We start from the raw sequence: 115,598 nt of genomic DNA, 5'->3' as shown, positions 1-115,598 counted from the left end.
CTCCTCTATTGAAAAAGGGAAAATCTAACATATCTAATTAAAATTTGAATTATTCTCCTATTAAAACATGATCTCTCTCCCAATTGAAAAAAACGGGTTTTTAAAACTTAATTAAAACAATTTGTTAGAAAATTAAAATGGGTTAGCAACTAAAACGGTAGTCCCAATTTTCTAAAAAAAAATTAAATATTTTCAAAAAGAGCCGTCGTAAAGCTCTCATGCACGGCCTACAAGCTAGTCTTAATATTAAAGCTCTCACAAGGGGTATTTTTCTAGCTCACTTAAAATTTCACATCATCAATTCCTATTAAAACGGGAATTTTCTTATTATTGAAAAAAAATTGTTTTTAAAACTTTTAAAACAATTTGTTTTAGAAAATTAAAATGAGTTTAATTAGACTTCCCAATTTTTTTAAAAAAATTAAATATTTTCGGAATCTTTTTCCTATTATAATAGAAATTCCTCCCCTATAAAAAAAAAAAAATCTATCAATCTTTCTAATTATAAAATTGAATCATTCTCCTTATTATAAACGAAAATCACACTTTTAAATTAAAAAACCAATTTGGGGATCTCTCTCCCAATTAAAAATATATATATATTTTAAAACTTAATTAAACCAATTTGTTAGGAAATTAAAACAGGTTAGCGACAAAAATAGGAATCAATTGATTTGTTTTAATAGGGGAAAAAAAAAATATATATATATATATATATATATATATATATATATATATATATATATATATATATATATATATATATATTAGCTAGTTAGTTAGTTAGTTAGTTAGTTATAGTTATAGTTATAGTTATGATTGTTAAGCAAATTTTTAAAATAGCAGGTGCATATGCACGGGTCTACTTTCTAGTATATGTGTGTGAGTGCCTAGACTTTAATAAAAGAACAAGTGAGAGAATAATAAAAGAGATGCATTATTGAAAAGAGATGCACTAGTATGAAGAGGTAAGTTCTTTTGTTTATTAAGTTTAATTAAAGTGTGGTTGAATTGATATAATAAAGTTTATTTAGTTCAAGTTTGTCTTCTACGTGTATTTGATTTTGTATGTTTGAGTCAAAATATAAATTTTACAAAGCCCTAGTCAATCAATTACTCAATAAGTTGTAACAAAGTGAAACATTTGACGCAACAAACAAACTTGACGCTGTAACCAAGGCGTATGTAAAAGGGAAATAATTAAGTAGTGATTTGGCATACAAAAAAGAGCTTTATAGTAACTCCAACTCCAAGTCTCCAAGGAAAAAAACTAGTAAAAAAAGAAAAGCAAATTGTGGTTTCCTTTTCTTAACACACCATTTTATTCAATTCATAGTATAGCATATGTAACACTCTATTTTTATTAAATGTTGAAAATTAATTATTTTACAAAATTTAATATAATATTGACTATGTCTTAAGTTGACTATTAAATTAGAATGTATATGTATGTTTGACTTTTTGAAAATGAGATAAAATGGTTTGTTTAGGTTGAAAACGGTTTAATAGAAAAGTTTTTAAGTTTTAAAATAATGGGTAGAGATTTGATTAGAAAAGAAGATTTTTAAATTTTGAAAACTTTGCTTGTGTAGAGATTTTATAAGTAAGGAAATATTCTTTTGTGATGAAATAATTTCATTATTAAAGGAGAAAATGTGGGTAGAGATTTTGCATTAAAAAATAAATAGTAATAGAGATTTTGCTAATAAGGAAAGTGACACTATCCAAGGGAAAATTTATTTGTAGTTATTTCTATAGTTATTTTCTGTATCTCGTTTTGTTAGATCTTAGAATGTTAGAGAGAGAGAGAGAGAGAAAAGGAATATATATGAGTTTCTGGATTTGGTGTTTTTGTAGAGATTTTTGTTATTTGGGGTTTTCTTGGATTCTATATAGAGTATATTTTTATTGCTTGGTGATATTGCATTGGATTTTTACATGGAGCGGCTTTCTTTTTCTTTAGTTGTTCTTTTACAATAATAAAAGGTAAGTAGACCTCACTAATAAGTTATTTTCAATTACTTTGATTGTTCAATTAATTATTTGTAAAAGCAATGAGATATGTATTTCACGATTTGACATTTACATTATATTGGTACTTGAAAGGCTAAATATTAGTATATGTATTGTAGTTATGAAATTGTGGACATCAATGTTGTCTTAGATTTAGTTGCATGAATTTGATGAATATTGCATAGTAGTTACTAACATTGTTTAACATAAAAGAGAGAAAAAGAAAATAATTGAAGTTGTATTAGTAAGTAGTTGTGATTTTTGTGTTGTATTAAATACTATATTGATATGGTGGGAAAAATATTGTATATATAAATCTTATTTCATTTCAATCTATAGGAAACACTATTTTATTTTAATATTATTAACTATTGATTCTTATTCACACAAATATTATGTAAATGTTAAAATGCTAAGATGAGAAATTTATTAATGGTTTGGACATGCGCTTGATAATTTATTATGTTGTTTATTAAGTGTTGTAATTGTTCTTTGAAATACACAAACATAACCGTTTAAATAAAGCACACTACATTAGAGAATTTTTAGTTGAAGTATAAGATAATTTTTTTTAATGAAAACTATAGACGTAAAAAGACAATGAGATAGGATGGAGTCAAATACCATTATCATTGCAATGAAATATAATAATCTATGGTATATGTTGTTGCACCGACTCAAAATGGGCGAACCCTGATACTTTGGAGACTTAATATCGACCAAAATGTGATCCCATTGGAGATGAGAGTGTTTACATGTTGTGTTCAGGAACAGATACCGCCGCAAAAGTGTACTTCAATATTTATAAAATTTAGGTATTTTTTATGAGTACAATGTTGATTTTACTAAAGGAGGGTTTGGCTATCAAGATTCATGATTTTTTGCGAGCACAAAACAATGAAGATCCACTTTTGTCATGCCCCAATTTTTTAGATAATTGAATATTCAGATAAAAGAGCTCGATCTGAATATTCAACAATCTAATAAACCAAGACGTGAGCGGGTTTGACTCACACGAGTCCAAACTAGAACTAAAATATAAAACAACCTCTGAACATTGCATTATAAAAAAAACTCGGCATAGTTTCTTCTATATTTCCAACATTTCATAAATTTAAAACCTATCATAACCTAAAAAACAAATAATATACTTCTATTTAATATATTAAAATCTCAGCCCTAAACCCAGCTACTAAAAGATATACTGATTCGTTGAACCGACTACTTAACTATCTCGACAAATGCCAGTTAAATCAAGTAGCCAATCCTCGAATCAAAAGAACTGATTAATATACGAATAACATCCGAGATATCCTAATACATGTCTTATAAAATACAAATAGAATCATAAAAACAATAAACCATTATTCAAACAGAATATAGCTTTCTCCAATTTCATTCTCCATGTCCACTTTGGAAACCCGTAATTTCTTTAGGTATCACCACCACTAGCAATATATAAACATTCAATACTATTTCAACATAAATAACACGGCATGGTCCTAGTTTAATTTCAACAAAAGAAGTCTTTAATATTATTGAACCACTAACGTGCATCAAAATATGTAGTTCCTTTTGCCTTTTGAGACTCACTAGATAGTTTCTCACTTAAGTAGAGGCTTTCCTCGTAAGCATAACACTTTACATCATATCTGTAAATGTCTAACTATCATAAGCATTAGTTACACTAGTAAATACACTAATTATATAATATCTAATATAAATGTTGCACTTTACTACAAAGCTGCCTACGTATCCAAATCCTTTAAGGTTTGGAATCAAGTCTTACGTAGCTTTTAAATTATCCAAAATTAAATAGTCTTCTCGTGCAATATTTCTTATTTCATTCCAAAGAGCTACCCTTTTCACAAACTAACTCAATTGGCATGCCAACATACCAATATTATCAAAATCACACTTGAGATAGATACATAACAAATTCTAAGTTGTATAAAATCATGCACAATAACTGAAAATAAAAATAAACCATTTTCCATTTACTACTTAACCAATACCAAGATGCTCGTCTTTCCATGCCTCGACTGACATCCCAATGTCGGATAAGTTTGAAATATTACTGGATATGACTACTATGTGTGCTGAATATACAGATCAAATTTGAGGAAACTCCATGACTGGGTCATCCTTCATCACGCCTAAACGTATGACTGCGCAATGCAGTTTTCTGATGTAGTTTATACTTCGACCACTCACTTTTATACATGCTTCGATAGATATCTAACCGTTGGATCTATCTATAATTCAAACATGTCAAACTACATAGTCTTATAAAACTTCAGATTTAGATTCATCCAATGGTGGATCGACCTCCATCTAATACAAAACTTTTGACTGCGCAGTGCATTTTTCTATTTACCCTTTTACTGTTCACCCTCTTCTCTAATGATTCTCCACAACTGATAATGGCTTTCTAGTCATAGTTTTTCATATCAAAACAGTTACACATAATTTAAAACATCTACCATCACCAAATCATCAAAAAAAAGCATGTTAACTTAATCTAATAACTTAGTGCATAAACCTTCGCATGAATCGTCGTAATTCAAACCTCTTTAACATCTAGTCTCTACTTACCATCATATGAACAACTCAAAAGCACAACATATCATGTTTCTACTAAAACATAAATTTTAACTCACCTTTTTAAAACAAAAATGAAGACAACCGAAAATATAGCTAGTTACGGCGAGCCTATGTGTTCTTCTTTCCTCCTCTTCCTATTCTTCTTCTTTGGGCAGTAAGGTTTCTCTCTCTTTTTTTAAGAAACGTGAGAGAGAAAGATACATGAGTTTTTATTCTCCACGATTTTCTCCTATTTTAATTAAACCAAATTTTGAAAACTCTATTTTCTATATTTACTAAATTACCAAAAAAAAAAATTATATCCGTATGAAAAAATGCAGGCGTTACAACTTTGTACTGGTCATAACCTACTAGCTCTGATTTGTGGGTATCATCAAGGTGAAAATGAGCACAAAATCTACATCGTGGATAGTCGACGAGAAGATATTCAAGAAACTGATTCTTATATGTGTGGTTCGGGTGCCTTATCACTTAATATTAGAACAGATATATTTTTTTCTTGAGACTAACACCGAATATACATAAACTAAGGCGAGAGCTGAGTGTTTGATGGCAGTTCACATGGCATTAGAAAAACATCTGGAATCTTGTGGAGGTGACAAATATCTTATATTCATTAACGATGGAAATATTGTGGGACCAGAGAGCAGGATCGATAAAGATGATCGATCATATTTGTGGAATTGATCGAGTGGATTGGTTCAAATGAATGAGCAGAGATTGGAGATGCTACATTGAAGGAGTAAGATATTAAAGGATTGTTTTAAATTTGATAGTTGTATTGTACCTCCCTCTTCAACTTGCAAGGAGATCAAATTCTCATATATTAGCTAGTAAAATGGCAAATCATGGTATTTTTATTACGTTCTAATGTATTTTAGTCCTTTGTCCTCTTTAATTAAGTACAATTTATATATTGATAGTGCTACAGTGGAGATGAAGTCTCCTATATACATACATAGTTACATACAATATTGTGAATGTATTGGCGTTGTAATTACAAACAAGTGAACAATTAAAGGAATCAAAACCATTGTTCAGAGTTGGTCACACTCTTCCAGTCTTCCTAGCATTCTGGCAGATCAGCCATGAAAACCATCTCCATTTTCAACCATGAAAACTGTAGCAAAACCCCGAGTAACTTGAACATCTAAGTGGCAATGCATTATGGATCAACCATACACTTGTTTTTTGCAAAAATAGATAACGGTTGGAAGTTAGAACTTGGACGATCGATTTGATATAGATAAGGCCATCATATCAAACTAATTAAATGTATGTATTGAATTGGTAATTTTGTTGTAGGATATATACAATAATTCTACACTAACACAGATAATTTGACACAGTTGACCGACATAGTGACGTGGCACTGCAACATCAATGTTATATCGAGAAGTACCACTGCAACATCAATGTTGCAATATGAAAAATCACCACTGCAATATCAATGTTGCATCGAGAAGTACCACTACAATATCAATGTTGCACCATGAAAATCACTGCAATGTCAATATTGTACCAAGAAATATCACTTCAACATCAATGTTGCACTATGAAAACCACTGCAATATCAATGTTGCACTATGAAAAATAAATGGATTAAATGGTTTGCTATGAAGAAAAAATAAGAATGGCAAAATAAGAATGGAAAAATGATAATGGAAAAAGAAGAAGTGTTTTAAGTGAGAGAAAAGAGATTTTTGGCTCTTATTTTCATTACTGCAACATTGATATTACAACATGTCACGTCACTGTATTTTGACTGTGTCATTTTTTCTGTGTCAGTGTAGTATTATTTAGGATATATAAGTACAAAAGTTTTACTAATAATAAGATTTGGTACATTTTTAACGTTGGAGCATATCAAAGATTCCTTTTCAGTGCAAAAAATTCGTAGCAACTCAAATTGGTCACCAACAAATTGTTGTTGCTAAGGGGTGTCCATGGTTCGGTTTGGGTCGGTTCTATGTGATTTTGCAAACCGAACTGAGCTACTTGGTTTGCAAAATTATGAACCGAAACCGAACTGAGTTGTTCCAAAAACCTAGTCGAAAAAAAAACCATAAAATTGGTTTGGTGCGGTTCGGTTCGATTTATGGGTTCAGACATTTATAAAACAGCAACATTAGGAAGGGAGAAAAGCTACGAAAACAACTTATTCATAACCAATTATACCAAGTAAGATAACTAATTTTGATCTATTGAATTAATTAGATTTGAGATATGAATAGAAAGAACATTAAACCCAACATGAAAATCGATATCATTTGGCTTTAATTTATAGAAAACATATTTGTGAGATATCTCAATCGATTGGTACGTAGATCTCTCAATCTATAACCAGTGTTCATTCTTCTCACGGTGAACAACGATCTTTGATAGAAAATTAGAAATTAAACTTGAATTTACCATGGGTACTACAACCATAACAAAACGGTGCATATTAAGTTTGAGGAAATTATCAAAATATATAAAAAAATTGAAAACTTAATTAAACATGTGACTGTTTGTAGAAAGATTAGAGAGTTTAAATATGTAGCCTACTCAAAAGTATATACAATGTTATAACATTCCTTATAACATCTAAAATTCATTCTATTTTGTTATCTATTTTGTTAATTAGTGTAACACGTAGTTTTTGGGTATAGCTTACACCCTTAAAAATGATTTTTCTCTAAATTACGGTTAAACGAACCAATAATATCTTATATATATCATTGTTGTAATAGTGATGCCGTCCTCACGTAAATTTTGTGTTTTTTTTGTTAAATAATATATCATCATACATAATATATACAACAAATAAATAATGTGTATGAGTGAAGAATCGGAACCGATCCACGTAAAACCAGTGGTTCTTGGTAAAGTAGCACAATTATTATAAGAAGCGCTGAAAACCGGAACTACAGTATGTTGGAATCTTCATGTGTATTTCAAATACTTGTGTGTTGTTTAGTCCCACATTGATGAACCACCACTAGCTAGTGGGGTATTTGAGGTGAACCTCTAGCATAAGGGCGTGCCCTTAGGGTACAAAGGCTTTTGTGTTAGGAGGGAGGACTCACCCAAAACCACACACGCGCGCGCCCGCCCGCCCCGCACCGAACCGAGCCGAGTCGCGTCGTGTCGTGTCGTGGGCTTGGGCTGTTATACTAGTGGGTAGTGCATCATCAATAGCCTAAACTTTTTCTTTTTGAACAAGTTTCGGCTGGAGTTCCACTAACAGTTGGATTCTGTATCAGCTTGAGAGTTCTACTTTGATTTGGTTTTGTGAAACCGAATTAGAGAGGTGTCCTTCTCCATCTATGATTCGATCATACCTCTATATAAACACAGCTGTGTTCATTAGAGGGGATTGATCACAGAACAGAGAGAGAGAGAGGACGCAGAGAGATAGAACTCGTGTGCTGCTGCTGCTATATCGACTAAGATAGAAGTCGTGCAAGCCGCTACTACTGAGAACCAAATAAAACAGTAAACGAGAACTTCGAAAGCGGACTATCCCTTCATCTCGCCATACCCGAATCAGAGAAACAGATAAGTCTATCATTGCTTTCTTTATTCTCTTCTTCCTGTCAGCCGCCAGAGAGAGTTATATTGCTGTTCTAGAGGGTAGTCTATTCTAGTGCAAAGTTAGGCTCATTGTTAACCATTGAATCCTGTGAGGAAAGACGTCAACATTGCCTTTACGCACCATTGGAAGGGGCGAAATCTTTCCTTAAGGACAGCCTAATCCGCGCCTTGGTTATTACCTGTTATTCTGTCCGTGTCTTCTATTGTTTTCTTTTATCTGCATACAACAATCTTAAGGAAAGAATAAGATGTCTACACCGTTGACACCACGCATCGAAGAAACTAATTACGAGTCATGGAAGTAACTTCTATGAGAGATCTTTGCACCTCTACTTGAATGCTCGCAATTTACCTAATGTGTCAAAGATTGAATCCTTCAACGGTTCACACTTCAAGAGATGGAGAGAAAGGGTGTTCACAGCCCTAGATGTACTCAACTATGCAAAGTATCTCATCGATACAAAGACCCATGGAGGTTCTAATGATTTCGAAGAAATCAAGCTGCTTGGCTCAATGGGAATAAGGTATGTCGTCATGCTATTTTGAGTACCTTGTCCAATGAGATTTTTGATATTTATTGTTCAAATAAGAATGCACATGATATTTGGGAGAGTTTGAACAAGAAATACATAATAGAGGATGCTGGTACTCAGAAATATGCTATTGGGAATTTTCTTAAGTTCCATATGAGAGAGGATAGAGATGTAACGTCTCAAATCCATGATTTTCATGTCTTTGATTAATGATTTGAAAACCGAGGGTATTAATTTACCCAATCCTTTGTTCTTTGGATGTTTGATTGAGAAACTCCCCGAAGTCTTGGAAACACTATAAAAATAGTATGAAGCATAAGCGTAAGCAGATGACTCTTGAGGATGTGATCATTCACATTCACATTCACATAGAGGAAAAGAACAAGACTCGGGATGAGGTGTTGTCTAAGGAATTTCATTCTAAAGCCAATATCATTGAAGGTAATCCCAAAGAAATCTAACAAAACCTCTAAGAAGCGTAAGTCCAACAAAAATAAGAATTTCAAGGTCAAAGGCACTTCTTTTAAAAGGAGTGGTAATCGCAATGGAAATTGTTATGTTTGTGGTAAACCCGACATAGGGCTTTTCGGTCTGCGCATACAAGAAAGACACCGATGATCCTCCCAATGCTAATCTAGTTGAGGGAGATGATATTGTTGTTCTTTGTCGTGGTCACAAGTGTTCATAGCCACCGGGAAGAGGAACCGGGTACTAGATTCCGGTGCCACTCGCCACGCCCTGTGGTGATGTTGAAGCCTTCTCGATTACATACTAGTGAAAGATGAAAAGGTCTATATGGGTGACTCTAGGTCTTCCTCCTTCTGTTGAGGAACAGGCAAGGTTCTTCTGAAGTTAACTTCGGGGAAAACCCTTTCACTTAGTAATGTTCTTCATGTTCCCGAGATTCGTCGAATCTGATTTCCAGTATCCCTACTTGGGAAAAGTCAAGCGTCCAAGGTGACTTTTGAGAGTGACAAGTTTGTTCCGACAAAGAATGAGGGTTTTGTTGGTAAAGGTTATTGTAATAATGGTCTTTTCATGTTGAATGTACTTTGACAACATTATTATTAATAAGAATGAATGAATCGCTTATTTGCTTGACTCTTTTAATATATGGCATGGTAGACTAGGACATGTGAATGTTCAAGATATGAAAAGGATGAAAGCATGTGGTTTATTGTCTAATATTTCTGATTTTTCTAATGATAAATGTGAGATATGTCTTTGAGACTAAAGCCACGAAGAAACCCCCGTAGAACCGTGGTCTAGAGATAAAACCGGATTACTAACTCTTATTCATAATGGATTTGTGTGAATTCGTATACCATGTCTAGAGGGGGAAGTTTTATTATATTACATTCATAGATGACTTCTCTAGGTACACCATGGTATATTTACTTAGACACAAGCATGAGGCAGGTGAGATGTTTCAAGTACAAAGTCTGAAGTTGAAAACCAAATTAATCAGAAGATTAATAGACTTCGGTCCGATAGGGGTGGAGAATATGAAGTCTAACCCCTTCCGGACTTTTGTGACAAGAATGGCATTATTCATGAGACTACTCCACCATACTCTCCCCGAAGTCTAATGGAGTAGCCGAACGGAAAAAACGTAACACTAAAAGAGATGATGAATGCTATGCTTGTAAGTCTTGGAGCTTCCCTGAACTTGTGGGGAAGCAATCCTATCTGCTTGCCATATACAGAATAGGATACCCAACAAGAAAACAGGGAATAAGACACCATATGAGTTATGGAAAGGTCATGTACCTACCCTGACATACTTAAAAATGTGGGGGTGTCTTGCTAAGGTTCTTGTGAACGAACCTAAAAAGAGAAAATTGGGACCTAGAACTGTTGATTGTATGTTCATTGGTTATGCTCATAATAGTCTTTGCATATAGATTTTTAGTAGTAAAATCTGATAATAACCTTGTCGATGCTAACACTATTATAGAGAGTAAAAATGCTGATTTCTTTGAGAATTTGTTTCCTTTGAAAATTGGCATTGAGAGGTTGGTAGCTCCTAGTGAACAACAATCAACAGATCCTGAATTTTCTGAACAAGAAATTCGGAAGAGTAAAAAGAGACAGAAATCCACCAATTTTGGTGATGACTTTTACACATTTCTTCTTGATGATGATCCCGCGGACGATAATGAGGCAATCAGTTCTCGAGATGCACCTTTCGGAAGGATGCTATACACTGTGAGCTAGATTCGATTATAGCTAATCACACATGGGAGATAGTTGATCTACCTCACGGGCTTAAACCTATATCGCTACAAGTGGATCTTCAAAAAGAAATTGAAACTAGATGGTTCCATTGAGAAATACAAGGCTAGACTTGTAGTCAAGGGATTCTCCCAGAAAAAGGCATTGACTATTTTGATACTTATGCTCCTCAGAATTAGGATTTCTTCTATAAGAGTTCTAATGGCTCTAGCTGCTATTCATAATTTATTTATTCATCAAATGGATGTAAAACTGCATTTTGAATGGTGATCTTGATGAAGAAATATATATGATGCAGCCGAGGGTACGATAGTACCGGGAATGAGCATAAGGTATGCAAGTTAGTTAAGTCTTTATATACTGGTTGAAACAAAGCCAAAACAATGGCATGAAAAGTTTGACAGTGTCATGATGTCTAATGGATATCACATAAATGATGCCGATAAATGTATTTACTTTAAATCTTTTGATGTGAATACATATGTGATTATCCGCCTATATGTGGATGACATGTTAATCATGAGTCCTAGCCTTGATGTTGTGGAGAAACACCAAGATGTTTTTATCCTCCCAATTTGAAATGAAGGATTTGGGAGAAGCGATGTGATTCTTGGAATCAAAATCATCGTAAAAGCTGTGATGGCTATACGCTTTCACAAGAGCATTATGTTGAGAAGTTTTGAAGAAGTTTAACTTTTATGATAGTAAGCCCGCGGTCGACACCTTATGAGGCAAATAGTGAACTTCGGAAAAATGCTCAACATGGTGTACTTTCAATCCTAGATATGCCCAAATTATTGGTAGTCTCATGTACTTGATGAATTGCACTAGACCTCGACATTGCTTATGCAGCTAGCGTGCTAGCAGATACACTCATTGTCCTAGTCGAACATTGGAGTCGTTAGAGATTAGCCAAGTACTTGAAAGGAACAATGAATTACGCATAAGGTTTAGACAAACTCCACCGCGATAGAGGGTTATTGTGATGCAAACCGATATCCGATTCTCATGATATCAAGTCCACTAGTGGTTATATTTTCACCCTAGGTGGAGGTGCGTCGCTTGGAAATCTTCTAAGCAGACCTTGATAGCTCGCTCAACCATGGAGTCCGAGCTTATTGCTTTAGATAAAGCAAGTCGCCGAGGCCGAGTGGCTTAGAAACCTCTTGGCAGATCTTCCTATTGGTACAAAACCGCTTCCACCGCATTCCATGCATTGTGGATTTGTCGCCGCAATAGCAAAGGCAAAGAGCAAATTGTATAATGGGAAAAGCGAGCATATTCGCCCTCGAGACTACATCCTATAAAGCAACTTGAATGGAGTCAGTGGCTCTAGATTATGTGAGGTCGAGTTAAATTTGGCCGATCCTCCGACAAAGCCACTTAACAGAGACAAGTGGTTGATACGCCGAGGGGATGGGACTTTTGCCTTAGATAGAGGGCGACAATCGACGGCAACCCCACCCATGTGATTGAGATCCCATGAAGTAGGTTCAAAGGGAAAACAAGTCACCTCGTCGCCTCCCGGGTGCTATGCTATTGTCTTTATTTGAGACGCCCCACCCTATGACTAGATAGCATTATTGTATACTTTGTATAACTTGAATAGCAATGAGAAAAAGGATGAGTTATTTTACTCTTAATGGAATCCATAGTCCATTATTTTTATGAGATAGTGTATTTTAACCGCTATGTACACTTGATGGATATCCACCTACGGAATGTAGAACCGGGTCGGTTCTTATGAGTATTCAGCAAATACTCTAGAGCATTCACATAACACAGAAGCCTTGAAGGGCCAAAAAGCCAAACACCGCAAAACGCATATAATGAAGGAGCAATGTGGGTGCATGTCCTCTATTTTACTACAAGGAATGTTGGTTCAAAGATTTTTTAATCCACCACTTTCAATGATTATAAGACATGTTACCCTATGACCGGTTCAAGCCCTAAAAGCACCAAGATCTTATGCATTGTTTTTCGATTCTCTCCGCATTTCGTTAACCCATTTCTTTTGTAATATCCTATTCCAAAATAGTGGGGACTATAAGTATTTTGAAATAGTGGGGATTGTTGAATCTTCATGTGTATTTCAAATACTTGTGTGTTGTTTAGTCCCACATTGATGAACCACCACTAGCTAGTGAGGTATTTGAGGTGAACCTCTAGCATAAGGGCGTGCCCTTAGGTACAAAGGCTTTTGTGTTAGGAGGAGGACTCACCCAAAACCATTAACATCCGCCGGCCCAAAAGACCGAACCGAAATCGAAGTCAGTGGTCGTGGGCTTGGGCTTGGGCTTGGGCTGTTATACTAGTGGGTAGTGGATCATCAATAGCCTAAACTTTTTCTTTTTGAACAAGTTTCGGCCGGAGTTCCACTAACAGATTGGATTCTCAGATTGCAGAAGTTCTACTTTGATTTGGTTTTGTGAAACCGAATTAGAGAGGTGTCCTTCTCCATCTATGATTCGATCATACCTCTATATAAACACAGCTGTGTTCATTAGAGGGGATTGATCACAGAACAGAGAGAGAGAGAGGACGCAGAGAGATAGAACTCGTGTCTGCTGCTGCTATATCGACTAAGATAGAAGTCGCGGCAAGCCGCCGCTACTACGTAACCAAATAAACAAAAAAACGTAACTCGTGCATACTATCCCTTCATCTCACCATACACCTAATCGAATCGAGAAACAGATAAGTCTATCATTGCTTTCTTTATTCTCTTCCCCGTCGCCGAGAGAGTTATATTGTCGTTCTAGAGGGTAGTCTATTCTAGTGCAAAGTTAGACCATTGTTAACCATTGAATCTCGCGGAGGAAGACGCCACCGCCGCCTTTTCTCGCACCATTGGAAGGGGCTTAAATCTTTCCTTAAGGACAGACCTAATCCGCCTTTGGTTATTACCTCGCTATTCTCGTCCGTGTTTTTCTATTGTTTTCTTTTATCCGCATACAACAATCTTAAGGAAAGAATAAGATGTACACCGCTGACACCACGCCGATCAAAGAAACTAATTCGAGTCATGGAAGTAACTTCGCCTATGAGAGATGCTGCACCTCTACTGAATGCTCGCAATTTACCTAATGTGTCAAAGATTGAATCCTTCAACGGTTCACACTTCAAGAGATGGAGAGAAAGGGTGTTCACAGCCCTAGATGTACTCAACTATGCAAAGTATCTCACTGATACAGCACCCATGGAGGGTTCTAATGATTTCGAAGAAATCAAGCCGCTTGGCTCAATGGGAATAAGGTATGTCGTCATGCTATTTTGAGTACCTTGTCCAATGAGATTTTTGATATTTATTGTTCAAATAAGAATGCACATGATATTTGGGAGAGTTTGAACAAGAAATACATAATAGAGGATGCTGGTACTCAGAAATATGCTATTGGGAATTTTCTAAAGTTCCATATGAGAGGATAGAGATGTAACGCCTCAAATCCATGATTTTCATGTGTGATTAATGATTTGAAAACCGAGGGTATTAATTTACCCAATCCTTTGTTGCCGGATGTTTGATTGAGAAACTCCCCGAAGTCTTGGAAACACTATAAAAATAGTATGAAGCATAAGCGCAAGCAGATGACTCTTGAGGATGTGATCATTCACATTCACATTCAGGAAAAAGAACAAGACTCGGGATGAGGTGTTGTCTAAGGAATTTCATTCTAAAGCCAATATCATTGAAGGTAATCCCAAAGAAATCTAACAAAACCTCTAAGAAGCGTAAGTCCAACAAAAATAAGAATTTCAAGGTCAAAGGCACTTCTTTTAAAAGGAGTGGTAATCGCAATGGAAATTGTTATGTTTGTGGTAAACCCGACATAGGGCTTTTCGCCTGTGCATACAAAGAAAGACACCGATGATCCTCCCAATGCTAATCTAGTTGAGGAGATGATATTGTTGTCGCTGCCGTGGTCACAAGTGTTCATAGCCACCGGGAAGAGGAACCGGGTACTAGATTCGTGCCACCCGCCACGCCCTGTGGTGATGTTGAAGCCTTCTCGACATTACATACTAGTGAAAGATGAAAAGGTCTATATGGGTGACTCTAGGTCCGTTCCTCGCTGAGGGAACAGCAAGGTTCTTCCGGTTAACTTCAGGGAAAACCCTTTCACTTAGTAATGTTCTTCATGTTCCCGAGATTCGGCCGAATCTGATTTCGTGGTCCCCACCGGGAAAAGTCAAGGCCAAGGTGACTTTTGAGAGTGACAAGTTTGTTCCGGACAAAGAACGAGGGTTTTGTTGGTAAAGGTTATTGTAATAATAAAGGGTCTTTTCATGTTGAATGTACTTGACAACATTATTATTAATAAGAATGAATCGCCGCTTTATTTGCTTGACTCTTTTAATATATGGCATGGTAGACTAGGACATGTGAATGTTCAAGATATGAAAAGGATGAAAGCATGTGGTTTATTGTCTAATATTTCTGATTTTTCTAATGATAAATGTGAGATATGTACCGAGACTAAAGCCACGAAGAAACCCCCGTAGAGAACTGTCTAGAGATAAACCGATTACTAACTCTTATTCATAATGGATTTGTGTGAATTCAGAAGTACCATGTCTAGAGGGGGAAGTTTTATTATATTACATTCATAGATGACTTCTCTAGGTACACCATGGTATATTTACTTAGACACAAGCATGAGGCAGGTGAGATGTTTCTCAAGTACAAAGTCGGGTTGAAAACCAAATTTAATCAGAAGATTAATAGACTTCGGTCCGATAGGGGTGGAGAATATGAGTCTAACCCCTTCCGTGACTTTTGTGACAAGAATGGCATTATTCATGAGACTACTCCACCATACTCTCCCCGAGTCTAATGGAGTAGCCGAACGGAAAAACGTAACACTAAAAGAGATGATGAATGCTATGCTTGTAAGTTCGAGCTTCCCTCAACTTGTGGGGAAGCAATCCTATCCGCTTGCCATATACGTATAGGATACCCAACAAGAAAACAGGGAATAAGACACCATATGAGTTATGGAAAGGTCATGTACCTACCCCGACATACTTAAAAATGTGGGGTGTCTTGCTAAGGTTCTTGTGAACGAACCTAAAAGAGAAAAATCGGGACCTAGAACCGCTGATTGTATGTTCATTGGTTATGCTCATAATAGTGTCGCATATAGATTTTAGTAGTAAAATCGATAATAACCTTGTCGATGCTAACACTATTATAGAGAGTAAAAATGCTGATTTCTTTGAGAATTTGTTTCCTTTGAAAATTGGCATTGAGAGGTTGGTAGCTCCTAGTGAACAACAATCAACAGATCCCTAATTTTCTGAACAAGAAATTCGGAAGAGTAAAAGAGACAGAAAATCCACCAATTTTGGTGATGACTTTTACACATTTTCTTCTTGATGATGATCCCGCGGACGATAATGAGGCAATCAGGCCTCGAGATGCACCTTCTCGAAGGATGCTATACACTCGTGAGCTAGATTCGATTATAGCTAATCACACATGGGAGATAGTTGATCTACCTCCCGGGCTAAACCTATAATGCTACAAGTGGATCTTCAAAAAGAAATTGAAACTAGATGGTTCCATTGAGAAATACAAGGCTAGACTTGTAGTCAAGGGATTCTCCCGCAAAAAGGCATTGACTATTTTGATACTTATGCCCTCGTAAATAGGGATTTCTTCTATAAGAGTTCTATGGCTCTAGCTGCTATTCATAATTTATTTATTCATCAAATGGATGTAAAACTGCATTTTGAATGGTGATCTTGATGAAGAAATATATATGATGCAGCCCGAGGGCAATGATAGTAAGACGGGGAATGAGCATAAGGTATGCAAGTTAGTTAAGTCTTTATATGGGTTGAAACAAGCCAAAACAATGGCATGAAAAGTTTGACAGTTGTCATGATGTCTAATGGATATCACATAAATGATGCCGATAAATGTATTTACTTTAAATCTTTTGATGTGAATACATATGTGATTATCCGCCTATATGTGGATGACATGTTAATCATGAGTCCTAGCCTTGATGTTGTGAGAAACACCAAGATGTTTTTATCCTCCCAATTTGAAATGAAGGATTTGGGAGAAGCCGATGTGATTCTTGGAATCAAAATCATCGTAAACAGCTGATGGCTATATCGCCACAAAGAGCATTATGTTGAGAAGTTTTGAAGAAGTTTAACTTTTATGATAGTAAGCCCGTAGCATCGACACCTTATGAGGCAAATAGTGAACTTCAAAAAATGCTCAACATGGTGTACTTCAGTCTAGATATGCCCAAATTATTGGTAGTCTCATGTACTTGATGAATTGCACTAGACCGACATTGCTTATGCAGCTAGCGTGCTAAGCATACACACTCATTGTCCTAGTCGAACATTGGAGCCGCTTAGAGAGATTAGCCCAAGTACTTGAAAGGAACAATGAATTACGCATAAGGTTTAGACAAACTCCACCGCGATAGAGAGGTTATTGTGATGCAAACCGATATCCGATTCTCATGATATCAAGTCCACTAGTGGTTATATTTTCACCCTAGTGGAGGTGCGCCGCTTGAAATCTTCTAAGCAGACCTTGATAGCTCGCTCAACCATGGAGTCCGAGCTTATTGCTTTAGATAAAGCAAGTGCCGAGGTCGAGCGGCTTAGAAACCTCTTGGCGATCTTCCTATTGGTACAAAACCGCTTCCAAATTGCATCTATGCATCAGGATCGCCAGCCGCAATAGCAAAGGCAAAGAGCAAATTGTATAATGGGAAAAGCAGCATATTCGCCCGAGACTACAGCCTATAAAGCAACCGCACCGAACTGGAGTCAGGGCTCTAGATTATGTGAGGTCGAAGTTAAATTTGGCCGATCCTCCGACAAAGCCACTTAACAGAGACAAGTGGTTGATACGCCGAGGGGATGGGACTTTTGCCTTAGATAGAGGGCTTATTAATCGACGGCAACCCCACCTATGTGATTGGAGATCCCATGAAGTAGGTTCAAAGGGAAAACAAGTCACCTAGTCGCCTCGGTATGCTATTGTCTTTATTTGAGACGCCCCACCCTATGACTAGATAGCATTATTGTATACTTTGTATAACTTGAATAGCAATGAGAAAAAGGATGAGTTATTTTACTCTTAATGGAATCCATAGTCCATTATTTTTACGAGATAGTGTATTTTAACCGCTATGTACACTTGATGGATATCCACCTACGGAAATGTAACTGGTCGGTTCTTATGAGTATTCGTGCAAATACTCTAGAGCATTCACTTAACACGTAAGCTAAGGGCCAAAAAGCCAACACCGCTAATAATGCATATAATGAAGGAGCAATGTGGGTGCATGTCCTCTATTTTACTACAAGGGAATGTTGGTTCAAAGATTTTTAATCCACCACTTTCACGCATTATAAGACATGTTACCCTATGACCGGTTCAAGCCCTAAAAGCACCAAGATCTTATGCATTGTTTTTCGATTCTCTCCGCATTTCGTTAACCCATTTCTTTGTAATATCCTATTCCAAAATAGTGGGGGACTATAAGTATTTTGAAATAGTGGGGGATTGTTGAATCTTCATGTGTATTTCAAATACTTGTGTGTTGTTTAGTCCCACATTGATGAACCACCACTAGCTAGTGAGGTATTTGAGGTGAACTCTAGCATAAGGGGGCGCCCCTTAGGGTACAAAGGCTTTTGTGTTAGGAGGAGGACTCACCCAAAACCACACGCTACGCTCCCTCCCGCTCCCGCGACCGAACCGAGTCGAAGTCGGTCGTGGGCTTGGGCTGGGCTTGCACGTCTAGTGGGTAGTGGATCATCAATAGCCTAAACTTTTTCTTTTGAACAAGTTTCGCCGGAGTTCCACTAACAAATGATTCTCAGACGCTTGAGAGTTCTACTTTGATTTGGTTTTGTGAAACCGAATTAGAGAGGTGTCCTTCTCCATCTATGATTCGATCATACCTCTATATAAACACACCGTGTTCATTAGAGGGATTGAATCACGTAACGAGAGAGGAGACGACGAGAGATAGAACTCGAACTCGTGGCTGGCCGCCGCCGCTATATCGACTAAGATAGAAGTCGCGGCATAAGCCGCCGCTACTACGTAACCAAAAAAATAAAAACGTAACTCGTCGCTATACTATCCCTTCATCTCACCATACACCGGATCGTTAGAAACGATAAGTCTATCATTGCTTTTATCTCTTCTTCCCGTCCACCGCAGAGTTATATTGCCGCTCTAGAGGGTAGTCTATTCTAGTGCAAAGTTAGATCGGATCACTGTTAACCATTGAATCCTCGTGGAGGAAGACGCCACCGTCTGCTTTCTCGCACCATCGGAAGGGGCTTAAATCTTTCCTTAAGACGTTCTAATCCGCTACTTTGGTTATTACCGCTATTCTCGTCCTTGTCTTCTATTGTTTTCTTTTATCCGCATACAACAATCTTAAGGAAAGAATAAGATGTCTACACCGCTGACACCACGCCGATCAAAGAAACTACTCGAGTCATGGAAGTAACTTCGCCTATGAGAGATGCCGCACCTCTACCAATGCTCGCAATTTACCTAATGTGTCAAAGATTGAATCCTTCAACGGTTCACACTTCAAGAGATGGAGAGAAAGGGTGTTCACAGCCCTAGATGTACTCAACTATGCAAAGTATCTCATCGATACAAAGACCCATGGAGGGTTCTAATGATTTCGAAAAGAAATCAAGCCGCTTTGGCTCAACGGGAATAAGGTATGTCGCCATGCTATTTTGAGTACCTTGTCCAATGAGATTTTTGATATTTATTGTTCAAATAAGAATGCACATGATATTTGGGAGAGTTTGAACAAGAAATACATAATAGAGGATGCCGGTAATTTAAATATGCTATCGGGAATTTTCTTAAGTTCCATATGAGAGAGGATAGAGATGTAACGCCTCAAATCCATGATTTTCATGTGCCGATTAATGATTTGAAAACCGAGGGTATTAATTTACCCTAATCCTTTGTTGCCGGATGTTTGATTGAGAAACTCCCCGAAGTCTTGGAAACACTATAAAAATAGTATGAAGCATAAGCGTAAGCATGACTCTTGAGGATGTGATCATTCATCATTCACATTCACATAGAGGAAAAGAACAAGACTCGGATGAGGTGTTGTCTAAGGAATTTCATTCTAAAGCCAATATCATTGAAGGTAATCCCAAAGAAATCTAACAAAACCTCTAAGAAGCGTAAGTCCAACAAAAATAAGAATTTCAAGGTCAAAGGCACTTCTTTTAAAAAGGAGTGGTAATCGCAATGGAAATTGTTATGTTTGTGGTAAACCCGACATAGGGCTTTCGCCAGTGCGCATACAAGAAAGACACCGATGATCCTCCCAATGCTAATCTAGTTGAGGGAGATGATATTGTTGTCGCTGTCGTGGTCACAAGTGTTCATAGCCACCGGAAGAGGAACCGGGTACTAGATTCTCGTGCCACCCGCCACGCCTCGTGGTGATGTTGAAGCCTTCTCGATTACATACTAGTGAAAGATGAAAAGGTCTATATGGGTGACTCTAGGTCTGTTCCTGTTGAGGGAACAGCAAGGTTCTTCCGGGTTAACTTCGTGGAAAACCCTTTCACTTAGTAATGTTCTTCATGTTCCCCGGTGATTCGGCCGAATCTGATTTCTGGTCCCTACCGGGAAAGTCAAGGCCAAGGTGACTTTTTGAGAGTGACAAGTTTGTTCCGACAAAGAATGAGGGTTTTGTTGGTAAAGGTTATTGTAATAACAAAGGGTCTTTTCATGTTGAATGTACTTGACAACATTATTATTAATAAGAATGAATCGTCGCTTTATTTGCTTTGACTCTTTTAATATATGGCATGGTAGACTAGGACATGTGAATGTTCAAGATATGAAAAGGATGAAAGCATGTGGTTTATTGTCTAATATTTCTGATTTTTCTAATGATAAATGTGATATATGTTTGTGACTAAAGCCACGAAAGAAACCCCAGAGAACCGGTGGTTCTAGAGATAAACCGATTACTAACTCTTATTCATAATGGATTTGGGTGAATTCGTATACCATGTCCAGAGGGGAAGTTTTATTATATTACATTCATAGATGACTTCTCTAGGTACACCATGGTATATTTACTTAGACAAAGCATGAGGCAGGCGAGATGTTTCTCAAGTACAAAGTCGGTTGAAAACCAAATTAAACAGAAGATTAATAGACTTCGGGTCCGATAGGGGGAGAATATGAGTCTAACCCCTTCCGTGACTTTTGTGACAAGAATGGCATTATTCATGAGACTACTCCACCATACTCTCCCTCGAAGTCTAATGGAGTAGCCGAACGGAAAAACGTAACACTAAAAGAGATGATGAATGCTATGCTTGTAAGTTCGAGCTTCCCCTCAACTTGTGGGGAAGCAATCCTATCCGCTTGCCATATACGTAATAGGATACCCAACAAGAAAACAGGGAATAAGACACCATACGAAGTTATGGAAAGGTCATGTACCTACCCCGACATACTTAAAAATGTGGGGGTGTCTTGCTAAGGTTCTTGTGAACGAACCTAAAAAGAGAAAAATCGGGACCTAGAACCGCTGATTGTATGTTCATTGGTTATGCTCATAATAGTGTCGCATATAGATTTTAGTAGTAAAATCTGATAATAACCTTGTCGATGCTAACACTATTATAGAGAGTAAAAATGCTGATTTCTTTGAGAATTTGTTTCCTTTGAAAATTGGCATCGAGAGGTTGGTAGCTCCTAGTGAACAACAATCAACAGATCCCGAATTTTCTCAACAAGAAATTCGAAGAGTAAAAGAGACAGAAATCCACCAATTTTGGTGATGACTTTTACACATTTCTTCTTGATGATGATCCCGTGGACGATAATGAGGCAATCGGGCCTCGAGATGCACCTTTCGGAAGGATGCTATACACTCGTGAGCTAGATTCGATTATAGCTAATCACACATGGGAGATAGTTGATCTACCTCCCGGGCTTAAACCTATAATGCTACAAGTGGATCTTCAAAAAGAAATTGAAACTAGATGGTTCCATTGAGAAATACAAGGCTAGACTTGTAGTCAAGGGATTCTCCCGTAAAAAAGGCATTGACTATTTTGATACTTATGCCCCCGTAACTAGGATTTCTTCTATAAGAGTTCTAATGGCTCTAGCTGCTATTCATAATTTATTTATTCATCAAATGGATGTAAAACCGCATTTTGAATGGTGATCTTGATGAAGAAATATATATGATGCAGCCCGAGGGTACGATAGTACCGGGAATGAGCATAAGGTATGCAAGTTAGTTAAGTCTTTATATGGTTTGAAACAAGCCAAAACAATGGCATGAAAAGTTTGACAGTTGTCATGATGTCTAATGGATATCACATAAATGATGCCGATAAATGTATTTACTTTAAATCTTTTGATGTGAATACATATGTGATTATCCGCCTATATGTGGATGACATGTTAATCATGAGTCCTAGCCTTGATGTTGTGAGAAACACCAAGATGTTTTTATCCTCCCAATTTGAAATGAAGGATTTGGGAGAAGCCGATGTGATTCTTGGAATCAAAATCATCGAAAACGCTGATGGCTATACGCCACAAGAGCATTATGTTGAGAAGTTTTGAAGAAGTTTAACTTTTATGATAGTAAGCCCGCGGTCGACACCTTATGAGGCAAATAGTGAACTTCGTAAAAATGCTCAACATGGTGTACTTCAGCCTAGATATGCCCAAATTATTGGTAGTCTCATGTACTTGATGAATTGCACTAGACCTGACACATTGCTTATGCAGTTAGCGTGCTAAGCAGATATACTCATTGTCCTAGTCGAAACATCGAGCGCTAGAGAGATTAGCCAAGCAATTTGAAAGGAACAATGAATTACGCATAAGGTTTAGACAAACTCCACCTCGTGATAGAGGTTATTGGATGCAAACCGATATCCGATTCTCATGATATCAAGTCCACTAGTGGTTATATTTTCACCCTAGGTGGAGGTGCAAATGCTTGGAAATCTTCTAAGACCCTTGATAGCTCGCTCAACCATGGAGTCCGAGCTTATTGCTTTAGATAAAGCAAGTTACCGAGGTCGAGCGGCTTAGAAACCTCTTGGCGATCTTCCTATTGGTACAAAACCGCCTTCCAAATTGCATTCCATGCATCAGGGATCACAGTATGCAATAGCAAAGGCAAAGAGCAAATTGTATAATGGGAAAAGCAGTATATTCGCCCCGAGACTACAAACTATAAAGCAAATCTTTGAATCTGAGTCAGTGGCTCTAGATTATGTGAGGTCGAGTTAAATTTGGCCGATCCTCCGACAAAGCCACTTAACAGAGACAAGTGGTTGATACGCCGAGGGGATGGGACTTTTGCCTTAGATAGAGGGCTTATTAATCGACGGCAACCCCACCTATGTGATTGAGATCCCATGAAGTAGGTTCAAAGGGAAAACAAGTCACCTAGTCGCCCGGTATGCTATTGTCTTTATTTGAGACGCCCCACCCTATGACTAGATAGCATTATTGTATACTTTGTATAACTTGAATAGCAATGAGAAAAAGGATGAGTTATTTTACTCTTTAATGGAATCCATAGTCCATTATTTTTTTATGAGATAGTGTATTTTAACCGCTATGTACACTTGATGGATATCCACCTACGGAATGTAGAACTGGTCGGTTCTTATGGGTATTCAGCAAATACTCTGTGAGCATTCACATAACACAGTAGCTAGCAAGGGCCAAAAAGCGCAACACCGCAGTAATGCATATAATGAAGGAGCAATGTGGGTGCATGTCCTCTATTTTACTACAAGGGAATGTTGGTTCAAAGATTTTTAATCCACCACTTTCACGCATTATAAGACATGTTACCCTATGACCGGTTCAAGCCCTAAAAGCACCAAGATCTTATGCATTGTTTTTCGATTCTCTCCGCATTTCGTTAACCCATTTCTTTGTAATATCCTATTCCAAAATAGTGGGGACTATAAGTATTTTGAAATAGTGGGGATTGTTGAATCTTCATGTGTATTTCAAATACTTGTGTTGTTTAGTCCCACATTGATGAACCACCACTAGCTAGTGAGGTATTTGAGGTGAACTCTCTAGCATAAGGGCGCCCTTAGGTACAAAGGCTTTTGTGTTAGGAGGAGGACTCACCCAAAACCACACATCGCTACTGCTTCCGCCGCCACCGAACCGAGCCGAAGTCGTCGTCGTCGGGCTTGGGGCTTGGGCTGTTATACTAGTGGGTAGTGGATTATCAATAGCCTAAACTTTTTCTTTTTTAACAAGTTTCGGCCGAGTTCCACTCAGTTGGATTGATTCTCAGACGCCGGCTGAGAGTTCTACTTTGATTTGGTTTTTGTGAAACCGAATTTGTGAGGTGTCCTTCTCCATCTATGATTCGATCATACCTCTATATAAACACAGCCCGTGTTCATTAGAGGGGATTGATCACACAACGAGAGAGAGAGAGACGCAGAGATAGAACTCGTGGTGTCAGCTCGGGCCGCTATATATCGACTAAGATAGAAGTCGCAAAGCCGCCGCTACTACGTAACCAAATAAACAAAAACGTAAACTTCGTGCGCATACTATCCTTCATCTCACCATACCCGAATCGAAAACAGATAAGTCTATCATTGCTTTCTTTATTCTCTTCTTCCCACCGCCGCCGGAGAGAGTTATATTGTCGCTCTAGAGGGTAGTCTATTCTAGTGCAAAGTTAGATCACCGTTAACCATTGAATCCTCGCGAGGAAGACGCCACCGTTGCTTTCGCACCATTGAAGGGGCTTAAATCTTTCCTTAAGGACAGCCTAATCCGCTTTTGGTTATTACCTGCTATTCTCGTCTCGTCTTCTATTGTTTTCTTTTATCTGCATACAACAATCTTAAGGAAAGAATAAGATGTATACACCTGTTGACACCACGCTGATCAGAGAAACTAATTCTGGAGTCATGGAAGTAACTTCGTCTATGAGAGATGCTGCACCTCTACTGAATGCTCGCAATTTACCTAATGTGTCAAAGATTGAATCCTTCAACGGTTCACACTTCAAGAGATGGAGAGAAAGGGTGTTCACAGCCCTAGATGTACTCAACTATGCAAAGTATCTCACTGATACAGCACCCATGGAGGGTTCTAATGATTTCGAAAGAAATCAAGCTGCTTGGCTCAATGGGAATAAGGTATGTCGTCATGCTATTTTGAGTACCTTGTCCAATGAGATTTTTGATATTTATTGTTCAAATAAGAATGCACATGATATTTGGGAGAGTTTGAACAAGAAATACATAATAGGATGCCGGTACTTTAAATATGCTATCGGGAATTTTCTTAAGTTCCATATGAGAGAGGATAGAGATGTAACGCCTCAAATCCATGATTTTCATGTGTGCCGATTAATGATTTGAAAACCGAGGGTATTAATTTACCCCAATCCTGTTGTCCGGATGTTTGATTGAGAAACTCCCCGAAGTCTTGGAAACACTATAAAAATAGTATGAAGCATAAGCCAAAGCAGATGACTCTTGAGGATGTGATCATTCACATTCACATTCATATAGAGGAAAAGAACAAGACTCGATGAGGTGTTGTCTAAGGAATTTCATTCTAAAGCCAATATCATTGAAGGTAATCCCAAAGAAATCTAACAAAACCTCTAAGAAGCGTAAGTCCAACAAAAATAAGAATTTCAAGGTCAAAGGCACTTTTTTTAAAGGAGTGGTAATCGGCAATGGAAATTGTTATGTTTGTGGTAAACCCGACATAGGGCTTTTCGCGCATTAATAAAGAAAGACAATCGATGATCCTCCCAATGCTAATCTAGTCGAGGGAGATGATATTGTTGCCGCTGTCGTGTCACAAGTGTTCATAGCCACCGGGAAGAGGAACCGGGTACTAGATTCGGTGCCACCCGCCACGCCCGGGTGGTGATGTTGAAGCCTTCTCGATTACATACTAGTGAAAGATGAAAAGGTCTATATGGGTGACTCTAGGTCCGTTCTCGCTGAGGAACAGTGCAAGGTTCTTTCCGGTTAACTTCGTGGAAAACCCTTTCACTTAGTAATGTTCTTCATGTTCCCGAGATTCGGCCGGACCTGATTTCTGTATCCCTATCGGGAAAAGTCAAGGCCAAGGTGACTTTTGAGAGTGACAAGTTTGTTCCGACAAAGAATGAGGGTTTTGTTGGTAAAGGTTATTGTAATAACAAATGGTCTTTTCATGTTGAATGTACTTGACAACATTATTATTAATAAGAATGAATCGCTTCGCTTTATTTGTTTGACTCTTTTAATATATGGCATGGTAGACTAGGACATGTGAATGTTCAAGATATGAAAAGGATGAAAGCATGTGGTTTATTGTCTAATATTTCTGATTTTTCTAATGATAAATGTGAGATATGTACCGAGACTAAAGCCACGAAGAAACCCCCGTAGAACCGCGGTCTAGAGATAAAACCGATTACTAACTCTTATTCATACGGATTTGTGTGAATTCGTAAGTACCATGTCTGTAGGGGGAAGTTTTATTATATTACATTCATAGATGACTTCTCTAGGTACACCATGGTATATTTACTTAGACACAAGCATGAGGCAGCGAGATGTTTCTCAAGTACAAAGTCGAAGTTGAAAACCAAATTAACCGTAGAAGATTAAGAGACTTCGGTCCGATAGGGTGGAGAATATGAGTCTAACCCCTTCCGTGACTTTTGTGACAAGAATGGCATTATTCATGAGACTACTCCACCATACTCTCCCCGAAGTCTAATGGAGAGCCGAACGGAAAAACGTAACACTAAAAGAGATGATGAATGCTATGCTTGTAAAAGTTCGAGCTTCCCTCAACTTGTGGGGGAAGCAATCCTATCCGCTTGCCATATACGTAATAGGATACCCAACAAGAAAAAACAGGGAATAAGACACCATACGAAGTTATGGAAAGGTCATGTACCTACCCCGACATACTTAAAAATGTGGGGGTGTCTTGCTAAGGTTCTTGTGAACGAACCTAAAAAGAGAAAAATTCGGGACCTAGAACCGCTGATTGTATGTTCATTGTTATGCTCATAATAGTGCCGCATATAGATTTTAGTAGTAAAATCTGATAATAACCTTGTCGATGCTAACACTATTATAGAGAGTAAAAATGCTGATTTCTTTGAGAATTTGTTTCCTTTGAAAATTGGCATCGAGAGGTTGGTAGCTCCTAGTGAACAACAATCAACGTGATCCCGAATTTTCTCAACAAGAAATTCGAAGAGTAAAAGAGATGAAATCCACCAATTTTGGTGATGACTTTTACACATTTCTTCTTGATGATGATCCCGCGGACGATAATGAGGCAATCGGGCCTCGAGATGCACCTTTCTCGAAGGATGCTATACACTCGAGCTAGATTCGATTATAGCTAATCACACATGGGAGATAGTTGATCTACCTCCCCGGGCTTAAACCTATAATGCTACAAGTGGATCTTCAAAAAGAAATTGAAACTAGATGGTTCCATTGAGAAATACAAGGCTAGACTTGTAGTCAAGGGATTCTCCCAAAAAAGGCATCGACTATTTTGATACTTATGCCCCGTGAATCTAGGATTTCTTCTATAAGAGTTCTATCGGCTCTAGCTGCTATTCATAATTTATTTATTCATCAAATGGATGTAAAACCGCATTTTTGAATGGTGATCTTGATGAAGAAATATATATGATGCAGCCCGAGGGCACGATAGTACGGGAATGAGCATAAGATACGCAAGTTAGTTAAGTCTTTATATGGTTGAAACAAGCCAAAACAATGGCATGAAAAGTTTGATGTTGTCATGATGTCTAATGGATATCAAATAAATGATGCCGATAAATGTATTTACTTTAAATCTTTTGATGTGAATACATATGTGATTATCCGCCTATATGTGGATGACATGTTAATCATGAGTCCTAGCCTTGATGTTGTGAGAAACACCAAGATGTTTTTATCCTCCCAATTTGAAATGAAGGATTTGGGAGAAGTTTCCATGTGATTCTTGGAATCAAAATCATCGAAACAAATGATGGCTATACGCCACAAGAGCATTATGTTGAGAAGTTTTTAAGAAGTTTAACTTTTATGATAGTAAGCCCGTCGACACCTTACGAGGCAAATAGTGAACTTCGTAAAAATGCTCAACATGGTGTACTTCAGCCTAGATATGCCCAAATTATTGGTAGTCTCATGTACTTGATGAATTGCACTAGACCGACATTGCTTATGCAGTTAGCGGTAGCTAAGATACACTCATTGTCCTAGTCGGGAACATTGGAGTCGTTAGAGATTAGCCAAGTACTTGAAAGGAACAATGAATTACGGCATAAGGTTTAGACAAACTCCACCGTGATAGAGGGTTATTGTGATGCAAACCGATATCCGATTCTCATGATATCAAGTCCACTAGTGGTTATATTTTCACCCCTAGTGGAGGTGCGCCGCTTTGGAAATCTTCTAAGCAGACCTTGATAGCTCGCTCAACCATGGAGTCCGAGCTTATTGCTTTAGATAAAGCAAGTTATGAGGTCGAGTGGCTTAGAAACCTCTTGGCGATCTTCCTATTGGTACAAAACCGCTTCCAAATTGCACCTATGCATCAATTTCGTCAGCCGCAAAGAGCAAAGGCAAAAGAGCAAATTGTATAATGGGAAAAGCAGCATATACGCCCCGAGACTACAGCCTATAAAGCAAATGAATCTGGAGTTGTGGCTCTAGATTATGTGAGGTCGAGTTAAATTTGGCCGATCCTCGACAAAGCCACTTAACAGAGACAAGTGGTTGATACGCCGGGGATGGGACTTTTGCCTTAGATAGAGGGCTTATTAATCGACGCAACCCCACCTATGTGATTGGAGATCCCATGAAGTAGGTTCAAAGGGAAAACAAGTCACCTAGTCGCCCGGGTATGCTATTGTCTTTATTTGAGACGTCCCACCCTATGACTAGATAGCATTATTGTATACTTTGTATAACTTGAATAGCAATGAGAAAAAGGATGAGTTATTTTACTCTTAATGGAATCCATAGTCCATTATTTTTATGAGATAGTGTATTTTAACTGCTATGTACACTTGATGGATATCCACCCACGGAATGTAGAACTGGTCGGTTCTTATGAGTATTCAGGCAAATACTCTAGAGCATTCACATAACACAGGAAGCGCAAGGGCCAAAAAGCGCAACACCGCAGAACAGGCATATAATGAAGGAGCAATGTGGGTGCATGTCCTCTATTTTACTACAAGGGAATGTTGGTTCAAAGATTTTTAATCCACCACTTTCACGTATTATAAGACATGTTACCCTATGACCGGGTTCAAGCCCAAAAGCACCAAGATCTTATGCATTGTTTTTTCGATTCTCTCCGCATTTCGTTAACCCATTTCTTTTGTAATATCCTATTCCAAAATAGTGGGGACTATAAGTATTTTGAAATAGTGGGGATTGTTGGAATCTTCATGTGTATTTCAAATACTTGTGTGTTGTTTAGTCCCACATTGATGAACCACCACTAGCTAGTGAGGTATTTGAGGTGAACCTCTAGCATAAGCGCGCGCCCTTAGGTACAAAGGCTTTGTGTTAGGAGGGAGGACTCACCCAAAACCACACGCCAATCGCCCGCCGCCCGGACCCAGAACCGAGTCGGCCCGAAAGTAAGTCGTGGTCTTGGGCTTGGGCTTGGGGCATTATACTAGTGGGTAGTGGATCATCAATAGCCTAATTTTTTTGAACAAGTTTCGGTTGGAGTTCCACTAACAAGTTGGATTCCGTATCGACCAGAGTTCTACTTTGATTTGGTTTTGTGAAACCGAATTAGAGAGGTGTCCTTCTCCATCTATGATTCGATCATACCTCTATATAAACACACCGTGTTCATTGGAGGGATTGATCCTGCAACGTAGAGAGAGAGAGGACGCAGAGATAGAACTTCGTGTCTTCCGGCCGCTATATCGACTAAGATAGAAGTCGCGCAAGCCGCCGCTACTACGAAACCCAAATAAAATGTAAAACGTAACTCGTCGATCACTATCCCTTCATCTCGCCATACCCCGGAATCGGAAAACGGATAAGTCTATCATTGCTTTCTTTATTCTCTTCTTCCCCGCCGGCCGCCCGAGAGTTATATTCGTTTCTGAGGGTAGTCTATTCTAGTGCAAAGTTAGGCTCACCGTTAACTATTGAATCGCGTGAAAGACGCCATGCTGTTGCCTTTTCGCACCATTGGAAGGGAAATCTTTCCTTAAGGCGACGGCTCTAATCCGCGCCTTGGTTATTACCTGTTATTCTGTCCGTGTCTTCTATTGTTTTCTTTTATCTGCATACAACACAGTATTAGCTCAATATGTTGCCATTACAATTGACAAGTAATCAACCTCACCATTTTTTTTTATTGGTAAGTCTGTTTTAAATGAGAGTAGTAACTTTTTGATGCTGTTGGAGTTCGAGTACCAGAACTCATCACCAAAAGGCTTTACCGACTTTGCTGGTCTGCACCTGCGCACTGAACCATTGTTTGACCATACTCTTAAATCTTAATAATAGCCAGCCGAGCCGAGTCTCTCTCTCTAATAAACTTTTCCCTCTCCTTGATTTCTTTTGTTCACAATTTTTAATAATAATGGCGACGGCCCCTGAAATACCCCCTGGATATCGTGATTGGTCTAAGTGTGGTGATTTTGGTGGTCCTTGTAAAGATGTTGACGCTGCTACCAGGGAAGAACTTCGCCGTCAGAGACGTACCAAAACATTTTGTCGAATGTTGTTGTCGAATGTCAAAATGTTTTGTCTTCACTCTCCTCTCGAATTGTTCCTTTTATCTTAATAAATAATTTTTTTTAGTTACTGTAGAACAAGGAATGGATATCATTAAAGATGGTGTAACTGTCCGTCCCGTGCAGATATTGTTGTCAGCTTGACCACGTTATATGTGTGTCCCCCGAGACCTTTCCCAAAATTATTCCCCCACCTGGTGCCAAAATATTAGTACCCCCTTTGAACATTAAAGAGAACGCAAGAAACAATTCAGTTGTTATTAAGAATCTCTCCAAAGACATTCGTGACAATGACTTGCTTAAGCTCTTCACCGATTTTGGTCCTGTGCCAAAGGTTCAGGTTGCAATGTACAAGAAGACTGGCGTGTCCCTATGCGTTGGTTTTGCTAGGTTTGAAAGCATTGATGATGCTGAGAGAGCTATGAACAATCTCAATGCAGATGGTTATCACATTGAGTGGCTAGTTTAATCCTCTTTTTTTTATTATTAGCTCTCTGCCACTGTCTTATTAGTAGTATCCTACGACTTGCTACTATATGTTAGTGTTTCTGCTATGGATATGTTTACTAATTACTATGGTGCCAGAACAATTCTAACTTTAAATGGCATGTTAGCTATATATCTCTATTAATAAATGTTGTTATATTAGTTTGAGTGTAGTTGTTGCTGTGGATGTTTGTTTCTTAAATGGTAGATCGACAAGCTGTTGTTAAGCCTTGTGTGGTGCTGATACCATTGACAGATTTCATAGGAAAAGAAGTGAAAACTGAAACTGATTCAATTTATAACATGAATTATGATGTGTTCTGTTTACACTTTAACTGAATAACTCAATTCTTGTGGTGTTTTCCCTGCTAGACTTTTAGTATACCTCACATGTTGAGAGTTCTAAAGTGTGCCAGATATTAAATTTGAAATGATATTGAGGGCGTCATTAAACTGTGCTATTGTGTATAAAGATATTTCATAATTGGCTGTGCCTGTGTTTGTTTGCCTGTGTATTATATTAGAGATGGTATTAAGGATAATTTGGAAGTAGGATAGGAATATTTCTAGGTGTTTCTAACTCCAAATTCCTTACCAAAAGATTCAAATACAGGTAAAAGCTTTACATTCAAATGGCATCAAAGTTTACACAATTTGTTCCATACTCGTCACTTTATTAGTGGTGAGAACGCCTACAACACACTCAGTTTTGTTTAAAATTATTAGGTTCTTGCACCTGCATAACATGTTTATGAGTACGGTAAGGCAAACTCCGACTGGAGATCCAGTTTTAAGCATAGGTGTGACTTGTTTGTGCCGTATAATAATTGTGTCAGATCAGTTTTTAGATGCAGAAGTCATATTTATGCACACTGTCAGGGTTGTTCGCGTGCCACTTGATGTGTCTGTATCATGTACCGAGTACTGACTGACTTGTAGCCATTATAACATTGCTGCCAGATGATGGCCCCATGCTTCTTGACTCTCAGTAACTGATGGAGGTGCCAAATGTAGGTTCTGAGGACTAAACACTTGCATTTGGTGATGGGTGTTCACGAGCCAAATCACGGATTTAGATCCAGATGTATATCTATGATCTGAAATTTGACGGTCTTCAGTACCCTGCCGGTCTGCCCTAGAGGGAAATTTGTTGGTTGGCCTTTTGGGGCCCTTCTAATGAATCAGTGCCACATTGGAGAGTTGCTCCTCTTCGCGATGGTGTCTAATCTCCAATCCCTTCTAGTACTCTGTGACTCTATAACTGCATCCTTGACCTTCTGCAGAAAACCTATTATGAGATGCTAAGATGCCTTGAGAGCATCAACCAGGTTACTTGTGGTGAAGCATTTTCAAGAGGCGGCAAATAGTGCTTGAGAAGGCATACACGCAAGAGTGTGCTTCTGAGTACAGCTTTAGAAATGAAATATGCTTTAGAAGGATCGAGCCTACACTTAGGACCCTGTTTCAGAGTAGGGTTACTGAAATGAACTGTGCTTTAGAAGGATCGAGCACACACTTAGGATCCTGTTTCAGAGTAGGGTTACTGAAATGAACTGTGCTTTAGAAGGATCGAGCACACACTTAGGATCCTGTTTCAGAGTAGGGTTACTGAAATGAACTGTGCTTTAGAAGGATCGAGCACACTTAGGACCTTGCTCCAAAGTAGGGTTCTCGAGATGAGCTTCCTTCATTAATCAAAACTTCGGGGCTACACGCACAAGTTTCTTTTACACGAAACGCCATGTGTAAACATAATTAAAATTTGTTCAGCATAGTTGGTAGGACGTCATCCAGTTTCCCTGTGGTTCTGCACTTCCGCGGCCATACACCTATACCACACAACTACCCTCAACTCGTGTAGTCAAGTTGATGTAGTATTCAGGAGTAAATGGAGGTGCGCAGTAGATGACTTTGCCTGTTATAAAATATGAGGTCCTTTCAATTCTGACGTATCCCTCTTTATTATGGGCTGCATCTGAGATGTCCTTATAATTTGGTTTAAGCTTGAAAATTTGTACAGTTTAACCTTAGTAACAGAATTCAAAATTCAGTAAATTAAGATCAATTTATTGGACATTCTTCATATATACAAAACTAAAAAAAGAGTGTTAATTAAGAAGAGCTATGGACACTTTCTGAAACTTAAGAGCTTTAGGCGCTTTAACGCTCTCGCTAAATTGTTTGGCTATTAAAGTTTTTATCATCAAGACTTCAGTTTTATAAGGTTTTATACGTGGTAGAAGGATATGCAGATCCAATACTAAGTAACTTTCATTATGTGCTATTAGGCTTACAAAGAACACTAACTAGAAATTTTGGCCCGATCCAGCTTATTGAAACACACTATAGCAAACTTTCGTGCCATGATCTTCGGCATTAGGGAATCGATTATCTTCCTCCAATTCTATATCTAGTAAACCTTTTACTTTACTTCCTTGTTCACAAGACTTCTGGTATCATCACCCAAAAAATTTTACCGATTTTATAAGACTCTGGTATCATCACCCAAAAATTTTACTGACTTTGTTTAGTCGGCACCTGTGATGTGTCTACTTTACACTTTATATGGACCATAGGGCAGTTTACATTGAATTGAATAACTCAAATTCTTGTTTTCTGTTGAGATGGTTGGACAATGGACATCCCGTTGTAATTTCAAATACCTAACCAGTTGAAAGTTGTAAACTGTGTCAAACTTCAAATTTGAAATGAATTTATAGGGCTTTATTAAACTGCGCCAAGTTATTTACTGTCCTTGTTTTCCTGTAGTTTTTCCCTTGTGTATTAGGGATGATTTAGGAGCATAGGAATGTTTCCAGGTGTTTTACATTGAAATGGCTGTGAACTTTTGGTCTTAAGCCGCCTCTTATTTTAGTGGTGTGAACACCTACAACACACTCTGCCTTTTTGTTCAAAATTGTTCTTATGTTCTAGCACCTGTATAGCATGTTTATTGAATGTTGATGTTAAAACAAACCCTGAGATCCAGTTTTAAGCTTCGGTGTAACTTGTTTGAGTGGTACAAAAATCGTGTAAGTTTATTAGTTTTTAGATCCCTTCACAGCATCAATCAGGTAACCAAAAGGCGGATAGTAATGCTTTAGAAGGTCTGAATCGATTTTCGCTAGGTAAGTGGCAATTGTATTTTAAAAAAAAGTAAAGAAAAAACTGTCCAATATTAAGCAAATCCATTCGACAAAACATCAACTAAATCTCATCATTAATCAAGTGAGCGGAGTTCTGGGCTGAAGGGGGTTTATGAGGACAAAAAGTCATTTGGTTGGTTTTTCTCTGTCTGTCCTCACTTTTCATTCCTCATCTCTTATCTTCGTCCCTCTCCCTCTCCACGCCTTCTTAATCTTTCCCTCTCCATTCCTCCCTTTCCGCTCAGGCCCCCACTATATCGCAGTATACTAGTACAAGAGTTTCATCTTCTTCCGAGTCAGCACCAGAAGGACTTCAGTTTGGGCCTCACACGCACTGGGCCTTTCAAACGTACTCGGCCCGGCCCATCTGTCTGCAATTTTCTTGCCTACTCTACAACGGCCCCTTCAATGCTGTAACTTGGCAAACTCCGTCGATTGAAAACCATTGCTTTCTAGTACACATAAAAATTCATTAATGCTGCTGCATGTTCATTCTCACTTGTTGTCCTTCATTTGTTTCTCGCTTTTCTAACTCTCTTATTACAACAATGGCTTGTTCTTCTTCTTCTTCAGCAGCAGCTCTTCTTGTTCCTTCAGCTTCACTTCACAAGATTTCATTTCATCCAAAGTTTGATTCTTTACGTTTTTCTGGATTGACAAATGGAAGAGTTAAACCGTCCAGGTTATGTATGAGTGTGTCAGTTGGATCTAGTACATCTGTTGTTGACGATGGTTTGTTTGTGGATTATAAGCCCACTACTGCTTTTCTCTTCCCCGGTCAGGTATGCCCACAACTTGTCATTGTTGGAACCAAATTTTAAGAATTCAAATGGGACAAACTTGTTAAATTGTGATACAATACAACATACCCTTTGCGCCAATGTGATGATATTATAAAGGACTATTGCTTACCTTTTATATATGCAACATAGTCTTTTGAGGTTGTTGATACTGTTACAGTCTTTTACACAACCCGAGTTTCTATGGCTTTTCTTAGGGTGCACAAGCTGTGGGAATGGGTAATGAGGCCCAAAAGGTACAAGCTGCTGCTGCGTTATATGAGAAAGCAAATAACATACTTGGGTATGAGGACTCCTCTTTCTCTCTGAGTTAATTGTTGAATTTCAGATATGATAGCAAGCTCTTCTTGGTTTGTGCGATAGAGCAAATGTTTTGGTCTTGTGAATTTCATATAATGTTGGGAAATGCAGTTTCGATCTTCTGGATGTCTGCATTAATGGACCTAAAGAAAAACTGGACTCAACAGTTATTAGCCAGGTAATCTTCTCCCTTTGGTTGATATTGGTGTGTGCAATTGAAACTTGGGAAAGTGCTGGTTTGTTTTGGGATTTTCAATTGATCTCTAAGTCAGTGTTAATATTTGATTTTGCTTTTCCAGCCAGCTATCTATGTCACAAGCTTGGCTGCGGTGGAATTACTGCGTGCCCGTGATGGAGGGCAGCAGATTATAGATTCTGTGGATGTTACTTGTGGTCTAAGCTTGGGAGAATATACTGCCCTTGCATTTGCTGGAGCTTTTAGGTAGACCTTTTCACAATGTACATTAGAATTATTAGCACTTTTTCCTGTTGAAGGCACTGTCATCATACAACAATTTATTGGGAGATATGTTTCCTGAACAAGTGCATGTGATGCATCATATCACTCAATAAGTGTGCCACCTTGGACACACCATGGTAAAAAAATTAAACTAAATGAACGCCTATACCGTTTGTGTATAAGGCCTTTTGGCATCAAAACATGTTTCTCTAAACTAAAATCGGTATGGCGATACCTATATTTATACTGTTTAAGGGTTATGGCTTACTCTGGATATCACCAACCATTTATCAGTCCAGATCACTGGATTTACTTCATTTGTGTATGTGCTTTCTTTCGCTGATAAAATTTCTTTGTATAGACTACTTGGCAATGCACCTTCCCAGAATTATCACTTAGCCACAGCATCATATTCTAGTTTGAAGTTATCAATTTAGGATGCTTTTGCATTTAATCTCGAAATGATATCAATCTGTGTTGTTTCTCTTATTTATCTCCCTGACTAATTTTTCATGTGTAAGCTTCGAGGATGGACTAAAGCTTGTAAAGCTAAGAGGAGAAGCTATGCAGGTAAATGAAACCGTTTAAATGAATAATTCAGTTTTGTATCACTGACATGAAGCATTAATTACATCATTCGATGACTTTTTGCAGGAAGCAGCAGATTCTGCCAAAAGTGCAATGGTCAGTATCATAGGACTGGATTCTGAAAAAGTGCAATTGCTATGTGATGCAGCAAACGAAGACGTGGATGAAGAAAATAAAGTTCAGATCGCGAATTTTCTATGCCCGGTAAGATTGTTTATGAATCTAAACCTTTTGTTCTAAGGTACATTGACACGGATACGTGTGTAATATCAAAAATTGAGGTATATCACATACAATATGTGTCGGACACGGACACGTGGATATGTATCCGATGCAGATTATTTTTAAAATATTGTGTGCCCATGTAACATAGTTTTTGTTGTCATATACCTGGCTGATTTGATAACCTAGTCCTTTGACACAAGATGTTTCGTAATCCTAGGGAAATTATGCAGTGTCTGGAGGTCTGAAAGGAGTGGAAGCAGTAGAAGCTAAGGCGAAGTCATTTAAAGCTCGAATGACGGTAAGTTGTCTTTTAGGTGTATTGTAGGGAAACATAGCTGTCTGTCAAATATGTATGTTTAGGGCAAGTTTTCAAGTAACAACAATTATAAGTAGCATCCTTCCTGCATGCCCCCTTCTATCAGGTACGCCTTGCTGTTGCTGGTGCTTTTCATACCAGATTTATGAACCCAGCTGTCTCAAGATTGGAAGCAGCCTTAGCGGCAACAGAAATCAGAACCCCCAGAATGCCAGTCATATCCAACGTCGATGCACAGCCACATGCAGATCCAGCTACAATTAAGAATATTTTGGCTCAACAAGTGAGTCCTTAAATTTTGTTAAGTTGTTGCGTCTCTCAGATTCTAGGACCAAGAGCTAAAAGATGTTAATTACCCTCTCAACCTGGAAAAATAGGTGACTTCTCCAGTTCAGTGGGAGACAACAGTGAAGACTCTTCTAACCAAAGGGCTGGCAAAAAGTTATGAGTTGGGCCCTGGAAAGGTAAAACTTACTGACCAGGAAACTAGTAGAAACTATACTAGTTTAGTAGTATATCAATTGCAAAAGTGTATCTCACGAAACGACCCATGTCTTACACACTTATTCCATAATGTATCAGGTTATAGCTGGCATTGTGAAAAGAATGGACAAAAGTGCTCAGCTTGAGAACATAGGTGCCTAAAGGAACCCAAGGCTGCCCCTTCGAGGAGGTTTTTCCTCAAAACAACAACAACCAACGACAAGAAAAGCAGCAGCTTCCAAAATTGTTTGGACCTGATTGAACTGGAGGACGCCTCATGTCTCTGCATGTAGGATTTTGAATTTCCAACAGAAATTGTAACACTAGAGAATAAGACACATTTCATGTGGCAAACAAACATGTCGTGTGCGTAAGGTTTTTATTAGGGATCCTTTTTCTTCTGTGTTTAATCTGTGATGAGATGTATGAACCATGTTAACTCAATTTTGAATAACAATATATATGTTTGAACAATTTCTGTATTGGTTTGCATATTGGTGTCTAAAGAATCCTGTTAGATGCTGGGCTTAGAGCATCTTTAGCAGTTCAACCAAAAAAATACCAAAATTTTGAACCAAAAAAACACCAAACCAAAAAAACACCAAGCAACTTCAGGAGTAACATCAAAAAAACACCAAGCAACTATGCGGTTTTGCCAAAATCGCCATATAGCCCACGCGGTTTTAGCAAAACCGTGTCACTGAAGCCCAACTGACAGGCCCAAGCCCACGCGGTTTTGCCAAAACCGCATGGTGTTCTGAACACCGCGTGCTACTTCTATATAAGCAGCTCCAAAGTCGCGCGGTTCAATCATTTTCACCTCTTCTCACAATCATAAAACCCTCTCCTTAGTTTAAAAAAAACAAAACCTACCTAAACTCTTGAAATTTTATATGGATCCCTTTGAACCTTTCGACGATGATAATTGGCAGTACACACATGACATTGGTGATGGGGGAGAAGACAGTGGGGGAGAAGAACCCGAGGATGTCGCGCCAACTGATAGACATCCGTACGTACTGGAGTATCAGATAAACAATTTCGATTGGCAATTTACACCTGGAGAAGCACTTGATATGGAAGTTGTGTCTTTTACACGTGATACAAAACACGTGTCGAGTGCAGTGGCTAATACTCAGGTAATTAATTAATTTTGATTAAATATTTTGAATATTAATTAGTTAAGTTGGACTAATTAATTATTTATCTTATACGCATTATTTTTTTTTATATAATATCAACATGTTGTTGACTACCGAGTTAGATCGGCTTTACTTGGTGTTAGAGAGTGGTGGAAGGTTATTAAGAGTTTGGATGAGTTTGTACATATTAGAGATAATATTTTGTATACACTTTTAGGTATTTTGATTGATACGGATTATGAGAAGGCTAATTGGGCAGTGATCATAGCTTTAGTAGAAAGATGGTGGAGTAGAACTCATACATTTTATTTTTTTGTTGTCGGAGTTAGGGTTCACACCACTAGACTTCACTATGATTTCTGGGTTGAGTATCGGTATAGGCCAACCGATACCTTTTCATACACATTATGAGAATATGGATAGTATGCTTGTGAGTTTTCCTCGTTTGGGTGCGGATGCTTATGATTCTTCTGGGATTAAGCTATCTCATATTAAGACTGCATATATGGAACCCCTCTTGCATCCTGATACACGAGCGGAGTTAGCTTTAACTATTCTACCGGGTAGTGAGGGTGCTGATCAATATGTTAGGGCTTTTTTTATGTTTTTTATTGGGCATGTTTTGTTTCCCAATGGTCATTCTACGGTACGACTGGGATATTATGCTTATGTATCTGATTTGCATACTATGAGGGATTATGACCTGGGTAGCCCAGTATATGCCACATTGATATCGGCATTAGATAAAGCTTCAAAGACATTCGGAAGTAGAAGTCCTAAGATTGCAGGATTCACGGGACTTTTAGAGATTTGGTTTTATGAGTACTTTCGATGTCTTTGTCCTAACATAGACATGATTGCTGATACTCGCCCTAGATTTGCTAGTTGGTCGGGCTTCACTTGACTCGCAATGAGGGCAAATTAGGAATAATATATGTATGGCTCGTGCTCGTTGATATTAGATCATTGTCATCTATTGAGTGGAGACTTTGGCGTTTGTCTACTACCTTTGACGATCCAAATTGCAAAGATGCTTGTGTGTTGTCACGCCACCGCGAGTTGTTTTGCCGCGACGCGTGGTTGTCGGGTTTGGTAATCGCGGGCGGCCGGATGTTAGAGGCGGATAACCGGGCGTTATGGAGTTCCATGTGCTCCCATGCCGATGTTAGTGATGCAAAGTCGTGGGGTAGAATTCAAGTTCATGAAGTTCATGCCGCTGGTGGTCCTTGGCCGATCGTCTTCTTTGTTGTTGAAGCGGGCTCACCGATCAAGATTATAGATGGTGGAACCGCGGTCTCCATAGGTCCGTTGTTGCCTCCCCCGCTGGTCGGGCTAGCAACTTCGAAGTTTGTGGGCCTAGAAGGGATGAGGCGTGAGCTACGTATTCCTCATCCGCCACATACTGCTTTTACAACCCACAACCTCTCAATGCATATCGGCCCGGGTTCCGTAATGCAAGAATCCTCGATGTTTGCCATGTGTGGACCTGATGGGGAGCCTACTTATATTTCCATTCCCGAGGTGCCTCATGCTCGTTTCTCCGAGTTAGAGCCGCGATATTGATCAAGATACCATGGTGAGTTTAATTGTTTTATTTATCTTCTTCATTATATATATAATATGTACTCACAATCGTATTTTCTTGGATTTTCAGTGAGGTTCGAAAAGATATGAGAACCCGTGTTCTCATGTTTGATGGGATGAGGACCGCCTTGTATCATTATAGCCAAGAAAGAAAGGAGGCATATTCTCGACATATCGGCAATCCCAGCCAGCGATGCGTATGATGAGACTTCGAAAGCGTATGAGGATATCGCAAGTGTACACGCAAGAACATCGAGATATGAGGAACTTCAGTGAAGTAGTTAACCTCCGTCGCGGCATTGAGAAGATCATCGGCCTCGATTAGGAACTTAGAGGAGCAAACTTTAACGCCCAAATAGAGAGCGAGAGGATCGAGTGGTAAGGGGCGTAAGAAGAGAGCTAAATAAATTTGATGTAATATAATAGGTTTTGGATTATTTTAGATATTATATGATTATATCATAATCATAGATTTTGGACTGCATAATCATAATCATAATCATAATCATAATCATAATCATAGGTTTTTAATTTCTTTAATTTTTTCGATTTTGAATTACAATTCTTAATTTCTTCAATTGCACAATTGTTAATTTCTTAACTTCTATGCACAACTCATAATTTTTCAAGTTCTATACACCACAGTTCTAATTTTCAAAAAACGCGGTTTTGGCAAAACCACCGCCATATTGAAGCTTCTTCAGTTCCATGCGGTTTTGCCAAAACCGCGCCATAGAAGCCCATTTAGCAGGAATAGCAGCCCAAGCCCACGCGGTTTTGCCAAAACCGCACGGTGTTTCTCAAACCGCATGAGTGATTTGATACAAAGATCAAACCCGAACCAAAACCAAATATTTTGGTTTTGGTGTTTTTGGTGTTTTCAACATGTATCATTGGTGTTTGAATTTGGTGTTTGATGCTAGGTTGATATCATTCTTTAGCTTCTGCAGTAATAAGCTCTTAGTGTATCATTCTTTAGCTTCTGCAGTAATAAGCTCTGACGACTTAGTAATATCCGGACTCCAGTTGCATAATGGATTAGGAAATGTGAATAGGCCTTTGAATTGATGATTACAGCTGTTAGACTTCTTAGAAATTTTCAACCCCATGAAAATTTGCATACGGTTTCTCTGGCTCTTGCGAACGATACCAAATATATATTACCATTAGAGTGACAACAAGGCAACTGAATTCTTGTAATTGCAAAGGCAACTGAATTCATCAGAAGTCCAGTCAAACTTCAAAATTAAATGTTTTCTCTTCAAAAATTATGACAACTAAAAGAAGGGAAGTGGGGAGTGCGGATGTAAAAAGAAATCAAACTATGAATTACACTTTGTTCTGCCGTACATGCTAACACTTTTGTAAATCTCACAAAAATGAACGCTTTATTGAACACGGCCATATGATTAAGAGCTTAGCAATATTTATTGTTCCAAAAAAAAAATAATATTTATTGTTACAATGGGAGAAGAAACTTCTCATCCCCACCCCCTCCACGTACCCTTTCTCTTTTTCTGGATGGTAAGTATCACCAAGTTCCTCACAAATCAATAAATTACAACTTTCACAATGAACAGTTGGAACTTATGTTACAGCCAAACAGATTGCTTGGCATAGCTGCTTGGTTTAAAATGAGACATCGTGACAAGCTTCAAACTGACAAATCACCACCTCCCATCATCTGCACCACAGAGAACGGTTAAGATCAACAATCCTAAAACTTGCAAACCGACCACACATATCACCATAATACAACAACAACAACAACAACAATTCTGTAGCCTAAACATAGTACTCATGTTACGAGAGACTAATTTGAGACCACCATCAAGTAAATTTACTCAACTACTTACAGAATCAACAAATAATTACCTTAAATATATCCCCAAACATCCCTTGCAGGGGATTTTTACGCTGTACTCCATAGAATTTTTCTGATATTTCATCTAGCAACTAAATCAAGATCTTGGTGTTAGAACATACTAAAAAAGTTACAGAACTATCCATAATGGAAGTATGAAACTGGTAACACAAACAAAATGGAGATATGATTTAAGGAGTGATGAGGGGAAACAAAATAACGGAGAGCAACAGCAAACATATACTGGGAAAGGGAAAATAATAACAATAATATTCATTCACTGCAGCCCTACGCTAGCCAGTTCTGCTGAAATAGTGAATAGAAACTATGAGTTTCAAACTAAGTATGAAAAGGTGAATGATACCTCATTAAATGCAGGTTCCCTGTCTATGCTCGACTTGTAATTTTGTCTCAGCATCCTAAAAAGTGGCAAGGCATCCCTTTCTAACCTGCACACAAAAATTAGAGTAAACCAAATGCCAACAGATCTTTCCATTGCAAGCCGAAAGGTAAGATATCTTCCAACAGTGAAAAAGTAAATCTGTTGGACCTAGCTAGAGGTGTTACAATTTGAATTAATAAACACTTGCTTCTGAAACGAGAATCCGTATATCACTTTTTTTTTTTTTTATTGGCTATCCGTATATCACTTTGCTGCACTGATTCACCAAAACCTTTTGTTTTCAGGACCGGTCTATTAGACAAGTGTGCTGCTATAGTCTATAGATACACAACAACATTACAAGCAGATCTGACTCTTCTTTTTCAGAAATGTATATGGAAACTCAAAACACATTAAGAGTCACAACTGTGGAATTTTCCATTACACACCATAGATTAAAAAACTTGGTCTACCACCCAAAAGGGAAAACATACATAGTGAAACAGGAAAAAGGAAAACTTACGTTTGTAGAAGATATATAACAAATTGGATTAGGTCCGAGCGTGGAAGCTCAAGTTGCATAGATCCCACTTGCTTCCTTAACTCATCCAAGAGACAGTTAGCATCTCTAAGATTCATTAGTGATAAATACCTACAATCAACAGAATTATATTAACGACTATATATGCAAGCGGGAGGAACATTACTCAACATACGAATAACAAGTTTTATTTTAAGTAGTACTGTAGTAGGGATTTTCATTAATACTTTAATATTAACTTGAGGATTTTTTTAGTAGAAATGCACGCAGTAATAAAGCATTCTATGCAACAACTTGTAACCAAAACCACATCAAACCAAAGATAGCGCAGAAACAAGGATGATAACATCTGACCAGCTACAGCAACTCAAATACCAAATCACCGCGCATTGAGAATGAAAAAAGTGTAAAGAAGGGTTTTTAAGTTGTTTTCCTTTTCTTTCTTTATCATTTTTCCTTTCATTGGCACTTCATTTAGAATAACATGTTCCGGGAAATAAAATGTGCAACGAGTGCTTTCAGACAAACCACAAGTGACTAATAAGGAAGAAGACAAAACATCACTCAATGTTCCCAAACACAATGCAAAATAAACAAATTGTGATGATGCCCTCCACTACAGCAATACTGTTCTACTCTAGGAGGGTCATTCCCACCTCATTTTCTAAATGATCAAAACTGGTAGGGCATTATCCTAGGGTTACTGTCAGCAGGGTCAGATATTCCCAATGCCAAATAATAATACCCAAAATAATAAAAATAAATACTAATATATAAATCATGGTAGTGATTTCTACAGAAAGGACATGCATAATATACATAATGGGTATCAAGCTCAAGACCCTTACAGTAGAATTGCTCGAGCAATGGCCACATCATCTTCCCCAGGATAGCACTACATGGTTAAAAAGAATATTAGCCCACATAGTTAAAAATAAATAACTATCAATAAGAAAGCAATTTATCTTTTGCATAAGAAATATGATACAATCAGAAATTTGAAAGAAGATTTTTGAGAGGAAAAATGAGGCTACAGCATCAAATTGCTTGCAAGTAATGCCCAAAAGAGCGTAGGAACTGAAAACAAGAATTACAGAAAGGAACTCTCTCCCTCTCTAACCGTGGACCACAAAAAACCCTAACTTTGCACGGAAGGAAGAAGATCAGGAGGGATGAACCTAATACAAAGTCAAATCCCTGACGTTTTGGAAGTTTTTCTGAACCAAGGATTACAGGACAGAGTAACCTGATCCATAAGAAAAGGTTTGTCCAAGGTATAAACTAGGAAATGACTCAAATGAGAGCTGTGGGTCCACTGTAACGGTTTTTTTTGTCAGCACTCCAAATAACTTTTGGAAATTAAATGTGGCCTCATCAGTAAAAACCATATAGCATGTCTACAGCTTTGGAACAACAGAAGGCCATGCAACGAGTTATAAGATCGATATCTTTTCTCTTCATTCTTGAAAAATGAGAATCATACTTACAGTTTGATAATACGAAAATTGTCAAGTGAATACCAATACGAAGTGAACATCCAAAAGGGTGTATTAGTACCAAAGAAAAATACCTTGCCCATGAAATTTACAAGTGTAGAAGCGAACTTCTTTGGGTCGTTTCCTCGAACAAAATGAACAGAGACTTTAGCCATGTCCTGCCAAACAACAGCATCTTCAATGAAGTCACATGAGGTAACATATAAGGCACAAAATGCCCTTTCTCAAAGAACTTACCAGTTCTGGTGATTCAGAATATATGTATTCGGCTAGCATAGTGTGTAGCTCTGGGGATCCGTCTTTGGGACCTCCAAACTGTGCAGACCACCTATAAAATCATAATAGTTAAGAATGCACATAGACAGCTGAATGGAACTGACATGAAAAAACATAAACGAGTTTAATTAGATCAAAATCAACTGTCAATGCACTGCTCAATGTAAAGTAAATGTAAGACACCTTCCCAATCATGTCATGGTGTATCTGGACACTGAGACAAATGAGAAAAAGACAATATTTGCCTTTTAAGTAATGCCAATATGATTTCATGACGTGCCCATTTAGCTCTTACAATAACTGTAAGCTCTTTTTGAACATGGTCTCACCTGATTGCAGCTTTTAAGAATGATGAACAACCATCCACACGTATTTTTGCTGCCCCCAACGCTTCAGTAAGCTTTTGCACGTCATCTTCCTCCCCAAGTGATGAGGCACAGAAATCTGAGGAAATTCCAGGTATATTTTCCTGACACGGTCTAATGTAAATCTATTAGGATGGGATATAAGAGAGAAGAGCAACAGGGGGTGATGAAGAAGGAAAAGTCAACCTCACCTAAAGTTTCTTCGTTGTATGGAACTTTCCTCTTGACAAGATTCTCCACGAACAATACAGCAAGTTCAGCTCCACAAGTAACCTGAAATGGTTATTACATACTTACATGTAAGCATTAAAGAATAAACATTCTTAAAAAGCAATAAAATCAGAATCCGGAAGTAACAGGCAATAACTCTTTTACGAAATATTTCACAATCATGTCAATGTTCATATTCTATCAATATTAATCAACAGAGCATCCTCTTGTCTAGAAAATAATAAGCACTTCACTAACACCAAAATGAGTGGGACAATCATTTTCTAAGCAGTGAATTTGTGTCAACTGTCAAGAGCCTTACAACTTTAAAAGTTGCTTGTAATTGATAAACGATTCAGTTACATAGCTTAGATGCCAATTTCATCATGTTTAATTAGAGATGAAATAACCTGTCCGTGCTTCAGTTGGACGCAAGCACCTGATTCGAGAATGTCCAAGGCTTCTGCATATCTTTCAGCGGACACATATCTGTGACCATGTAGAAATCTTATTCTCAGTAACATGACTTGAACTCTAAACTACAAATATTCTTTTTGCATAAACTTCAAATTCAACATGGCCTTAACATGAGGCCAGAATCACATACCTAGCAGTCATAGTTTTATACATCTGTTGAGCTCCATAGTAATTACCATCACTTACAGTCTTGTCTAACTTGTCAATTGTCTGCCATTGCAACATTAACAAACATCTTAGAACGTAAAAAAAACACAAATAGCAATTCTATTAAAGGATTAAATAGTAACAATATATTAAATTAGACTCGTGACCATGTTGACCAATATATGAAAAGTTTATATTTTTAAGAATTGTATATTTACCTCTTGTGAGGGAGGCAATGCTCCTTTTTTAGATCTTTCTCTCGCCATCACTCTTTTGTCAGGGAGGCAATGCTCCTTTTCTTCTTCTTCTGTTATGTTTCGCTGATGTTCTGTCTAGTTTATATAGATTCGGGCACCAAACATAGTAATAATCTCTCACCTCACGTGCGCTTACCTTAAACAGTTTAACTTAAGTATTTGTTTCGGCCCGGTCCACTAAGAGCATCATCAACGCTGCTGCTATAATTTTTGGTCACGCATCAGCTTTTTTCATAAATCAAAATTGATAAATACCTGTCAAATACCAACGGGCATTTGGACAAAATTTGGGGTTTTTATTTTAGACGGAAATAGTTGCCCTTTATTTTAGATGGGAATAGTTGTCCCGTTCCAATTTCTTATTTTAGTGACATACCAACCGTTTTAATTTGTTATTTTAATTTTTTATTAAAAAAAATTTGAAAAAGTTATAATCGGCAAAACCTGTCCCATTCTAATTTATTGATTTTTCAATAAAAATAAAAAATACTAGACAGCCAAACTTGTCCCGTGTGACTCATTTCTATATTTCTCACTAATTTTGGTTTCAAATTTGACCATTGTTAAAATAAAAACTGCATTTTTACCGCGTGTTTGGGATGAAAATTGCTAAATTTTTTGTCAACTCTCACATTATAAATCGATTTTCTACGTCGGCTTGCATTGGTCCACGTCACATAGAGAGAAAAGAGCGGGATAGAAAGTTCAACTATTTACACCTAGTCAAGTCGTTGAAAGCTCCCTATAGTACGTCTTTCTCTTCTCTTATCTCTTCGAGTAGAAGAAAGTTTTTTTTTTTTTTTGAAGGCTAGAATGGATGAGATAATGAACAAAGTTGGGAGTTATTGGTTAGGCAAGAGAGCTGATAAGGAAATTAATTCTGTTGGAGATGACTTCAGTGTAAGTTTTTTTTTTCTCATGCCTACTTTCGTACAGTTGTGTATGATTAATCAGTTGGTGTTATTCATGCTAGCTAGCTACTAGAAATAGCAAAAATGACTGAATATAGGAAGCTATAAATAAGTTTAGATAAGAATGGTCCTATTTATGTAAATAAAGGTTAACTGTTGACTTGGTCGTATTGTTAAGCTGGTTTTGATGCTTGTTTAAAAGCTTCAATTCACTGCTCACTGTTAGTTACCTTAAACATCTTATGAATGAAGTATTCATTTGAGATATTAACGTTCTTCTTTGTGATTAGTCTTTGTCGACAAGTATAGAAGGAGGAGCGAAGTGGTTGGTTAACAAACTCAAAGGTGCGTTTCGTGTTTGACTTAACAAACTCTATTTGGCTTTTTTAACTTTGGTATGAATTTAAGATGAAGGTTTAGTACAATTAATGCATGGAAGATCGATAATATAGGTTGACAAGTGTTGTGAGGCACAAAGTAATTTTCCTTCTAGTACCAGTGAAAATGCTCCACTAATTTCTTCTCAACCCCAAACCTCTATAAAGTTAAAGTGAGAAGAAGCAGATAGATCAATTCAGAAAGAGAAGGAGAAATACTTCCAGGAACAAAGAATCTTTGCACTAGGCATGTAAAGTTTTAGTAAATAAAGACGTGTTTGATATGACTGTAAAACACATTTTATAGAAAATACCCAATAATACTCGTGAAAGCTCTCAAGATATCGTTCTCCTATCTCTGCAGTTAAGATCAGGATAAACATTTGTGTCTTCTTTCTCTTTTCCATATGAACATGGTGAGGCCAAGATACTCTTCACATGCTTACCAACTGAAGATTCTTCTTATTATTGAAGTTCCCACCAACGAGTTTACTTGGGATTTTGGAATCAGACCATCTTTTCTCCTTGTGAAGTTTGCAGTTGAAATCCTTGAGTTACACAAATTGACGAACATGATTGGGATGAAGGCTGCATGGTGGTGGCATTCAATCATCAAGGATGAGCCCCACCTTGAGCGCCTACAGAGTCCGACACAAAGATCATGTGCAAAATCAGTCACCTGCGGGGCTAAGGCACTAAGGAATCTTGTTTTGCAGTGACTCGACTAGGGCTAACGAAGATAATGACACAATTGTTAAGGTCGGAGACATACCCACAATGAACACCAAAAGTTTCCTATCCAGATTGACAAAATTTGGTCTAATCATCCAATTATGAGTGTCTCGATCTTTTATACTGTAATGGTGGTGCATGGAACCAAAATATCGTCAGTACGGTTAAATCTGTAATTCTTCCTTTTATGATGGTCATACTTTCTTCTAATCGTCTAATTTTCCAAGCCAAAACACTCGAGATCCATACATAAACAGGTTCATTAGAACTGGCCTAGTTCTGACTATATGTATGTTGCAGGGATTATTTAACTGATTGATTTATTTCAATTTAGAAATTAAATCCTAGCTCAATCCACTTTCAATCAAAGTTGTTCTCTTCATTGCTTCTAGTTTTCACAGAAGCTCATAGCTTAGAACACAACTAAAATCCTGTGATGCTCTCCTAAGAAAAACACTCCTTAAATTATGCGGGGCTGAGTTTTCATCGATGTTACGTAGTCCATCGTAAGTTCAATAGCAAATAGGCATCAGTTGGAAGGATACTTAGTTCCCCCACTGATGAAGTCTCAATTTTAGAATATTGTCTTTCAGTTTGCTACTTTGCTCATGGACGTCCAATGGTTGGACAATCCATTATGCCCTACTATACCTTTTTCGCCATGTGTGTGTCTCTGTGTTTGAATATTATTGTTATTATTGTTAGTGAAGTCGATCCACTACACACAGATAACATTCTTGCTTTTTAAATTAAGTTCAGATGTTGTTTTACTAAACATGGATTTTCTTTTTGTTAGGAAAAATGCAAAAGCCACTACCAGAATTATTACGAGAGTATGATTTGCCAGTAGGAATCTTTCCTCGAGACGCCACCAACTACGAGTTCAATGAAGAGACAAGAAAGTTAACTGTGTTCATTCCTTCTATATGTGAGGTTGGGTACAGGGACTCTTCAGTCTTACGTTTCGAGACCACAGTAACTGGGTTTTTGGAGAAAGGAAAGCTCGCTGACGTAGAAGGGATAAAAACAAAGGTGATTGTATGGGTGAAAGTGACTTCCATTTCAACTGAAAAATCAAAAGTGTATTTTACAGCAGGACTGAAGAAAAGCAGAACTAGACAATATTACGATGTCCTCAGAGATGGAATTACCGTGGATAAGTTCTGAGTATGTTTTGGTGCATGTAACTTACTACAGTTTTTATCTATAGGAAGGATATGCTTTCATTTCACCCCAGCAGAGCTGTTACTGAACTCCTGTTAGATGTTTGTTATTTGTAGCCTTTATAATCCGTAGACTCCGTCGAACTTGAACTTTGTTACCGAACTAGTCTCATATAATCATTCCTTGTTGCGGAAATAATCCATTGGAGAAGCATCTGAAGCTGTTAAGAAAAGAATCACATCACAGAGAGAATTTCTCCCTGATTGCAAACTAAAACTATGTGTCACGGTGGAGCAACGTATTCACTCATCCTGCATGGATGTAGCATTTCGGAAGGAAGAAAAAACACTAAGTACTGCTAGAATTTTTGGCAACAAAAAAACAAAATCAATCTTGCACCAGCCGGGAATCGAACCCGGGTCTGTACCGTGGCAGGGTACTATTCTACCACTAGACCACTGGTGCTTGATGTCCTACTCGTGCTGACATATTTGTAATCTTTTTAAACGCTGAGCTTAGAAGGTAGAAGCGGGAATTTAACGTGGCACACTTTCTCAACACCAAAAACAAATCCTCTCTGCTTTTTTGAGTGGTGTCCTAGAAGTGGGAATGGTGATTCCCATTTGTTACAGGTCTTCAATTTCGCAGTCTCATACATTTTTCCTTTCTTTCCCTCGAAATGCGCTGAGCCTTGGTTCAGTTTTAAACTACAAGAGGAGCAGCTCTTTAGTGTTTTGTACTCAGTCCGAACTAAGCCCAGCTCAGTAAGTTAGTTCTAGCCATCGCTTCATTTCTCATTTGTTAGATAACAATATTTCTCATGAGGTTGATCTAATTTGTTATGGCCCATTGAAGGTTGGAGGTGTCTTTGTGTGTTGGAAGTCACCTCATACCACATCCAAGAAAGGTATACCTAGAAAATCTTGTGAAACTGTAGACTTGTTATGGACTACCAATATCCTTTTTCATACTAGGTGGACAATGCACTAATTCTGTGTCTCTCCAACACTTGTTGTTTTTCTCAAGGTCGAAAAAGGTGGAGAGGACGCTTTTTTCGTGAGCAGCTACAATGGAGGAGTTGTTGCCATTGCAGATGGTGTATCAGGGTATAACTTAAAGGCTCTTTTAATATTCTAGACAATTCATTTTGTTTTCCAATTTCTTTGGATATTTTTGTCCTTATTACATGATATATAGGTGGGCTGAACAGAACATAGACCCTGCACTTTTTTCGCGGGAGCTGATGGCTAATGTTTCATATCTAGTTGAGGACGAAGAGGTATATATTCTCTTTGTAGTTATAAATATCAGTCTGTAAACTATGTTTTGAACAAGATCTCACATTCTCTTAATGTATGGAGTCTATATCATTGTAAGTTGTCATTTAGTTGTTTGGACTTTGGAGATGTCAACCTTCCAACATAGTTGAATCTCCTACCTACATTCTATATTCTGATGGCACTAGGAATTTGCTCAAAATGATAGGTCAATTACGATCCTCTGATCCTTTTAAAGAAAGCACATGCTGCCACTTCTTCTATAGGTTCGGCTACTGTGTAAGTTTATCTTATTGGAGATATTATCAGTTTTGTAGTATATGCCGCCATTTCTTGTTTCGGGTGTATTCCTTTCCTCAGTGCCTTCCTGAGGAAGCCAGAGATGGGATCTATACACCGCTTTGTTAGATGCTTTCATCAGTGGAAATTTTATTTTACCAAAAGAAAAAAAAAATTAAAAACAAGGAGAAAAATGTGAGGCAACACAGCTAACAGTTTCTCATACCATTTTCTGAGTAGAGTCGTCGCAATGCTGGAGAAAAATGGGACACTAAAAGTCGCCAATGTAGGGGATTGTGGACTAAAGGTTCTTCGAGAAGGTATTTTTATGTAATCACTCTCTTACTTTTATGCTTCTCATAGAGATTTATCGTACATTTTCCATTTCTGCATCACAGGAAAGATAGTGTTTTCTACATCTCCGCAAGAACACTCTTTTGATTGTCCATACCAGTTGAGCTCTGAGATGGCTGGGCAGACCTACTTAGATGCCGTGGTACATAATATCTGCTAGCTCTATCCACAGTGTGACAGTGAGGTCCATTTTGGTACACGGATTTCTGCATCCTTCTATTAAGCACATTCTGGTCAAATGTCTTGTATTTGACAACCTAACCAACTTTGTCTGTCTTCATTGTATTTTACCTAAAACTTAGATGGAAGAATTAGGTTTTTCTAAAAGGTGTTTATTCCCTTAGTATAACAGGAACCTGGTGTACTCTTGTAGCAAAAGACCTAAATTTGTATCATGTGCAGCAAATCTGGACTGGTGACCTTATGTTGTATTGAAGTCAAATGGTGTCCTACTGGTTCTCAGAGTAGATGTTTTAATTGCATGCTGTGATGCAGATGTTTGAGTTTTATTTTCTTTTTCCTACTAAATTGATCTCCGTACTAGTGTGGAACTGTACATCTATCATAAACCTAAACAATGCAACAATAGGTACCCAGTTATAAAGGAACATGTTATTGATGTTCCCCAACACTTGTCCTTGGATTGCTACGATATTGCTTAACTGACAGATTGCTTTTTCTTTACCCAACGAAAATTTCTTTCTGATACCAGATTAGCAAGTTGGAATTAATGGTGGGGGATACATTAGTCTTGGGATCAGATGGGCTGTTTGATAATATTTTCGACCATGAAATTGTTGCAACTATCTGCAGATTCAACGATGTTGCAGAAGCCGGTAGTTTCCTACCCCTTGAAGCAATCATTATTAAAATCTGTAATCGTCTTAGTGTCACATTATCTGAAACTTGGCTTCAACTATAGCAAAGGCACTAGCTAATCTAGCCAAAGAGCATTCAAGGGATACCAATTTTGATTCTCCATACATAATAGAGGCCAGGAGTCGGGTATGTTACCAGAACAATAGTATTTATTCATGTCATTGGTCTTTTTGTATTTATTCATGTAATTCTAATTGGAAGATTAGGAGTATTATATTCCTATATAACATGTTGATCTCTTGATGTATGTTACTGCACAGGGATATGATATTTCATTATGGAAGAAAGTTCTGGGACTGAAGCTAACAGGCATGACATTGCATCAATTATTAAAGTCTTGGAGTCATTCCTACTTCTGCTCCTATGCCAATTCTAAATAGTGCTTTTGATAGACAGGTGGGAAGTTGGATGATATCACAGTGATCGTTTGCAAAGTTGTGAGTTCATGATCATTTGGAGAATACATAGGAATACTGTGGACTCAGCAGGATCACTTCAGAGCAAACCTGGCATGTCAGAGCTCATCGCTAATGAAGCTTTACAGCTAACAGCTAAGAGTATTTGTTTTGAATTTTTGATGGTCTGTCAGTAGATTCAGAGTGCAAACATACCAAATGTTGTAGAAAGGGCAAAAATTGTTGTATGTTTACTAGTGTTATACTGTAACGACATATGATTCATTAATCTTGCATTTGGATATGATACGTCTAACTAATTTCACTTGCGTATCTATCCACTTTCAGATGCAATTAGAAAAATCAGCTGTGTGCGCAAATGATCAATTTATCTTTACTACTGTAATTAGCCAGTTAATTCAACTTCGGATTGAACTATTGTATTAAACTCAAGATGCTAGCTTTAGCATCTGACAGTACGATTTTGTTAAAATTAATAATGGTTTTTGCAACAATGAAGAAATCCCATAACGATTCCCAGCTTAACCAGAGGGAAACGAGAACATAGTTAGTTACTGTGAAGAACTATTGGTAAATGTTAGAGGCCTTTAGGGATAGCTCCGTGCCTGGTTCTCTCCAAGTACTGAGCAACTGATCTGGTTGAGCACGGTCATTCAAGGCTTCAAGCTCTTACTGTTCAATGACACTTAAGAAGGTCGTATACTCACATCATTATATAACCAGTCCCCACTCCCCATGTTTCAAGATGTATGTGTAGGCAAGGGTTAGATATGCTTTGGAGTCTGGTTCAGGGATGCATAGTACAAAATATCAGGATATAAGTATTTATCGATATTCAATTTCTGGATATGTATCGTAGATATATCCCTCTCTTTGGGAATATTTGATATTGTTTCACATGCAAATATCGTGGATATATCCAAAATATCGATAAATATCGTAGATATTGTAGATATTTTTTAATATATCATGATACATTATTTATATTTATTTGAAATATAATAGTAAATATTAAATAAAATTGTTATATACACAAAATATCGCCAAATATTTCAAAATATCTTCTAAATATCACAAATATCATTAAAATATTACCGATATTTGCAGTCGTATATATCTCTGAACATATTGTGATATTTATATATCTTTATCTGGAATCTGGATAGATATCTCCAAATATCACGATATATCGGGATATTTTGTACTACGCAGGAAAGTACTTATTTCTTCTTTAGATGGGCTACGCAGTAAGCTGGGTCAGTTTTATGTTTTAGTAAAATTTGGAAGATTTCAGCAATAAAATCATTAAGGGCTGTGGGGCCTGCAACTCCGCAGCTCTTGGTATCGAGAGCTAGACTATCGATGGGAGTATAGTCACGTTACACAGTGTGGATGGAAGTTCCTCTTTTTGGCTGTTAAATAATTAGTCAAAAGCAAATATCAAGTTCATATAATAAACATGAAAGGAATAATCACAAAATTATATTTTACTAAAGGAATAGTCACAAAATTATAATTTCTCCATAACCAAATTCTTACAGAACTTATAAGTTTGTTCTATCAAACATGAAAAGGATACAACCAATCCCATGCACCTTTACAGAAAAAGAAAATAAAACTGCCTAACCAAAGAACCAAACCGATGGCTTGTCTGAGCTTTACCCTCAAGAATCATTACGGTCTGACTTGGCACGATTGATACAAAATAACGAACTTTTCGTATGGTGATGTTACAGACCAAGAAAAGAATGTCAATGGCTGTGTTAGAATATCACTTTCGGTTTCTCGAGACAGAAGATTACACTAATGAACAAACAAATGATTCTTTTTTCATTTCTGTGTGGAGTGCTCTTGTTGAGGAGTTGGACGTTAATAACATAATATGAAGTTGATGCTACACCTTAGAAGGGATGTGATTACTTAAAAGTTGACAGGAGAATATGTGCTCCGATGCCCTTGAGTTGGTCTTCTAAATCTTCTAATTAAAGATCTGAACAAACCCTGAAAAAAAAGAGAGAATGGAAGATAATAAAAGTACAGATTAGTAACATACATAGGCTATGTAAAACCTATCAAAAAGATAACTATAGATAAACTTCTAAGATACAGAAAACGGGTACCATTGAAGCATGAATTAGAAAGGTTAGAACACGGGAAAAAACCTGTATTCTGTGTGGTAGACTTAGCCAAACTTCTAAGTGAGGAATTGCCTGAAATAAATAAAAGGGAATCATATATAAGCAAATACCTCAAGACCTAATATATTTCAAAGCTGAATCAAAGAAGATTCAATTATTTTTTTTTTTTTTTTTTTGGATTGATAAAAGTCATTTTTAATTCATTGATATCTCGGGAGGTACGAATAGATTACAACTGAGTCTCGTAGCAAGATCCAACAAGACCTTCAACAAGTATCCCTTTACACAAGAATTACATTACGAATCAACGAAGATGAGAAAGAAAGAAACAAATAGACAATTTTAAATGGTCAAACACTGTTAGTTGTCACAAATGTCTAGGGTTGGGTCAGATTAATTAAATATGTCTACTATTCAATTTTGTCCAAAGCCAACACATCAAACATCAAATAGTTCAGACATCTTCCAATCTGTTTCCACCACCTCAAAACATGTCACCTATTTTAATTTCATTTCTCTTGTACTATAGTTCTATCTGATTCTACCTTTTTCTTCTTCATCTTTTTCCCTTCCAGTTGGAGAAAGAATTGCCATTAGAAGTAGGAACTAGGAAGAGAAAAAGAGGGTCAGATGGGGGAGGCCGAGAATCATTGGGCTACTCAATGGAGGGAAATGGTGCACACCTGAGAAGAACCTAAATGCAGGTTGGGCATTTAGTTGGTTACATTTTTCTAAGGGCAACAACCTCACCAAAATGCAGTCAATGATGAATCAACCATAGTTGTGGTCTTCTGCGCGTGCTTTTGTGATATGGTAAATAATCAAATGAGTGTAAACAAATGCAGACTTATGGACCAAGTGGAACGAATAACAAAATGACAACGCAGACAGGTAGGAACTTACATGCACACCACGAATTCCAAGGGAAAAATACCGATAAGCTGTACCAGCGAGCAGATATGCGACAAAGAAGCATAGAACTCTGAAAATGAGGACAGAACTCAAATATGTAAAGGCCCTTCCAAAGGTGACATGTATGCAGTTGGAAAATATAGAGAGTACAACAGAAAAGACTCGCTATATTGAAGATACTTACATGATTAGAAGAGTGCTGAACCAGCCCAACCCATTTCCATGAAGAGATACAGTCTTGGCACAGCCTGAAGGATGTCTAAGCACTGTCGCCTGTAAAAGAGTGAATGTTTACTTTTCCCCCACAAAAGTCCAAATTCATGATTGAAGATACTTATTGATGATAGTAATGTATTCTTAAAGAGAAGAACGTATTTGCACTTACATAGTCACAGGTCCCAACTGTCTCTAATAAATTTGGTCCCTGACACAAGGATTAATGAAACTTTAATCAAAAAGCCCAATAATAACATAATTTAAGTTGTCGCAGATTAACATTCTAGGGGTACACAATACTCACTTGTAATCCGTTTGAATCACAGAAAACAGAAACTGACAATGAACAGTTAGTCAAGACGCCACTACTTGATATCTTAACAACAACACCCATGGAAGGATTCTTTTCATCTGTTTAGATCATCAAAAAAAATAAGTGGAGAATTGTGAAATGCAAAGCTACGTAGCAGCAACATCTTATAATCATAAAAGTAACATATGAAAAGAGAAGTTAAAACAGAGAAATAGAGTAGTTTTATTGTTTATAGTTGTCTAAAAGACGGAAGAATAAACAAATCAAGGGAAGAATGGATTAGGAAGAGATTTACCAATAAGATTAACTTTTGTGCTTGAAGATCTCCCAATAGTTGTGCAGACATAATACCCTGCATGATTAAAATAAGGTCCATTTCCAATTTTATCACAACCTTAAAAATGGCAAAACTTCTAAGCAAATTATAGAGACCTTCAGCTGGGCCTTCAGATTTATTTTCATATGTTAATAAATGGTAGTTATTGGGGGGAATATAACAATGCGCAGTCACTTTTAATCATGCCTTCATCAAGTAACAAAACTTCACAACTTTCAACAGAATGGTTAGATGTCTAAATAATTATGAATAGAGTAAACAAGTGCCAAATTTAAAAACTCAAATTTTCAGTAAAAAGAATGCCAGGAAAACATGTTTACCTCCTAAAGGGTTTGCTACGAGTGCGCTGCAACCCATGCCACAGTGTGAGGGTCCCCCACAATCCTACAATGTCGGTCGAGATAATCATAAGGATAAGAAAACCATGATATCCATAGTAGTAGATGAAAGTGTCAGAATGGTTCTTATTGGATGAAAATTACTGATACTTACAAAGGGAACATGCATTACTTTATTTTTATTTTTATAAAGCAGATAAAAGATTGCTTATACACAACAAGAATCATATGATCATTTCAATCACTAACTGCTCTGCTTTCAATATCGGGAAGTGGAAGCAATATGTAGTACATAAATACATCTTCAGGAAAACAGACATGTGATCATGTAATATGAGATTATAAAAATATTTATCAATACAGTCCCTTTATCTGTGATAATTAGAAAGGAGAAAGAATAAGGGTCCAGATTGGATGACTACAATTCACCAAAGTTTTATCGGTTTGGTTTGTAAAAGTATCTAAGTGAGAGACACTATCAAGCATGTGGAACTACTCGATGTCTAATCATATCAGGTGATCCCTAAGAACAACTCCATCCATCAAACAGTGTCAACAAAAGTTAAAAATCATGCAGCACTTCTTTGAGGAGACAGATGACACATAATCACAATAGCTCAGAGTAGTCTCTGAACTTGAAGAAAATTGGTGAACGTCTACAAAATTTCCAGAACATCACAAACGTTGTCTTAAAAATGAGGCAGTTTTTACCTTGGGAGCCATGCCCGCTAGCTGCTTTCATATTCTGCAGAGATTCCTCATCTTTTAGATTGTAGCTTTAGTTAGAGTTAATAACTTATTAATACCCTGAAGTCCTGAACTTACCAAAATTTTACTAAATGGTACCCAAACATTTTTTTTGGCCTAATTGTACCATGAACTTTCAATTTCTTACAATTTGGTACCTTAAATACCTTATCTCTACAATTTCTAAATTGCCATTAAGTTATAGTCCATCTCTTTAGTTAGTGGAGTCATCTAACCTGTCCTAATAGAGTGAATCCGACGGTGATTATTTATCTTCTTCATCCACCACCTTACATTATTCTTTTTAGATAAAAAAAAAGTTTTGGTTGGTGGTGGGGTTGATGAAAGAAGATACACTTAGTTGCAAATTATAAATTTAAAAGGTAAGATCATTTTGGTCATATAAATGTCTAAAGGTATCAAATTGTAAGAAATTGGAAGTTCATGGTACAATTAGGCCAAAAAAATAGTCCAGGTACCATTTAGTAAAGTTTCGATAAGTTCAGGGTACTAATAAGTTATTTAGTTAACTTACGCAAATAGAACTCTAAACTAATGCTCATTTTCTTGTTAAAATAGGAGATTCCTCCCCCAACTCTTCTCCTAATTGTGGTGTGACTTGTGAGGAAGAGGCTTTTACATTTCTCTTTACCATCCTTTAGTGGAGTGCCTATTGGAATCATTGTATTTCTGTGCCTCCTTGTTGTTTGTTAGTTTCCAATCAAGAAGATAACAATATTAATTCAGTTGATAGTTTTTCCCTCATAAACATATTGTTTACAGTCAGATGGGTCAAACAAATTCTGAAAGGCCACATAGGAAACAAACATAAAAAACGAAGGAGGCCGACTACCTTCCATATTAAATTACTAACCATTTGTGATCTTTCGAGGGAAACAAGAGCTATTACCTGACAGTCAAAACATCTTGGTGGGTCGTGGTTGAAAATCAAGCCGTCACAGAGCTGTTGCAGACAAGGAGAGATATCAATGAGACTCCAGTTGAAGTAGTATTGTCCACATAAACCTTTGATACAAAAAGTGGACAATAGTTTTGTGCATAACACTTTACAGACCAATTGTGCTGTTGGGACTTGGGACTATGCTGATATAAGAAATAGGCAACATAGAGCTTCAACACACTGTAATGGCCCTGAGACAACCGTGATCTATAACAAAATATTTCTGAGCATACAAGTGTGACAACATAAGAAATATGCACTCAATGCTTAATTAGATCAATTTCCGTATCACCCATGTCATATAAATAACACAGAGCTTCAACACCACTTTAGAATCTTGGAGTGATATCTGTATCGTCCACAAATCCACCACAATATAATGGCCATGTGACAGGCATCATATTAAATAATTATGAACATATGCATAGACTTTTTCATGACACTAGAACTATATATGATGTAAGAAACATGTAACATAAAAAAAAAATAATAATAAATAAGAAAAAGGGCACAACGGTGTAAATTTATACTGAACGACATGCAACAAATATTAGGGTTCATAACAAGCAATAGATAGTAAATCAAATTCATCAACCACAAGCATAAAACATTAGAAAGAGTAAGTAAGCCTAGTGAAACAAACAAATAGAATAAAAGTGTAACCTGATGAAGCCAACCTGAAACCAGAGCACAGTTCCATTCCTTGCTATCTTATAGAACCTGTGAAATATTGTACCAAATGGATACTATCAGAATCGGATATCAATGGTATGAAACTCTCAATCTTAATAGGACTGAAATTACAATTTCCATTTGTAATTAAACAATAAATTCAGGACATACCCTTACAAGAGCTATTAGTTGCCTCGATAAGCTGGAATATCTTATATAGGCAATTCAAAGTTTCAGACTCGTAAAACCCGCAACATAACATTTGTAATATGAACATTTTGGATCTCAAATGCAAAATTAATAAAATTCAAACATGCCCACATCACAAAGTGGCATATTTTCAAAAAAAAAAAAAAAAAACACTTTCTCAAATTAACAAACAAGAGTGAGAAAACAATGAATACCCAGTTAATAAAATTGAATAATTAAGAGAAAAGAGAAGTACCCATCTTCACTAAGGACCCCGTGTGGGTATTTCCAAGTAGGAGAAGCCAAGCTAAAGTTGTAGAGCTTATCACCATGGGAAACACTGAGTTCACATACTGAGTTTGTTGTTCCGACTCGGTATAGAATCGTTATAAGAATAACCCATTTTATGTAATCGTCTCGAATCGCCATTTTTCCGAATATTTCGGAAGAAGAAGGGTGTGTGTCTGTTTTTTTTTCAGTTTCCAAGTTTTACCCTTGGTTAAAGGGTGTATTTGACTCTGTTGAGGGTAGTTTAGTCTTAGATTAATTCCTTTTAGAGTTTAATTTTACTCTCTGAATTTGATAGGCCATCTTGTGCTAATAAATGAATTTAGCTCGATATATTCAGAATTTTTAAAAGCGTATACTAGTAAACTGCATAGCAGTGGGGCGTGTCATCTTTCCAGAGGAGAGGAGCAATTTATTTAGGTGAGTGGAGCTTTTTTTTTTTTTTTTTTTTAGAAATATCAATTTTTCTGGAGAAAGAGAAGAATAATTCAAATAACCCTGCTGGAGCCGAGATTGAGAGGGAGATTGAGAGGGAGAGGGATGAATAGGAGAAGATGAGGAATAATGCATTTAAACCAACCAAGAACATTTTGGGCCACCCTTTCTGTAAAATAGGGTCCCAAAATGTTACAATCGGCCTGAGGATTCACCGCTTTATCTTTTTTTATTCGACGTCATGTTCGGCCGAAGTTTCATGTTATTTCATTTGTCAGATCGAGTGAACTGGTGGGAACGGTTCTTAAACAAAAGACTCTCCCTTTTGCCTTTTTGGTTGGGTTGATACTTCTAGGGAGATGTAAAAAATACTTCGGGAGCCACAAAATTAAGTATATAGTGTATGTCATGTTTATATATATATATATATATATATATATATATATATATATATATATATATATATATATATATATATATTATATATATATATTTCTCTGATCTTGCTCTCAAGCGGTTAAAATTTTACTTATGGTACTAAAATGTTGATTTCTTTGAGTATGTGTTTTAGTAGAATTCAGTATGTGTTTCAGTCCTACATAAAGTAGAGTTAAGGAGTGTTAGTATGTATTTAGACTTTATTTAAGGAGAGTTAGTCTCATGGCAACCACTCAATTTTGCTTATTCAATATATTTAAGAAGCTTTACATAGAGTAATTACAATTTTTTTTTCAACAATCCTATAAGATAATCTCAATAGAGGGTTTCATATTCCTTTATTGTCCGACAGATACACTTACTATGACCCCGCTCATTTTGTGTGTGTGTGTGTGTGTGTGTTTTTTTTTTTTTTTTTTTTTTCAATTCGTTTAGAGATAAAAAGTTACGGCAGACATGTCACTAAACTCATCATGGATGGCATGGTATATTGCAATAGTTTATAGGTGATGACCAAAAGAATTATTTGCATGTATGTATCTCATTGATGACATTATTGGACAATGTGCATGTATGACTATTATTTTGTTCTTCCATGTTCTAAAACCTCTTATTTAGTTTATATAACAAACTAATTTTTATTTTTATTTTGCAATTGATGCAAGATATTGTTGACACCGCCACGTGAAGGTGATAATATTTATTTATATTTATGGTATGTATGTTGTGCTCTAAATAGCCACTCAATGTTTTTAAAATATGTTATGGTTGAGTCAAAATTTGTATATATACAACAATAACTTATTTACTAATGAATTACAATTTCACATGGAGTTTTGGAATGACCAATAGGTCATGTCCTAGGTCCACTCATATACATAATTAGAGATTAACTTTTCTCTTCATAGAATTTGTGCGGTTTATATGATAATTTTAATATTCACATAAAATTTCTCACGTAAGACTAATGGTGCAAGAAAGCAAATCGCCCTTGGCTAGAGTCGAGTCTTCTATATTCACCTGTAATTGTTAACACATTTGCGGTAGTTTGAGACAAAATGTGTTTTTGTGCCTAGTAGAGCTTCTAAGAAAGGTGTTTTTGTGGCTAGTAGGAGAACACATTAAGACTGGATGAAAAGAGTATGTAGGGCTTATAAGAAAGAAAAATAACTTGTTTGGGTAGAATTGAAAGATTTTTGTTTTGTTTTTGTTTTGTTTTTTTAAATAACACACGAGGATGAAATGAAACTAGTTTATTTGTAGGGTTTTTAAGGAAAAAATCAACTTAACAAAACAGGACTGTTTTCTGACTCGCGACTGGGATTCATTTTGAGGGGGTATAAATCGAGGGTCACAATTGCCTCCACGTGAGATAAGGGCAATAAATCAAATTCTTAAATGTGGAAACCTTCGTATCCAAACCTTTCGTTCTCCGATATTAGAATTTAATTGTGAAAAGCTTCGAAACCTTTTGGGTTCTCCCTCCACCTCTCACTGCTTCGACCCTCTCAGGTATATACCATAACTCCTCTCTCCAATCCCCAAATCGCTACTTCTCTCTCAGGTAATCTCCATCTCTCTCTGCTCTTTCAATTATATTCTGATGGCATAATTTTTTTTTTACCATAATATGAAGATTGAGATGTTTAGATGTTTTTAACTGTTTAGATTAATATATTTTCATTCGGCGTTTCAATGCAAATGATGTTTTCAAATAGGAATTTTTTCAGGAGTTTGTATATTTTCTATTGTTTTCTATGAGTTTTATTGCATATTGTTATTAAACAGGTCATTGGTGCTCTCTCTCTCTCTCTCTCTCTCTCTCTCTCTCTCCTTTTTGTACTTCAAGCATGGCTTCTACCTATTGCAAGATCTTACCAATGCTTTATTAAGTATTTCAAATTTTGTCGTATAGACCTCAATCCTTGAACAACTCACTTGCTCTTTGGCTAGAAAGGTAAATTAGACGCATTAACAATCCAATGCCCTTGGTGAGGTTTTGCTCGAGTCTCATATTGTTAACCATGCTCTTGCAGGAACTCCAAAGGGTAGATAATGAAAATCCCTTGGGCAACAATGGTGAGCTTCTGTTTTGCCATAAATATGTAAAATTCTACACGTTATATGCTAATGTTTCATAACAATGAGTCTCTATGTAAAACATAGTTTTTGTTGTATTAGGTTAACCATCAGCAGAGCGACCAACATCTCAGATGCCAGAGAAAATAACGATGCGCGTTGTTCTTGAGGTACTGCAGAGGTGAGTATTTATGAACATAAATCCTTGATGAATGAAACTCAAGGTAATACTTGGGCATAGCTCGCTCATGAGAGTATTTTGCTTCTTGGATTCTTTTTTAGGAAAGACACGTGAGATCTTCGTTGTACCAGTTGATCCTATAGAGGTTTGTACTTGATTTATTTTCCCCCAATGTCAAAGTTCAGTAATATTTATAGCGGACTTCTTGCTTTGGAAGGTTGAGGGATACTATGAGATTATTAAAGAGCCAATGAATTTCATGACCATGGAAGAAAAAATAGAGCAAGGAGCTTACAAATCTCTTGACCAGTTTGAGGTTTGTCCATTTTTTTTTTCTTAGTTTCAAATATGTTTGTGATTTTGTAGAATCAGTGTCTTAGTAGCTCACTCGGCGTGATTAACATAAATTCCAAGATCTTTACCCTATGCCTCGATTATTAGTCCAATCCTGTGATATCTAATTAGTGAAGCATGAGTCAGTTTCCATATTTGAGTTTATGGGAGCATAGTTGGGCTGTGATTGATTAATTATTTGAATACTTACATCATGACGTTTTCTTGATATTTGATAATGCGATGCTTTTCAATGCTCAAAACACCATCTTTTATAGACAGGCGAGCCAATGCTCAAAACACCATCTTTTATAGACAGGCGAGCTCTTCAAATCATCAGTGCTTGCTTTACTATTTAGTCTCAACAGTTCTCAGCCATTTTTGATAGAGAATGTTGCCTAAAATACCTGCTTACCTTCATTACGAAAACATGTGATGAGTTTTTCAAACTCAAGCTATAGACGAACTGGCTAAGCAAGTGGTTCGAACCCTCAGAACGAATCCTAGAAACCTTGAGCACAAATTCTTGACGAAAAAAAGACTTGGCAGAAAGCCCAAATTTGAAACCAAAAGTTTAAATTCTACGTTGCAACCTGAGCTTAATACATGAGGTAGACTTAGTAGAATGACTTCCAATGTCGCATCAAACGGTAAGCCACATTGTTGATATGGTGATTCAAATTTCATCCATGCATATGCTTAAAATTTATCCACGCCACACTTCAAGTACGTCTTATATATTGTTTACTAACTCAAAGTTATATTTGTATAGAAGACTTGCTGCTAAAATTTTGGCACAGCGTACTTTTTTTGTGTAACTCTATGACTATCAGCATCTGCCATCTGTAGACTCCTAGAGAAAAAGTATGCATAGTAATTAGTATGTAGGGTGCAAGTAGAACCATCCAACTGATATTGTATCAAATGTAAAATACCTTTTTTGTTTTTATGTAATCAATGTAATATACTAAAATGTTGTTAGATTTGTCATATAAATTTGACCATGGGATTTTCTATTCTCTATTATTTTCCTTTACTTTATTCGCGTTCAAGTTACATGCCTTTTAGATCTTTCCAAAATGACACCGAGTCATTAATTTCAGAGGAAGCCACTTGCTCCAAATCTATTGTGCATGTAAGTCTTCATTATCATTGTGAGAAAAATTTAGTTCCTAAAAGTTTATGGTGATTACATTCTTGAGACTCTACATATTAACAAAGGAATGATGGGCGACTAATGATACAAGGAGATCCTGCTGCGGTTTGTGGAAGGTCTGGGTCCGACAGCTAACAAGGTTGCTCAGCAGAAAATTCATGAATGTATAATTCCACCCCCTAACACTGACTTTCAAGCAACACATCACAAGATCAGACGCCCTCAATCTACAACAGATTTGAACTTATTTTCGGGTGGTGATGGGCAGTTGGAATCTGACGACGGATGCCAACAAGCCCGATGCTCAGGTATTGCATGCAAAGTTAGCTTCTCAGGTACTATGCTATATATCTTCCAGTTTATTCTTGCTCTTCTTTGTGCTGAAATATCAATTTTGACTTATTTTGGTTGTTGTTCTCAATAGAATATCAAACCAAGCATATTTTTTGTTTTAAGAGATGCCAGAGAAGGGTAAGTGCCTTTATATATTTACCCAATATTATTTTTTTTATTCTTCAATATTAACCATGTAATTGTCTTTGTAATATGTGTTTGTGGTTCAAATAATTCATTGACTTCGAGGAAAGGAGGAAAGGTTATCCACTGCTTTCACCGCAATGTGTGGTGTTTGTGTGGTAGTGTGATAGTGTGATAGTGTGATAGGTCTAATTTCATATATATATTTTTCTAATAAATGCTGATTTCGATGGCAGCGACAATCAAAAGTTTTGATGTACAAGTCAGTCCTAAAATGATTGGTGAGATACTCATTAAGTGCATACATGCATTGTATTTGTCAAGTATTGTTAGTTTTTAAAATCTTTAGTACTTACTAATACAAATGACGTGAACTGGATAAGTAGAAATAATGCTAGAATGTTTAGCTCATAGGATATCAGATTTCTTTTGATACTTTATTCATCGATTTTTTTTTTTTTTGCAAATTTGTGTATTGTGTGAACATGATATATTATAGGTCAGCTTAAGTTTGTGGCAACTTCTTCTTTTGTCCTGAAATGTTAGAACTAAAAGATTTATTAGGGTATGCTCAACAAGGATTAGAGAGTCCCATGGCATAATAGTTTTCATCGAGGAGATTGAGCTTTATTTGAACCAACAAAGGGGTTGATATAGGATTTCCCATTGTTCTAACTTTAAGGAGTTGCCACAATAGTTAAATGGAAATAAGGAAAAAAAACATAAAAGAGCAAAAGGATGTAGTAATTCACTGTGCTAGAGTGCGAGGACAAGTTCGAGTTTAAAGGGTGAATGGATCTCAGGTTTGCTATTATCTTCTATTATTGGTGATCATATACAGTTTTCTTAATGCATCCTGACTACATAGATTTTTCCTTCTTACAGGTGGGTAGGAGACTCTGCAAGCAAGTAAGCGATAACAAGTTCGAGCTGAGATTGTTATTGGACCTTAAGTATGTGTACAAAATATTTTTCAAGATTGTGCCTCAAAACTAAAGGACATATTTTCTCCCCTCTCATAAAAACTCATTTTACATGTTGTCAAGCTATCATTGAATATGTATTATCTACTTCTCTCATTTGCAGTCGAATGTAGAAATTCATGGGGTCAAGGATGCGCAAGAAAATTCGAACTCAAATGGTGTCTAAAATTGAGGTACACGCTTATTTTTATGGGGAATGTTCGTGTATTGCAATGTTATCACGTTTTAATATTTATATTGAGCTAAACAAAGATAAAATTGGAAGTAGTAGGGTGTAAACTGTGACAGACTCTTTTGGCCTTAATATAGAGTATTCAAATATTTACTAGGAATTGTTCGATTCGGGTTCGGAAAGGCAATGGCTAACTGTCTTGAATTAAGATATTTGAAAAGGTTAATGCTCATTATGTTAACTTCTGGGAATCGCATGTTTTGTGATTCAAATATATGTATAAATTGGATGATATAGTCCTTAGGGAGTCAGCCTGTAGAAGCAGCTTGAAACTATTATTACTTGTTATAGTTAGTGTTATTTTCTTTGTGAGGTGAGATCAGAGTTTGCCCACCATTTAGTTGTATTTCAGGGTATTTTCTTCCTTAATTATATTTGTAAACCTCAAATGTGTTCATATTTGAGCTTTTGGATCTTAATGTGTATTTGTCAATTTTCAAGGGGATGGTTGCAGTGGAATCTTAGTTACCACATTGTAGGTCATGTGATCATTTATTTATAGGTTGAGTAATTTTTTTGCTAGAGTTTGTTCCTTGGACAACCTTTTTGAACCTTTGATGTTTTTAGCTATAAAAGAATAGGCTTCCATGTTGCACGTTGAATGTGAGGTCATGAAGATTAATCTGTAGGTTGCATCTCTTCTTAGTGTTTCTCTATACACCTTTGGTCTGAACTGATGAATGATGTCCTTACCATTTATCAAAATGGACCTGATGCAGCTAATAGCGTGGAAGGTTGAATTATAGGAAGGGTTATAATCAGATGTGGTGGCTAACGTGTTAAGTTATGAGTAGTGCAATTGGATTAGAATTAACATAAGACATGTTTGTTATATAAATTTACTAGCTTCACAGCACTAGAAGCATGATTTCCTTCATTTTGTTTCTTTCATCATTGAATTAAAAAGATTACTCACTTCATTGTACAAATACTCCATGCAAATATAGTTGTTCAATATATTTACCATTTTTATACATGTACATGAAAATAACGCTTTGCCGCCATTTCATCCTACTGCCACTAAACCTTTACTTATCACTTTATCAGCAGATGCTATTTTGCCAAAGCACCATACTATGGCACGATTTCAAGTATCGAGTCTTACCGCATCACTTTGGGAGAGGCAGCCAGCGTCTATGCATGTATTTATATGTAATTATTTGTGTTTTTAGACCAACCAATTCAGAACATGCTATGTGCATCGAGCAACAAATTATGGAGATTGAAGAGGTATTTAGCATAAGTGATCAGTTCAGATGAAATTAGTAGGGTGAGATGTTAGTAAAAGCGATGATGATTCCCCTTGAATGTCAGAGAGATCAACTTAAACATCCAAAATATTGACGAGGAAATGGTGGTAAAAGAGATTTTGAGACATTGGAACCATAGTTTGTTGTTGTGGTTGTTTTGGCTCTACACGACTACACTCATACAAGAACTGTAAAGGATCTGATGGGATCTGGAAGCGGCTGTAAACTAATGGCAGCAGCAAAGTCAAAAGTCCGATTGGGCTTTGTGAGTGAGATGTCTTAATGTAAATAAGAAGATGACTTATATTTATTTTTTTAGTTTACTAAAAGTTAACCATTAAAAGTACCAAAAAAAATAAAATGTGTAGATGAGATTTTCTTTTTCTTTGGAACTCGGACAACGTGGAAGTGTTTTGGATATGCTGAAGTGTGTTGATAGTTCCATTTTGAGACCTATCGTAATCTAATAGATGTGTTTGCATTCTTCAAAGCCTAACAAGACGTATGAAAGCAATCGCTACAAGTACTTTAGAGTCCCATAGCAAGAAACACGTCTTTTTTTGTCACCTGGAAGAAACTAGAAGAGCTAAATTTGATTGTTATCCATGCTTCAATCTTGGGTTGTTTGTAATAATCAGAGTCCAGATATCTAAACTTTGACTATACATTTGATGGATCAACTACAATAAATTTTTTACGCTTTTATAACTGACCATATGTGATAAGTGGAAACGTGGTACCTAGCGAAAAAAAAGTGCCAAAATGGCGACTTCTAATTACTTTGTGCTACCAAAAAAAAAAAAAAAAAAAAAATACAATTTTCCCTATTTGAAATATTGAAATATTGTACGTTATTTACCTACTTCCAAATGCTTTCGCTAAATTATTGATAAATTTTGTAACAGTAAATTAATCTATATCATTGAGTAAGTGTTGTTTTTGAGTGCATTACATTTTCCAAGTTGCCTACATTATAAATTTTATTTTCCATTACAAATATTTCATATGTAATTTTATGTGACACGCTAAAAAAAATGAGCGTATTAACACCAATGTAGTCAACCCTTTAACTAATCACCATATATACGCTAACCTTACTCAAAACGCACATTTACAATTATATTATATATAACACAGATCACAACATCTATATTATTGCAAATAGAACATCACATTAACTATATGAAATCCATGTTGTAGGCACGGGCACTATCTAGTATATATAACATGTTTGGGTAGAATTGAAAGGCCCATGTTTTAAAAAAAAAAAAAAGAAAAAAAAGAATACATTAGGATTATGATCGAATGATATGATTTGTGGGGTTTTTAATGAAGAAAAATAACTCGTTTGGTAGAATTAAAAGATTATTATTATTTTGTTATTTTTTTAGAAATTTGCTGCTAGCTGTGGAAGTGTGGATCTCCAATATAGTTGACAGGTGTTGTTTTTTGATTGGGCCTTGAGGGAATATCGCTGGGAGCAAAAAATCCCTCTATTATGGAATGACTAGTATTCCAAACGAAATTTAATAATAAAAGAACTGTGCCCAAATACCGACATATCGGTGCAGCGAAACATAAAAGAGGAAGGCGCTTAACAATGGCACCAAGAGAAGAAGAAGAAGAAGGAACACGAAACAAGGCCTTAACAAACCTACGTTTCTCAGACTTAGAACCACCGCTATCTCCACCAGTTCTTGAAGCATTATCCAAAGCTGGTTTTAACTTCTGTACGCCTGTTCAAGCTTCAACTATCCCACTTCTTTGTACTTTTAAGGATGTTTCTGTTGATGCTGCTACTGGTTCTGGGAAAACTTTAGCTTTTGTTGTTCCCCTTGTTGAGATTCTTCGTCGTTCTTCTGAAACGCCCAAGCCACATAAGGTATATTGTTCTTATATTTGTACTCAAAATATGAGGTGGGTCGAATGTGATTTTGAAAAAAAAAGTTTGGATTTTTAGTATGTATGAGTAATCAAATTGAGTTATGTGGAGTGCATTTGGGAGTATGTGAATTGTGGGGAAGTCGAGTATGTGTTTTGGAGAATGCATTGGTTTTTGTTGTTGATTGGAGATTTGGAGGACTTTGAGATATCTAGGAATAATTGTAGGAGATAATTTTGACACTATTGCACATGTGACTACCAATTCGTTAAGAACCTGTCGTGCGTTTAGTATTGTAAAAAGATTTTGCATCATTAGGTAAGTTCATTTTTTATGCTACCAATATGCATTACTTACAACGATTATCTGGAGTAGAAAACCAGTTTAATTGGTAATCTCATTCTATATAACTATAATGTGGTATCCTTTTTTTAGATTTCTTACTGAAATACATAGCTTCATTGTTTAGTAGATGATTGTAAGAGGTGAGTAGTACCTTAGAGTTTGATAAGCGGGTGATCTGCGAATATGTAAGGACCTATAGTTAGTACTTACGATAATTACACAACTAGCTCATAATTATGCAAAGAGGAGAATATACCATATGGAAATTCACATGTTGATAATAGCATTACATTGTAGGGTTATCTGGAGTGGGTAACAACATCAGTTGATAATCAAACTGTATACTAATAAAATGTGGTATTCTCTTTTTCCGACTTTTACCCAATGAAAGCATAACTTGATTCGTTCAGTAAATGCTTATGTGGTATTTAGTTTTCTTTCATTGTTGTAGAGATTCCTATGCTGTTATTTACCGGTCTTATTTATTATAAGCAATTTCCTGCATGCTTCATAGGTCATGGGGGTAATTCTCTCTCCAACTAGGGAATTGTCAACGCAGATATACCATGTTGCACAGACTTTCGTTGAAACATTATCAAATGTGAGGTCCATGCTACTTGTTGGAGGAACAAGCTTAAGAGCTGACATGAAATCGATAGAGGAAGAAGGCGCAAATTTGCTAATAGGCACTCCTGGGAGGATTTATGACATAATGGAACGCATGGATATCTTAGATTTTCGGAATCTTGAGGTATTTAATCAAACTTTAGCTCTATGATGGTCTTTAAAAATATCGAAAAAAAAAAATCCTGAACTAAATATTCACCTAAAATGGTTTTTGAATGGGCTCAAGCAGCAGATGTTTTAATTGTGTTAAATTACCAATTTAGTATACTGATAACAACACCGTAATTGGCCTCTAGTTGTGAAGGGATAATGTTCCTCTGTTGTGCCTCTAAGTTATTCTCGAGAAGACTTTTTATTGAAGCTCTGTTTCTTCTCTTCTTCCTAATAAAATTACTTTGCTGATAGAAAAAGGTTTTTCGTATAGTACTCTTCGGTCAACTGTCCAACCAATCTAAACTGTCCTCCCATCTGCTTCTGCAATTGGGAATAGGTTTGAGGTCAACTGTACAATAATCGGTTTAAACTGCCAGGGCCATGCTCACCCCTTGTTTCCTTTTTTCCTAGGAGCTTTAGTTATCCTTCTCTTCTTATATCAGTAAAAGACGTATTAGTTTACAGTAAGTGAAAAATGTAGTTGAATATATTCAATTACCATAGATGACTTCATTTGGAGTAAACGGATTGTGAAGTTCCCCCTCTGTGTATGTCGAATGAAGAGTCTGTAAGTCACACTCTCATCCGTTATCAGTCTTCTTAGAAAACTTGGCATCATTCTGATTCCAGTTGGGGGTTGTTTGGGATTTATTAGCATCTTGTTTACTAGGAGTGCCTTTCCTAATAAAAGGTAGTAGATTATGGAGCATTGTGCCGTTTGCAGTCATGTGGAGCCTCATCTGGTCAGAATGGCCAATGAATTTTCCAGTGCAAAGAAATTCATTTCATCTGGACTGTACAAAAGACGGTTATCTGTTTTACATTATGCCGTTTGATACTTGACAATACTGATCTTTGGAAACTGTGAACATTGCATGTCACCTGGTCACTGATTATTGTTGCCTTGCAGTTTGTCTAGTGGAATTATAATTTGTTCTTTTATCTTGTTTACTGGACAGATTTTGATCTTAGACGAAGCTGATAGGCTCTTGGAAATGGGATTTCAGAAGCAGATAAACTCTATTATATCTCACTTGCCAAAGCTTCGTCGAACTGGTCTTTTCTCTGCTACACAAACTGAGGCAGTTGAAGAACTTTCTAAGGCAGGTCTGAGGAATCCAGTAAGGGTTGAAGTTCGAACAGAGATGAAAATGCTGGATATATCTTCAAAGCAATTAGCTTCTTCCAAAACACCTTTAGGTCTTCATAATGAGGTATTTATCCTTGCACACTGTAAATGTGCACACCTTTAAAAGATAAAGATGAAAAAAGGGACCCTGATAATACTTCTGGCATCCAAATTGTAATTCCCATACTTGGTTGAAATTTTCGTTTGGCTGATAGTTTATTTTTTTGGATAGATAAAATGAATCTATTGACTTAATTAAAGGATTACATCAACCTTAATACCTTAGCAAGAAACTAATATGTTAATCCCCATAGCCTCTTACACCCTAAACTAGATTACAAATATACTACACCCCTGAACCACCCCCACCCCAACCGCCCCCCGCTATGACCCACCAAGTACAGGTAGCCTAACTGCCTAAGGAACCTCAATAGTAGCTTCCTTCCTACCCCACCGCATCCTCTTACTGTACACCCCTATGCTAAACGCCCTTTTTTCACTATTGTAGATGAAATTATATTTCCAAGCCATGGTCAACATTTTATTACTGTATGTGGTAAAACAAACGATTAAGTGTCAAATTCATTGCTATACTTGCACTTTGCTGTTATATTTCATTGCTAGCCTAACCTTTCTCCTGTTTATATATTTATTTTTTTCAAAACTTCTAATTTGTAAAATAACATTAATATCCTTATGATCTTACAGTATCTAAAATGTGAAGCAGAAAAGAAGTCATCACAACTTGTTGATTTCATAACGAAACACGTCAATGAGAAGATGATCATGTAAGTTATGCATTAATTAGAAAGTTATACGGTTCTGCTCTTCTGAACATGATAGTTCTGTTTTTGCAACTCTAATATATCGTTCTGCAGCTACTTTATGACATGTGCTTGTGTTGATTACTGGTGGGTTGTACTTCAGCAACTTGCTGCTCTCGAAAAGTGCCCAATAATCTCTCTTCATGGGAAAATGAAGCAAGTATGTCTTACAAGCAACTTTTGCACTCTCGCAATATCTTATTTGGTAGAATACTGTGAATCAACCAACATCAATGTACTTTCTGAGTCACTTTTGTATCTCCGACTTCTATAGATTGGAAGAGAGAAATCATTGGCATCATTTACCGAACTTTCAAGTGGAATTCTTTTGTGCACTGATGTAGCAGCACGTGGACTTGACATACCAGGCATTGACTGGATTGTGCAGGTATCAAGTCGAGTGCCTTTATAGTCTGTTCCCTGTATCCAACTGCTGATGATGATTCTGAGTTTTTCCATTCCTGTTAATGTGTGACCTTTTGATGCGTTTAACGTTATAATTATTTTTTATCAGATAAAAAAGTTCTGTTACGTGGTTTCTTAAGCTTATTAGTATATCCTGGTTTATCTATCATAAGTTCATCACTCCCCACCGCTCTCCAAATATCTGAAACTTAAAGTGACAACATTGCTCGCCAGCCAGATGCCCCACAATATCTCATTTAGTCTAGGATGTTTTCTACCCTTCTGCCATCTAAATTATCATCCTTCGTAGTGTTGCAATAAATGTCCATAACACCTCCTACCTTATGCATAGAATCGTGTCTGATGCTTTCCTCTGCTGTGTTGAACCTTGTAAGGAAATGCAATTTACATTTATCCAGCCTTTAACAAATAAACAACAGTGCTTCTTTTATTACTCATTTCTGTTCTTCTTGCAGTATGACCCTCCTCAAGATCCAAATGTATTCGTACACAGGGTTGGCCGGACTGCTAGGTTTGGTAGATCCGGAAGGGCTATTCTTTTCCTCTTACCAAAGGTTTGTTTCATGTGTATGCTGTATGTACTTGTTAGCCCTTGTCTAATATACGTGAATTTAATAATATATGTTTTTTCCTGTATAGGAGGAAGCATATGCTGAGTTCTTGCGTATAAGGAATGTTCCACTTGAAGAAAGGGAATGTTGTAACGATGTTCCAGATATTGTTCCTCAGGCAAGTGCCGCTAGTGGACTGATGCTTGCACATCTTCAGTTCTTTCTGTTTCATTGTGAAATTTTTATACGAAAATCTATGTACTTCTTATACATTGCCTTCTTCATACACGCACAAATCATTTTCTGTTTTTTCATAAAAAAGTCCGTGATTACGTAACTATAAGAAAGAATAAAAAAAAGAAGTTATTGATACAACATAAAAGAAAGCTCAGGTAAGCCTTCATAGGTGGTTTCCAATCAAAAACACAAAAGAGGCTTTATAGGAAAGTTAGCACTGAGGTTTATTAGTTTATAAAAGGCATTGAGGCTTAAGCCTCAAGGCGTGCCTTAAGCCTTTCAGGGATTTAGCACCTTGAGGCTAAGCCTCACACGATTTTATACCATCATACCCTTTTTTTTAGACTTCTTAGGCTCTCATAACTTCTTAAAAGATTTAAAAGCCCCTATTACATCATGCTTTGAGCATCAGAACACCTAATTCTATTAGAAATCAAAAACTTCAATCATCAAACCCCCTTTTCCTTATTCTCATTAATTAAAAAAATTATTGAGGCTTAAGCCTCGAGCGCCTCCAAGGCAGTGAGCCTAAAGGCTTTAATGCGTTTTTCAAAACACTGGTTAGCACTTTATACAAACAAGTTAGTCTAACATCAGTATGCATTTCTTGAATCTAACTTTCAGATACGATCCGCGGCAAAGGAGGACCGTGATGTCATGGAGAAGGGCCTTAAGGCATTTGTTTCCTTTATCCGTGCATATAAAGAACATCATTGCCCTTACATTTTCAGGTTAATTGTGACCCCTCTTCTTAAATTGGTTAATTATCATTGCATGCCTTTACATCTGATATTTTGCAGGTTGAAAGACCTAGAGATTGGAAAGTTGGCCATGGGATATGGTTTGTTGCAGCTCCCTGCAATACCTGACGTGAAGCAGTACAAATTGTCTACGGATGGTTTTGTTAAAGATGAAGATATCAATGTGGCAGACATAAAGTTCAGGTAAGGTTATGGAAAAGGTTTTTGAAAAACGACTAAAAAGGGTATTGAACTTTACAAGTTTTGACAATATGGGGACTAAATTTTTTTTTCGGTCAAATTGGGGACCAAACTTTTTAATTTTTGCAATGTGGGGACGTGTAACATGACATCTAAATTTCTCACACAGTGTTTCACAATTCGAATTAATTTCTATGGTCATGAGGTTGTAGCATGGATATACTTTGATAAGAAAGTGTATAACAATGTATGTAACTTGTGAATTATGAAACACCATGTGAGAAATTTAGACTACATGTGTAACTAGTCCCCACATTGCAAAAATTAAAAAGTTTGGTCCCCAATTTGACCGAAAAACAAGTTTAGTCCCCATATTGTCAAAATTTGTAAAGTTCGATACCCTTTTTAATCGTTTTTTGAAAGGTTTTTGATATTTTATCTGTTTCTTGACTTTCTTCACAAATTTAAGCTAGCCAGCTCCTGGGTAGACCTGCAACATATCCATGAGAATCCCACAACACCTCCTTATTCTGATGTTCATGATTGGAAACACCAAATCTAATGAATTAATTTTGTTTTGAGACATCTTTTCCGTCATCTCATTACTTGTTGTGGCTCTAGCGCTTACATTTTCTTATTTTTCATGTATGTACGTGAGCTGACTGGTTAATATTTGTAACTTTTCAGAGATAAATTGCGTGAGAAACAGAGACAGAAGAACTTGAAAGCAAAGAAGAAAGAAGAGCTTAAAAACCCTAAACCCCAAAAACCGAAGGCAAAACTAAATGCTACATCAACAGTAATGAGGAAAAAAACTGCCAAGCAACGGCGGGCAGCTCAGACAGTGGAAGATGCAGATGAATTAGATAGGGATTACCGCTTACTGAAAAAATTGAAAAAGGGGACTATCGATGAATCTGAATTCGCTAAGCTCACTGGAACTGAGGAGTTGATCTAAAGAACATAATCCCGGAATTTTGGTCTAATGAACTCAGTTCAAACTTCTGACAATTTAGTGGTCAGAGGGCAAAGAAAGCATGCAAGTTACAAGTGAGAAAGGAAGATTGATTGGCGAATAATAGAAAGGTTTATACTTTTGAAGGAAGCTTCTAGTAAAACAGAAGAAGATTGAGTCTGGGAAACCAACGGGAAAATGTGCACTTGTTACTTTCTGTTTTGGGTTTGAAACTGACGTGATCAACCCCATTTAACTTTTTGTAATGTGTAAAACGTGGAAGGGATAATGTATATGTCTTAAATAATTTATTTATGTGCTTCCAGAGAATTTTTATAATTTTTACACAGTGCTTTCTGTAATTTCTATTGTTCTCATCAATGTTATTTTCTGAAAAATAGTTACTATTTGAATGAGATAATGAATTCCATTCCTCAATTAAGATAAGCCATAGCAGTGTCTTTTGCAGTCCATGGTATGAAAGAACTGTTCTATTAATAACAGACATGTACTATAACGTGGCATTTGCTGCTGTTATGCTTTGTAATACCAATTGGGTTTGGCAAAAGATCTAATCATTTTTCGTGCCAGTGTGAAAACCTGTCCTTGCACATTCAAGGTTTCTATGCAGACCCAATGGAACTGCAACAGCCTGTATCGTAAATCGGTAATTGAGAGCCGAGTAAGTGCAACTCAAAGACTTAGAATTTTGATTGATAACTTGAAGGCACACAATAACACTTATGTTCCACCTTTCAGTATCCATGTCCTAATGATAACAAAAAATTTCAATGCAAGACTTTCCATCCACAGTAAATACAGAATTCTATCAGTATCCACGGAAGCACAGGCTAAAGCTGTTTTATCCTCCATTGTTATTCTGCTGAAGCCTTTGAAGTTCATGCAGTTTTCGCATGTTTCGTTTCTTAATCCCGTCTCTGAACATAGAACTTGCCACACATCGACTCGCTGTTGGAACAGAAGACTTCATTTTGTCCAACTGTATTTCCTTCTTTTTCAATTGCTCAGCAGTCTGCGCCTGAACTAAACAATACACAAAATAAAACATCAATGGTCATAAATTCCGTTTCATTACCCAACAAAATTCTACTTACTAGTAAAGGAGAACACAAAGGCACACCAGAATGTGAAGAAACTAGTGTGACAGCCACATCCTTGAGTCTCTTAATCTCTTCAACAGCTCCAGCATGAACAACATTGTTTGCCTGAATGCATGAAAGTGCATTTTCACACCCCTACAAACAAACAAGTAAAATTTTAGCTTAACAACAACACCAATAAGCAAACAATAACATTTCATTAATTACCTTGACGGCAATGTAGTGAAATTCATTTTCCACTGAATCTTTAGCAAAATTGAACCATTCATGATATGAAACTTGAAGCCAATTCTCATCCACGGATTTTCTCTCTCTAAGAATCAATGCCTCATATCTTAATGCCAAACAACTCTGCCATGCCAAAGTCAACGAAATTAATACAAATCTATTCAAGAAACTAGTAACGCCAAAGAAAGAAAGAAAGAATAAATTACCTCGACGTCAGCAACGAGAGCGAAAGCGCGAACAAAGAATTCGAGAACGTTAAGTTTATGTTCAACTGATTTCTCCGCGATTTCTTGAAAAAAACCGACGGATTCAGAACGGAGTAGAGTTTTTAAATGGGGTCGAATTTGTAGTAAGGATTTTACATCTTTAGAGAGTAGAATTGATTCTAGAATTCGAAGAGTTTGTTCAGTGAACCTGCATTTGAAGTGAGGGAGAAAATTGGAATTCGGAATATTAGGAAGAAGAGAAAGAGGGACATACCTTCGGAGATGAAGTTGGGATTGGAAAAAGGAAACTTGTTTTCTTACTTCGTCTGACATTTTTCGCGGTTTTTTTATGGAGTGTACTTGTCCACTTTTTATAGAGATCACTCAGAGTGGTTGGGTCGCCTCGCAGCAAAGAACGACTGAGTGGAGATTCCTGAAGGCGACCGACTCCGGGGCGGAGCGGTCGTTTTGAAACGTTGGAGGTAAGACTCGAGTGGTTCAAAGAGTCTTTGAAGACGGTGGCATTGTGGGTTGTTTGGCACGATTATGATAAAATTATTGGGAAAAAAGTGTTTTGAAAATATAGAAGTTGGCGATGGAGGTGGCAGGCAGGTCAAACAGCCATTTAACTGATTTAAGGCGTTGTATTGGTTTTGTAGCAATCGTAGCAGATCGGCCAGTTCAGCGGTGGTGGGGGGAGGTGGGTCAACTTCCATCGGAAAAGTGGGTTGAGAAGTTGAGCGCTGGAGGTAAAGTTGGGCGAGTGATCAGAAACCACCACAGACGCGCCAAATGTAAATGTCTAAATTTACACCAAAGTTTAAGACTTACCCCTGACAAGGGTATGATTTTGTTTGTTGTTAATGACTGTTCTTCATGAGTAAGAAGATGTCTGCGTATCTAGCACTGTGTAAGTGAGATTGGAATTAAACCACACGTAGCTCTTAAGAGTTGCTTTTATAGGCATTAGGAGTGGACATCGGGTGGGGTGCGACACGTGTACTAATAAGTACAGATGTGCGGTCAGGATAAATGACATGTGTCTATGAGAGGTACGCGGATAGCAGTTGTAGGTGTTTTAGGTTTATCTTAGTTGGCATAGGGTGTAATGATGGTGTTTTCCATAATAATGTGCGAGATTTTGGAAATGAAGAAAATTAAGAAGAAAGTGTTGACACTCACTTCTTGATCACGATCAAACGCTAAAATTTTGGCCGCTTATCCAAAGAGACCTAGCTCCTAACGGTCGGTCAATTAGGTTGTGGCCGAATATATATATCGTTTTTTTTATACACGACTTGGAAAAATGTGATATATCTCCACCGAATATATAAGTTCTTTTTGTCAATATACATAACTTTTTTTTATATATCGCTAGATATATCCGATATATATTGTTTTGTCTACTATCTATATACTAAAGCAGAGACCTGTAATGGAGGATTTTCTCTCTCCTACGTGGCACTCTAATATGAGAGTTAGTTTTTTCTATCTTCTGTGCCACTCTAATATGAAATATAGTCTTTTCTAATAGCCTACAATCCCACTATATCGAACTCTTTGGAGAGTTTGAGTGTATTTCTAATTCTTATATTTGGAGAGGTGGAGTGTATTTCAAATTCTTATATATTTAATCAAATAAAACAAATTGCTAAAAAATAGATGATTTGTAAAAGGTAATTTCTTATTACGAATCAAACACTTTTAGTGTTCTAATTCTTATATATTTGATCAAATAAAAAAAAAATGCTAAAAAATAGGTAATTTGTAGAAACTAATTCCTTATTACAAATCATACAATTTTAGCGTCTATGATAAAACACTGACTTATTTCGAATATATCCTTAACACGGCCTCAAAACATATTTAAAAACAATTATACAAAAAAAAAAAACTTCACAAAATATATAATAGAAAATGAAAAAAAAAATAACGTCAAAGCAATAATGACAAATATTTTAAAAAATATATAATACTGAATGAAACTAATGTCAAAAAACAATTAATGGAGAACTGAAAACTAGATGCAAATGCATCGAACTAACCTCAAATAATATTTAACGGGAAGTTGAAAATTGGATGCAAATACATGCAAGCATTAAACTAATCTTAGAAAATAATTAATTGAAAATTGGAATATGGATACAACTGCATTAAACTAACCTCAAAGAATAATTAATGGAAAATCAAAACTTGGATGCAAATACATCAAACTAACATAAAAAAATAATTGTCGGAAAATCGGAAACTGGATGCAAATGCATTGATCTAACCCTCAAAGATTAAATTAACGGGAAATCGAAAACTAGATGCAACTGCATTGAACTAACCTCAAAGAAAAATTAATTATAAATTGAAAACATAATGCAAATGCATGGAACTAATCTTAAAAAATAATTAATGGGAAATCGAAAACCGGATGCAACTGCACTGAACTAATCTCAAAAAATAAATTAGATGCAAATGCATTGAACTAACCTCAAGAAATAATTAACGGAAAATCGGAAACTGGATGCAAATTCATTGAACTAACCTCAAACAATAATTAACGAGAAATCAAAAACTAGATGCAAATGCAACTTTATCAACTAATAAACGAGAAATCGGAAACTAGATGCAAATGCATTAAACTAATCTCACATAACTATTAACAGAAAATAAGAAACTGGATGTAAATGCATTGAACTGACCTAAAAAAACAATTAATAGGAAATTGGAAATTGGATGCAAATGTATTGAACTAATCGAAAAGAACAATTAATAAGAAATCAGAAATTGGATGCAACTGCATTGAACTGATCTAAAAAAATAAATAACGAGAATTGGAAATTGGATGCAACTGCATTGAACTAACCTCAAAATATAAATAACGGAAAATCAGAAACTGGATGCAAATGCATTGAACTAACCTCAAAATATAGTTGAGTTATATATTGTGGGAATGTCTGGATAAGTATAGTTTTGCATTTAAAATGATGTTTATTTTATCTCTTTCTGTATGATTGGGAACTCCTTGCTATTCGAGTAGCTTCAATATATATGAACTTCACCTTATTAGACAATCTCACAAAACTTCAATCAAACTTCTATTATTAAACAACAAAATAAAGTTGAAGAGTTTTATCAAAGGTGAGTTCTTTTTTTTTTAATGGAGAGTGAGGTTTTCACGTTATAAGAAATTTGGTTGAGTGATCAATATTATACTAATATATAATAGTTCTGCATATTTGCAAATATTTTTCAGAATAATTAATATAATAACTAACACCCGTTCGTAGATAATTTTTGAAGATTTCACATAGTCATGCATAATTTAAAGAATAATTAATGGGAAATCGGGAACTGGATAATTTTTGATGATCCCAAATAGTAAATCAAGCATAATTTACTTTTTATGTCATGTTTGCAAGGACACTATAGATTAGGGGTGTAATACGGGGCGGGCCGAGTCAACTGTGGGTCAAATAGTGATGGGTCGGGACGGGGCGGGTCTAGGGGATACAAATCTAATGGTCCCCAATGAGGCGGGGCGGGGCAAGTTGAATTGTCATGTCTTAATATCCATCACTCGCCCGGGGTCAAACTTACGGGTGGTTTTGGGTGGGTCATCCGGTCGGATAGAAATTATCATTTTAACCCAATTTCAACTTGGTTATTTGCTTCAGAACTAGTTGCAGGTTGATCAGGGTGAGAGGCCCTGAAGGCGTTGTATTGGTATTGTAGTGACCATAATAGATCGGCCAGTTCAGCGGTGGTGGCGGGAGGTGGGTCAACTTCCCTCGGAAAAGTGGAGGAGAGAAGTTGAGCGTTGGAGGTAAGTTGGGTAAGTGATCGGATTTTCAAGGAATCAACCACAGACGGCGCCAAAATGTAAATGTCTAAATTTACACCAAAGATTAAAACTTAGCTCTTAAGTTAGGATAATGATCGAGAAGGGTATGGTTTTGTTTGTTGTTAATGACTGCTCTTCATGAGTAAGAAGATGCCTACGTATCCAGCACTGTGTAAGTGAGACTGGAATTAAGCCACACGTAGCTCTTGAGTGTAGCTTTTATAGGCATTAGAAGTGGGCATCGGGTGCGACGCGTGTACTGATGAGTACATATGTGCGGTCGGGATGAATGACATGTGTCTATGAGAGGCACGCGGATAGCAGTTGTACGTGTTTTAGGTTTATCTAAGTTGGCATAGGGTGTAATGATGGTGTTTTCCATAATTATGGTGGATGACTGTAATTGTGTATGTATTACGGTGGGAAAATGGGCATAAGGATAAAATTAGTAATGATGACAGTAACAGGTGATGAAGTTACAAGATGGGGTCAAGTGACGAGTCGCTGAGCTGTTGATTATGCGAGTCTTCTGATATAGCGAGTGCTTGGAGTTGCTTGCGAGTGTGATGGGCACTCGTATGTTTGGTGGTCGCGTTATGTTGGGGGAGTCGTTGTATGTGAATCTCGTGCACATCACGTGACTGGTGGGATGTCCCTTACACATTTAAAAACAATCTAGTTCTACGTCTACAACTTAATCAGAAACTCATTGTAAGGGACATCCCATCAGTCACGTGATGTGCACGCACAATGACTCCCTCAGCATAATGCAACCCCTAGACATACGAGCATTCGCCGAGCTCGCGCACTCAGCAACACTCACACACTTAACAATATTCGCATACTCAGCAGATCGGTGACTTGTTACTCGACTTCATCTCATGATATCATTACCTGCTACTGTCATCATTACCAGCTTATTCTTAATTAAGCCCCTATCCCGCCGTAATACATGCACCATTACAACCATATACCATTATTACGAAGAACACCATCATTACATCCTATGCCAACTCAGATAGACCTACAACTGCTATCCACACGCCTCTCATAGGCACATGTACTGTAATATATCTCGACCGCATATCTGTACTCATCAGTACACGTGTCACACCCGATGTTCATTCTCAATGACTATAAAAGTCACCCTTCAGAGCTACGTGTGGCTTGATTCTAGGCCAGTCTCACTAGTACAGTGATGGATACGTATGCATCTTATTACATACGAAGAGCAGCTATTAATACCACTAAAAACCATCCCCTTTTGATTATCTACACTTGAGAGCTAAGAATTAACTCCTAATCATTGATGTAAATTTAGACATTTACACTAATCATGGTCATTTCCAATTGTCACTAAGTAGCAAAAAAAAAAAAAAATGATTTTTCGTTTTGTTCTCTTTTGCCAATTAGTTGTGTCACTCATTGATCTCCACGACTAGTGTTGTTGACTCATTTCTATTAGCCCTTTAGTATTCCCCTACTATAACAAGAAATGGAGGCTATGGAGGCTGACTAAATTTTACTATTCATGGTCTATGGCCTAAAATTGGTGGACAGAGTGACACTTATTGTGATCGAGAAAACTTGAGACCTTTTAGCATGCATGCACACTGTAATCAATGAATGTTTAGCTAGAGTTTTATTTTAGTGATCCCTCCATACTACTTGAAGTTATATTTTACTGATCAAAATATTTTTATTTTTGTCTCATTTTTTTTGTAGATACTAAACTTATAGTCTAGGCTTCCTAACTTAGTTTATAGAAATACTAATCAGGGGTTTTGAGACGCATGAATGGAGAAAGCACATGTTTAGGTCTAAGACAATACCTTTATTTTGAGAAGGCGTTTGATCTCATAAACTTCATTGAACATCTGACTAGTCTTGGATACTCTAGGGAAACTCGTATTGTCTTCAAGATGCAATTGTTGAATAATTATCTTAATGCACATTGTGTAAGTATCGCAATATTTTGCAAATGTAATATAATCAATCCAATGAGATGTTAAAAAGAGTTTCGTATGAATTATACAAATAATTTTAATCCACCCAATGAGATGTTAAAGTTTTATTTGAATTATATACAAATAATTTTAATCCAACCTCGGTGTTGAATTTCGATTGTACTTGCGCTGATGTCATTTACCCATATTAGTTAGTTGCACTTTAAAGAAGCTTTTGTTAGACTGAGTGGTGTTGATCAGTCAAGGCGTGGTTGTATTCTAGTGTCTGGTGTGTTATTAAGACTTAAAAAAGTGTCCAATGCATTTTAGTCCCTTTAAAGTCGATAGGAATACAAGGTGTTGCTGGTTTGGCTTTGGCAGAGTATCAAGTTCTTGAATTGGTGTATGCTTACGACTTATGTTGGATTTTTTATTGGCTGGTAAAATCATTAGTTTGTTAGGTTAAGAGTTATGATTTCATATTGTTAGTGTGTTATGCAAAGAGATATGATTTTATGTAATATATTTTGTTTCATACACATTTGTCATCGATCCAATTGTTAAAAGTTATTCATATTATCATCTCTATGATGCTCTTGACTTAACTCAGCGTCTAACTAGTCTTGGGTATCCAAGGAGAACTCATACTACTTTCAAGTCGCAATTGTTGAATGGTTATCTCAAATTCTCAATGCACATCGTATCCCAATGTTCTCTAAAAGTAATTAACACTTCTGTTTATATATGGGCGGTGACTATTTGTGGTCACCAATTCAGAAAGAAATACAAAAGCATCCCAGCAACAACAAATGATTGAATACCAATTTAAACATACGAAACTAAACTAATATTTAATTAATAGAATATACTAAAATTTATATAGAAAGATAAATTTTAGTGACAATAATTGATTATATTATGTAGAAAATCAAAGATTGGGTTATCTCAAATGATGGGTAACCAATTTAGATTATTTCTGTCACGAAACATTTAAGATAATATTGACATAATTTACCTCAAATATTAGCAAATGAAACCATAAAACTAAATAGAAAAGTCATAATAGAAGTATTATCTTGGCAAGATAAATTTGTATATGAAGAATCTCTTGTATAATATTTTTTTCGAGCCTGTTATATGAACTCCAAATAAACTCCACTACCAAAAGTGGATTTATGAAATGAATTGAGGGCTGATTTTTGGTGAAGATAGACTTCTCATAACGAAGAATCTCCCCACAAAAAATTAGCCCAAACGAAAATGTTTAATTTTTTCAAAAGTTATTTTGAAATTTGAAAATTTTGGACCTCCCTTTAAATAATTTTATAATATTATAAACAAATTTTGATACGTCTAGATATCTTCAAATGTGTGCTCAGAGATACCTTAACACTTGGATACATCGCACAAGCAACGTAGTCAGTCGGGCTACTGGCCTCGAGCAAAAACTTAAGTTGGGCTTGGGTTTCAGTTTGAGAGTTGAGACCATCAAATATGACCAGTGAGTTCTGACAACAGACACGGAGGCATGCCTCTCTCATTATTCGTCTTTCCCAGGTACTAGCCGTTTCATTATCGTTATTAATATTATTATTACATATTTTTTAAAGAGTAATTAGAGAGAGAGTGGATGGCAATAATAACGACGAACGTTGTTTTGCCATTATTGTGGTGTTTTACATTCTGTTATGCCTACCCGTTGCGTCTCTTTTAAGGTTCAAGTCTGTCTGCAAGTCGTGGCGCGCTCTCATTGAGAGCTCTAGTTTTGTTAATCAACATCATTTCAAGGATGACTATAATAACTACAGCCTCATTGTTATGAACCCCCCTAGCGCGTTTGGTAGACCTGCTCCTAATCCTGATCTTTGTGTTTCCTTACTATCTGGTAAGTCATTAGAGGCGTCCGTAAAAGTGGATTTACCAGACTGTTGTAATGCAAACTTGTATAACAATAGCATAAATATGCCGCCTACTTCTAACAGCACAGAAGGAAGTTTTGGCATAAGTATGGTGGCCTCTTGTAATGGCATTGTTTGTCTTTATAATATATATTCCATGGATGTTTTTCTGTGGAATCCTGCAACGAAACAAGTGAGAGTTCTACCTAAATCCCCATTCCCTTATCAACCAGAAGATGGTTACTTCAGTCTAGACATCTGCATTGGATTTGGTTTCGATGATAAAAGTAATGATTACAAGGTGGTGAGGTTTTTCAGTTTGTGTAAACAACCCAATGTCACGACACACAGCCCAGCTGAGATATACAACTCGAGTACTGATTCGTGGAATATTATACACGCGGTTTTGCCTGTTATTTTTATTCTTTCTGACCCAAAAGCACCATACAGAAATGGAACATATTGCTGGTTGGTAAGAAACGATGATCTGTCACAACATGAGAGGATAGGTGAAAAATATATTCTTACGTTTGATTTTAGGAACGAAGTGTTTGGGTCTCTGCCATTACCGGATGTTGATAGTGTTGATTGTTTTCCACATTTAGCTATTGTAAGGGAAAATCTTGCTTGCATTTATAATGTAGAAACTTATTGTGATATCACTGATGAGTGGTGGCCTTGGGAGTGTGAAATATGGGTGCTGAATGAATACGGTGTCAAAGAATCCTGGACTAAATTGTACACCGTTAGACCCTTTACAATATCTGGACATATCACATATTCTGCTCGAAAGATGGGGATTTCGAAGAATGGAGAGTTTTTTCTGATATTCTGGAATAAACAGATATGCACGTATGACCTTGTTACCCAAGAAATAAAAAAACTTGATGTGCACGGTTATATTAATCCTAGTAGTATAGAGGTTGCCGCGTACAAGGAGAGCCTAGTCTCAATCAAAGGAGGAAAAAATGCAGCTAATAGGGTGACTTATGCGGTATGACACTATTCTCTTTTGACCTCTATCAATCAAGTAGGCTTTGTTCAGATAATATATTCTGCTTATCTGGACGAACAAGTAAGAAATGAACTTTTTCACTAATTGATATCCTTACTTTCTTGTATATTTTGGCTTTTTATGGCTTGACTGGATGTCTGTGATTACGAGAAGATGATAAATTTGAATGAATAAGAAATAGGGTCCTCCTTTAGTTCCTAATTCTTTATTTTGTACTACAATCAATCGAAAATTGTTTACCAGGTCTCTCATGTTCTCTTCACCTTTTGACATTCTCCATATTCTAAACTTACAAACACATTACACATCTCATGATTTATGGCACAGGATGAGGATTTGGTGTTTGTTAGTTTTACTCATTTATTTGCCAATAATCCATCGTTTGATCCCCCTGTTTTCTTTCATATATTGTTTTTTTAGGCGGCGTATGCTTTAAATTTTTATATCCAGTTTGTGAATCCATAACTACTGCCACTACTGCTGTAATCTTTTTTTTAATTGTTGTTTTATGTTGTGAATCTCAGACTTTTATTGCTTCTGTATCCCTGAACAAAATCTTTCATGTCTTTGTGGTCAAACTTGATGCTTCTTTACTATTATCTCAAACTAATGCACACTTTGTACCACTCAATATTATGTTCTTAAAATTTCCGTGTGCTGTTATTTTGCTTTGATCTGATGCAATCTTGTTGACTCACACGGTTAAGTAGTAGGGCTAGGTTTTTGCATAATAAACCCTAAATCTCTCGATTAAATTTATGATTCATCGAAAAGCAAATTCTCTAGAGAAACCAAACTCCATCTTTGTTAATTGATAAAAAGTGGTCTCTCCAAAATGATTAGGCATTGCAAGAACTAAATTCAATAAGGCTGCAACTGCAAGCCTTTATATATTAGAGGGTGATTGGTTGCTTAGCAACAAACCTAGTAGACTAGGAATCTACTATTTTTGCTTCATAAGCTAGAGCAACAACTGTAAAAAACTAAGATCAAAATGAACAAAGTAGACGTTCGTTGGCTATTGGACGCATGGGACGTTGATGTCTACTTGATGTTGATGACTTGTTCATCACTTTCTCTCAAAGAAATCTATTTGGATTATCTAGGGTGAATACATGTATACAAAAGACTGTTCAGTGAGGTGGTGGCGTGGTGGGAAATGACAAGGGAATGTGGGGAAAGCAAAGACAGGGAGAGAGATTAGGGGAGGACAAAACATAGAGAATACTGGAGGTGAAGCGCCAGTCACAACAAAGCTTTAACGGAAGGTGTTGTTTTGGAGATCTCTTCGGAGCTCAGGAGTCTGAGATAGGTTGGGTGGGGATTGGGGTGCAATGGGGTTTTGATGTTTTTCAGTTAGCTTAATGCTGATGGTTTAAGGGGTTGATGAAATTGATTTTCCTATGAATGAAATTATCTTTCATCAATAAAGGAAAAAGTAAAAAAATAATACCAGTGTTTATGGACAAGGATATTTTGTATTAGAAATGGATGGAAATGTTTGTATATGATAGGCATGGTTTAGGTTTTGGGCTTCTGGCATTATTTATGACTGTTGGAGTGTATTTTAGGTTTTGCGGGTCCTTATTTTAAATGGATTGGTTTATTGTTTTGGGTGAGGTAGCCAGATATCAATAGCATGTCTTTTATTTTGTTGTTGGGGTTGTGTGGCTTTTGATCTACTTTTGATAATGGTCATTGGTCGGAGTCGGAATAAGATATCTACCATGGTCCAAGTGCCTATCTCTGTGTTAAAGGAAAAAAATGTGCCTTTCGCTTTTGTACTCTTCATTTAATTAGTTATTATTGATTCCCATGCACTTTTACATGGATAGTTTCTCATGGATTTTAACATTTAAGTTTCGTTAACCAAACTTGTAATTATTGATCAGGTAGAACACTGGTCAGCATGAGCTTTTGCAATCTAAGTCCAGAATCTAATTATGTAGAATCCTTGAGCAACAAAATCATCTTGATGGAAGAGGAAAAGATGGTTCAAAGCTACTCGTGCTGTTTGCTTACTAGCATATGGTAGCGGCCTAGGAGGCCTTATATCGATGTCCAGTGTGTAGATTGTTTAGTCCCATGTCTGTCTGAATCATGTATGTTATATTGTGAGTGCCTTTAGTTTTGCTGTAGCTAAGCTTACAAGCTAGGATGGCTGTTGTGTTCGAAAGCACTGTGCGCCTATTTCTGTACTGAAAATTTCACAATATGTTATTGTTTATGGTTGGTACTCTTGGTAGACAGACTTGTTTAATCAGGTTCATATGTTCAGCTTCAATGTTAAGTGCTCAGATGCCAAAATGTGCGTGCATAACCTCGCCTTTTGAATGTATAGGGCATTCTGAAGCCATGGGAGGGTTATTATTTGGTTGTACTTTGAATGGCAGGTTGAATTAAGTGTAGGTCTATGTCAAATGCAGTATTGCAATTGACAAATCTTTTGTGATACAAAGAAAATTACAATTTCTTTAGTTCTTTGAAAACTGTAGCGGGTTAAAACATTGTTATAGGAAATTATTAGTATTTCTTTCAAATGTCTAATTAAAGCATATCAGGTGGCATGATTAGGTTTAACGAATGGCAGTCAGTGCCTTTGAGCATTCCACTGACAGCTAGGTTTCCCGAGAATACTGACATACCCCCGTTTCAGATTTGGATGTTAGATATGAATATGGTTGGAATATTGTTTTAAGGTTTTTTTTCCCACCCAAAGTAAATTACGATGAAGGCTGGCAAGATGCATTAGCAGAAATGACTCAGAGACAAGTAAAGGAGTGGACGAGTAACTTGCAAAGCAGGTGGAATAGATGAAGGGTGTCATACTAAGATATGACCCAAGATACCTGCTTACCCTTTGATATTGTTTGTTTCTTTTCCATCCCATCTTCAATGTGCTTTTGAATGTAATGTAGCAACTGATGCGTAGTAGTATTATTTGTCATTTGTCTACACAACTTGCGGATGCGCCATCCCAGTGCGGCAGTGCTAGTATAATGTTGCCTCTGTTTATTTTTTTTCGTCTTTTGATTCCTATTGTAGTCACTTGGTAGGTACTTGGACCCTGACTAGTGATTTGAGTCTGGTCTTTGATTTGGGGGGCAAAAGTTACTAAAGCTTCATGATGGCTGCTTACATTTTGGCGTGGGTGAATTTGATTAAGTTTGTTGTACTCAAATTTGTTGCCTAATTTTACCTACGAGGGCTAAACTGCATGCCAAGGTTCATTTTTTTTTTCATTGGCAAGCCTGTTTTAAATGCTGTCAGCTCGAGATGTTTATTGCTAAGAAGACTCCCCCAATCACAGGTCTAAGTCCGCTTACACGTCTGTCAAGTCTAATCGTATCAAACAAAATCAAAGCTTTTTCAAAATACTCGTGCTGCTGTAGCCTAGAACAAGTCCCGTGTTTCTTCCACTGCTCGCCCCAAAATTTGGCATTGTTAAGATTTTGTACGTCGGGCCAGGCGATATCCAACCTTCCCTGCAAATCTTTAACCTGTACAATAAAATGATTAGCATTTGTACTAGTAAGATGTCCTTCATCAAATTCAACGACAAAGAAATAGCTGTACCAGCGTAGGATCAAACACGTTGCTTGGGTTACACTCAGAAGGATGTCTTCCTTTAAGCTTGGAGGGCCAGAGACCGTGGATTGTAAACTTGGGCTGTCCACGGTCTTTTCGAAGGCAATGTGTTCCTGCTGCGTTGCATACACTGACCCCCCATTGAAGAGCAAAGATATAGTAGTCAAAAGAATTAGGTGAGGGTGCAAGGGGTTCATAATACTTGGTAGGAACCGAGAGATTTTTGTAAGCATCAGGGGACACATAAGTGGGAGCCGAGACATTACTATCAGCAGCAGGTGACACAAAGTTGAGAGCAAAGACATTATTGTGATCATCAGTTGACACAAAGATGAACAACGTAAGGTAAGAGAAACATAATGCAGGGTGGAGGAGATTGAAAGAAGCCATTCGGTGCTTTAGAGTAGAAATGTGGGGATGGAGAGAATTCTGAAACACATCACCCCCTCATTTACTGCTGTTGAAGTATGATATTACTGAATGCATGTAAATATGAAAAGGAAATAAAGGCATCTTTTATAATCAAATAAACAAAAACCAAGCAGACACCAATGAAAGCTATATGCAACAACGCATAAACAATCTCTCTAGCTAAAGTAAGGTGAAGTTAATTTCTCCTCCTACTCTTAGAAAAGAAAAAACCACCTCTCCTACCAATTTTTGCATTGATATCATAGAAAGACGTATTAAGTAATTGTGATAAGAAAAAAAGTCATCTTGTATAATCAAAATACCCCATAAGCAGGGAGAGACCGATGAAAGCTACGTGCAACCACTAAAGAATCTCTAATCGTCTTGCCAGTAAACTTTGTTTGTAGGAGGTAACATGGCCATTGGATATCTGAAGAGAAAGGGAACTTCCATTTCTAACTGTCATTTCTACTTGGCCGGAGTCAGTAAATTTGATGCCTTTACAACCGAACTTCTCGTCGAGTGTCTGTGTAGTGAACTGTGTTGGTGCTGTTTCTGTAGATGAAGAAGCCTTAATTGAATTAAGCTTAGGGTTGGGGAGAGGGAAAGATAGGAGTGAAGGCGTGAAGCCATTGGAAGTCCTCTGTTTTCAGAGTCCACGCATTGCTCTTACTCATCCTCACTATTTTGGTCTAATGAACTCAGTTCAAAGTTCTGACAATTTTATTGGTGTCAGAGGGGCAAAGAAAGCATGAAACAAGTGAGAAAGGAAGATAGAAAGGTTTATACTTTTGAAGGAGTGATTTTTTTGCTCCCAGCATTGGTTCCTCCAAGCGCTCTAAGGGAATTTTAAGCAATGTTTTGAAAACCGAACCGGTGATTGAATCGATTTTTTGTTAAAATGGTTCAACCAGGTTCAACCATGGTTCGATTCGGTCGGACCGATTGATGTTTATTTAGCAAATTTTTTAATAATTAAAATAATAAAATGAATAAATGCATGTTTTAATTCAATATTAAATGGTATTATATATCAAAACGAATTTCTTATACAAAAAACACATAGTAGCATGTTGGTTTGGAGTTTGGACTATCGGTTTCGTGAAATTGGGTATAGGTACATAGGTATCTAAATTTTAAGTTCGGGAGGAAATAACAAACTTTTTGTTTTTCCTCCATAAAAACCGAAATTTGACATCCGTCTCAAATTTCGGACCGATTTTTACAATTTTGACCTCTTTTATTAGTCCCAACTAAAAGAAGTCAACTACCAAAAAAAAAACGCATCTAAATTAGTTACCAAAGAGTAGTGGGTTAATCAAAATAACTAAAATTCATCCAAAATCTACAAAATTCAATTAAAAGTGAGATGAATTTTCTGGAGAGACCAAAACAATGTGGAAAACATCAACTTCAAAAAACTAAAAAAAATGTATGTTGATTACAACTAATTTCAATACAGCTTTAATAATTTAAAATGCATCTCTAATAATTTTGAATAGCATGTTTAAAGCTTGATGTAATTCAAATTGTGAAATTGTGAAAAGGACAAATGGTTTTTTTTTTATAAGACAATTGTATTATTTGATTCGCGACATCTTGGAGCAATACACACGGACCTTGTCCGATGAGTGGCCTCGATTGACACACACGCATGCACCTGCATTACATTTAGATTTTTGTATTATTTATTTGTGGAAAGAAATTGGCAGCTACAAATAAAGGGGTAAAAGGAGAAATAAAAAGTTTTAAAACAGTTAATACACCCAAAAGTGACGTGTTGCTAAAATTAGAGTAGAATCAAAAGATAATATTGGTCTTTCTCTAAACAAAAAACACACTAAAGAAAGTGTCTAGAACCCAATTTCTAGTATCTAGTTTAGGTGCTAGGTTCAACTCTCCACATTATCAATTTTTCAAAAAAAAAAATAATAATAATAATAAAGGTGATCTGGTTTAGAGCTGAATCGGTTCAACCGGTTTGCCGGTTCAACCACGGTTTAAATTTAAACCAATGGTCCAACCAAAAACTCAAGTTATACCTGAACCAAACCGAAAATTTATCGGTTCCGGTCGGACCACAATTCAACCATCAGTCCGGTCCGGTTTTCTAAACACTGATTTTAAGTCATGCACTCTCAGCTTTTCGACAAAAAAAGGGAAGTTACAACCTGCACAAAATCCTCAAAATTCCCAATTTTACTAGTTTGTCGCTCATAAAGGAAATAAAAAGAATAAATAAAAGAAGTGTGAAGAAATAAAGTTTGCTGTGGAGCTATCCAAAATAGATCACAACCGCTTATATAATGCCTCGAGATTTACACACAAATGTCTGTATGTATTTTAATGCAAACCAACGGTAATCGAAGTCCGGGCTGGCTAGGACCAATATTTTAGGACAAAGAAAACCCGGACTCACAAACGAGTGTATTTCTTTTTCATCTACTTCCCCCAAAAACGTGTTAATAACAATAATATCATTTTCTTGTTAGCTTGTTCTTAATGCATCTATCGTGTTTTTCATATTTTGATTCTAAGAAATGAGGCTCAGCCCCTTGGTTCTAACTCAGTTAAGTATAAACTCCCTCCCATCGGCCCATATCATATAACCTCCCTATTATTTAGGTCTCCTTAAATAACCTTCCTGTTTTCCAAAAAAGAGATAAAATCTGGTGTATTTTTATTTACCATTTTATCTTATTTTCTTTTTTACCCTTTTGGGATTAAAATTTTTCGGACTATATGTAAATGTATTTTTACATTGTCATATATATATATATATATATATATATATAAAGCTATATCTCTACTAGTAGTATAGCCTATAATGATCATGGCCTCTTAAATTCATCCGGGTATTTTTATGACGCATAATACCCTTGATGAATAATAAAATCAGATGCCTAGATATTTATTAATGAGGACTACTTTGTCTTTTTATGCCTTTATAAATTTTTAATATCGATATTGTCCTTAAATAAAAATATTGCTTAATACCTTTAAATAGGAGCAATCAGTTTTTTCATGTGGCAGTATATTAGAAAACCAAATCGACGCCATTCTCAAATGTACGCCATATATACTATAAATGCCATTTAATAAGAGGTTAAGAAAAGGGAAAGTCTAATCAGAGAATACGAACCGATTCTTTTCTCTTCTGTTTCTCATAATTTTTTTTTCTCACAATGAAACTACTACTCTCATATTGGTCCATGCATAAACGACCAATTGAAAAATCTATAACTGAGGTGGAGATATACAGGTAACCTCCGATTTCTTAGTTATTTGTTTCTGAATCAATCTATTTCATTTTCAATGACTGTTGGTTCCATTGATTTTTTTTTTGAAGTTGTGCTTAAGAAAACTTGATTATATCGCACTTGACCCCGTTCAATGATTGTTGGTTCTATTTATATCGCACTAGATTTCTATCTTCATATTTGCTTAAGAAAACCGTTTTCTATTTTTTTGGAATGACTGAGTAGTGTTTGTTTAATTCGAGCTATGGATGGATTTAGTTGTGGGCTTTCTTGTGATTCACGGTAGAGCTTTGTTTCACTAAGAAGTCGAACAAGTTTTGGGTGGATTAATTAGATAGATTACTATCAATCGTCCCAATACTAGAAATCTCATGGGCTCACCGGGCGAGGTGCAGATATTTCACTCGAACCATGGTAGAAGTTAGAACATTGAGATGATGACCCGAACTATGTTGTTACCGTGACTATTTGGGAATTTCTGGGAGATGTGTGGAAAATTAAATACAATATCGACTATGGACTCAAGGGTCTCTAAAAGTGGAGATTCAAGCAAGCCTATAACTCCCTCGATTTAACTTTGGTGAGAACCAAGTCACTATTGGGCAACAAAGGTTAGATCCCCTTTGCTTTCCTACTAATCGCTTATTGAAAGAGTTTCTTCTTGATGTATAATGAGCACTTACCATACTATTTTGGCACAGATTACCATGGAGGGACCAGACTTTGGATGAACTTCCTGAGGTCCTTTTGTTACCACCGCTTATGATTATGATGTTCCCATAGATGAATATGGTGAGATAAGATTCTTCGAGAAGTCCTGCATGCATTGGTTGCTCATGAATTTTTTTGTTTTGATTGCTTTTAACTTCACGACTTTTGGGTTTGGTAAGGCAACCTAAATTTGGGCATCTGAAAAATCTTCATATGGGCTATTAAGCTCTGTGAGGGTGCTTTTAATTTAAATCGACCGACCCGTTACTACTTCTTTTAATTTAGTACCTTGCCAACGCGGATCCGAAGCCGCATTAAAGCGACCGCACAAAAAGGCGACACCACCGGAACACACCTCCACTTATGAGTACCATAGTGGAACCAACTCTCAAGAGGATGGAGACACATGTGAAGAATCAACCATTGGATTCTAACCCGATCAAGTCGGGCGGAATGCAACATCCCCCCACGAAGGTCATTCATGTCGCTTACCGGTTTGCCAACATTGCCACAACAGATCCCGTGTGAGGACCGTGGGGCGCATCAAGGAAGATCGCCCAGTTTCTCATCTAAGAAGAGGTGGGATGCAGATGGATGCTCATAAACGCTTACACAATAGAACCCTACTACCTTATCAGATAGCAAATACCAAATCACCCATCTGCACATCAACCTATTTTTTTTCAAGTATTGAATATAGTTTAACATGAGCCATAATATTAAGTATAGTGCTCTAGTTAACCATTGAGTAAACTTATCAATTCTCTATTTTGAATTTCATTTTTTGAGTAAATGAGTGCATTTATTCTTAATCTTAACACTAGTTTAATTTCTTCTTGCAGTTGCATCTTTGGAGTAAGATGACTCACTGATACAAAAGGCTTAGAATCAGCAGTCAAGCTTCTGAGGATGAAATACAAGCATCAAGGAACTTTCCATTAGCACTTTGTCGAGTTTGTGCTGCTGGTGAAGGTGGATATTGGAAGATAACGGGAAGTAGTTTAAAAATTTACGGCAAAGATAGGAATGTTAGGTACAAGAAGTCGTTCAGCTTTTATAGAGGGAAGCCTGGTCGTGATGAAAAGACAGATTGGATTATGCATGAATATATAGTACAGCGTGGATCAGGAATGGTGGTAAGAAAATTTACATTCAGTACAACAATTTTTCATAGCATATGAAATTGAAATGACATTGTTTGTTTTGCGCTGAAATAGAGGATACTATATTGTTGGCTACATAGTCGTAAAAGTATATGATGATATTGCTCGTGGCACTTTCGGTGAAAGTTTGAGTCTAACAGACCTCGTCTTTGTAGATACTTTTGAAGGCCCCTAGGTTTGCCATCTTCTGCAATCTTGGAAATTTAATACATTTCACTTATTACTCCCACCTCTTGGTTTTGCTCTGGTTGAGGATTGACTTGGGTTCAAAGAAAGGGTATTCTTTACCTCCATAATGAAGTTGATCCTCCAATATTCCATCGAGACATCAAAGCCAAAGAACATCTTGTTGGACTCAGTTTAATGCCAAGGTTGCTAACATTGGACTTTCAAGACTAGCACCAGAGTTCTAGATGTTGAAGGGACCATACCCGGTCATGTATCCACAATTGTAAAGGGCACGCCGTAAGCATGAGTATCTGTGAGATTCCCCTTCTTCAAGCTCCACCTCTTTGACCTTCTTACGCCATAATAGAGGATATACAGATCAAGAGTGAAGGAATTCTACTAATTTAAGTAACGACCTAAGGTAACTCTCAGATCTCTGTACACTTACTTCAGTAAATTTAAGTTGGAAACTTGTAACGATCTGAGAACATTGTAGACTAGGGCATTATATAAGTACCTCAAAATTAATTGACAGGGATAATGGGATATTTATATATGAGTAATTGAATTATGTTATGCTTACTTTGTCTTAAATGTGAAATGTAATCAAATGCAGCTTCAACTCTGATGACTCGATCCATAATTTAGAGTGATGCTTGCAGTTTTCATATATGGATGCTTGATTTTCTATTGTTTAATATGCCTTAGTTTCTGAAATGTTCTATAATTGTTGAAGTTTCAATCTAAGTATGTGTGTTGAGCTATTGGTTTTAGACATTATTAAAATTGACCGTATGATTTAAACTGGTAGATTAATCTTGGATAAAATGCATTTGAACTCTGACTGACAATAATATATAGTGATTATAGAAAAAGTGCACTATAATGGATTAAACAATTGAATCACACTTTACCATAGTAGAAGGTGCCCTAGATACTATAAATGAAAGAAGTGAGTTTCTCTTGGATAGTGAGTGAGAACCATTAAGGAAACTGGGAAGAAGGTACTAACTTCGAATTACTTTTTTTTATTTGTGTTCATATAAAATGTTGACCTGTGTTTTCCCATTAAAGGTTTGCGATCCATGTCCCTCTCAAAGGCTGGTTTGTCCAGGACTTAGGATTAATACTATGCAATGCTTTGCATGTGTTAGACATTTTAGACTCTAAGTTGTTGGGTTATCTTAGCTGTTTAGTAATTCCCGAACCAAGGTGATATGACAGTCTGGCCTCCCTCTTGAGGTTTTATCTTGCATCTGTTTTTTGTTTTTTGTTTTTTTTTGGATGATTTGAGTTGTGCCCTTACCATTGATAATATGCAGGCCACTTTTGTTATAAAAAAATGTGATATGTATAATGACTGAAATGAGACTATTTTCATTGAAAGAGTTCAAGCTTAGGTTGGGGCGTGTAAAGTATGCTATTATGACTGTTAGATAAGATCAAAATCTAGAATCTCTACCTTTAGGGTTCTAATTTTATTGCTTTCCATTCTAAAGTCTAGCATCTAATTATATGTTGTTTCTACCTTGGTAGTTTGAAGGTTTTTTCGGTGGATCTTGATCTTCATAATAATAAATTTCTGATACTGATAATTCTAATAATCATCCAACGTTAGTGAATTTTTAAAAGACAATTTATCATTGTTGGAGTGGTAATTTGGCTGCTGCCTTCCATTTTAGTATCACGCTATCTCCACTATGGCCCTGACATCTTAGTCTCTTTGCTGGACTAGGTTCATGACTTCACACTATAAGTGCTATTATTAGCTCACATCCAGTGTTCTTCTGAAGTTATTTGGTCTTTAGTCTATTAGGTCGCTCTTTGAATTTGACAAATGTGTAAGTCGGACGCTAATTCCCCCCCTGTCCCGCCTTCGTCCAAGACATGATATAGACTAATCATGGTCGTAGATCAAGTGTTCTCTGTTTTTTTCTTTTATCGGTAAAATGTGATGTGTATATATATATATATATATATATATATATATATATATAATCATAAAGTCAAAGTTAAGTAGGATGAGATATCCCACCGATAGAACAAAGGAAAAGACAATACAAAATCAATACTAGAAAAAGGAAACTACTTACTATTAGAGAAAACTAAAACAAAGGGGTGCAATCATGCATGGCCGAGCAAGGACTCCCATCTTGAGCGCTTTATTTATGTGCCCTCAGGATGAATTTTTGAAGGAAGCAATTATTATTGCTCTTTCAAGGATTATATAGCCTCTAGAAGTTCGTTTAATAGTGTCCCTCACAAGTTAGGTATTCTTTCAAGGTGTATGGTCGGTATTAGATAGGAGTCATAGGACATTTTTTTTCTTTTTTCTTTCATGTAATCTTGGTTTTAGCTCGAAAGTGTTCTTTTAATTTTTATTTAGTTTTAATAATTGAATTTTATTGATAAGGAAGGAGATATTACTCACTCATGACATTACTAAAAGTAATGGTGTACAATGTAGAGAGAGGGGTCACTAGCATCATAGTGATGATACAAACAAAGAGCAAATTATGAAACACCATGTGAGAAATTTAGACTACATGTGTAACTAGTCCCCACATTGCAAAATTAAAAAGTTTGGTCCCTAATTTGACCGAAAAACAAGTTTAGTCCCCATATTGTCAAAATTTGTAAAGTTCGATACCCTTTTTAATCGTTTTTGAAAGGTTTTGATATTTTATCTGTTTCTTGACTTTCTTCACAAATTTAAGCTAGCCAGCTCCTGGGTAGACCTGCAACATATCCATGAGAATCCCACAACACCTCCTTATTCTGATGTTCATGATTGGAAACACCAAATCTAATGAATTAATTTTGTTTTGAGACATCTTTTCCGTCATCTCATTACTTGTTGTGGCTCTAGCGCTTACATTTTCTTATTTTTCATGTATGTACGTGAGCTGACTGGTTAATATTTGTAACTTTTCAGAGATAAATTGCGTGAGAAACAGAGACAGAAGAACTTGAAAGCAAAGAAGAAAGAAGAGCTTAAAACCCTAAACCCCAAAACCGAGAAGGCAAAACTAAATGCTACATCAACAGTAATGAGGAAAAAAACTGCCAAGCAAGCGGTAGGGCAGCTCAGACAGTGGAAGATGCAGATGAATTAGATAGGGATTACCGCTTACTGAAAAAATTGAAAAAGGGACTATCGATGAATCTGAATTAAGCTAAGCTCACTGGAACTGAGGAGTTGATCTAAAAGAACATAATCCCGAATTTTGGTCTAATGAACTCAGTTCAAACTTCTGACAATTTAGTGGTCAGAGGGCAAAGAAAGCATGCAAGTTACAAGTGAGAAAGGAAGATTGATTGGCGAATAATAGAAAGGTTTATACTTTTTGAAGGAAGCTTCCTAGTAAAAAACAGAAGAAGATTGAGTCTGGGAAACCAACGGAAAATGTGCACTTGTTACTTTCTGTTTTGGGTTTGAAACTGGCGTGATCAACCCCATTTAACTTTTTTTGTAATGTGTAAAACGTGGAAGGATAATGTATATGTCTTAAATAATTTATTTATGTGCTTCCAGAGAATTTTTATAATTTTACACAGTGCTTTCTGTAATTTCTATTGTTCTCATCAATGTTATTTTCTGAAAAATAGTTACTATTTGAATGAGATAATGAATTCCATTCCTCAATTAAGATAAGCCATAGCAGTGTCTTTTTGCAGTCCATGGTATGAAAGAACTGTTCTATTAATAACAGACATGTACTATAACGTGGCATTTGCTGCTGTTATGCTTTGTAATACCAATTGGGTTTGGCAAAAGATCTAATCATTTTTCGTGCCAGTGTGAAAACCTGTCCTTGCACATTCAAGGTTTCTATGCAGACCCAATGGAACTGCAACAGCCTGTATCGTAAATCGGTAATTGAGAGCCGAGTAAGTGCAACTCAAAGACTTAGAATTTTGATTGATAACTTGAAGGCACACAATAACACTCATGTTCCACCTTTCAGTATTGATGTCCTAATGATAACAAAAAATTTCAATGCAAGACTTTCCATCCACAGTAAATACAGAATTCTATCAGTATCCAAGGAAGTACAGGCTAAAGCTGTTTTATCCTCCATTGTTATTCTGCTGAAGCCTTTGAAGTTCATGCAGTTTTCGCATGTTTCGTTTCTTAATCCCGTCTCTGAACATAGAACTTGCCATACATCGACTCGCTGTTGGAACAGAAGACTTCATTTTGTCCAACTGTATTTCCTTCTTTTTCAATTGCTCAGCAGTCTGCGCCTGAACTAAACAATACACAAAATAAAACATCAATGGTCATAAATTCCGTTTCATTACCCAACAAAATTCTACTTACTAGTAAAGGAGAACACAAAGGCATACCAGAATGTGAAGAAACTAGTGTGACAGCCACATCCTTGAGTCTCTTAATCTCTTCAACAGCTCCAGCATGAACAACATTGTTTGCCTGAATGCATGAAAGTGCATTTTCACAACCCTACAAACAAACAAGTAAAATTTTAGCTTAACAACAACACCAATAAGCAAACAATAACATTTCATTAATTACCTTGACGGCAATGTAGTGAAATCCATTTTCCACTGAATCTTTAGCAAAATTGAACCATTCATGATATGAAACTTGAAGCCAATTCTCATCCACGGATTTTCTCTCTCTAAGAATCAATGCCTCATATCTTAATGCCAAACAACTCTGCCATGCCAAAGTCAACGAAATTAATACAAATATATTCAAGAAACTAGTAACGCCAAAGAAAGAAAGAAAGAATAAATTACCTCGACGTCAGCAACGAGAGCGAAAGCGCGAACAAAGAATTCGAGAACGTTAAGTTTATGTTCAACTGATTTCTCCGCGATTTCTTGAAAAAAACCGACGGATTCAGAACGGAGTAGAGTTTTTAAATGGGAACGAATTTGAAGTAAGGATTTTACATCTTTAGAGACTAGAATTGATTCTAGAATTCGAAGAGTTTGTTCAGTGAACCTGCATTTGAAGTGAGGGAGAAAATTGGAATTCGGAATATTAGGAAGAAGAGAAAGAGGGACATACCTTCGGAGATGAAGTTGGGATTGGAAAAAGGAAACTTGTTTTCTTACTTCGTCTGACATTTTTCGCGGTTTTTTTATGGAGTGTACTTGTCCACTTTTTATAGAGATCACTCAGAGTGGTTGGGTCGCCTCGCAGCAAAGAACGACTGAGTGGAGATTCCTGAAGGCGACCGACTCCGGGGCGGAGCGGTCGTTTTGAAACGTTGGAGGTAAGACTCGAGTGGTTCAAAGAGTCTTTGAAGACGGTGGCATTGTGGGTTGTTTGGCACGATTATGATAAAATTATTGGGAAAAAAGTGTTTTGAAAATAGAGAAGTTGGCGATGGAGGTGGCAGGCAGGTCAAACAGCCATTTAACTGATTTAAGGCGTTGTATTGGTTTTGTAGCAATCGTAGCAGATCGGCCAGTTCAGCGGTGGTGGGGGGAGGTGGGTCAACTTCCATCGGAAAAGTGGAGTTGAGAAGTTGAGCGCTGGAGGTAAAGTTGGGCGAGTGATCAGAAACCACCACAGACGCGCCAAATGTAAATGTCTAAATTTACACCAAAGTTTAAGACTTACCCCTGACAAGGGTATGATTTTGTTTGTTGTTAATGATTGTTATTCATGAATAAGAAGATGTCTACGTATCTGGCACTGTGTAAGTGAGATTGGAATTAAACCACACGTAGCTCTTAAGAGTTGCTTTTATAGGCATTAGGAGTGGACATCGGGTGCGACACGTGTACTAATAAGTACAGATGTGCGGTCAGGATAAATGACATGTGTCTATGAGAGGTACGCGGATAGCAGTTGTAGGTGTTTTAGGTTTATCTTAGTTGGCATAGGGTGTAATGATGGTGTTTTCCATAATAATGTGCGAGATTTTGGAAATGAAGAAAATTAAGAAGAAAGTGTTGACACTCACTTCTTGATCACGATCAAACGCTAAAATTTTGGCCGCTTATCCAAAGAGACCTAGCTCTAAGGTCGGTCAATTAGGCTGTGGCGAATATATATATCGCTTTTTTTTATACGACTTGGAAAAATGTGATATATCTCCACGAATATATAAGTTCTTTTTGTCGATATACATAACTTTTTTTTATATATCGCTAGATATATCCGATATATATTGTTTTGTCTACTATCTATATACTAAAGCAGAGACCTGTAATGGAGGATTTTTCTCTCTACATTGGCACTCTAATATGAGAGTTAGTTTTTTCTATCTTCTGTGCCACTCTAATATGAAATATAGTCTTTTCTAATAGCCTACAATCCCACTATATCGAACTCTTTGGAGAGTTTGAGTGTATTTCTAATTCTTATATTTGGAGAGGTGGAGTGTATTTCAAATTCTTATATATTTAATCAAATAAAACAAATTGCTAAAAAATAGATGATTTGTAAAAGGTAATTTCCTATTACGAATCAAACACTTTTAGTGTTCTAATTCTTATATATTTGATCAAATAAAAAAAAAATTGCTAAAAAATAGATAATTTGTAGAAACTAATTCCTTATTACAAATCATACAATTTTAGCGTCTATGATAAAACACTGACTTATTTCGAATATATCCTTAACACGGCCTCAAAACATATTTAAAAACAATTATACAAAAAAAAAAAACTTCACAAAATATATAATAGAAAATGAAAAAAAAAAATAACGTCAAAGCAATAATGACAAATATTTTAAAAAATATATAATCTTGAATTTAAACTAATGTCAAAAACAATTAATGGAGGCTGAAAACTAGATGCAAATGCATGAACTAACCTCAAATAATATTTAACGGGAAGTTGAAAATTGGATGCAAATGCATGCAAGCATTAAACTAATCTTAGAAAATAATTAATTGAAAATTGGAATATGGATACAACTGCATTAAACTAACCTCAAAGAATAATTAATGGAAAATCAAAACTTGGATGCAAATACATCAAACTAACATAAAAAAATAATTGTCGGAAAATCGGAAACTGGATGCAAATGCATTGATCTAACCCTCAAAGATTAAATTAACGGGAAATCAAAAACTAGATGCAACTGCATTGAACTAACCTCAAAGAAAAATTAATTATAAATTGAAAACATAATGCAAATGCATGGAACTAATCTTAAAAAATAATTAATGTGAAATTGAAAACCGGATGCAACTGCACTGAACTAATCTCAAAAAATAAATTAGAAGCAAATGCATTGAACTAACCTCAAGAAATAATTAACGGAAAATCGGAAACTGGATGCAAATTCATTGAACTAACCTCAAACAATAATTAACGAGAAATCAAAAACTAGATGCAAATACAACTTTATCAACTAATAAACGAGAAATCGGAAACTAGATGCAAATGCATTAAACTAATCTCACATAACTATTAACAGAAAATAAGAAACTGGATGTAAATGCATTGAACTGACCTAAAAAAACAATTAATAGGAAATTGGAAATTGGATGCAAATGTATTGAACTAATCGAAAAGAACAATTAATAAGAAATCAGAAATTGGATGCAACTGCATTGAACTGATCTAAAAAAATAAATAACGAGAATTGGAAATTGGATGCAACTGCATTGAACTAACCTCAAAATATAAATAACGGAAAATCAGAAACTGGATGCAAATGCATTGAACTAACCTCAAAATATAGTTGAGTTATATATTGTGGGAATGTCTGGATAAGTATAGTTTTGCATTTAAAATGATGTTTATTTTATCACTTTCTGTATGATTGGGAACTCCTTGCTATTCGAGTAGCTTCAATATATATGAACTTCACCTTATTAGACAATCTCACAAAACTTCAATCAAACTTCTATTATTAAACAACAAAATAAAGTTGAAGAGTTTTATCAAAGGTGAGTTCTTTTTTTTTAATGGAGAGTGAGGTTTTCACGTTATAAGAAATTTGGTTGAGTGATCAATATTATACTAATATATAATAGTTCTGCATATTTGCAAATATTTTTCAGAATAATTAATATAATAACTAACACCCGTTCGTAGATAATTTTTGAAGATTTTACATAGTCATGCATAATTTAAAGAATAATTAATGGGAAATCGGGAATTGGATAATTTTCGATGATCCCAAATAGTAAATCAAGCATAATTTACTTTTTATGTCATGTTTGCAAGGACACTATAGATTAGGGGTAATATCACCGGGGCGAAGTCAGTCGTGGGTCAAATAGTGATGGGTCGGGATGGGGCGGGTCTAGGGGATACAAATCTAATGGTCCCCAATGGGGCGGGGCGGGGCGAGTTGAATTGTCATGTCTTAATACCATCACCCGGCCTGGTGGGTCAGCTTACGGGGTGGGTTTTGGGTGGGTCATCCGGGTCGGATAGAAATTATCATTTTAACCCAATTTCAACTTGGTTATTTGCTTCAGAACTAGTTGCAGGTTGATCAGGGTGAGAGGCCCTGAAGGCGTTGTATTGGTATTGTAGTGACCATAATAGATCGGCCAGTTCAGCGGTGGTGGCGGGAGGTGGGTCAACTTCCCTCGGAAAAGTGGAGGAGAGAAGTTGAGCGTTGGAGGTAAGTTGGGTAAGTGATCGGATTTTCAAGGAATCAACCACAGACGGCGCCAAAATGTAAATGTCTAAATTTACACCAAAGATTAAAACTTAGCTCTTAAGTTAGGATAATGATCGAGAAGGGTATGGTTTTGTTTGTTGTTAATGACTGCTCTTCATGAGTAAGAAGATGCCTACGTATCCAGCACTGTGTAAGTGAGACTGGAATTAAGCCACACGTAGCTCTTGAGTGTAGCTTTTATAGGCATTAGAAGTGGGCATCGGGTGCGACGCGTGTACTGATGAGTACATATGTGCGGTCGGGATGAATGACATGTGTCTATGAGAGGCACGCGGATAGCGATTATGCGTGTTTTAGGTTTATCTAAGTTGGCATAGGGTGTAATGATGGTGTTTTCCATAATTATGGTGGATGACTGTAATTGTGTATGTATTACGGTGGGAAAATGGGCATAAGGATAAAATTAGTAATGATGACAGTAGCAGGTGATGAAGTTACAAGATGGGGTCAAGTGACGAGTCGCTGAGCTGTTGATTATGCGAGTCTTCTGATATAGCGAGTGCTTGGAGTTGCTTGCGAGTGTGATGGGCACTCGTATGTTTGGTGGTCGCGTTATGTTTGGGGAGTCGTTGTATGTGAATCTCGTGCACATCATGTGACTGGTGGGATGTCCCTTACACATTTAAAAACAATCTAGTTCTACGTCTACAACTTAATCAGAAACTCATTGTAAGGGACATCCCATCAGTCACGTGATGTGCACGCACAATGACTCCCTCAGCATAATGCAACCCCTAGACATACGAGCATTAGCGCGAGCTTCAAGCGACTCAATAACACTCACACACTTAACAATATTCGATACTTTCGGCCGGTCGGTGACTCGTTACCGACTTCATCTCATGATATCATTACACGCGCTCTTGTCATCATTACCAGCTTATTCTTAATTAAGCCCCTATCCGCCGTAATACATGCACCATTACAACCATATACCATTATTACGAAGAACACCATCATTACATCCTATGCCAACTCGGATAGACCTACAATTTGCTATCCACACGCCCTCATAGGCATACTTGAATATATATCGACCGATATATCGTACTCATCGAAGCACGTGTCACACCCGATGTTCATTCTCAATGACTATAAAAGTCACCCCTTGAGCTATGTGTGGCTTGATTCTAGGCGATCTCACTAATACGTTGATGGATCACGTATGCATCTTATTACATCTGAAGAGCGACTATTAATACCACTAAAACCATCCCTTTTGATTATCTACGCTTGAGAGCTAAGAATTAACTCCTAATCCTTGATGTAAATTTAGACATTTACACTAATCATGGTCATTTCCAATTGTCACTAAGTAGCAAAAAAAAAAAAAATGATTTTTCGTTTTGTTCTCTTTTGCCAATTAGTTGTGTCACTCATTGATCTCCACGACTAGTGTTGTTGACTCATTTCTATTAGCCCTTTAGTATTCCCCTACTATAACAAGAAATGGAGGCTGACTAAATTTTACTATTCATGGTCTATGGCCTAAAATTGGTGGACAGAGTGACACTTATTGTGATCGAGAAAACTTGAGACCTTTTAGCATGCATGCACACTGTAATCAATGAATGTTTAGCTAGAGTTTTATTTTAGTGATCCCTCCATACTACTTGAAGTTATATTTTACTGATCAAAATATTTTTTTATTTTTGTCTCATTTTTTGTAGATACTAAACTTATAGTCTAGGCTTCTAACTTAGTTTATAGAAATACTAATCGAGGGGGTTTTGAGGCATGAATGGAGAAAGCACATGTTTAGGTCTAAGACAATACCTTTATTTTGAGAAGGCGTTTGATCTCATAAACTTCATTGAACATCTGACTAGTCTTGGATACTCTAGGGAAACTCGTATTGTCTTCAAGATGCAATTGTTGAATAATCTCTATTAGTAAAGTACACCATAATTAACCTGACCTTTTAAATTAGACCAACCTTTTATCTACCACTAAATACCCTTGATTAGATATTAAAATAAAATATTCAATGCCTTTAAAAAGGACTATTCTGTCATTTCAACTTTTATTTCCATTTATACCCTTAAGTTATAACACCGTCACAAAGGAGTTTTGTGTAAATTCAGGTTGAAAACCAAATGCACGCACTATATGACTATATGAATTGTACGCCTATATTTATTAGTCATAAATTAAGACTTAAATTACCATAAATACACTAATCCTTTCCCTTTTCGTCTCCCTCTCAATCTCTACGTATCCCATCTTTTTTTGCAAACAGTAGGTAAAGAAAAATCGTATTATCTCTTGCCTCTCTTGAAATACTTGGGATCAATAGCCTTCTCTTCTCTGTCTCTTAAATTAAAAAAAAAAAAAAAAAAAAAAAAACCTCTAATCACTTAACCTCCGGTCTCTTAACCTCAACAAACAATTCAGAAATGTATTGAGTTTTTTAACCAATTCGATTGCCGCTTTTCTCCATCCTCTCTCACCAAAAGGTGTTCCCTGTTAGATTGTTGATAGTGTGGTTTGATGACATTATTTTCAGCTTTTTGTTTAAGTTAAATTTTGATAACTCTGGTAATTGAAACATTGAATTGATTTCTTCAATTTGTAAATTCGTAGAAAAAGAGAAAAAAGCTTTGGACTGCATGGAAAGTTGAAAAATGCTTCAATTACACCGTCGGTCAGTTCTATTATCTTATTTATTACTTTGTTGTTTCAGGTTTATAATGTCAAGAGAATCCTCACAGTTCTCTGATTTTTAGGCGATGTGTAATCTTCTCTTCTTAAGGTATGTGATTTTAATTAGTGTTTCGTATTTTTTTAGTTACATATTGTTTGATGAAATGCCTCTAAAGATTATCATGCATTCTCAGTTTTCCTAATGGTGTTTATGGAGCTTTTTATCACTAGGTTTTTCCTTCAATCTAGTCCAATGTTAGTTAATGTTGTTTTATATCCTCTACGAGACTATAATTAGCACTATTATATTTTTCTTTAGCATGTTTCGAACTTGTATGATTGTATCTACTGACTGCAAAATTATCGTCTTGATTATACATTCGCCACTCCCCCCAAAACATTGTCTTTATGTTGAGATTTGATTGCTTTTCATATTGAGCAGGTGTATCGTGTTCTTGTAGAGCCAATTATTCTGCCATTTTTCGATTGAGCGAAAGCAACATGCTTTGCATATGGTCGGACAGTGTGTAAACAGACTTTTCTTCTGTCATATTGATTAATGGAAATGATCATTGCCTATTGGCAATCTCCACAATAAATATACACCAAATGCCTATATACCCCTCCATTTCTCTTGTCTGCGAAGAAATTGGAACATGTCGGTGTGCTCGACTGTTGTATGCTACATGTCGTCTATCATTAATATTCATGTATTGTATTATTATTTTTGGCTTTGAAGTTTGGTCACATGGCTTATCATTACATCATCTTTGCGCACATAATGGGTTTGAAACTTTAAATGGGTAATCTTTTTGGGAATATACTTCTTACATCCCCACTACTCAAAACCAGTTTCTTGAATGTGCTTTGTTACTGTCCTTGAAAAGGTATGTATTTAGCCATGTCTATGCTTTTTACGAAACAATTTTTTCTTCTATGATCGATATAACTTATTAGTTCATCACATGATATATCGACGTGCCCATGAAATAACTGATGACATGCCTGCGACCATGATTCTGACAATTATGCCAATTTACATTGTGTTTTGTTTGGCTATATATCAACGATATTAACGGCTATGCAAAGTTTGGTTTTTAGGCGTATATCGAAAATAGTGCAAAGCAGGCTGGCTATCGACATATAGACTGTGCTCAAGCTTATAACAATGAGAAGGAGGTAATGATTTCGCTCTTCACATTACGAATTTTATACTCTCTCAAGCTGATAGGTTTTCCAATATATCTACCTTACTTTCTTACACTATATAAACGCATGCTACTCCAAAACAAAAGCCAAGACTTCAGTCACATTATATTTGTAATACTGTAAAGTGGAATTGATGTTCCTTCAGTTCCTTCAGGTCCATAGTTTGCTAGGAAGGGGTATTTTTCGATATAATCTTTTGCTGGTCTTTAATTTCCCCTTTAAATCGAAAGACCTGCCTTTATCTCCTTCATATTATATTAGCAAAAGTCCACATTGTCAAACATTTCTATTGGGTGGCCTGATGTGGTTTTCTTTGAATTTCCCGCTTTTTGTACTCATAGCCAAACTTGCCTTATGAATATGGTTTTGTTTTGAATTTGGTGTTTTCTTATTATTACAACTATGCGATCGATACAAACTCTGAAGAAGACATCCCAAGAATACTCAACCGCACCTGAAGAAGACATCCGAAGAATACTCAACTACCTATTTCTGAGCGGTAGCACTTATGGGTATGTCTTTGTCTTATCTTGGCTTCTTCTCTATTGGTGTTTAGGTAATTGTAAAGATTATAGTACATAGCTTGGTTAATTAATTGTATCATGTGGTAAGGCCAATTTGCCTCTCTTTTTGTTTGTTCTTTATTAATATCTCACTATTTTCATTGTCATTATTTCAGCGAATATCATTATCTACTGCTGCAAATTTGTTATAGAAACTCTCTTGCTGCAGCTGATTTTGTTATGGAATTTGCACCTTTACTTACAAACCTTCTTCAGTATCATGACTCAAAGGCAATGTTGCCTATATCCAAGCTTCAAAGTTCAAGTCATCATTTTTTATTCTTTGTCTTATGATATGTGTAACATTTTGCAGGTGCTGGAGCATGCTTCTGTTTGTTTGGCTCAAATAACTGAGGCACTTGCATCATCACCTGAGAAATTAGATGATAAAAATCACCTGAGCTCTCTGCACTCGTCAAGCCTTGCCTGGTCTTGGAAAGCAGATCTCCATGTGGTAAAGGATTTGGCCCATCTCAGCTCGGTCATTAGCTGAGTTAGGTAGAACGTGTGACTCGTGTCGCGAAAACCCATTGCTCTCACTTGGTGGGAGTGATGATAGGTTCTCTATTCTCATCTTTGCAGGCCAACCAAGGACGAGTGGAATTAGAAACTGGATCATCCGAAACTCCACCGCCTCAGTGACTCCACGATGGAGGAGAGAAATCAGGTTTGCGATCATCAATAAGACTCACCATGTCGATTGGTGTATATCTCGATTGCAAGGCAGCCTTCCCATCGGCCCCGACTCATTTCAACAAGCTCATCGAAGATTGTATTTGTTCCTCTGCAAAGTTCGGTTCCTGAAGAATTTGCATGTACCAATCGAGTTCATTTATCCGAGATTGAAATGGCGATCTACGATTACTAGCGGTTGCCAATCTTGTGATTCTTATCAAGCAACAAAGAAACATAGTTATCTTTACATATAGAATAACCAATACAAATTGAACTTCGAGAAAAGGCAATATAGTCTTCTGAAGGTTATGCTTTCTTTGCTCGACAACAAGGCCTTTGTTAAAATACTTCCAAAGATCGGCCAATACTTTTCTTATACAACTAACCGAACCGAGACTTGGCATGGAATTGACAAGAAATAATTGGAAGGGTGCAGGGAAAAAGTTGAGTATAAGGTCGCTAGCGTGGTTAGTCGGTCACATGTAATAATTCGAAATGATCACATTAGTACAGATAACTTTGTGGGTTCAAAAATGGGATGTACAAGAGATGTATACTTGCATTACCAAGTTAGTATGTTTTCATTTTCTACTACTTTAGTCCTATTTGTAGAAACATACTTGATATTGGCCCTTCATAGTATGTGGTCTGGTGGCTGACCTAAGGAGTTTGCTTCCTTTATGCTTTTATAATTTGATTCCATTAGCACGCCAAGACTTTAGTTTTTAAGCTTTTGCATCAAAGGATTATCAACCGTCTTTGTCTTTGTTTACTTGTAATGGTTTCGAAGTTTGCGGGCTTCAACTAAGGCATGGAATGGTAATCAGGAGGGACAGTTCAAATTGGATAGTGTCCCAGCAAGAGCTATCATTTTTATTGAAGGCCCACCTGGTGGAGTGGCCATTCTTATGGAAATTGTAGTTTGTCACTATAGTTAGCATTTATATAATTAATAAATGATATCGGATACAATATAACTATTAGACACTATATGACTATAGTTCATAGCCACTACTATTCTATATAATAGCAATTATATAGTATATATATAATTCCATGCTCTCATTATAAAGTTGTACTCTATAATTTGTTAAAAAGTATATACTTCTTATGAGAACATAAGTACAACATTTACGAATTGGTGTGTAGTTTGTCAATGTGGAGAGATGAAGTGGTAATATAAACTTCTGGTTTGTCAAATAGCCTCTGGCCTATGTTACATAAATGCTCAACCGTAGGTAACATAGGTATAGTTGGTGGCTTCAATGCTGAAAGGATGTAAGGGCTCTTTGGTGAGTCATAGCTGGTGGGCTCAATATGGGTAATCTGGCCCTTATTTTTCTATTATATTTTTGGCTTTTGAAGTTAGAACGAGGTCCCTTTGAATATATAAGCCTCCGATTAAGTTCACAAGTACATCAAGAGAAGTACATTTGCTATTGAGAATTGTCATGCATTTGGAAGCTCATTGTTGGATGTACTCAATTTTGGGAAGGCATACACACTTTTAGCTGTGTTTATTTGATTCTTAATTTCTTATCTATCTAGACTTTCAAATATTTCTCATCTCATTCAATTATTGTTAAGGATATACTGTAGATCACTTGATTTTCACTGATCGATCGAACAATAATGACTTTTTCAGTGATGCAAGCGCAACAGGTGTGCCCAATTTACTTGAAAAAAATGTGTACAGAGTTATCAGAAATTGGCTTAAACATCCATATGCATGCTTTGGAAACGAACTCTTAACATTGTAGGAACTTTTCTCTATCTCAAATTGATGTGAGTAGGTACTCTTTTTATTTGCTTAATGTGTTTTTTTTGATAAAACATATGTATCTTGAGGATGCTTTCGAAGAACATATCTCAACGCTTTATCATATCTCAAACATTGAGTGTGCGTATTCGTGCTTTTTGCTAGCATGATGTCCCCTGAATAAAAGCGATGCGGTATTTAATAGTTCTTCTTTTGTTGTATGGGATGTCTTATTAGCGGTATATTTTATTTATTTAATTATTTTTACTGTCTTTTTTGCATTCTTTTTTGCTACCGGATATTGAGTTGGTAAATTCGGATATCAAAACCATGGTGTTGTTTTTAAAATGGAATTTGATTCTACAGACAAATTTTGTTTAATATACATGTTAACATTGCACCTAAGAAAAAAGTTTTTCATCCGGACCACTTTTCTATCAAACAACATCACTTAAACGCCAAGCACCCTCAATTGAAGACTATACAAGAATGAGCTATTGATCAATGTTGAGTCTAAATTCAAAAGAATTACTTTTAGATGCAACCATGCTAAGGAATGCACCAAGATAGAACGTGCTTGATTTGAAAACTAGACATGTCACCAAACATTTAAGTGTACAATGCAAATGGACAACATATATGAAGTGTTCAGGGCTCAAGATGAAGATAGCCATGCATGCAGGTCCTCATTGTGACTCATGCTGATTTTTATGCTTCAATTTACAATATGTTTTGTTCACTTTTTGCAAATTCAATGTTCCCAAGAATGATGTAAGAACTAAGAATTAGACATTCTCGCTATCGGTTTTGCTTATGTAATAACATTTGTTTGGCTTACATTTCGTTCCTTAGAGTTTTTAAGAACGTATTCTTCTTGCAATTGTTTCTAGACCTAACCTCGCTATGTTTTTGCTTTTAAAAAAAAAAAAAAAAAAATCTATAAATTTTAATTCTCAGTATTCAGTTGGTTTTGTTAGGATATAATGTTCTTTTTTCTCCCTAATTTGAGCGCGCTTTTAAAATTTCTATAATCATGTTAAAGTATATTGAAATATTTATTTTTGTTGTTGTACTTTGTTAGCTTCGCAAGCGCAACGGCGCGTGCCAATTTGCTAGTTATCTTAATGCACATTGTGTAAGTATCGCAATATTTTGCAAATGTAATATAATCAATCCAATGAGATGTTAAAAAGAGTTTCGTATGAATTATACAAATAATTTTAATCCACCCAATGAGATGTTAAAGTTTTATTTGAATTATATACAAATAATTTTAATCCAACCTCGGTGTTGAATTTCGATTGTACTTGCGCTGATGTCATTTACCCATATTAGTTAGTTGCACTTTAGCTTTTTTTTTGTTAGACTGAGTGGTGTTGATCAGTCAAGGCGTGGTTGTATTCTAGTGTCTGGTGTGTTATTAAGACTTAAAAAAGTGTCCAATGCATTTTAGTCCCTTTAAAGTCGATAGGAATACAAGGTGTTGCTGGTTTGGCTTTGGCAGAGTATCAAGTTCTTGAATTGGTGTATGCTTACGACTTATGTTGGATTTTTTATTGGCTGGTAAAATCATTAGTTTGTTAGGTTAAGAGTTATGATTTCATATTGTTAGTGTGTTATGCAAAGAGATATGATTTTATGTAATATATTTTGTTTCATACACATTTGTCATCGATCCAATTGTTAAAAGTTATTCATATTATCATCTCTATGATGCTCTTGACTTAACTCAGCGTCTAACTAGTCTTGGGTATCCAAGGAGAACTCATACTACTTTCAAGTCGCAATTGTTGAATGGTTATCTCAAATTCTCAATGCACATCGTATCCCAATGTTCTCTAAAAGTAATTAACACTTCTGTTTATATATGGGCGGTGACTATTTGTGGTCACCAATTCAGAAAGAAATACAAAAGCATCCCAGCAACAACAAATGATTGAATACCAATTTAAACATACGAAACTAAACTAATATTTAATTAATAGAATATACTAAAATTTATATAGAAAGATAAATTTTAGTGACAATAATTGATTATATTATGTAGAAAATCAAAGATTGGGTTATCTCAAATGATGGGTAACCAATTTAGATTATTTCTGTCACGAAACATTTAAGATAATATTGACATAATTTACCTCAAATATTAGCAAATGAAACCATAAAAACTAAATAGAAAAGTCATAATAGAAGTATTATCTTGGCAAGATAAATTTGTATATGAAGAATCTCTTGTATAATATTTTTTTTGAGCCTGTTATATGAACTCCAAATAAACTCCACTACCAAAAGTGGATTTATGAAATGAATTGAGGGCTGATTTTTGGTGAAGATAGACTTCTCATAACGAAGAATCTCCCCACAAAAAATTAGCCCAAACGAAAATGTTTAATTTTTTCAAAAGTTATTTTGAAATTTGAAAATTTTGGACCTCCCTTTAAATAATTTTATAATATTATAAACAAATTTTGATACGTCTAGATATCTTCAAATGTGTGCTCAGAGATACCTTAACACTTGGGATACATCGCACAAGCAACGTAGTCAGTCGAGCAAAAACTTAAGTTGGGCTTGGGTTTCAGTTTGAGAGTTGAGACCATCAAATATGACCAGTGAGTTCTGACAACAGACACGGAGGCATGCCTCTCTCATTATTCGTCTTTCCCAGGTACTAGCCGTTTCATTATCGTTATTAATATTATTTTAAAGAGTAATTAGAGAGAGAGTGGATGGCAATAATAACGACGAACGTTGTTTTGCCATTATTGCCAGAGGATGTGGTGTTTTACATTCTGTTATGCCTACCCGTTGCGTCTCTTTTAAGATTCAAGTCTGTCTGCAAGTCGTGGCGCGCTCTCATTGAGAGCTCTAGTTTTGTTAATCAACATCATGTCAAGGATGACTATAATAACTACAGCCTCATTGTTATGAACCCCCCTAGCGCGTTTGGTAGACCTGCTCCTAATCCTGATCTTTGTGTTTCCTTACTATCTGGTAAGTCATTAGAGGCGTCCGTAAAAGTGGATTTACCAGACTGTTGTAATGCAAACTTGTATAACAATAGCATAAATATGCCGCCTACTTCTAACAGCACAGAAGGAAGTTTTGGCATAAGTATGGTGGCCTCTTGTAATGGCATTGTTTGTCTTTATAATATATATTCCATGGATGTTTTTCTGTGGAATCCTGCAACGAAACAAGTGAGAGTTCTCCCTAAATCCCCATTCCCTTATCAACCAGAAGATGGTTACTTCAGTCTAGACATCTGCATTGGATTTGGTTTCGATGATAAAAGTAATGATTACAAGGTGGTGAGGTTTTTCAGTTTGTGTAAACAACCCAATGTCACGACACACAGCCCAGCTGAGACATACAACTTGAGTACTGATTTGTGGAATATTATAGACGCGGTTTTGCCTGTTATTTTTATTCTTTCTGACCCGAAAGCACCATACAGGAATGGAACATATTGCTGGTTGGTAAGAAACGATGATCTGTCACAACATGAGAGGATAGGTGAAAAATATATTCTTACGTTTGATTTTAGGAACGAAGTGTTTGGGTCTCTGCCATTACCGGATGTTGATAGTGTTGATTGTTTTCCACATTTAGCTATCCTAAGGGGAAACCTTGCTTGCATTTATAATGTAGAAATTTATTGTGATGTCACTGATGAGTGGTGGCCTTGGGAGTGTGAAATATGGGTGCTAAATGAATATGGTGTCAAAGAATCCTGGACTAAATTGTACACCGTTAGACCCTTTACAATATCTGGACATATCACATATTCTGCTCGAAAGATGGGGATTTCGAAGAATGGAGAGTTTTTTCTGATATTCTGGAATAAACAGATATGCATGTATGACCTTGTTACCCAAGAAATAAAAAAACTTGATGTGCACGGTTATATTAATCCTAGTAGTATAGAGGTTGCCGCGTACAAGGAGAGCCTAGTCTCAATCAAAGGAGGAAAACATGCAGCTAATAGGGTGACTTATGCGGTATGACACTATTCTCTTTTGACCTCTATCAATCAAGTAGGCTTTGTTCAGATAATATATTCTGCTTATCTGGACGAACAAGTAAGAAATGAACTTTTTCACTAATTGATATCCTGACTTTCTTGTATATTTTGGCTTTTTATGGCTTGACTGGATGTCTGTGATTACGAGAAGATGATAAATTTGAATGAATAAGAAATAGGGTCCTCCTTTAGTTCCTAATTCTTTATTTTGTACTACAATCAATCGAAAATTGTTTACCAGGTCTCTCATGTTCTCTTCACCTTTTGACATTCTCCATATTCTAAACTTACAAACACATTACACATCTCATGATTTATGGCACAGGATGAGGATTTGGTGTTTGTTAGTTTTACTCATTTATTTGCCAATAATCCATCGTTTGATCCCCCTGTTTTCTTTCATATATTGTTTTTTTAGGCGGCGTATGCTTTAAATTTTTATATCCAGTTTGTGAATCCATAACTACTGCCACTACTGCTGTAATCTTTTTTTAATTGTTGTTTTATGTTGTGAATCTCAGACTTTTATTGCTTCTGTATCCCTGAACAAAATCTTTCATGTCTTTGTGGTCAAACTTGATGCTTCTTTACTATTATCTCAAACTAATGCACACTTTGTACCACTCAATATTATGTTCTTAAAATTTCCGCGGTGCTGTTATTTTGCTTTGATCTGATGCAATCTTGTTGACTCCACACGGTTAAGTAGTAGGGCTAGGTTTTTGCATAATAAACCCTAAATCTCTCGATTAAATTTATGATTCATCGAAAAGCAAATTCTCTAGAGAAACCAAACTCCATCTTTGTTAATTGATAAAAAGTGGTCTCTCCAAAATGATAAGGCATTGCAAGAACTAAATTCAATAAGGCTGCAACTGCAAGCCTTTATATATTAGAGGGTGATTGGTTGCTTAGCAACAAACCTAGTAGACTAGGAATATACTATTTTTGCTTCATAAGCTAGAGCAACAACTGTAAAAAACTAAGATCAAAATGAACAAAGTAGACGTTCGTTGGCTATTGGATGCATGGGACGTTGATGTCTACTTGATGTTGATGACTTGTTCATCACTTTCTCTCAAAGAAATCTAT

General features: G+C 36.5%; 10 protein-coding genes, 2 long non-coding RNA genes and 1 other non-coding gene across 28 annotated transcripts in view; 8 read left to right on the top strand and 5 right to left on the bottom strand.

The window, feature by feature from the left end:
* Positions 1–34,823: 34,823 nt before the first annotated feature.
* On the top strand, positions 34,824–38,056 carry EMB3147 (Acyl-carrier-protein S-malonyltransferase). Its single transcript, XM_086580052.1, has 10 exons — positions 34,824–35,192; positions 35,408–35,493; positions 35,622–35,688; positions 35,810–35,952; positions 36,492–36,540; positions 36,625–36,762; positions 37,001–37,081; positions 37,206–37,382; positions 37,477–37,563; positions 37,682–38,056. Exons 1-10 carry the CDS (start codon positions 34,896–34,898, stop codon positions 37,742–37,744), a joined length of 1,188 nt encoding a protein of 395 aa, XP_086436178.1. The 5' UTR covers positions 34,824–34,895; the 3' UTR covers positions 37,745–38,056.
* Positions 38,057–41,668: 3,612 nt separating this feature from the next.
* On the bottom strand, positions 41,669–46,445 carry LOC147483487 (golgi-to-ER traffic-like protein). The gene is given in 13 exon segments (XM_086577950.1): positions 41,669–41,992; positions 42,184–42,264; positions 42,537–42,621; positions 43,078–43,206; positions 43,944–43,990; positions 44,666–44,749; positions 44,829–44,919; positions 45,197–45,290; positions 45,293–45,346; positions 45,424–45,505; positions 45,853–45,931; positions 46,050–46,129; positions 46,285–46,445. Coding segments are annotated over 13 exon segments (984 nt in total). The 5' UTR covers positions 46,333–46,445; the 3' UTR covers positions 41,669–41,962.
* Positions 46,446–47,047: 602 nt separating this feature from the next.
* LOC147483486 (uncharacterized protein At5g01610-like) lies at positions 47,048–49,705 on the top strand. Its single transcript, XM_086577117.1, has 3 exons — positions 47,048–47,223; positions 47,525–47,579; positions 49,140–49,705. Exons 1-3 carry the CDS (start codon positions 47,137–47,139, stop codon positions 49,508–49,510), a joined length of 513 nt encoding a protein of 170 aa, XP_086433243.1. The 5' UTR covers positions 47,048–47,136; the 3' UTR covers positions 49,511–49,705.
* A 122-nt stretch (positions 49,706–49,827) lies between these two features.
* PBCP (Protein phosphatase 2C family protein) lies at positions 49,828–53,016 on the top strand. 11 transcript variants are annotated; one of them, XR_015204393.1, is made up of 11 exons: positions 49,834–50,271; positions 50,363–50,414; positions 50,534–50,613; positions 50,705–50,786; positions 50,993–51,063; positions 51,304–51,383; positions 51,462–51,559; positions 52,130–52,253; positions 52,345–52,422; positions 52,557–52,605; positions 52,693–52,715. XR_015204393.1 is itself a non-coding variant. In XM_086577109.1 (11 exons), the coding sequence occupies exons 1-11, from the start codon at positions 50,117–50,119 to the stop codon at positions 52,743–52,745; spliced, it is 927 nt and encodes a 308-aa protein (XP_086433235.1). In that variant the 5' UTR covers positions 49,849–50,116; the 3' UTR covers positions 52,746–53,016. The 11 variants fall into 11 exon arrangements, 8 of the variants coding, with proteins under 8 accessions (XP_086433238.1, XP_086433241.1, XP_086433242.1 ...); XM_086577109.1 differs by having other exon boundaries at positions 49,849–50,271; positions 52,340–52,422; positions 52,693–53,016; XR_015204395.1 differs by lacking the exon at positions 51,462–51,559 and having other exon boundaries at positions 49,835–50,271; positions 52,693–53,016.
* TRNAG-GCC (transfer RNA glycine (anticodon GCC)) lies at positions 49,902–49,972 on the bottom strand. The gene has a single exon. It is a non-coding gene; the product is annotated as a tRNA-Gly (tRNA).
* A 1,165-nt stretch (positions 53,017–54,181) lies between the features above and the next one.
* LOC147483483 (autophagy-like protein) lies at positions 54,182–60,029 on the bottom strand. The gene is made up of 11 exons (XM_086577941.1): positions 59,792–60,029; positions 59,352–59,394; positions 58,624–58,677; positions 56,949–57,012; positions 56,587–56,643; positions 56,283–56,389; positions 56,148–56,186; positions 55,947–56,035; positions 55,754–55,832; positions 54,875–54,922; positions 54,182–54,713 (listed from the first exon to the last, which is right to left on the bottom strand). The coding sequence occupies exons 1-11, from the start codon at positions 59,962–59,964 to the stop codon at positions 54,633–54,635; spliced, it is 834 nt and encodes a 277-aa protein (XP_086434067.1). The 5' UTR covers positions 59,965–60,029; the 3' UTR covers positions 54,182–54,632.
* Positions 60,030–62,677: 2,648 nt separating this feature from the next.
* LOC147483482 (uncharacterized) lies at positions 62,678–63,266 on the top strand. Its single transcript, XR_015203518.1, has 3 exons — positions 62,678–62,775; positions 62,878–63,101; positions 63,174–63,266. It is a non-coding gene; the product is annotated as an uncharacterized LOC147483482 (long non-coding RNA).
* A 2,156-nt stretch (positions 63,267–65,422) lies between these two features.
* LOC147483481 (uncharacterized) lies at positions 65,423–67,625 on the top strand. The gene is made up of 3 exons (XR_015207004.1): positions 65,423–65,875; positions 66,009–66,078; positions 67,185–67,625. It is a non-coding gene; the product is annotated as an uncharacterized LOC147483481 (long non-coding RNA).
* Positions 67,626–68,942: 1,317 nt separating this feature from the next.
* Positions 68,943–75,904, top strand: LOC147483480 (P-loop containing nucleoside triphosphate hydrolases superfamily protein). Its single transcript, XM_086575802.1, has 11 exons — positions 68,943–69,269; positions 70,129–70,365; positions 71,354–71,608; positions 72,232–72,311; positions 72,402–72,507; positions 72,622–72,735; positions 73,229–73,327; positions 73,413–73,502; positions 74,186–74,292; positions 74,362–74,505; positions 75,190–75,904. Exons 1-11 carry the CDS (start codon positions 68,988–68,990, stop codon positions 75,458–75,460), a joined length of 1,785 nt encoding a protein of 594 aa, XP_086431928.1. The 5' UTR covers positions 68,943–68,987; the 3' UTR covers positions 75,461–75,904.
* Positions 75,905–76,140: 236 nt separating this feature from the next.
* LOC147483479 (protein DOUBLE-STRAND BREAK FORMATION-like) lies at positions 76,141–77,558 on the bottom strand. 4 transcript variants are annotated; one of them, XM_086575804.1, is made up of 5 exons: positions 77,287–77,558; positions 77,013–77,220; positions 76,786–76,929; positions 76,599–76,713; positions 76,141–76,501 (listed from the first exon to the last, which is right to left on the bottom strand). In XM_086575804.1, exons 1-5 carry the CDS (start codon positions 77,343–77,345, stop codon positions 76,320–76,322), a joined length of 708 nt encoding a protein of 235 aa, XP_086431930.1. In that variant the 5' UTR covers positions 77,346–77,558; the 3' UTR covers positions 76,141–76,319. The 4 variants fall into 4 exon arrangements, with proteins under 4 accessions (XP_086431930.1, XP_086431932.1, XP_086431929.1 ...); XM_086575806.1 differs by having other exon boundaries at positions 76,573–76,713; positions 77,287–77,476; XM_086575803.1 differs by having other exon boundaries at positions 76,141–76,496; positions 76,573–76,713; positions 77,287–77,476.
* Positions 77,559–84,157: 6,599 nt separating this feature from the next.
* Positions 84,158–87,885, top strand: LOC147483478 (F-box/kelch-repeat protein At3g23880-like). Its single transcript, XM_086579572.1, has 3 exons — positions 84,158–84,291; positions 84,401–85,682; positions 87,596–87,885. The coding sequence occupies exons 1-3, from the start codon at positions 84,158–84,160 to the stop codon at positions 87,614–87,616; spliced, it is 1,437 nt and encodes a 478-aa protein (XP_086435698.1). The 3' UTR covers positions 87,617–87,885.
* An 11,015-nt stretch (positions 87,886–98,900) lies between these two features.
* Positions 98,901–100,538, bottom strand: LOC147483477 (protein DOUBLE-STRAND BREAK FORMATION-like). Of its 3 annotated transcripts, none has more exons than XM_086575801.1 (5): positions 100,043–100,538; positions 99,769–99,976; positions 99,542–99,685; positions 99,355–99,469; positions 98,901–99,252 (listed from the first exon to the last, which is right to left on the bottom strand). In XM_086575801.1, exons 1-5 carry the CDS (start codon positions 100,099–100,101, stop codon positions 99,239–99,241), a joined length of 540 nt encoding a protein of 179 aa, XP_086431927.1. In that variant the 5' UTR covers positions 100,102–100,538; the 3' UTR covers positions 98,901–99,238. The 3 variants fall into 3 exon arrangements, with proteins under 3 accessions (XP_086431927.1, XP_086431925.1, XP_086431926.1); XM_086575799.1 differs by having other exon boundaries at positions 99,329–99,469; positions 100,043–100,537; XM_086575800.1 differs by having other exon boundaries at positions 98,901–99,257; positions 100,043–100,532.
* A 12,498-nt stretch (positions 100,539–113,036) lies between these two features.
* The window catches only part of LOC147483476 (F-box/kelch-repeat protein At3g23880-like), a 3,753-nt gene continuing 1,191 nt past the window's right edge, over positions 113,037–115,598 (top strand). Inside the window, exon 1 of the mRNA XM_086575798.1 lies at positions 113,037–114,483. Within this exon, the coding sequence (XP_086431924.1) occupies positions 113,212–114,483 (1,272 nt within the window). The 5' untranslated portion in view covers positions 113,037–113,211. The remainder of the gene's footprint in view (positions 114,484–115,598) is intronic.

The sequence above is a fragment of the Coptis chinensis genome, chromosome 8 (assembly GCF_015680905.1).
Source record: "Coptis chinensis isolate HL-2020 chromosome 8, ASM1568090v1, whole genome shotgun sequence".
Lineage (NCBI taxonomy): Eukaryota > Viridiplantae > Streptophyta > Magnoliopsida > Ranunculales > Ranunculaceae > Coptis > Coptis chinensis.
The sequence above is the reverse complement of the archived record's forward strand: the minus strand, read 5'-3'. Positions and strand labels throughout refer to the sequence as shown.

Excerpts from the sequence above, each read along its gene's own strand:
- EMB3147 (XM_086580052.1), top strand. The coding sequence starts at position 34,896 with ATGTTCATTCTCACTTGTTGTCCTTCATTTGTTTCTCGCTTTTCTAAC. Across the intron at positions 35,193-35,407 it reads CTTTTCTCTTCCCCGGTCAG|GGTGCACAAGCTGTGGGAAT; the intron begins GTATGCCCACAA and ends GGCTTTTCTTAG. Across the intron at positions 35,494-35,621 it reads AAAGCAAATAACATACTTGG|TTTCGATCTTCTGGATGTCT; the intron begins GTATGAGGACTC and ends TGGGAAATGCAG.
- LOC147483486 (XM_086577117.1), top strand. The coding sequence starts at position 47,137 with ATGGATGAGATAATGAACAAAGTTGGGAGTTATTGGTTAGGCAAGAGA. Across the intron at positions 47,224-47,524 it reads CTGTTGGAGATGACTTCAGT|TCTTTGTCGACAAGTATAGA; the intron begins GTAAGTTTTTTT and ends CTTTGTGATTAG. Across the intron at positions 47,580-49,139 it reads GTTGGTTAACAAACTCAAAG|GAAAAATGCAAAAGCCACTA; the intron begins GTGCGTTTCGTG and ends TCTTTTTGTTAG.
- PBCP (XM_086577109.1), top strand. The coding sequence starts at position 50,117 with ATGGTGATTCCCATTTGTTACAGGTCTTCAATTTCGCAGTCTCATACA. Across the intron at positions 50,272-50,362 it reads TCCGAACTAAGCCCAGCTCA|GTTGGAGGTGTCTTTGTGTG; the intron begins GTAAGTTAGTTC and ends GGCCCATTGAAG. Across the intron at positions 51,384-51,461 it reads ACTAAAGGTTCTTCGAGAAG|GAAAGATAGTGTTTTCTACA; the intron begins GTATTTTTATGT and ends TCTGCATCACAG.
- LOC147483483 (XM_086577941.1), bottom strand. The coding sequence starts at position 59,964 with ATGGCGATTCGAGACGATTACATAAAATGGGTTATTCTTATAACGATT. Across the intron at positions 57,013-58,623 it reads CAAGATGTTTTGACTGTCAG|GATTGTGGGGGACCCTCACA; the intron begins GTAATAGCTCTT and ends CCGACATTGTAG. Across the intron at positions 56,036-56,147 it reads CAGTTGGGACCTGTGACTAT|GCGACAGTGCTTAGACATCC; the intron begins GTAAGTGCAAAT and ends ACTCTTTTACAG.
- LOC147483480 (XM_086575802.1), top strand. The coding sequence starts at position 68,988 with ATGGCACCAAGAGAAGAAGAAGAAGAAGGAACACGAAACAAGGCCTTA. Across the intron at positions 70,366-71,353 it reads TAGATTTTCGGAATCTTGAG|ATTTTGATCTTAGACGAAGC; the intron begins GTATTTAATCAA and ends TTTACTGGACAG. Across the intron at positions 73,503-74,185 it reads TTCCAGATATTGTTCCTCAG|ATACGATCCGCGGCAAAGGA; the intron begins GCAAGTGCCGCT and ends TCTAACTTTCAG.
- LOC147483479 (XM_086575803.1), bottom strand. The coding sequence starts at position 77,345 with ATGTCAGACGAAGTAAGAAAACAAGTTTCCTTTTTCCAATCCCAACTT. Across the intron at positions 76,930-77,012 it reads CTCTCGTTGCTGACGTCGAG|AGTTGTTTGGCATTAAGATA; the intron begins GTAATTTATTCT and ends TTGGCATGGCAG. Across the intron at positions 76,714-76,785 it reads TTCACTACATTGCCGTCAAG|GGGTGTGAAAATGCACTTTC; the intron begins GTAATTAATGAA and ends GTTTGTTTGTAG.
- LOC147483478 (XM_086579572.1), top strand. The coding sequence starts at position 84,158 with ATGTGTGCTCAGAGATACCTTAACACTTGGATACATCGCACAAGCAAC. Across the intron at positions 84,292-84,400 it reads GAGACCATCAAATATGACCA|AGTAATTAGAGAGAGAGTGG; the intron begins GTGAGTTCTGAC and ends TATTTTTTAAAG. Across the intron at positions 85,683-87,595 it reads CTAATAGGGTGACTTATGCG|GTAGAACACTGGTCAGCATG; the intron begins GTATGACACTAT and ends ATTATTGATCAG.
- LOC147483477 (XM_086575799.1), bottom strand. The coding sequence starts at position 100,101 with ATGTCAGACGAAGTAAGAAAACAAGTTTCCTTTTTCCAATCCCAACTT. Across the intron at positions 99,977-100,042 it reads TCCCAACTTCATCTCCGAAG|GTTCACTGAACAAACTCTTC; the intron begins GTATGTCCCTCT and ends CTTCAAATGCAG. Across the intron at positions 99,470-99,541 it reads TTCACTACATTGCCGTCAAG|GGTTGTGAAAATGCACTTTC; the intron begins GTAATTAATGAA and ends GTTTGTTTGTAG.